At 49.7% G+C, this 104958-nt stretch overlaps 1 protein-coding gene across 1 annotated transcript; it reads left to right on the top strand.

Moving 5' to 3' along the window:
- Positions 1-18851: 18851 nt before the first annotated feature.
- Positions 18852-99484, top strand: LOC140429559 (fructose-1,6-bisphosphatase isozyme 2-like). The gene is made up of 7 exons (XM_072516720.1): positions 18852-19111; positions 21183-21345; positions 34789-34881; positions 53735-53875; positions 64507-64644; positions 96562-96681; positions 99032-99484. Exons 1-7 carry the CDS (start codon positions 18942-18944, stop codon positions 99224-99226), a joined length of 1020 nt encoding a protein of 339 aa, XP_072372821.1. The 5' UTR covers positions 18852-18941; the 3' UTR covers positions 99227-99484.
- Positions 99485-104958: the final 5474 nt, after the last annotated feature.

Genomic DNA, 104958 nt, shown 5'->3' with positions numbered 1-104958 from the left:
CCCCAGCTATACGTTTACAGATACAGATTTGTAAGGAAATCACAAGTTGAAAAATGTATCTTCTAATCTAATGTTCACAGTTACTTTGTAGTCCATGTAAACCAATAGGCAAACTGTGGTCAGACTCACCGCACTCTAAAACCAAGCGACAGATGCCACCCAAAACAATTTCTGTAGATTTCTCATCAATTCCCCCAGAAACTTATGACACTGTGAGCCAACTGGTCGCGCTGAACTCTGGCTTCCACTCAAGTGATTTTAAATTCTACTTTCGAAAGTCACACTACAAATTTTCTTTTAAATTATGCTATTCCCTTCGCTGCTTCCATCAAGGTTTCACTTTCAGGTTTTACACCTCTCCCATCACGTTTTGTTTGTCTTGAAGGCCCAGCCACCGGTTTCCACAATTATTTCAAATCAAATTGTAGTAATTTCTCACAAGCCTTAGTACTTAGATGTGCAGGTTAAGTGGATTGGCCATGCTAAATTGCCCTTAGTGTTCAAAATTGCCCTTAGTGTTGGGTGGGGTTACTGGGTTATGGGGTGGAGGTGTGGGCTTGGGTAGGGTGCTCTTTCAAAGAGCTGGTGTAGACTCGATGGGTCGAATGGCCTCCTTCTGCACTGTAAATTCTATGATTATGCAGATATCTTTCTGGCCTTTCATGATCCAATGCCTTTTCAACTCTGACTTTGAACAGTCATCTGTTCTGGTTCCCACTTTCCTCTGTTCGTTAACTCCCGACTTCTTGGAAACTTCTCTTTATTTCTCAGTTTCCTTAACTAGCTGGACTTTAAGTTTTCGGCATTTTTCTTTTTTTTAATAAATACTTTTATTCTCCTTTTTCACATTTTCATCCAAATTTAGAAGAGTAACCTGGCTTAATAGATCCTAACTTTTATTTTTGTTTAGAGATGTGGATGAACTGAGTCACAGGACAGCCAACGAACCTTTTAACAGAACAAAACAACAAACAATCAACAGTAACAAATACAATGTCAATCCCCTGGCCAACAATTCCTCCCACCAACCCCTCAAACATTTGAAATACAAACATCAAAGAAAAGGATTCAGAAATCCACCATCCACCCCATACATAGTCACCAACAACATACACAGTCCAACAGCCCCCCCACCCCCCTAATGTTCGATGTCATGCAATTCTTGAAAATGCATGATAAGCAAAGTCCATGAATTGTAGAAGCTTTCCATCCTCCCCCCCGCCCCCCCAACTCAAACTTCACCTTCTCAAGTGTGGAAAAACGCCAACAGATCCCCCCCCGCCACGCCAGGGTACAGGGTGGAGAAACTGACCTCCACCCCAACAGGCTGCGTCTTCAGGCGATCAGCGAGGCAAAGGCTACAACATCTGCCTCTGCACCTGCTTCCAACCCCGGCCGATCCGATACCCCGAATATGGCCTCCAGAGGACCCAGCTCAAGCCTCACGTGTACCACCTTCGAAATTACCCTGAACACCTCCCTCCAATATCCTTCCAGCTTTGGACAGGTCCAAAACATATGAACGTGGTTTGCATGGCTCCACCCGCAACGTTCACAAACACCCTCTACCCCTCAAAGAGCCTACTCATCCTCACCTTTGTGAGTGTGGTAAACCACAGTATTGCATTGTATGGCATTGTGTTGTATTGTACATGCCTGGGCTTGTCCAGGCTGGCTCCGCCTGTGGCTCCTCCCTTCGGGCTTATGTATAAAGGTGGCAAGTCTCCGGCTCCGACCCAGTTCGGGTCCAGAGGCAGGAGGCTTGCTGTTTAGTGTATTAAAGCCTCAGTCATGTTCATCACTCGTCGTGTGTAATTGATGGTGTATCAGTGAGGTGCGCCCTATACACCACCTTCAGTTGGATCAGCCCCAACCTTGTGCACAAAGTTGAGGCATTTACCCTCCGGAGCACCTCTCACCACAACCCATCCTCCATGCTCTCTCCCAACACTTCCTCCCACTTTGCCTTAATCCCCTCCAGCGGTGCTTTCTCTTCCCAGAATCACTCCCTAAATCGCCGACACCACTCCCTTCTCCATTCCTCCTGTGGTCAGCACCTCCTCCAATAGTGTGGAGGCCGGCGCCACCGGAAAGCTCTGTATCTCCTTCTTAGTGAAATCTCGGACCTGCATATACCTAAACATTTCCCCCTGCCCCAACGCATATTTCACCCCCAGCTCCTTCAATCCCGCAAACCGGCCCCCTAGAAACAAATCCTTTAATGCCCTGACTCCCTTCTCCTCCCACCTCTGAAAACTCCCATCCCACTTCCCTGGCTCAATCTGTGATTCCCCGAAACAGCATTTCCCTTGACCCCTGCCTCCAGATTTTCAATGTCACTACTACCGGACTCCCTGAGTATTTCCCCGGGGCCATCGGGAGTGGCGTTGTTACCAAGGCCCTCAGCCCCGACCCCCGCCACAGTCTCTCCTCCATTCTAACCCACTGGGAGTCCATCCCCCCCCCCGACCCAGCTCCTCACCTTCGCCGCCCAGTAATAATATAGTAAATTCAGAAGATCCAACCCCCTTCCCCCCCCCACCCCCCCCCCCCCCCCCGACTGCCGTCCTCTCTGCAACAGCACCTTCCTAATCCTAGCCACCATCGCACCCCCCCCCCCCAACCATATAAACGAGGTAATCATCTTTTCGACCTCCTTGAAAAATGCCTTTGGCAGGAAGATCGGCAGGCACTGAAAAATGCAACCCGTTTATTTTAATTGCCTGTACCCGACCTGCCAGCGACAGAGGGAGACCATCCCACCTTGCCAGATCTGCTTTCACTCTCCCTACCAGACCAGTAATGTTATACGTACCGACCCCCACCCCCCCCGATCCCGTGCCACTTGCACCCCCAGATATCTAAAGTGAGTCCCCGCCCTATGGAATGGTAGCCCACCCCACCCACTCCTGCCCCCACCCCTGGCCTAGACACCACAAAATTTTCACTTTTATCGAAATTTAGTTTATACCTCAAAAAAGATCCGAACACTCGAAGCAGCTTCAATATGACAGACATCAGCACACTCGGCTCCAATACATACAGCAACTCGTCCGCATACAAAGATACCCTATGCTCTACAGCCCCCCCTCCCCATCCGCACGATCCCTTTCCACACCCCCGAACGCCTCAAGCGATGGCCAACAATGCAATCACAGCCGCGAACAACAAAGGGGACATAGGACATCCCTGCCTGGTCCCACGATGCAGAGCAAAGTACCCCGATATCATGTTATTCATGCGGACACTCACCCTCAGCTCCCTGTAGAACAGCCTTGCTCAATCCCAAACCGCTCCAGAACTGCCATCAAATACCCCTCCTCGACTCAGTCAAAGGCCTTCTCGCCATCCAATGCTACAACCACCTCTATCTCCCTCCCCACCAGGAGCCATAACCACGTTCAATACCCTCCTAATGTTCGAAAAGAGCTGCCTGCCCTTCACAAACCCCGTCTGAGGGAAGCACTCCTCCAACCTTCCCGCCAATACCCTCGCCGACACCTTTGCGTCCACATTCAAAAGTGATATGGGCCTATACGACCCATATTCTGTCGGATCTTTATCTTTCTTGAGCAACAGTGAGATCGATGCCTGCCCCAAAGTCTGTGGCAACACTCCCTTCCCTATCGCCTCCTCAAACATCCCCACCATCAGCAGCGCCAACTTATCTTTAAATTTCTTGTAATACTCCATCGGAAAGCCATCTGGCCCTCCTACCATCTCCAACTGCATCCACCATCATCCCCTCCAATGTGTTCCTATCCCTCTCCCCTAACCTCTGGTATTCCAAACCATCCAGGAATTCCTGCATCACCCGATCCTCCCCAGGTGGCTCCGACGTATACAATCTCTCGTCAAACACCCTATTAATCTGATCCGGAGCCACCAACATCCCTGCCCTATCCCGCACCTGAACAATTTACCTCGCCGCTGTCTCCCTCCGAAGTTGACCTGCCAGCATGCAACCTTTTCTCCATACTCGTAGACCACTCCCCTCGCCTGCCTCAATTGGCGCACCTCCTTCCTGTGGACAGCCAGTCAAAGCTCCCCTGCAACTCCTTCCTCTTTTCCAACAGTGTTGGATCCATATCCTCTGAATACCTCCTGTCTACCTTCAACATCTCATCTACTAACCTTGCCACTCCACCCTCTTCTCCTTTTCCACCTTTGCCTTAAACGATATCACCTCCCCCCTCACCACTGCCTTCAAAGCTTCCCATACCGCCGCCTGCGAGACCTCACCCGTACAATTAAACCGCACACATTCCTCAATCACTTTTCCAATCTTATCACAAAATCCTCAACAGCTCCACATCCAATCTCCATCCCCGCCTCTGCACTATTCCCTTCTCCAACATATCAACCCAGTGCGGCGCATGATCCAATATCGCAATTTCCGAATATTCCGACCCCTTGACACTGGCCAACAGCGACTTCCCCACCACAAAAAAGTTTAGCCGCGAATAGGCCTTTATAAACTGAAGAGAAGAAAGAATACTCCAGCTCCTCTGGGTGCAGAAACCTCCAAGGATCCACTCCTCCCATTTCCACCATTAACCCCGCCAATGCTTTCGCTCCCCCTGACTGGGTAAGCGATCGCTATCGTGACCTGTCCAATTTTGGCTCCTGCATCATATTCCAGTCTCCACCCACTATCAATTCATATGAATCCAAGTCGGGATGTCCCCACCCACCTTCTTTATAAACCCTGCATCATCCCAGTTGGGACCATACACGCTTACCAACACCGCCAACCTCCCTTCCAATGCCTTGTCACTATTACATACCTACCTCTCTGATCTGCCACAACTTTCTCCATTTGGAACCTCACTTTTTTATTCACCAGAACTGCAACCCTCCACGCCCTACTATCGAAGCTCGACTGAAACACTTGGCACCCTCAAATGAGTCTCCTGCAACATCGTCACCACATCTGCTTTCAAACTTGTCAAATGCGCAAGCACCCTCGACCTCTTCACTGGGCCTCCCAACCCCCTCGCGTTCCACGCAACTATCCGAACAGGGGGTCTTTCTCTCCCCCCCCCCCCCCCCCCCCCCCCCCCCCCCACACTCCCTGCCTCTCCACCATCATCATAATTTCCGGTCCAACCCACTGAGCCTGACTCATCCCTATCCATTGTTGACATCGAACCCCATCCCCCCCTCCCAGAATCCCCCCTGCATTTCCTCTTGAAGAAACCCCACCCCATGTTGATCCCCTCCTAGGCCCATTGAAACCTGCTCACGAGGCTCCAATGTCCGCAGCCTATCCCCCCACAACACCTCCGCTCACTAGCCGACTTAAGTTCGCTAGTGCGGCCCCCTGCTCAGGCCTTTCCTCCCCTCCCACGCAGTCCCAGGAAAATAAAATACTTTTCATAAAAAATCATCGCTACGAAGAACAGCAACAAAAATCTTTGACCTCTATAACAGCATGATGTAAGAATATTGTTCAAAGCTATAAAGAACAACAACAAAAAACTTTTAACCTCTTTAACAGTAATAAGTAGGAACATTATTCAAAGTTACATATATACATTCTCCCACTCTTTACTTCTGTCCCAAGCCTTCTGCGTTCATAAATGCTTCCGCCGCCTACACCGTCTCAAAATCAAAGTCTCTGGTGTTGTAGGTCACCCTTAGCTTTGCTGGATACACCACTCCAAACCACATTCCATTGTCGTACAATGCCGCCTTCACTTGGCCAAAAGCCGCTTGCCGCTTTGCCAGTTCCACCATCAAGTCCTGATAGATACAAACCTTGGCACCAGCCCATTGCACCTCCCGCTCCTTCTTTGCCCAGGTCAATACCTTCTCCTTCATGTGATATCTGTGAAAACAGATAATCACTGCCCTTGGCAGCTCGTTTACCTTGGGCTTAGGCCTCAGCGACCGATGAGCTCAGTCCAATTCATACCGAGAGGGTTCTTTTCCCTCCCCCATCAGTTCTGCCAACATCTTGGCAAAGTACTTTGTCGGCACCCTCGGGCAGGCCCGCAATCCTTCAATTTTGTCGTCTCGAGCGGTTCTCCATATCCTCCAGCTTTGCTCGCAGCTCTTTATTGGCCTCAACCACACTTTTACTGCTCATCTCCCATTGAGGTGAGCTGATCGCTGTGCCGCGACATGGCCTCTTCCACTCCCTTCAGCTTCTCACTCTGTTCCCTCACCTCGGCCGACGCCTTTGCAACAGCTACTTTCACCAAAGTCTTCAGTGCCACTGTCATCTTCTTTCTCATAATAATAATAATCGCGTATTGTCACAAGTAGGCTTCAATGAAGTTACTGTGAAAAATCCCTAGTCGCCACATTCCGGCACCTGTTCAGGGAGGCCGCTACGGGAATTAAACAGCGCTGCTGGTCTTGTTCTGCATTACAAACCAGCTGTTTAGCCCACTGTGATAAATCATCACCTCCATATGCTTTGCAAACTGCTTTTTTGAGCTCTAGAGACACCACCTCAGCCATCTTCTCTGCTGTAAGCATTGCGGCTCCACCAGTGGCCCGGCCTCCGTCCTCTTGTCAGCCCACGGGCTGGTCCTCACGCTCGACGGCAAGCTCTCATTCTCTCCCCTCCTCGCTGCTGTCTTCCTCTGATTTTTGGACATCTTTCCCCTCTTGCCGGTTCTTAGTCCTTCATGAATTGCCCCCAGGATTGGGCTTTAAAAATTTCCAAAAGGAAAAAAAAAACATATAAGCCTCAAGCAGGAGCCACCCAACGTGTGATGACCCCTCTACATGCTGCCTTCGGCTGCTTCGTGTTCTGGGCCCTGCCCCGCTGCACCGGCTGCTTCAAGCACTGACCTCATCTTACTGCTCCTGCTGTTCCACTCTTTATCTTCAGCCCTACTGCTCCACACTTTAACTTCAGTTCTGCTGCTTCAGCTGCCTCACCCTCTGCCACCGTTTCAGCTACCTCACTCCTGGATTCCGTCATCTGTTTTCTTAACCACTACTCCATAGTATGGCTTTTCTTCTCACAAGGCTGAAAGAGATGTTCTCTCTTTAGCCTCCTAAAACCAACTGCTTCTAGCAGAGCTGCTTTCTCTCTCACTACCTACCTCCAATCAAATTCGCTAAACTAAAACTTAAACGCGTCTCTACTTTACAAGGCCCCAGTTGCTAAGCAACCACTTCCGGTTTATTTGCTCTCATGCTTTGGCCCTTTCTAAGCACAATAGAATCACAGTTAGAATTGAAACCAACACCCCCACCTCCACCCCCCCCCCCCCCACCCCCAACCCCACCACACACACACACAAATACCTTTGTCCAGCATGAATCCAACTCTAGGTTTTTGGGTGGGATTCTCTGCCGGCTATGCCGAAATTGGGAAACTCGATTGGGCGGAGAATGGCTGCAGAAATCGTGGCCGGTGCTGGGCGCCCAACAGAATGCCATGCTCCAGTACCTCAACAGTGGCATCAATGCGCTCTACCCTGCAGGTGCAGTAAACGCTGTTGGCATATCATGAGCGGATCTAACCCAGTATTCTCTGGAGCCTCCGCGATGCTCCGCCTCCGCCAGCTGGAATTACCGACGGCTAGTTTCACTTTTGGTTTTAAAAATTGGGGAACAGACACCGTGGCTGCGAGGGAGAGAGGAGGTAGGACATGCAGAGGCACAACCGTGGGTTGCCGGTCCTGCCATTGGCAGGGCTGGCTGGAGAGGGGGGAGGGGGTGGCAATGCTAACCACAGGGGTGGTGCAGTGGTAAGCACTGTTGCCTCACAGCGCTGAAGACCCGGGTTCGATCCCGGCCCTGGGTCACTGTCTGTGTGGAGTTTGCACATTCTCCCCGTGTCTGCGTGGGTCTGACCCCCACAACCCAAAGATGTGCAGGGTAGGTGGATTGGCCACACTGAATTGCCCCTTAATTAGAAAAAAAGAATTGCCTACTCTAAATTTAAAAACAAGAGCAGTGCTAACCAATCCAGTGCCGCCCATACCCATGCCAACTTAACTGGTGTCTACCTTGCTGGTCTTACAGGCCCTAACGCTACATTTAGGTGGATCCCCAGGCGGTACATCAGGAGTGGAGGCGGCCTGATGCAGTTCCCGCCCTGTGACATGCGTACTCTTTGGCGGCCGATCTCTGGAGTGACCGGAGCTGGATGGGCCCTGCAGCTTGGGGGTTCCAGGTAGTGGTGTGACCAGGACTAGCACCTGGGGCTCCTCTTCCACCTGGCACTGCCAGTCCTGGAGGCCTGCTCCCATCTCGACCAGGGTCTCAATGCTCACCGCCATGGAGCACAGGGAGTGCGCCACCTCCTTCTGGGGCCACTTTGCTCTGGGACTGTGCCACATCACCCAGTCACTGTGCCACCTCCCCCTGTGACTGGCTCAGGTCGGCCAGCGCCCGGGCAATGCCGCCAACACCCCTAGACATGACCCGTTGTGACTGGTTCAAGCTCTGGAATGCTACTGCAATGTCCAGGTGGCTCTGGTACTTGGCTGCCTGTGACAGGGCAGCCTTGTCCTGTGCGTCAGCCACCGCCAGCACAGATTGCCCCAGGCCTTTGACGTCTTGACCCATGGCCGTTACCTTCTCCCCCAAGACCTCCACCGTGGACACATGTGTGGCACACGAGGTTGAACATAGAACATAGAACAATAAACATACAGTGCAGAAGGAGGCCATTCGGCCCATTGAGTCTGCACCGACCCACTTAAGCCCTCACTTCCACCTTATACCCGTAACCCAATGACCCCTCCTAACCTTTTTGATCACAAAGGGCAATTTACATGGCCAATCCACCTAACCTGTACGTCTTTGGACTGTGGGAGGAAACTGGAGCACCCGGATGAAACCCACGCAGACATGGGGAGAACGTGCAGACTCCTGTTATCGGTCAGGGTTTAGAGAATCCCAAAGTGTATCATGGAGTTCACCTGACTCACAACCTTTAATAGATTGTGGTATGGGGAGCACACGGCTCACTCTACAGGTGTGGTACAGCAGAAAACGGACCAGTGGTTTTTAAAACAAAACAATGTTTATTCTATGAACTCAAGTTAACCTTTCTAAAACAAACAATGAACATCTTAGCAACCAGTAAATCAATACACCCGCCAAAGAATACAACACTAAGTAATCTGTATGCTGTCCTTTTAACATCCAAAAGACTCCAAACAGGAGCACATCAGGGTTTACATTCAATACTGAAATCATTTATACTTCTTCTGAATTCACCAAATGATTAAGATAGTTTTTGGATGACAGACTTCAGATGCAGTTCCCTGAAACACAGACACACCCAAGCTCTTCTCAAACTGAAACTAAAAAAAGCAGAAGTAGAGCTCAGCTCCACCCACACTCTGACATCACTTCAGTAACATGAGCAGCTCCATTTCTTAAAGGTACATTTCTTAAACACCCATTTCTTAAAGGGTACTCTCATGTGACACCTCCCCCACAAGAAAAAAAAATAAACCATCAACTTCAAGATGGTTTCATTTTTCACCTTTTCACCATCCTTTAAGAAATGCTCACAGTAAATATACATTTTGTTTCAAAAAAACAACACATGCAAACAGGTACAATAATATAGTCCATTTTTTTCCGTTCCTCTTCCTCCAACTGAAATCCTTCTCGATTAACAGTCTCGTTGAACAGGAAGGTCTCTGCACGATCTGTCCATTGCTCTACGCCTCGGCATTTCTCTTTAAAGTCGGATAACTTAGTTCAATCTGATCACAGAGACCCTTGCAATTCTCCAACACAGGAGCATTGGTTATCACAGCCTTCAGGCAGTCAAATCCCTGTTGAAAGTCCGCTGTCCATTGAAATTTTCCATGTTCCTTAAGCAAGTCCATCAGTGGAGCAATCACACTACAAAACTTGCACAAATGTTCGATCAAATCCACTCGTGCCAAGAAATCGCATTATTCCGCTTTGTCTCGAAGGTATCGAAAACACCTCAAAGAAAGTGATTTGGGCTTTTCCAAATTCACTTTTGGCTAGGTTTATCACCAAACCCACCTCCAGACGTCGATCGAATAACTCCATCAGATGTTTCAAATGTTCTGTCCATGTCTGGCTGAAAATTACCAGTTCGTCGATGTATACCGCACCATTGGGTAATCCTGAAACAACTTTGTTAGTTAACCGTTGAAATGTGGCTGGGGCGTTTTTCATGCCAAATGGCATAACTTTGAATTGGTATATACCATCTGAAGTCACAAAATCTCCTTCGCCCTTTCGGATAAAGGTACCTGCCAGTAACCTTTAAGTAAATACAGTTTGGAAATAAAAGCTGATTGTCCCACTTTCTCAATGCAATCCTGCAAACGTGGGATAGGATAAGAGTCCATTCTTGTAACTGCATTAACCTTTCTATAGTCCACACACAACCATTGGGTACCGGCTGGTTTGCGCACCATCACTATGGGTGAGCTCCATTGGCTGCAACCCACTTCAATTATGCAATTTTTAAGCATACTCTCAATCTCTTTGTTAACCTGTGCCAATTTTAAAGGGATGTATGGATGTTGTTTGATTGGATCAGCATTTCCCACATCTACATCATGTATAGCCATTTTAGTACTTCCCAATTTATCTCCACAAATATGCCCATGTGATATCAGTAACTCTTTCAGGTCAGTTTGCTTTTCCTCTGGAAGGTAATTCAACAGTTTATCCCAATTTTTAAGAACATCCTCATTTTCCAATTTAATTTGAGGTAAGTCAAATTCACAATCATCTGGATTTGGTTCGTCACTTTGAGTTAGAATCATTAAACCCTCTTTCTCTCCTTCCCTTTCAAAGCACCTTTTAAGCATATTCACATGACACACTTGGTGATTCTTCCTTCTATCTGGTATTTTTACCACATAATTCACCTCACTTAATTTCCTTTCAACCTGATAAGGTCCACAAAACCTTGCTTTTAAAAGTTCACCTACCACTGGTAACAACACTAAAACTTTATCCACACTGGCAAAACTACGAACTTTGGATTTCTTGTCCGCTACCCGTTTTATCACATTTTGTGCAACCTTTTGTTTTTAAATTTAGAGTACCCAATTCATTTTTTCCCATTAAGGGGCAATTTAGCGTGGCCAATCCACCTGCCTTGCACATCTTTGGGTTGTGCTACCACTGTGCTACCCCCATTTTGTGCAATTTTTAAATATTGTCTCGCCAATTCACCTGCTCTATTTAATCGTTCCCTAAAATTTGACACATAATCCAACAATGTAATTTCCGATTTCTCGCTCACCAATTTTTTCTTAATCAATTTAAGTGGTCCTCTTACCTCATGACCAAAACTTAGTTCAGGCATTTGACTGCCTGAAAGCTGTGATAACCAATGCTCTTGTATTGGAGAATTGCAAGGGGCTCTGTGGCCAGATTGAACTAAATTATCTGATTCTAAAGAGAAATGCTGAGGAGTAGAGGAATGGATGGATCGTGCAGAGACTTTGTTCAAAGAGATTGTCAATCGAGAAAGATTTCGGTTGGAAGAAGAAGAACAAAGAAAAATGGACTATATTATTATACCTATTTGCATGTGTTGTTTTTTTTTAAACTAAAAGGTATATTTACTGTGTACATTTCTTAGTGGATGGTGCAAAAGTGAAAAATGAAACCATCTTGAAGTTGATGGTTTATTTTTTTGGGGGTGGAGGTGTCATATGAGAGTACCTTTGAGACATGGATGTTTAAACAATGTACCTTCAAGAAAACAGTGATGTCAGAGAGTGGGTGGGGCTGAACTCAGGTCAGCCATTTTTGCAGTTTAGTTTTGCAGTTTGAAAAGAGCTTGGGAGTGTCTGTGTTTGCAGTGAGCTGGATCTCTGACATGAAAGACTATCTCTGGATCATTTGGGTGATTTAAACTCATAATAGTAAAGCCTTTAACCTGATGTGATTCTGTTTAAAGGTGTTAAATCTCTTGGAAGTTTGAAGGAACATTCTAAGGAATTATTTACTGTTGCAGTATTTTCTGAGTTATCTTTGAAGTAAGGGGTATTAAGAGATCCAATGTTTATTTAAGATGTTAAGTTGAGTTCATGGAATAAACATTGTTTTGTGTTTAAAAACCCACGTGTCCATAATTGTAATCCCACATCTAGGGAACAAGCCGTGTGCTAGAAAAAGCAACAAATACATTAAAGGGAGAGGTTGGTTGAACTCCATGATACATTTTGGGGTTCTAAAAATGCCTCGCCCATAACAGTCACAAGTAGGCTTCAAATGAAGTTATTGTGAAAAGCCCCTAGACACCACACTCCGGCGCCTATTTGGGGAGGTTGGTGCGGGAATTGAACCGTGCTGCTGGTCTGCCTTGGTCTGCTTTAAAAGCCAGCTATTTAGCCCTGTGCTAAACCAGATAAGGTGGGAGAGAAAACAAAATCTTGTTTAGATACTGGAAGATGCTGCATAACAAAATAAATAATTCATGTGAGGAATAGTTGTTATATTCCATGTAATGGCATGTGTAGTATTCTTCTATTTGGTGGGGATTTACATGCAAGCTGATAATCTGCGACGGGATTCTCCGACACCCCGGCGGGTCGGATAATCGCCGGTGGGCAGCGTAAATCCCGCCCGACTGGGAGGGAGGGGCGGGGGGGAGTGAGGGGTGGGGGGAGGGAGGGGCTGGGGGAGGGGCTTGGGGGAGGGAGGGGCTGGGGAGGTAGGGGCTTGGGGGGGAGAGAGGGGCTGGGGGAAGGACGGGCTCGGGAAGAGGCTGGGGGAGGGAGGGAGGGTCTGGGGGGGAGGGGCTGGGGTGGAGGGAGGGAATGACGGGCTGGGGGGGAGGGGGGGACTGGAGGGAGGGGCTGGAGTGGAGGGGCTGGGGGAGGGGAGGGGCGGTTGGAGAGTGTGCGTGATGGAGAGGTTGCGTGATGGAGAGGGTGCATGATGGACAGGATGCGTGATGGAGAGGGTGCGTGCCGGGGAGGAGAGGGTAGGGGTGGGGGGGTTGGGGAGGGTGTGTGCCGGGGAGGTGGGGGGGGTTGCTTGCCGGGGAGGAGAGGGGGAGGTTGGGGAGGGTGCGTGCCGGGGACGAGGGGATGAGGGGGGGGGAGGGCGGTTGGGGAGGATGCGTGCTGTGGAGGGCCGGGGAGGGCGAATGTTGGACAGGGTGCATGCCGGGGAGGAGAGGGGGGGTGAGGGGGGTATTGAGGAGGGTGCGTGTCGGGGAGGGGGGGGGGGGGATGTCCGCCTGGCCATGTGCCAGCTGGCAACATTCAGCCCATGGCACCTGGCTGCGGGGGGGGGGGGGGGGGGGGGGATGGGCAATGGTGACATTTCGTCTATCCCCCCACCCCCTGCAGGCCGTTATGTTTGGTCATCACCCAGCGATATTGGCCGCCGTGGAGGGAGCCGCACTTCTACATGTTGTCCTCGGGGGGCTGGAGCAGGAGCGTGCCAGGGAGGCGGCAGAGGCTGCCGCAGAGGAGCGTGCCGCAGGGAGGCAGGTGGCAGACGCCCAGGCTGGAGGGCCGCCCGCACGACAAGACGAGGAGGAGGGAGGAGTAAGTGGTGGTGGCGCCATGGCGACAAAGAACCCCGATGAGGCCCCATGTGTACCGGCCCCGCTAGTCGTACCAGGACCTCGTGGACCGGGCATGCAGGAGGAGACTCCGGATGAGCCAGGAAACCGTGGCACACATCTACCACCTGCGTGGCACTGGGGGAGGACACCCTCTCCCCGTGACCGTCAAGGTTATGGTGGCCCTGAACTTCTGTGCCATGGGGTCATTCCAGGCGCCGAGTGGGGACCTGTTCGGCATCTCGCAGGCATCGGTGCATCCGTGCAGTGACAGACACCCTATATGCCATTGCCATATGGCATTGCGGACCGCTACATCCAGTTCCCCGTGCACCAGGCCAGCCAGGATACCCGGGCAGCGGGCTTCGCTGCCATGGCCAGCTTGCCCATGGTCCAGGGGGCGATCGATGGGATGCAAGTCGCCGTGCGGCCACCTGCGGATAACAGGGCCATGTTCACGAATTGGAAGGGGACCTATTCCATGAACGTGCAGGTGGTCTGCAACCGCCGCATGAGGATCCTGCACGTCTGCGCCCGGTACCCGGGCAGTGTACATGACTCCCCAGATGAGGAGGATGGGAGCAATGGTCAGGACAGACGGGCTGGACATGGACAGGAGGCTGCCCACCGTTACCGGCTGGGCCAGCGGGCACGGGACAGGCTGATAGCCGCCCGGTTCACGGACTAGGGGAGCGTGGAAATCGCCGAGTATGGGCACAGACTGCACACCACCGCACCAGCCTACCATCCTCACCCCACCCACCCAACACCAACCACCCTCACCCCGCCCACCCAACACCAACCACCCTCACCCCGCCCACCCAACACCAACCACTCACACAACACCCGCATGCCCACCACCCCTCCATTGCACATCCACCCTCACAATGGGCCGGCCTCACATGGTCGCCGGTGGAAGCGTGTCTATTGCAGGCCATGGAAGATGATGACAACCCGCCCTGCGATGAGCTCTGGTCTCTACGTCGTTGGACAATATCTGACCCATGGCCACAGTACCACCCTCCACCCGGACCGTCCCTGCATGCGGCCGTGACACTGCAGCGCACGGTCCCGTCGTCTGCCTGGGGGGATGGCGAGGCGACTCGGGGGGAGAGGGGGCCACACTTGCCTGAGGCCGATGTTCTATCATCCCTCACACACCCACTGGCGCTCACCTCACACCACACCCCTTCACGCATCGGACAGAGCACAAAGGCAGCTTCTGTAGGTGTGAAAGTGATTTTAATAACAGTTCATACACGTGCCCTAGCCCCAGAACTAATCTGTGCCCTGCACCCATGCCAACTTACTCAGTGTCTAATTGGGGACCTGTTCGGCATCTCGCAGGCATCGGTGCATCCGTGCAGTGACAGACGCCCTATATGCCATTGCCATATGGCATTGCGGACCGCTACATCCAGTTCCCCGTGCACCAGGCCAGCCAGGATACCCGGGGGCCTGTTGCTGTGGCTGCCCCCCTCGTCGCTGGGTGTGGCCTGCCTTACGGGCCCTATGACTACGTCTAGGTGGTTCCCCAGACGGTGCAGCAGAACTGGAGGTGGACTCCTGTGATACCTGCCCTGTGACTAGGGACCCCTTTGGCGGCCATTTCCTGGGGCGGCCTAGCCTAGATGGGCCAGGCTGCCGCTCAGGCGACTGGGATGGCGAGCTGCCAGCCTGTCCTGCCCATTGCCCACCAGATGCACCTGGGATGGAAGGGGGGGGGGGGGGGAGTCCGCGGTGTTGCGGTGTTCCGGGACCTGCATTGCAGGGGGACCTGGAACGGGCCCCAGCACCTTTTCCTCCTTCGGGGTGGCCGATGGCCCCCGGACCTCTATATGGGTCGGGGATGCGAACGGACCGAGCACCCGACGCCCCCCCGACACCTGGTGCTGCCAGTCCTGGAGGCCTGCCCTGGTATCAACAAGGGTCTGTAGGTTTGCAGCCATGGAGCTCAGGGAGTTGGCCATCCCTGTCTGTGTCTGGGCGACGCCGACCAGCACCTGGGCAATGGCGCTGATGCCCTCAGTGATGGTCTGCTGAGACTGGGCCACGGCGTTGAGCGCCTCTGCGACCTGTTGCTGGCTCTGGCTCATGGCTTCCTGTGAGAGGGCAGCCATGTCCTGGGCCACGGACACCGCCTGCACAGAAAGCCCCACACCTTGCATACTGCGACCCATGTCTGACATCGTCGCACCCATTGCCTCCACCGCGGACGCCACCCGTGCGGTGTCAGCCTGGGTGGCACGCATGACCAGCACCACTACCTGCTCCTGCACGCGGATGGACTCCTCCACCTTCGTCTGCAGCTGCCACAAGCCGGCCGTCACTCCCTTCGGTCGTCCCTTGGTCCGTGACTGCATCGGGTCTATGGGTGGGTGTGGTAACTCCAGGAATCCGGGACCCGTCTGGGCAGCAGATGGTTGCCTGCACCGGGCAGCCCTCCGACCGCCCGGCCCCTCGGCTGCTCCTGCCTCCACCTGGGACGGCTATGCTGTGCGCACCAGTTAGTGTCCCAGATGCCTCATCGCTTAAGTGCCCAACCGAGGTGAGTGGCTCTGCGATCGTGGAGGGTGTAGGAGATAGCAGTGGCGTAATGGCCACCCGACCCGAAGTCCGGGGTCCCCTGGAATGGTGATTCCTGTCCATCCGTCCCCTGTGTGTGGGTGTCATGTGCGTAAGTGTCATGGGCGTCGGTGTCCTGTGTGTTAGGGTCCTGTGTGTCGGTGGCCTGTGTGTTAGGGTCCTGTGTGTTGGAGTCCTGTGTATTGGTGTCCTGTGTGTCAGTGTCCCGGGCGTCAGTGTCCTGGGCGTCAGTGTCCCGGGCGTCAGTGTCCTGGGTCGGCTGCGACGGGGGCCTGTTGCTGTGGCTGCCCCCCTCGTCGCTGGGTGTGGCCTGCCGGTGTCGCTGCACTCGCACTAGATGTGGGCGGCGTCCGCCTGGTGTTCCGGGTCTGCCCCTGGCTCGTGGCCACTCTGGAACATCCTGGGCGCATCGTATGCCTGATGGGCCGGGTCTGTTGCCCCTTCCCCCATATTCCCCCTCCCCCAAAATCCCCCCTCCCCAAAATCCCCCTTCCCCATAACCCCCCTTCCCCCATATCCCCCTTATTCCCTCTTCCCTCATGTTCCCCCTTCCCCCATATCCCCCTTCCCCCATATCCCCCATATATCCTTCCCCATATCCCCCTTCCCCATATCCCCCTTCCCCATATCCCCCTTCCCCAAATGCTACCTTCCCCCATATCCCCCTTCCCCCATATCCCCCCTCCCCCATACCCCCCTTCCCCCATATCACCCCTTCCCCCATATCCCCTTATATCCCCCATATTCCCCTTCCCCCATAACCCCCCATATGGGGGAAGGGGGATAAGGGGGAAGGGGATGTGGGGAAGGGGGATATGGGGGGAAGGGGGGATATGGGGGAAGGGGAGATGGGCGAAGGGGGATATGGAGGAAGGGGGGATATGGGGGAAGGAGGATATGGGGGAAGGGGATAAGGGGGAGATGGGAAAGGGGATATGGGGTAAGGGGGTATGGCAGGATATGGGGAAGGGGGACTATGGGGGAAGGGGGGATGTGGGGGAAGGGGGATATGGGGAAGAGGGGGACATGGGGAAGGGGGTTATGGGGAAGGGGGATATGGGGTAAGGGGGAGATGGGGATATGGGAAAAGGGGGATATGGGGAAAGGGGGATATGGGGAAGGGGGATATGGGGGGAAGGGGGATATGGGGAAGGGGGGATATGGGGGAAGGAGGATATGGGGGAAGGGGGGAAGGGGGAGATGGGGAAGGGAATATGGGGAAGGGGGTATGGTGGGATATGGGGAAGGAGGGATATGGGGAAGGGGATATGGAGTAAGGGGGATATGGGGGGATATGGGGAAGGGAGATATGGGGGAAAGGGGGATATGGGGAAGGGAGGATATGGGGGTAGGGGGATATGGGGGGCTAAGGGGGTATGGGGGATATGGGGAAGGGGGATATGGGGGAAGGGGGGATATGGGGGAAGGAGGGATATGGGGGAAGGGGGATATGTGGGATATGGGGAAGGGGATATGGTGGAAGGGGTGATGTGGGGGAAGGGGGGATATGGGGGAAGTGAGATATGGGAGATATTTGGGGATATGGGGAAGGGGGGATTTGGGGGAGGGGGATATGGGGGAAGGGGTATTGGGGGATATGGGGGAAGGGGGATATGGGGAAGGGGATATTGGGGAAGGGGGATATGGGGGAAGGGGGGTATTGGGGGGAAGGGGGATATGGGGGAAGGGGGTAAGGGGCAATTTAGCGTGGCCAATCCACCTAACCTGCACATGAAATGAAATGAAAATCGCTTATTGTCACAAGTAGGCTTCAAATCAAGTTACTGTGAAAAACCCCTAGTCGCCACATTTCGGCGCCTGTTCGGGGAGGCTGGTACGGGAACATCTTTGGGTTGTGGGGGCGAGGCCCACGCAAACACGGGGAGAATGTGCAAACTCCAAACGGACAATGAGCCAGAGCCGGGATTGAACCTGGGACCTCGGTGCCGTGAGGCAACAGGGCTAACCCACTGCGCCACCGTGCTGCCCAACAGTAGCTACTTTTTAATCACAAAAACACAGGCTTCAGTCTGGTGTCTGAAAATCTGTACCTAGGATTTGTTCAATATTGTCAGCTCTGATATTTGTGTATTTTGCCCTCGGTGTATGGAAATAAATTCAAATAAAGGACTATCACTGAGAAGGTTTTCTGGATTGCTATATTGGAAGTAGAATACGAGATCAAATAATTTCAGGTTTTCCTTTGCATATCATTTCGTTGCTCCTGGTAAGGTTTCCCTGCACATGGTACATATCACTCACCTAAATGCTATTCCCAGATTTAATTACAGTCTGTCACTGAAGAACTCTGGTATTTTCAGACAGGAGAAATTCCTTTTATATGCCACAGCTTTCTATTGCACCCATGACCTTTCAAAACAGCATAATATTACTAATTTCTGTGGTCTGTTAATGGTTCAGCCTCTGGACAACCATGTCTATTTGCACCTTTAGTCTTTAAACCCAAAGTTGATATACAAGTCAGTTCACATTAACCCTTTCTGTGCCATGACGAAGTGCAATTTTTGCGGGCTGCAACTTGCATGTTTAAAATCCCCCTTCCTGGCAGTGACAAATAAATTTCCATCAAAGATCCTGAATCAAAATCATATTTGACAAAATGTCATAAAACTTTCCTCTTTTACCAGTCGCTCGGGATGTTGTGGGAGTCATGCCTGTTCAAATAATATGCATGCTCTGACCTCTCATAGACTTCAATTTTAGACATATAGTCCACGCAGCTGTTGGATTTATTTGGCTCACCGACCTACACTTTAAATAGCTGGTCTGGTCAGGCTGCGTCCACTCACATCTTCACCAACTCTACTGTGAAAGAGAAAGAAATTCAGCCACAATGTCGGATCAAATGCCTTTCGATACCGATGTCCAAACGATGACCCGATTTGTCATGGAACAAGGAAGAAAAGCAAAAGGGACGGGGGAATTCACTCAGCTCCTAAATTCTCTGTTAACGGCAATCAAGGCCATCTCCTGCGCTGTGAGAAAAGCAGGCCTTGCCCATTTGTGAGTCCAAGATATTTATTTATTTTAATTTTTTTATAAATTTAGAGTACCCAATCTCTTTATTCCAATTAAGGGGCAATTTAGCTTGGCTAATCCACCTACCCTTCTCTGGGTTGTGGGGGTGAGACCCTCGCAGACAGGGGGAGAATATGCAAACGCTACACGGACAGTGACCCGGGGCCGGGATTGAAACTGGGTCCTCAGCACCGTGAGGCAGCAGTGCTAACCTCTGTGCCACCGTGCCACCCGAGTCCATAATATTTATTAGCTTCACAAATGTAGTGTGCTGCAAACCTAGAGAGCGTTTGCAATTTGTTTTATGGAAGATTGGTGAGTGTATATTGCTTTACACATATTTAAGAATTATTTTAACAGCTTTTCTAGCATTTCTTTAATAGACATAACATGAGGGTTTATTTGAAGTTTTTTGAGTTAAAATCCTTAGCTATGAATCTCTGCTGGCTAATATGCTGTATGGCTGAGCATCAAACTGAAATTTTCCATGCAGACCCCCCAAAAATCAGCCCTTTAATTTACCGTGCTTGTGCATACATGCATAAAAGTTCAAAGGGCATGCATACTTCAACAAATTACCCCGGGATGCCAAAAATAATTAGGGGGCGTGTGTTGATAACATGCATGTTTCTACTGACTGCTGTAGTCCTACTAAAAATAGAAATTTTGAATATGGGCTTATTGGATAGATACAAGTCCAAACCACCCTCCTGTATTCAACAGGAGCCCAACTCATAAGATCAGAAGTGGAAACCTAGGGATATTTTCCCCTCCCTTCCCAGGGTTTTGCTGAGGTCAATTGATTCGATATTGCAATATGTAAATATGCCGCACCATGACCTGTCTTCTAATTGTTTCCCGAAACTATAACTAAAATTCACCCACATGATGGCCGGGACAGACACAGTGGGCCAAAGGGCCTCTTTCTGTGATGTAAGGTTCTATGACTCCATTGTGTCTATGACATCAGCTAGTCCATCCTTCATTTCTTTTTAAAATTTAGAGTGCCCAATTCTTATTTTTCCAATTAAGGGGCAATTTAGCGTGTCCAGGACGGCACGGTGGTGCAGTGGTTAGCACTGGTGCCTCACAGCGCTGAGGACCCGGGTTCGATCCTGGCCTCGGGTCACTGTCTGTGTGGAATTTGCACGTTCTCCCCTTATCTGCGTGGGTCTCACCCTCACAACCCAAAGATGTGCAGGGTAGGTGAATTGGCGACATTAAATTGCCCCTTAATTGTAAAAAAAATTTAGCCTACCCAATTCACGTACCCTGAACATCTTTTTGGGTTGTGGGGCTGAGACCCGCGCAGACTCAGGGAGAATGTGCAAACTCCATATGGACAGTTGCACGGGACTGGGATCGAACCTGGGTCCTTGGCGCCATGAGGCAGCAGTGCTAACCACTACGTCACCGTGCTGCCCTGAGTCCATCTTTCAGTTAGGCGCTTTGCTGCCTTCTAAAGTTTTGGGGTACCCCCCAAATCTGACATTGGGGAGCCAGGAAGTTATGAGCTTTGGTTTTAGTCCAAATACAATCACTGATTCAGCTCCCTGTCTTATGAATGTTAAAGCACGTAAACAGAGACAGCCAGTAGCAATAAGAGCATTAAAAAAAGAAGTACTAAAGAAAAAAGGAAGAAAACCCAAATGAAATGGATAGCATTCTATTAAATGAACAATGAACAACAATAAAAAGATAAATGGTGTGTACATGAAGCAAAAATGTGCCACTCAGAAAATTTGCTTAGCCATCCAGCAGATGGCAGCAATGCCCAATGAAATTACTGAATTGTGTCAATTTGGCTTTGTCCCTCCCTATCTCTGTATTCTCATCTTGCCATATAAACGTTCAAGATATCCAAGTTTCTCTAACTGTGACCTGTTGTGCACTCCCAATCATAATTACTCCACCATAATTGTCCATGACTTCAGTTGCCTTGGGCCAAGCTTTTGAATACTGTCCCTACCCTCTCTCTGCCTCTCCACCTCACCTTTATTTAAGTTGATGTTGTGTGATAAATGCTCAGATGTCCATCACATATTATTTTGTTCAGGTATGGAATTGCAGGGACTGTGAATGTGACTGGAGATGAAGTCAAGAAATTGGATGTCCTGTCTAATGACCTCGTCATTAACCTGCTGAAATCCTCCTACAGTACTTCAGTGCTAGTGACGGAGGAGAATGAAGATGCTATAATTGTGGAGCCCGATAAAAGGGTGAGTGTATCACAAATGTGGTCCATGAGCAGCTGCATAATTGCACTCCCTGTGGACCTCTGCTGATCTTTTCAATGTTCATAATGATGTTGTTTTACAAACATAAATTATGAATTGTGGGGTTTGTCATGATATGCAGACACATACATAATGATATACAGACAAGCAGCTATTGGACACAGAGAACAGGTAATGACCAATAAGCAGGCAGGACACTCAGGGGTGGGATCTGACTATAAAAGACACGAGGCACTCACACTCCGCCTCTTTCCACTGATGATCATCTAGAGAGTCAGTCAAGGGTGTTGTTACAATCTCACACCTCCACCACATGGCTAAGAGCAGCCAGTGTTAGACCGGTGTACCTAACACGACATGATACCAGGAGACTACTAATTCAAGGTGGCTTACCTCAGTCCGTTCCGTGACGACCAGCAAATGTAACCCGGCACCATGGAGAAGATTCAGGCTCCTCACCAGCTCAGGACCTCCGGCAATCTCAGTGCCAACTGGCGGATATTCAAGCAAACGTTTCTGCTGTACATCAAAGCCTCAGACCTCGAGGGTGCGTCTGATGCAAGAAAGATCACGCTTCTCCTCTCAACAGCGGGTGATCAAGCCATCGAACTCTTCAACTCGTTTAACTTCACCGAAGGCCAGGACAAGACAAAGTTTCAGACCATCCTGGACAAGTTCGATAGTCACTGTGAAGTGGACACCAATGAAATCTTCGAGCGCTACATATTCAAACACCGTCTTCAAGGTAAAGATGAACCTTTCAATGCCTTCTTAACTAGCCTCCGACTGCTAACGCTGCCCTGCAACTTTGGTGATATTGCTGACTCCATGATCAGAGACCAAATCATGTTTGGAGTTCACTCTGATCCTCTGAGAGAGCAGCTCTTAAAAATCAAGCATATGACCCTGCCAGTCGCGATTGAAACATGTACAGTGCATGAGCACGCAAATAATCGGTATTCCCAATGCAAATCGGCTGAAAATGAGAAACTTGCCTCCCGCGAGGCAGTGAGTGTGCAGGCCATTTCCCGGATGCAGCGCCTCAGCATTGAAGACAGCGGCCATTTTGTGCGCCTTTCCCGGGGCCCCACGCATGCGCGATGCGAACGGGATAACAAAGCGGCCGACACCCACACTGCGCAGGTGCAGACGTCTGCCGACCGCACTGCGCATGTGCAATGATGTACACCGCATCACGACGCTGACGTTATGACGTGCCCAAACTGTGGCAATGCCCACTTAAAGGGACACTGCCCTGCAAGAGGCAGGCGATGTTTAAACTGCGGGAAGCCTGGACACTATGCAGCCTTGTGCAGGTCTGCACCACCAGTCAGAGGCCAGCGCTCCCAATTCCGATGACGGCGCGTCCAGAATGTGCAACAGCGATTACAGGATTCTGATCCTGGCAGTACAACGGATCCAGAGGACGAGTGCCTGGAGTCCGCCTACCGAGTGGGAATCATTACCACACGTGAACATGCCACAGCTAACCCATCTCGCATTCAGTCCATCCTTGCTGTGGATTTGGAGGACGAATGGCGTGCGGTGATGCAGGTCAACCGCTACTCCATCCAGTTCAAGCTGGACACAGGTGCTTCTGCCAACCTCCTCTAACAGGAAGACTTCAAACGCATCAAGAAGCCCCCCAAGGTCCTTCCAGCAGCCTGCCAGCTCCTGGACTATAACGGTGATGCCATCACGGCACTGGGGTCCCGCCATCTACTCGTCTCCAACCGGAGTACCCATGCACGGCTAAGGTTTGAAATTGTCAAGCCGGACAGGGCATCCCTACTGGGCGCGCATGCCTGCAAAATGCCAAACCTGGTGCAGCAGGTTTATTCAAAGACATCCTCCAACGTGGATCTTCAGGCTGGCATTGACGACATCCTCGCTCAGTGTCCAGATGTGTTTGACGGGATGGGCACTCTTGCCATACAAGATCCTACTGCGGCCTGATGCCAAGCCAGTGGTCCATGCACCACGCCGGGTCCTGGCTCTGCTGAAGGAGCGCCTGAAGGACAGCTCAAGGAGCTGCAGCAGCAGGGGATCATTTCCAGGGTAACCGAACCGACTGACTGGGTCAGCTCGATGGTGGTGGTTAAAAAACCCTCTGGAGACCTGCGCATCTGCATTGACCCCAGGATCTCAACCAGTATATAATGCGTGAACACTACCCCATCCCGAAGCAGGAGGAACTCACCAGTGAGATGGCACATGCACGGTTTTTCACGAAGTTAGATGCGTCACATGGAATCTGGCAAATCCAGCTGGATGAGTCCAGCAGAAGGCTCTGCACCTTCAACACACCTTTTGGCAGATACTGCTATAACCGTATGCCGTTCGGCATCGGAGATATTTCATCGCATCATAGAGCAAATGGTGGAGGGCAGCGAAGGGGTTTGTGTGTACGTGGACAACGTCATCATATGGTCCACGACCCCTGAGGAGCATATTTCCCGTCTCCAGCAGGTATTTCGCCGTGTCCACGCCAATGGCCTGAAGCTGAACAGGGCCAAATGTTGCGTTGGTATGTCGACACTCAAGTTCCTAGGAGATCAGATCTCTCAGCAGGGCGTGTGCCCCGACACAGACAAGGTCAAGGCCATCGCAGCCATGAAGGTCCCGGAAGACAAGAAGGTGGTATTACGCTTCTTGGGCATTACGAAACCTAGTGAAGAAGTGCACTGCCTTTGAGTGGAAGGCAGCCCATCAGGCAGAATGGTTGGAGCTGAAAGCGAAGCTCACCACTGCACCCATATTGGCATTTTTCGACCCAGACAGGGAAATGAAAATCTCGACAGATGCGAGCCAGGATGGCATCGGTGCGGTCCTGCTGCAATGTGATGACACTTCATCCTGGGCACCGGTTGCCTACGCATCAAGGGCAATGACGCCCACCGAACAAAGGTGTGCACAAATCGAGAAGGAATGCATGGGCCTTCTCACTGGCATTCTCAAGTTTCACGACTATGTCTACGGCCTGCCGACATTCATAGTCGATTCGGATCACAGGCTCCTGGTCCACATTATCCAAATGGACCTTAATGACATGACGCCTCAATTGCAGCGCATCCTCCTCAAACTCAAAAGGTACGACTTTGACCTGGTCTACACGCCTGGCAAGGAGCTCATCATTGCCGACACACTGTCCCGCTCCATCACCGTGTCTAGTGAACCACTGAACGTCACCTGGCAAATTGAGTCACAGGTTGAGTCACAGCTATGTGCTAGCACCCTCCCGGCATCTGATGAGAAGGTGATTCGTATCCCTGAGGAGACAGCCAAAGACCCCCTCTTGCAGCGTGTTATGCAACACCTAGCCAATGTCTGGCAAAAAGGGCAGTGCCCTCAATTTTTCAATGTAAAGGACGACCTGACAGTGGTTGATGGTATCCTCCTCAAACTGGACTGGATTGTAATTCCCCATAGTCTCCAGAGCTTGGTGCTCCGTCAAATCCATGAGGCCCACCTGGGTGTGGAAAAGTGCAGATGCAGAGCCAGGTAGGCTGTCTACTGGCCCGGGATCAGCCAGGATATCGCGAACATGGTCCTTAACTCTGCGACCTGTCAACGCTCCCAGCCAGCGCAGAGTAAGGAGACACTTCAGCAGCATGAAATCAAAACCTCTTCGTGGTCCAAGGTTGGCATCGACCTCTTTCATGCAAATGGTCGTGATTACGTGTTAATCATTGATAAATTTTGCAATTACCCTGAAGTCGTGAATCTCTCAGACCTTACATCTCGGACCGTCATCAAGGCTTGTAAGGAGACGTTCTCCAGGCATGGTATCCCACTCACTGTCATGAGTGACAATGGCCCGTGCTTCAGTAGCCATGAATGGTCTCTGTTTGCCCAGTCGTATCAGTTCAAACACGTCACTTCCAGCCCACACTATCCGCAGTCAAACGGAAAAGTTGAGAAAGGGGTGCACATAGTGAATCAGCTCATCTACAAGGCCGCGGATTCTGCGTCTGACATTCACCTTGCGCTGCTTGCGTACAGGGCGACCCCATGTCCACTGGCATGTCGCCGGCTCAACTCCTGATGAACAGGGACCTGCGAACGACACTTCCAGCCATACACGTGCCTAAGCTGGATCACCTCCCGGTGCTGCAGAAGGTGCAGGTTCTCCGAAACCGGCAAAAACAGGGCTATGATGCTCATGCTACCGATTTTCCCGTGTTATCAACGTCAGACACTGTTCGGGTCAAGATCCCTGATGGAGGCTGGTCAGCTCCAGCTGTCGTTGTTCTAGACAGGCTGTCCCCCGCTCGTATTTTGTGCGTCTCGCTGATGGTTCTGTTGTGCGACGAAACAGACGGGCACTGCGCAAAGTTGCCTGCCCGCAACCACATTCTTCTCCGTTTCCTTCTGTTGTTTTGCCACCTCCTGATACCTCGACTCATGAGGTCACCAGTCAGACTTCAATCCCGCCCATCCATGCGCTGTCATCCCCACCACCACCTCTCCGGCAGTCGACCAGGATCAGACGCAAGCCACAGAGACTGGACTTCTGAACATTTGTTCTGTTTGCTATGTTCTGTGTTCTTGCATTAGACAGCTGTTTTCACATGTACATATGTTCACATCCACTGCATGTATATATGTTAATATTGGCCTATTCTTGTAAATACGCTCACATATGTCATCCAAACATAAAAAAAAGAGGCGATGTCATGATATGCAGACACACACATAATGATATACAGACAAGCAGCTAATGGACACAGAGAACAGGACATGACCAATAAGCAGGCAGGACACTCAGGGGTGGGATCTGACTATAAAAGATACGAGGCACTCACACTCCGCCTCTTTCCACTGCTGAACATCTGGAGAGTCAGTCAAGGGTGTTGTTACAATCTCACACCTCCACCACGTGGCTAAGAGCTAGTCTGGTTCAGTCAGACAGAGTAACCACACTTAAGTTAGCAGAGAGTCGAACTCACAGAGAACTGTGCTAACTGTGCTATTAGTTCAATAAACCTGATTGAACTAACTTCAAGGTCTGGAGTATCTTTCTGATCTAAGCTGCATCCAGTTGCAGCCAGTGTTAGTCCAGTGTACCTAACATGTCAGGGTTAGTGATAGTGTCTGAGATACATCGCCAGTCATGAAAAGGTGGAAACTTACAATGTCCAGGGGCATGATGCTGGACAAAACACAATTCAGCATCTATAAAATGATGCATTGGGCCAGCATTTTGGCTGTAACCCTCAAGGGAAACACAAATTCCATTTGTATAGCTCTAGCTGTGAGGCATTTTCTTTAAAAAGACAGATCCAGGTGTGGTGGTATGCATTAGGGGTATTACGGTATCCTGTGATGCCGAGAGGCTATTGGTGGATAGATGGCGGGTCCCGATTGGATCAGCCGCCTACTGGCTCCACCCAGTAAGGCGGAGTATAAGATACCGGGTTCTCCCAGCAGCCACATTCTGTAATTGTGCTGCTGGGGAACAAGTCTGCGTAATAAAGCCATCGATTGACTCCTTCTCATTTCGTCTCGTGAGTGATTGATTGTGCTACAATTTATTACGCAGACTTGTTCCCATGCGGGAGGGATGGGCGCCGCCATTTTGTGCTCCTCCGGCCACGTGCGATCAATGGGCGGCGTCATCTTGTCCATCCCCGACCGTGTGCGACCTGTGGACGCCGCCATCTTGGCTGACGGCTAAGGACCCGGGATGGATGGCCCCACGGGGCCTGAGGAAAATGCCCCGATGCAGCGACTGGCTTCGGTAACCCTGGACCAGTCGCGGCCCCGAACGCTCCAAACGGCAACAACAACGGTATTCATAAACGGGTACGAGATGCCCTGCCTGATCGACTCTGGGAGCACGGAGAGTTTTGTACATCCCGATACGGTAAGACGCTGTTCCCTTCCGATCCACCCGAATAATCAAAAGATTTTCCTGGCAACAGGATCCCATTCTGTAGAGATCAAAGGGTTCTGCATCGCGAACCTCACAGTGCAGGGAGGGAGTTCAAGAACTACCGGCTTTACGTCCTCCCCCACCTCTGCGCTGCTACACTCCTGGGGTTGGATTTTCAGTGCAACCTCCAGAGTTTAATGTTTCAATTCGGCGGCCCTATACCTCCACTCACTATCTGCGCCTCATGACCCTCAAGGTCGACCCGCCTTCCGTGTTTGCGAACCTCACCCCGGATTGCAAACCCGTCGCCACTAGGAGCAGACGGTACAGTGCCCAGGACCGAACCTTTATCCGGTCAGAAGTCCAGCGGCTGCTGAGGGAAGGAAGGCATAATCCAGGCCAGCAATAGTCCCTGGAGAGCTCAGGTGGTAATTGTAAAGACCGGGGAGAAGCAGAGGATGGTCATAGACTATAGTCAAACCATCAAAAGGTACACGCAACTGGATGCGTACCCTCTCACCCGCATATCCGACATGGTCAATTGGATTGCACAGTACAAGGTCTTTTCCACGGTGGACCTTAAGTCCGCATATCACCAGCTCCCCATCCGCCCGAGTGACCGCAAATACACTGCTTTTGAAGCAGATGGGCGGCTCTACCACTTTTTAAGGGTTCCATTCGGCATCACTAATGGAGTCTAGGTCTTCCAACGGGAGATGGACCGAATGGTTGACCGGTACGGTTTGTGAGCCACGTTTCCGTGCCTCGATAACGTCACCATCTGTGGCCAAGATCAGCAGGACCACGACGCCAACCTCCGCAAATTCATCCAGAACGCAAACGCCCTGAATCTCACATACAACAAGGAGAAATGCGTGTTTAGCACTGACCGTCTAGCCATCCTCGGCTACGTAGTGTGAAATGGAGTTATAGGCACAGACCCTGAACACATGCGCCCCCTTATGGATTCCCCCTCCCTCACTGCTCCAAGGCCCTGAAATGCTGCCTGGGCTTTTTCTCTTATTACGTCCAGTGGGTCCCCAACTACGCGGGCAAGGTCCGTCCGCTAATTCAGTCCACTGTCTTTCCCCTGTCGACAGAGGCCCGCCAGGCATTCAGCCGCATCAAAGCGGATATCGCAAAGTCCACGATGAACGCGATCGACGAGTCCCTCCCCTTCCAAGTCGAGAGTGACGCGTCCAACGTAGCTCTGCCGGCCACCCTCAACCAAGCGGGCAGACCCGTGGCCTTTTTCTCACGTACCCTCCACGCCTCAGAAATCCGCCACCCCTCAGTGCAAAAGGAGGCCCAGGCAATAGTGGAAGCTGTGCGACATTGGAGGCATTACCTGGCCGGCAGGAGATTCACTCTCCTCACTGACCAACGGTCAGTTGCCTTCATGTTCGATAATGCACAGCGGGGCAAGATCAAGAACGACAAGATCTTGCGGTGGAGGATCGAACTCTCCACCTATAACTATGAGATCTTGTATCGTCCCGGAAAGCTGAACGAGCCTTCCGATGCCCTATCCCGCGGCACATGTGCCAACGCACAAGTGGACCGCCTCCGAGCCCTCCACGAGGACCTCTGCCACCCCGGAGTCACTCGGTTCTATCACTTCATGAAGACCCGCAACCTGCCCTACTCCATCGAGGAGGTCAGAACAGCCACCAGGAACTGTCAAATCTGCGCAGAGTGCAAACCGCACTTCTACAGGCCAGATAAAGCGCACCTGATAAAGGCTTCCCGTCCCTTTGAGTGCCTCAGTCTGGACTTCAAAGGCCCCCTCCCCTCCACCGACCGCAACACGTACTTCCTGAACGTGGTTGATGAGTACTCCCGTTTCCCATTCGCCATCCCCTGCCCCGACATGACCGCGGCCACGGTCATTAAAGCCCTCTGCACCACCTTTACACTGTTCGGTTTCCCCGCCTACATACATAGTGATAGGAGGTCCTCCTTCATGAGCGACGAACTGCGTCAATTCCTACTCAGCAAAGGCATTGCCTCAAGCAGGACGACCAGTTACAACCCCCGGGGTAATGGACAGGTAGAGAGGGAGAATGGAATGGTCTGGAAGACCGTCCTGCTGGCCCTATGGTCCCAAAATCTCCCAGTCTCCCGCTGGCAGGAAGTCCTCCACTCCATCCGGTCGCCACTCGGAGCAGACGGTACAGTGCCCAGGACCGAACCAGTACCGCAACAAATCAAACACCTCACGAACGCCTCCTTGTCTTCCCTAGGAAGTCCTCCTCCGGAACGTCACTCCCAGCCTGGCTGGCAGCCCCGGGACCCATCCTGCTCCGAAAACATGTGCGGGTGCACAAATCGGACCCGTTGGTTGAGAGGGTTCATCTCTTGCACGCGAACCCTCAGTACGCCGGCGTACCCCGACGGCCGACAGGACATGGTCTCTCTGCGGGACCTGGCGCCCGCCGGAACTCCATACAACCCCCCAACACCAATCACCCCCTCCCTCCCACCGGCGCACCCCACAGCCGCCCCCTTCCTGGGTGGATTGGTCCTTCCCCCGGCCCCGCCTAGGGGTAGTGAAGCAGGAAGAGACATCGCTTCGCTCCCAGAGACGCCGGTGCCCGAGCCAGCGCCCGCATCACCACCGAGGCTGAGACAATCGGGGAGGACGACCAGGGCACCCATTCGACTCATCAAATCTTTATAACAAAGCAAAAAATGCCTCTGTAAATAATTCAGTTGCCCAGAAAAAGCGGCATTGTAAATAGTGCTAGTAGTTTGATATCGGAGCATAACCGCTGTGTTGGTGGCATCCCAGGTACCGACTCTTTAAACCCTACCACCATACGGCCCACTACCCCCGCCGGGTTCTTTTTTAACAAGGGGTGAATGTGGTGGTATGCATTAGGAGTATTATGGTACCCTGTGATGCCGAGAGGCTATTTGTGGATAGACGCCGGGTCCCGATTGGGTCAGCCGCCGACTGGCTCCACCCAGTAAGGTGGAGTATAAGAGCCGGGTTCTCCCAGCAGCCGCATTCTGTAACTGTGCTGCTGGGGAACAAGTCTGCGTAATAAAGCCATCGATTGACTCCTTCTCATCTCGTCTCGTGAGTGATTGATTGTGCTACACCAGGATGCAGCAGATTGCAGAACGACTCACAACAAAATGAAAAAGGATTTAAATTAAATTAAACAGGTACTGTTGGTGCCGGACATTTTAGGAAGATAAGTGTTTAACCAAAAAAATCTTGAAATTAATGCTACAATAAAGCTTTAAACTGAATGGAAGAGTGACTGTAATGCTTCAGTTGATAAGTTCCCAATGTGGTATGAGCCTGAAGCGTGATCCCTGGTGGGTGTGGTGGTGGTGGGGGTGTATTCAAATATTCAGTGTCCCCACCATTCTACATATTTATATTTATTGTTGTTAATTCCTAACGGCAAACCCCACATTTATAATGTGTTCAGGATAGCCAGGCCATGATTAGTTTTATGGTGGGCTTGTTCATTAAAAATGTAGTGAATATATTTCCATTACTTCAAAATAGCTGCCTCCCAGTTAAGGGACTAAATCATATCGTACCTTTGTGTCTGGCTCAGACTGAAAATTGACATGCAGCTCTCCAGGTGCACAGAGCAGTTTTCCCTCCAGAATTTGAGCCTTTCTGAGAAAGGCTTTATTTACGGAGTCTCTATGGGGGGGGCCTCTTTATTTAGGGGGTCTCTGGTGAGGGGACTGTGGGGGGGGGGGTAATGGTGGAGGTCTTAATGACCCATTTGCATCCACCCGCTGGCGCAGGGCACAAACCTTGATCCCGACACCAACGGCAGGACGGAGCATCAAAAAAGAGTCTGTGCGCGGCACCAAACCCGTTTTCTCCCCAACGCTGAATTCTCTGCCGCAACGGGAACTCCACTACTGGTGGGGCGAGGGAGAGAATCCAGCCTCATATCTTTGTTGTTGTCATGAACTGAAGTCGCACCCTTTAATATCTGCCTCCAACTCTGTCATTTCAAGTATTTTAAATATGATTTTTCATTAAGGCTTCATTCTCGAACGATCAAACATAATGCCGCTCACACCACTCCTGTCAACCCTCCCAATGCTGCCCACCCGCCTCAATCCCAACTCTCTGGTGTTATGGGTCAGGGTTTAGAGAACCCCAAAGTGTATCATGGAGTTCACCTGACCCACAACTTCTAATAGAATGTGATATGGGGTGCACACGGCCCACTCTACAGGTGTGGTACAGCAGAAATGGAAAAGTATTTTTTAAAGCAAAACAATGTTTATTCTATGAACTCAAGTTAATCATTTTAAAACATACAGTGAACATCTTAGCAACCATTAATTCAAATACAACCCCCAAAGACTACAACACTAAGTAATCCTTTAAGCTTTCCTTTTAGCACCCATACGACTTTAAAAAAAGAACTTTAACAGAAGCACATCAGGTTAAAGTCAGTACTGAAAACATTTAGAATTCTGAATTCACCAAATGATCAAGAGATAGTCTTTTGATGGCAGAGAGATCAACAGTATGCCTGCTCTGTCTGACTTCAGCTCCAACACTGAAAACAAAACTAAAACACACCCTGCAGCAAACAGCCTTAAACGAAAGTAAAAAGCTGACAGACAGCCCAGCTCCACCCACACTCTGACATCACTGATAACACCCAATTCTTAAAGGTACATTTTTTAAACACCCATTTCTTAAAGGTACTCTCACATGACACTGGAGGTAATCAGCCCTCCTCCTCCTTATCGCCCCCCCCCCTACCTCCTGGCTTACAAGCCCTCCCCCCCAACCTCTCAGTCCCTCATCACTACTTGCCATTGGCCCTACTGGCCCTGATCTGCTATTGGTAGAACTTGGGAGCCAAGATGCTAAGTAGGGGGTGGAAGAGATAACATGGCAGTGTTGGGATGTGGTGTGGAGGGGGAGTTGGGGACAAGGGGTGGGTGTGTCCGTGCATGTGGTTGCAAGAGGAAATTGGGAGCCAGTATGAGGGATCCACATTTTGGCCGATAGGAGTTGTGAAGGCGCTCCTCGAGATTTAGTGGGCTCACTTCCTGGAGCAGGCTTTACGCCTGCTAGGAACAGTGCTAATGGTTCAAATCTTCTGATCAGAATTGGAACCCCAAGGGCAGCACGGTGATGCAGTGGGTTAGCACTGCGGCCTCACGGCGCCGAGGTCCCAGGTTCGATCCCGGCTCCTGTCACTGTTCGTGTGGAGATTGCATATTCCCCCCGTGTCTGCGTGGGTCTGACCCCCACAACCTAAAAGATGTGTAAGCTAGGTTGATTGGCCATGCTAAATTGCCCCTTAATTGGAACAAATAATTGGGTACCCTAAATTTTTTAAAAAGGATTGGAACCTTCTGGCCATGATCTGACAAACAAATACCCACTCTGATTATTTTGGGTCAGGTACGGAGGGGGGGGGGGGGATGTGGTGGAGCCTGGGCATGGGGGGAGTTAAGTAGTGAGGATAGGGAGGGAGTTGCGAGGCGTCAGTTGGGAGTCAGTCCGTTAGGGGTGTAATCAGTTGGGCTTGGGGGATCAAGTCAGGTGTTGAATCAGGTCAGATTTTGTCGGAAGGGGGGGGTTTGGGGGTCATTGGAGATAGTCATGGCTGAGGGGTGGGCGAGTCAGTTGTATAGTTAACCAAGAGTTAGACTAGGATTTGTCTGTCTAACATTTCCTGGTCAGGAAAGTAAGTTGTAACCAACTCTAACTTAAAAGTTGAAGACTTTCTCGGAGTGGTCTGGGGAGCAGGAGAATAGCTCATCGGAAGTTCAAAATTACAGGACAATTCCCAAGGATTTGTTGTTTGGAACTTTGGAGGCTCCCATAGTGCATCCAGGTTGATGTTGGGGGGGTGCATCCATCCGGAGACCAGAAAACCTGGCCTGTTAAATCAGAATAGGTCAGTTCTGAGTAAATATCCTAAACTGACTCACTTCCTGATCTCAGATGGGGATCATCGGTGTGCACTCCCACAGAGACATAAAAAAAAAAAAATATTTTAATTCTCCTCCTTTTTCACATTTTCTCCCAAATTTGCACGCACCAACAATAAGCAATAAGTAGTAACAAATATAATGTCTATCCCCTTATCAACAACAATCCCATCCTCCCACCAGCCCCAAACAACTGCCAGCATGTTAACATAAAAAAATAACAAAGAGGAATCAGGAATCACCCATAGTCACCATTGACACATACAGTCCCCCTCCGCACAACCCTCCCAACCCCCATCCCCCACTAATGTTCGATGTTATCCAGTTCTTGAAAGTGCATAATGAATAATGCCCATGAATTGTCGAACCCCTCCATCCTTCCCCTCAGTTCAATCTTAACCTTTTCAAGAGTCAAGAATTCCAACAGGTCCCCCCACCATGCCAGGGCACAGGGTGGAGACGTTCCTCTCCATCCCAACAGGATCTGCCTTCGGGCTATCAACGAGGCGAAGGCTACAACATCTGCCTTCATACCCATTTCCAACCCCGGCTGGTCCGACACCCCGAATATGGCCTCCCGAGGGCCCATGTCCAGTTTCACGTGCACCACTTTTGAGATTACCCTAAAAACCTCCTTTCGGTAATCCTCCAGCTTTGGACACAACCAAAACATATGAATGTGATTTGCGGGATGTGGTATTATCAGGTATTGCAGTACCCGAGAGGCTGAAGACCATTGGTTAAAACGAGGAGTTTACTATTGGCTGTTTGGTATGTAGCTCCGCCCTGACAGGTGGGGTATAAGTACCGGTGCCGCCCCAGCAGCCCTCATTCTGTACCGAAGCTGCTGGGGAACTGGTCTAGTCTATTAAAGCCTTCAGTTATGTTACTACCTCGTCTTTAATTGTAAATGATCGTGCATCACGGGACCCCCCCCCCCCGTATCGTTCACACACATCTTCTACCCCCTCAAAGAGACGGCTCATCCTTGCCCTTGTAAGGTGTGCTTTGTGTACCACCTTCAGCTGTATCAGCCCAACCTCGCGCACGAGGTGGAGGCATTTCACTCTCCGGAGCGCCTCACACCAGAACCCCTCCTCCATACCCTCTCCCAACTCCTCCTCCCACTTTGCTTTGATTCCCACAGAAACATTTATGGGAAATCTGAATTTTGGGATTTCCAATCTAAGTCGCCTTCCCAGAACTTCTGATTCCATTGTGATTATCGTTAGCAGAAAATTCCTCAGCATTTGGTGCTATTGGGATGAAAAATCTGGCCCCATAATTATATAATTTTATACACTCTAGACATTACTATGTAGGAGGAAAATACCTCACACGTATTTAGGATATGGTTAATTAATCATTAATTTAATGTGAAGCAAATAGAACATTAGAATGCAGCAATAACTTACAATTTCTACTGAAGTTGAAATGTTCTGCTCAAGCGCTTTGCATTAGGAGGATAAAAACAGACACTGAGACTGAAGGGGGAAAGTGGAGAATATGGAATGGAAATCCAAAGACATGGTTGAAAATAATTTTTTTTAAAATAAAAGCATTTTACAAAAAGAAATTAGTCAGCTTAATTTATATTTGTTTTGTTGCAGGGTAAATATGTAGTTTGTTTTGATCCATTGGACGGTTCATCTAACATCGATTGCTTGGTATCTATCGGAACTATTTTTGGCATTTTCAGAAACGTAAGTGTTTCTCTTTGTTACAGGAAATTGATTTTGATTCATTAGTGAATGCAGCTGGTGCTGATAAAGTCTGTGATTTAATTATAATTGTTTTACTTTTTGAAAAAAACAGAGGGTCTGTATCTTCTCTTTCGCTTTTAGATTCATGTTCCAGTGGACAACCTGTTCTCAACCTCCATCAATGACATTCTCTAACACAGGATTGGTCTGCATTGTTTCTCTATTATCTTCTCTTGCCCTATCCTCTGCCCAACATCCCCGCCTTGCTGTAACAGGGTTCCGATTTCTAACAGTTAGGAAATAAATAATAGTTGTTTGGCTGTACACAACTTGATTGCTGATATATTAGGTATGTTCATTTTACCCTCATCAGGACACTTCGCAAGAATACCAATATAAGGCGATAACAACAATTTAAATTTTATGAGAAGAGAGTGCTGATTGGCTGGCAAGTGGACTCTGATTGGTATTTAGTGCAGTAAGAAGTCTTACAACACCAGGTTAAAGTCCAACAGGTTTGTTTCGAATCACTAGCTTTCGGAGCACTGCTTCTTCCTCAGGTGAATTCACCTGAGGAAGGAGCAGTTCTCCGAAAGCTAGTGATTGGAACAAACCTCTTGGACTTTAACCTGGTGTTGTAAGTCTTCTTACAGTGCTCACCCCAGTCCAACGCCGGCATCTCCACATCATGGTATTTACTGGGCTCACTTCCTGGAGCAGGGTTTACTTCTGCTAAGAACAGTGCTAATGGCTCAAATCTTCTGATCAGGATTGGAACCCCTATTTCTGACATTGCCATGGAAAATGTACCAGTTGATGGTGATTAACAGTTAACTGGCAAGCATTGTTTGAAATTTCAACAAGGCAGCTTGTCCCTGATTGGTCAAGATTGCCTTGAGAATGAACCAGCAAATGGCTGACACTTAGTTTGTTTAGCTAAAATAGATGCAATGTGTGTACATGTTCTTTCTGTCTGCAAAGAGTAGGGCCCTGTGTGTTAACTGTGTGTTGACTGGGGCGGCACATGGCACAGTGGTTAGCACTGCAGCCTACTACGCTGAGGACCCGGGTTCAAATCCAGGTCCCGGGTCACTGTGCATGTGGAGTTTGCACACTCACCCCGTGTCTGCATGGGTTTCACCCCCACAACCCAAAGATGTGCAGGCTAGGTAGACTGGCCACGCTAAATTGCCCCTTAATTGGAAAAAGAAATAATTGGGTACTCTAAATTTATTTTTTTTAAATCTGTGTTGACTGTATGTAGCTTCCAGTGCAAACAAAGGTGCCACACCATGAACTTGACTGACAATATTATTATTTTTTTAAATATAAATTTAGAGTACCCAATTAACTTTTTCCAATTAAGGGGCAATTTAGCGTGGCCAATCCACCTAGCCTGCACATCTTTGGGTTGTGGGGGTGAAACCCACGCAAACACGGGGAGAATGTGCAAACTCCACATGGACAGTGACCTAGAGCCTGGATCGAACTTGGGACCCCTGCGCCATGAGACTGACAATATTAAAGTGGTTGCCAGCATATTTATTAGCACACTGAGGATTATTTCGCAAATGTTGTCTAATTGTGGAATCGCATTGAATGTTAGACAGTGTTTTGAGTTTTGCAAGCATGGGTTGGTTGGGTACAGTTTGTATCTTGCCCGTGTGACCAGTGGATGGAGCAAGCTGTTTGACACGATCTGCCAGTCTTTGGGACATCTTGCTTACATACCTAGCATCACACTGGCACAGGTATTCATTCTCCACAATATTGGTGTGATAGGAAGAACATCTTTCTGGCCTGGCGGCAGCATCCAGTTATTTGCAAATTCCACTTGTGTTGCTATTGCATAGGAGCTGTGTGAAATGACTAGCTTCACTAGTCGCTCAAATATTTGAGAAGCCTTGCCCTTCCAGCATAATTGGAGGTAGACTGGCCACTTGACAGGGCCGAGAGTGAGGGCCTTAAGCCCATTCATGAGCTTGCACGATATACAGCACAAAATGATCTGATCAGGGTAGCCGTTATCACGCGAGATGCCTTTGCCGAGCCCTATTTCATGTTCGCAAAACATGGTTGGGGATTAGCTCCAGGCCTCTCCTGTTCACTCAGCCTCATAGACCAGTCAAAATGCTCATGAAATGATACCTCAGTTTTTGGAAGTGAATTGTAAAGGGCACTGGCACATTAACATTCATCTCACAGTGCCGAATCTGCACAGACCAACCAATGAAACTTGAATACAAACTCCTCTGATGGCTCAAGGCTATGTATTACTGGCAGACAAGAGAGTTACAGATTTCATTCCTGGTTATATTCTTCAGTCCAGTTCACAGGCCACTTCTTTGATAATTGATTTAATTCTGAAAATAAATGTTATATGGTATAAAGTGTAGTTTATACCCATGTTACAATGATCTTTTCAAAAACTAGTTCTGAAAAGATCGGCAATTGTAATTCAAAATTTACTCACATGCAGTGTGGGATGGATTCAGTGCATTTTATGAGAGATAATTCTACCAGGAACTTATTTCTTTCATTGATTTGACTGTTATGTTTTGAAAGTTACACCTTCACCGCACACTGCTAAATTCATTGCATATTTTCTGGTATAACATTCAACCTATGATTTAGCAAAGCGTTTGTGCTCTTGTTTTGTGTCTAATTCATCCATTTTATTGAGCTGTATGAAGCTATGCTTTGCATCACCCATGAATATCAGTGGTCCCATAAAATGATTCAGACATTGCCACATCAGCACAAATATCACTAAAGCTGGGATTTTCCCGTCCTGTCCACCACCGGGATTTTCCGGTCCCACTGAAAACCAATGGACTTTTGACTGACCTGCCGCTGCATCCCTTACAGTGGGTCCTGCCACAGTGGGACTGGAAAATCCTGGCCTAAGAGTCTGATAGTCGCAGGGCTGCTGATATTTGTTCACATATATGGGATACAATTTTGTCACAGGATAGCACAGGAGATATCAGGTGGAAATGGTTTAGTGCAGTCCTTGTGAAATAGAAAAGCTACACTTCCCACACAACAGAGGAACAAGCAAATTATTTTTTAAAAGATAAAGCACAAAAGCTGTTTGGCTCACATTTTTCTGTGAAAAGACGTTTTTTAAAATGAAACAACCACACACAGATCACAATTTGGAAAGTTTGACTAATTTTGTTCAAAGATGTTGTTATTAAGTTGCATTTAACACAAGTGATGATGCTACCATTCCTGTGTGGCACTGCCAGGGTGCCCAGATGCCAGGTTGTCACTGCCAGGTGGCGGGCCCAGGGGGAGCCTTGCCAGGTAGAGCAGAGGTGATGGGGGATTTCCCAGTGGCCTTCCCAATGTTGGAGAGGTGAGGGGGGGGGGGGGGGGGGGGGGATGTCAAAAGACCAGGGGAGGGAGGGGAGCTGAAAGAGGCGTGGGGGTTGGGTGGAGGGGGAGTTGAGGTCTGTTGGACAAATGGCGCACCGATCTGCAAGGGGCCTTTCCTGCCGGCAAGCTTCAGCACAGCAGCAGGAAATCTCTCTAAGTGCGGCCTCAGTGGGAAGAGGCCAAATAAATGGCAAAGTCCTGTTGAATAGAGGGATGTGTCTCGTCACTGAATCTTTTTCAAATATACACAACACCCAGTAAACGAGGTTCTCTGCCGGGAGCACGGTTTCAGAGCAGTTACATGTAATTTATCGAAAAAGCACTTTCTGCTGTGAAAAAGATGAAGTGAAAGCGCTTAGCTGCTTTTGATGTGAAAACACGTAGCTGCTTTTGATGTGGTGAGGACCTGTCAATCACAGCAAGTGTGTTTATAAACATTAAAGTTGTGATCAAATCAGGGTAATGGGGATACATTCAAGCATGAAGGGAAAGATCAATGAATAATCCACCAAGCAGCTATCTCTGGAGTAATATATTGTCAATCACTGGCTAATGCAATGTATTACTGTGTGCAATTGAATGGAAGATCTGCTTTTAAAAGGCTGTCAAGGGATTTCAAGCCCTTTGAAGTGTACTGGGCTTTTGAGGAAGTCTCTGACACAGCTGCTGCTTTAATGGGGGGTCTGATGGGCAGGCTGGATGGGGGGGTCTGATGCATGGCCGTCGGGTAGTGACCCATAATTTCCATGGTTGTGGGGGGGGGGGGGGAGGATGACCCTACTTGTTGGGGGTGGGGCAGGATTTACGTAGTCGGGGGGGGACAGCGAGGTCAGTTACCAGATCTTGGTATCAAGCCGCCTGCTCAAAATGACGTCCCGATACCGGGAGTCCAACGGGATCCCACGAGCTCCCTGCGATGCATAAATCTGCATGGAAAGGGAGAAAGAATCACTACTGGATGGCACTCCTAGTGCCAGTGCAGACCAGGAGCGATTCCACTCTGGCGGGAAAACAGTCTCCCAAACAGAGACTTTGCCCATTGGTAAGATTCTCTGACCTCCCAGCCTCATGTTTCTCGGCAACCTGTCCATGTGGAGTTTTCACACTCTCCCTGTGTTGGTGTGAGCTTTGCCCCCACACCCAAAAGATGTGCAGGGTAGGTGGATTGGCCACTCTAAATTGCCCCTTGATTGGTAAGAATGAATTGCGTAATCTGAATTTTTTTTAATGTTTCTCGGCAACGGAGGCGGCGAGTTGTTGGTTGGCAGTGGGATGCTCTGCCCCCCCCCGGCTGTCAATGGAAATTCCCATTGAAGTGACCCACTCTGCCGGGAAGCTCGCCGGTGGGGATGTGCTGGCGGCGGGACCAGAGGATCACACCGCCAGCGAACAGCTGGAGAATTCCGGCCAATGTCAGCAAAACGTGCTGACAATAAGATGAACTGAGACAATTACTAAATTACTTGAAAGAGATTTGTTGCAAAAGTTTATTTTTCGCATTTTGTTTTCTTTATAAGCAAAGCCCTCTGGTGCTTTGGCTCTTAGTTTCTGAACAAAAGTCAGCCCTGTTCTTTATAACTAGATTTAAATAAAGAGCTGTAACTTTTTTATTTAAGTAGGAAATCTGTTTAGTCAGACAAAGCTTCCTTAGTGTCTTGCTTTCTTTCCTGCTTCTGTCACATTCTAAATGCATTATCGGGTGTGAAACTAATCTACATTAGGCCAGGAGGGTCCACAATGTGCGCTGAGTTCATTTACTTTTATCGTTCTGCTCTGTTGTGTTAGTGCCACCATTTCAAACATCACATTTGGCGGCATTTTTAAAAAAAAACTCTTTTTATCTCGACCAGCCCAGCGGCCGTCCTCAGCACATTGAGTTTGAGAGCTATCTTGCTGTGGAATGTATCCTGTGCCATATACTTTTAGGCAGGCAAATTCAGTTAATGTTTTGCTTTGGCAACCTTCCAAAGGCCTGAGAGCCTTTTCCTCTTAAGCTGTTATGAGCATGGGAAATAGCATTCACTTGTTCTGCCACTGCAGTCCAGACATTTCGGAGACTAACCCTGACAGGAGGGGACCCATCAGCTTTGACCTCTTTTGCTCGATGGATGAACGGAGAACAGCAGACCTTTTTAAAAATAAATTTAGTGTACCCAATTATTTTTTTACAACTAAGGGGCAATTTGGTCAATTCACCTAACCTGCACATCTTTGGGTTGTGGGGGTGAAGTACACTTCAAAGGACTTAAATCCCTTGAAAGCCTTTTAAAAGCAGATCTTTCATTCAATTTCACACAGTAATACATTGCATTAGCCAGTGATTGACAATATGAGGAGAATGTGCAAACTCCACACGGACAGCGACCCAGGGCGGGATTCAAACCCGGGTCCTCAGTGCCGTAGACAGCAATGCTAACCATTATGCCACGTGCCGCCCCAGAGAACAGCAGACCTGCAGGAACATCTGCGTCTGTGGATGTCCTGATTTCTTTCAGTGAGCGCCCTGCATCTGGGACAACCATATGGGGAGCATTGCCACTAAGATTAATAACCTGGTCTCACGCACTCACACAAGATCAACTTTCCAGATAAAATGCTGAAGGACAATGGGCGGGATTCTCCGTTTCTGAGACTAAAGGCGGGATTCTCCGTTTGTCGACGCTGAAATCGTGAAATGCGATTTGGCAAGTTCCCGACATCTTGATTCACTTGCTCTCTCAAAAGTCGTGAACCTGGTGTCATGGCTGCTGAGCGAGAAAGAGAGGAGGTAGGAAATGGCATGGAGTGATTGCGGGCTGCCGGCCCGGACACCGGCCGTGCTGGCTGCGGTGGGGGGCCCCCTGCCAGGGCCGGGGGAGGGGGAGGGGGGCAGGCCGAGCAACCAGCGTGCCCCCCCAAAGGACTGAGGCAATGCCCAGGCTCCAACCGCCATTATGGTGGCCACCTTGCTGCGCATCCACTGACCACCCACGTGAGCAGAGAGACAGTGCTACATATCTGCCAGATGACGGCACACCTGGCACCAAGGGGGTATGGGGGAGAACACCCGCTCCCGGTGACCGTCAGGGTGACAGTCGTCCTGAACATCTACATGACAGGGTCCTTCCATTCGCCGAGTGGGAACCTGTACGGGATCTCACAGGCCTCGGCGCACATACATGTGTATCTGCGCCGTCACGGAGGCCTTATATGCCCAGGTGCCTCAATACATCCAATTCCACGTGGACTGAGCCCACCAGGATGACCGGCAGCGGGGTGCCCGGGTCCAGGGGGCAATAGACGGGATGCATGTCGCTCTAAGGGCACCTGCGGATAATAGGCCGCTCTAGAGGGCAGCACGGTGGCGCAGTGGTTAGCATTGCTACCTCACGGCAACGAGGTCCCAGGTTCGATCCCGGCTCTGGGTCACTGTCCGTGTGGAGTTTGCACATTCTCCCGTGTTTGCGAGGGTTTCGCCCCCACAACCCAAAGATGTGCAGGATAGGTGGATTGGCCACACTAAATTGCCCCTTAATTGGAAAAAATGAATTGGGGACTCTAAATTTATATATATTTTTTAAAATAAGCCGCTCTACACCAACCGAAGGTGGGTACTACTCGATGAACATCCAGCTGGTCTGTGACCAGCAGCTGTGCAGCGTGCACTTCTGCGCCCGATACCCGGGCAGTGTGCATGACTCCTTCATCCTGGCACACTCGGTGATTCCTGACATGTTCGAAGGACACCACCCCCCTGCTAAGGGGTTGGTTCCTGGGTTACCCGCTGCAGCCGTGGCTGATGACACCTATCTGGAGGCCACAGACCGACGCGGAGACCCGCTACAACAAAGCCCATACAGTGACCAGGAGTGTGATCGAGCAGTGCTTCTGCATCCTGAAGATGCGCTTCAGGTGCCTGGACCGTTCTGGAGGGGCCCTCCAGTATAATGCTGTGAGGTTGCCTGCATCGTGGTGGCCTGCTGCATCCTTCACAACATCACACAGCAGAGGGGCAATGTGCTGGAGGAGGAGGATGAGGAGGAAGGGTAGGCCTCGTCTAATGAGGAGGATGTGTGGGAGGAGAACGATGAGCAGGACATGGGGCCCGGGCAGGCAGGGGAGGCTGCACGACATTATCACCAGGGCCAGCGTGCACAGAACACTCTGATCGCCTCTAGGTTCACCGACTAGGAGGGAGGGGGTGAAGAGAGGGGTGCTGGCCAGGGGCGAGGACACCGCATCCCAGACCCACACCCCTCACTTCCCACACCGCCAAATCACCCGCTTGCACATCCCCGCCACTTTACATATCTGCGGCGCTACGAGCTGGGGACACTGGGTTGGCAGTGACAGCGGGTCTGCGCCATGGGATGGAGGATGATGACAACGCGCTCTGCGCTGAGCTCTGGTGCTCCACATCGGATGACAACGTCTGACTCATGCCCACAGTCGCACCCTCCAACTGGATACGAGCTGGCCAGTTCATCACATGGCCCTGTCGAATCCCTGAGGTGGGGGTGCTGGGAAAGGTTGGGGCACGAGGTAGAATGGGGCACACTGTCCTCCCACATACCTGCACTGGTCCACCCCAACTGGCCAGCCCGGACCAGCCCACCTCACGCCCACCAGACAGAGCACCGAGGCAGGTTTTAACAGTGTTAACAGGTGTTTATTCTGCGGAGATATATACAGCCTGTGCCCTAGCCCCTATAACTAAGCTGTGCCCTGCACCCGTGCCAACCTAACTGGTCTAATGTTCTGGCCTTACAGGCCCTAACAGTATGCCGAGGTGATTCCCCAGACGGTGCAGCAGGGGTGGAGCTGGCCTGCTGAGACTGCTGCCCTGCGACAAGGGCCCCCCTTGGTGCGCGTTTCCTGGGGCGACCCAGCCTGGAAGGGTCCAGCCGCTGCTCGGATGTCCCGGGTGGCGTAGTGCCACCCTCTTCAGCCCGATGCCCACCAGATGCACCAGGGACAGGAGGGGGGAGAGTCCGAGGTGATTCTGTGTTCCAGCACCTCCCCTGCGGGAGTCACCGGCACGGGCCCCATCAGCTCCTCCTCCCTCGGGGTGTTCAATAGCCCCCGGGCTACTTCATGGGACATCTGGTGTTGACCAGGGCCTGCACGCTCGCAGCCATGGAGCATAGGGAGTGGCCCATCTCCGTCTGGGACCGCGCCACATCACGCTGTGAATGTGGCACCACCCTGTGGGTCTGTGTCACATCAGCCAGTGGCTGTGCCATCACCCTGTGGGGAGTGCCATCTCCCTCTGGGACTGGGCCACTCCGCCCAGTGTCTGTGCCACTCTGGCCAGTGCCTGGGCAATGTCGCCGATGTTCCCAGCCCGGCCCGCGCAGCTACTTGTAAAAGCTGCGGCAAAAAGGGCCATTACGCGGCAGTGTGCCGGTCCCGGGGGGTCGCCGCAATCCCCGGAGAAGAACAAGGGCAGCACATCCCAAACACCCCCCAATCCCCCCATCGCCCCATGTGCGTCCCGGGCAGCACGAGGGGAGGATGGACGCCGGCATCTTGTGATCCCCGAGCCACGTGCGATTCATGGGGGTGGCCATTTTGTCCACCCCCAACGATGTGCGACCCATGGAGGTGGCCATTTTGTCCACCCCCGGCTGCGTGCGATTCATGACGCCACCATCTTGGTTGACAACAAAGGACCCCAGCATCGACGGCTTCATGGGGTCCGAAGAAGACGCTGCGACACTACTACCACGACTGGCTTCGGTGACACTGGATCAATCGCGGCCCCGGACGCTCCAGACGACGACAACAACGGTGCTGGTCAACGGATACGAGACGCCATGCCTGATCGACTCCGGGAGCACTGAAAGTTTTATTCACCCAGACACGGTAAGACGCTGTTTTCTGACCATCCATCCAAGCACGCAAAAGATTTCCCTAGCTGCAGGATCCCACTCAGTGGAGATCAAAGAGTTCTGCATCGCAAACCTAACGATGCAAGGGAGGGAGTTCAAGAACTACAGGCCCTACATCCTGCCCCAACTCTGCGCACCCACGTTACTGGGGTTAGATTTCCAGTGTAACCTTCAGAGCCTAACATTCCAATTCGGCGGCCCAATACCCCCACTCACTATCTGCGGCCTCGCAACCCTCAAGGTTGAACCGCCGTCCTTGTTTGCAAACCTCACCCCGGATTGCAAACCCGTCGCCACTAGGAGCAGACGGTACAGCGCCCAGGACCGGACATTTATCCGGTCTGAAGCCCAGCGGTTGCTGAAGGTAGGCATAATCCAGGCCAGCAATAGTCCCTGGAGAGCCCAGGTGGTAGTCGTAAAGACCGGGGAGAAGCAAAGGATGGTCGTAGACTATAGTCAGACCATCAACAGGTACACGCAGCTAGATGCGTACCCTCTCCCCCTCATAGCCGACATGGTCAATCGGATTGCTCAGTATAAGGTATTTTCCACCGTGGACCTCAAGTCCGCCTACCACCAGCTCCCCATCCGCCCAGGTGACCGCATGTACACCGCCTTCGAGGCAGACGGGCGGCTATACCACTTCCTAAGGGTCCCATTTGGCGTCATGAACGGGGTTTCGGTCTTCCAGCGGGAGATGGGCCGAATGGTTGACCACCACGGGTTGCAGGCCACGTTCCCGTACCTCGACAACGTAACCATCTGCGGCCACGATCGGCAGGACCACGACGCCAACCTCCAAAAGTTCCTTCAGACCGCAAACGCCCTGAACCTCACATATAACGAGGAAAAATGCGTTTTTAGCACAAACCGTTTGGCCATCCTGGGATACGTAGTGCGCAATGGAGTAATAGGCCCCGACCCCGAACGCATGCGCCCCCTTATGGAATTTCCCCTCCCCCACTGCTCCAAAGCCCTAAAACGTTGCCTGGGCTTCTTTTCATATTACGCCCAGTGGGTCCCCCAGTATGCAGACAAGGCCCGCCCGCTAATACAGTCCACTACCTTCCCCCTGTCGACAGAGGCTCGCCAGGCCTTCAGCCGCATCAAAGCGGATATCGCAAAGGCCACGATGTGCGCCATCGACGAGTCCCTCCCCTTCCAGGTCGAGAGCGACGCATCCGATGTAGCTCTGGCGGACACCCTTAACCAAGCGGGCAGACCCGTGGCCTTTTTCTCCCGGACCATCCACGCCTCAGAAATCCGCCACTCCTCAGTGGAAAAGGAAACCCAAGCCATAGTGGAAGCTGTGCGACATTGGAGGCATTACCTGGCCGGCAGGAGATTCACTGTCCTCACTGACCAACGGTCGGTAGCCTTCATGTTCGATAATGCATAGCGGGGCAAAATTAAGAATGACAAGATCTTAAGGTGGAGGATCGAGCTCTCCACCTTTAACTATGAGATCTTGTATCGTCCCGGAAAGCTGAACGAGCCGTCCGATGCCCTGTCCCGCGGCACATGTGCCAACGCACAAATAGACCGCCTCCAAGCCCTCTACGAAGACCTCTGCCACCCGGGGGTCACCCGATTCTACCATTTTATAAAGTCCCGCAACCTCCCCTACTCTGTGGAGGAGGTCCGTACAGTCACCAGGAACTGCCACATCTGCGCAGAGTGCAAACCGCACTTTTTCAGGCCGGATAGAGCGCACCTGATCAAGGTTTCCCGCCCCTTTGAACACCTCAGTTTGGATTTCAAAGGGCCCCTCCCCTCCACCGACCACAACGCATACTACCTGAAGATTGGTGGAGTTGTGGATAGTAAGGAGGGCTGTTGTCGGCTGCAAAGAGACATAGATAGGATGCAGAGCTGGGCTGAGAAGTGGCAGATGGAGTTTAACCCTGAAAAGTGTGAGGTTGTCCATTTTGGAAGGACAAATATGAATGCGGAATACAGGGTTAACGGTAGAGTTCTTGGCATTGTGGAGGAGCAGAGAGACCTTGGGGTCTATGTTCATACATCTTTGAAAGTTGCCACTCAAGTGGATAGAGCTGTGAAGAAGGCCTATGGTGTGCTCGCGTTCATTAACAGAGGGATTGAATTTAAGAGCCGTGAGGTGATGATGCAGCTGTACAAAACTTTGGTAAGGCCACATTTGGAGTACTGTGTACAGTTCTGGTCGCCTCATTTTAGGAAGGATGTGGAAGCTCTGGAAAAGGTGCAAAGAAGATTTACCAGGATGTTGCCTGGAATGGAGAGTAGGTCTTACGAGGAAAGGTTGAGGGTGCTAGGCCTTTTCTCATTAGAGCGGAGAAGGATGAGGGGCGACTTGATAGAGGTTTATAAGATGATCAGGGGAATAGATAGAGTAGACAGTCAGAGACTTTTTCCCCAGGTGGAACACACCATTACAAGGGGACATAAATTTAAGGTGAAAGGTGGAAGATATAGGAGGGATATCAGAGGTAGGTTCTTTACCCAGAGAGTAGTGGGGGCATGGAATGCACTGCCTGTGGAAGTAGTTGAGTCGGAAACATTAGTGACCTTCAAGCAGCTGTTGGATAGGTACATGGATTACGGGAAAATGATATAGTGTAGATTTATTTGTTCTTAAGGGCAGCACGGTAGCATTGTGGATAGCACAATTGCTTCACAGATCCATGGTCCCAGGTTCGATTTCGGCCTGGGTCATTGTCTGTGCGGAGTCTGCACGTTCTCCGCGTGTCTGCGTGGGTTTCCTCCGGGTGCTCCGGTTTCCTCCCACAGTCCAAAGATGTGCGGGTTAGGTGAATTGGCCAATGATAAATTGCCCTTAATGTCCAAATTGCCCTTGGTGTTGGGTGGAGGTGTTGAGTTTGGGTAGGGTGCTCTTTCCAAGAGCTGGTGCAGACTCAGGGGGCCGAATGGCCTCCTTCTGCACTGTAGATTCAATGATAATCTATGATTAATCTAGGACAAAGGTTCGGCACAACATCGTGGGCCGAAGGGCCTGTTCTGTGCTGTATTTTCTATGTTCTATGTTCTATGAACGTGGTGGACGAGTACTCCCGTTTCCCCTTCGCCATCCCCTGCCCCGACATGACAGCGGCCACAGTCATTAAAGCCCTTGACACCATATTCACACTGTTCGGTTTCCCTGCGTATATCCATAGCGACAGGGGGTCCTCCTTCATGAGCGACGAGCTGCGCCAGTTCCTGCTCAGCAAGGGCATAGCCTCAAGCAGGACGACCAGCTACAACCCCTGGGGGAACGGGCAAGTAGAGAGGGAGAACGGCACGGTCTGGAAGACCGTCCTACTGGCCCTATGGTCCAGGGATCTCCCAGTTTCCCGGTGGCAGGAGGTTCTCCCGGACGCTCTCCACTCCATCCGGTCGCTGCTGTGTACCACCACTAACCAAACGCCTCATGAGCGCCTCCTTGTCTTCCCCAGGAAGTCCTCCTCCGGAACGTCGCTGCCGACCTGGCTGGCGGCCCCAGGACCCATCTTGCTCTGGAAACATGTGCGGGCGCACAAATCGGACCCGTTGGTCGAGAGGGTCCACCTTCTCCACACGAACCCGCAGTACGCCTACGTGGCGTACCCCGACGGCCGACAGGACACGGTCTCCCTGCGGGACCTGGCGCCCGCCGGCAACACACACACACCCCCGACACCGATCACCCCCTCCCTGCCACCGGCGCACCCCGCGACCGCCCCCTTCCCGGGGGGATCGGTCCTCCTCCCGTGCCCGCCCAGGAGTAAAACAGGAACAAACAGCGAAACGCTCCCGGAGACGACAACGCCTGAGCAAGCACCTGCACCACCACCGGGGCTGAGGCGATCGACGAGGAAGACCAGACCGCCCGCTCGACTCGTGGAATCCGCGTGACACCAAAAAAAAGCAAGGATGTTGTAGTAACCAAAAAAAAAATGTTTTGCCCGTATTGTAAATAGTTCTCACAAACTTGCAGTTAGCCCAGTGTAGGGCTATTATTAGCACAGTCTAATATTAACACAGTCCGAAATTTGTTCCAGGGCCAGGGCCACCATGCGAACCGCCACCCCGCTGGAGTCCTTTTTAACAAGGGGTGAATGTGGTGGTATGTATTAGGGGTAATGTGGTACCTGTGAAGCCGAGAGGCTATTGGCTGACAGGTCCTGGGTCCTGGTTGGATCTGCCGACTTCTGGCTCCGCCCTGAAGACGGAGTATAAGAGCTCGAGCTTCTCCCCGCAGCCTCATTCTGTTGCTGAGCTGCTGGGGACAAGTCTCGCTTAATAGAGTCTAGATAGACTTCATCGCTTCTCGTCTCGCGTAAGTCATTGTGCGCTACACAAGGCTTGTCTAAAAATAGCCTCATTTGGTGAAGGTGGTATTTGCAGAACTGTAATCAAGCAAATCATTGTCTTCAGGAGGGTGGTAAACACATGACAGGAGGAGGAGCAATGATGAGGAAAGAGCTCTGAGTCAGCACAAGCTGATGACAGGAAGTAGGAGTCAAGGTCATAACAACTGGGTTATTTCAACAAGGACAATCAGCAGTGTACTCTGGCTGAACATTTCTATCCCTTAATAATCATACCAGGGCTGATGCAAGCTATGCCATTAGAGGGAGGAAGCTTGTGGAAGTCAGGCACAGTTGATAAGAGAGCATGATAGGGTAGGTGTTGCTTTAAGCTACTTTTGCAAATCCCTTACCAGCTGATTGAAGAATGGCAACGGCAGAAGTCTGAAAGCTGATTTGCTGTGTGTCTTTTCACCAGGGAAGAAACTGCATTGGAAATTGCACAACCCAAACAGGTAAAAAGCTTAAAGAAATGACACATTATTATAAAGTCCTCGGGCAGCACGGTGGCACAGTGGTGGCACTGCAGCCTTACGGCGCCGAGGTCCCAGGTTCGATCCCCGCTCTGGGTCATTGTCCGTGTGGAGTTTGCACATTCTCCCCGTGTTTGCGTGGGTTTCGCACCCACAACCCAAAAGATGGGCAAGGTAGGTGGATTGAACACGCTAAATTGCCCCTTAATTGGAAAAAATGATTAAATAAAATCCAGAAGAATTAATTCGAGGGACCCCTGAGGTTAGTGCCTTTCCCCCCAAATGGGGCCTGATGGAAGACGCTGTAGTGGCCCTCAGTGAAATAGTTTTGGTTTCTGAAAGGGATGCAGAAATGTGCAGGGCAACATGAAGTTTGGCTCAATGGCAAAAGCAACCTATTGTAAAAACATCAAGCCTCAACATAAATACATGCAGCAAAATCAGCAAATCTATCGTGAGAGCAGCAAAGACCAATTCTTCCCTACCTGGCGGGGCGGGGGGTCCCGGCGCCGAGGAGTGGCATGAACCACTCGGCGTCGGGCCGCCCCGCTAGGCCGGCTTCAGAATGGTTTGCGCCACGCTGGCCGGTGCGGAAGGGGCTTGGCGCCACGCCAACCGGCGCCAAAGGGCCTCCGCCGGCCGGCGCAAGTTGGCACATGCGTGGGAGCGCCAATGTGTGCTGGCGTCATCCCAGCGCATGCGCAGGGGGGATCTTCTCCGCGTTGGCCATGGCGAATCGGTTCACCAGCCGGCCCGGAAGAATAGAGTGCCCCCACGGTACAGGCCCACCCGCAGATCGGTGGGCCCTGATCGTGGGCCAGGCCACCGTGAGGCCCCCCCCCCCCCCCCCCCCCCCCGGGGACAGTTCCCCCCGCGCCCCCCCGAGGCCGTCCGCGCCGCCAGGTCCCGCCGGTAAGGACCTACTCTAATTTACGCCGGCGGGACCGGCAAAAGAACGGCGGCCACTCGGCCCATCGCAGGCCGATAAATCGCCGGGGGGGACCGGCGTGGCGCAATTCCCGCCCCCGCCACATCCCCACCGCCGGAGAATTCGGCAGCCGGTGGTGGCGGGATTCATGCCACCCCCCGGCGATTCTCCGGCCCGGTGGGGGATCGGAGAATCCTGCCCGATCGGGGAGATTGGTAAAGAGCAGGGACTAATCTCAGATTGAAGCAAGTGAACAAAAGTCAATTTCCAGTGGTTATTCAAAATAATAAAACATAATAAAGTAAATTAATTTCCAACTTATTGAATGTAATTCATGTGGAGCTGTATGCGCTGGATTCTCCATTCAGGAGAATTATTGCTCCCATCAGAGGAGAATCGCTGCTGGTCTCCGCTGGCACTAGGAACGGTGCCCAGGTAAGAGTCCCTGTCCTTTACCATGCTAATTTATGCTTGGGGATTAGATCACTCGATTCCATCAGAATCCCGGCATTTTGAGCAGGCAGCCGATTCCGAGGTCCAGCGGCAGACCCCCTTCCACTCACAACACAAATCCTGCCCTACACACACGAGGGTGCCCGACATGACCATGACCCCCACAGTCCCCCCATCTGACATCCCCCCCTGCACCAGAGACTGCCCTACTAGGGATCCCGCATCAGAGATCCCCTAACAGAGACTCCTACCACTCTATTGCCTGGACTGTTATTCAGCTTTAAGGCAGGGGTGACTGATAAGGGTCTCTGTTGTGGGCCCCTGATCGACATTCTGATGGGGGCTCTCTGACGGGGGTCTCTAATGGGTCTGTTGGGGGGGTCAGATGGGGTTTTTTGATGGAACTTTCTGTTAGGGGTCTCTACTGGGGGTCCTTGATGGAGGGATCTGATGGGAGGGGGATTTGATGGGAGGGTCTGATCGGGGCTGAGGGCGTCAGCAGGGAGGGGGGGGGGGTGCATGCTATGGGGATGACCCATTATTCCCATGGTTGGGGGGGGAAGGATGTCACTAGTTGTCAGCGGAGGGGGGGGCAGCAGGACTTGCATTGTGGAAGTGGAAGGGGCCTTCTGATGGACTTTGACGGATACCTCAGTTACGCACTGACCCACTTTAACCCACCACATCAGGACCACGCTTAGACAAACTTATACCAAATCCCTCCCAGAGGATTTCCAGCTGTGGGGGTTGGTGCATAACAGGGTGAGAGAGTGGGGGGTAGAGGCTCGGGCTTCCAGACCGTTAATCAGATGGCGATGATGATGGTGTGGGGCAGGTAATACACTGGGGCTGCCGGCGGGGGATGGGAAGACAGAGTACTGGGCTAATGGTAAGATTCTTGGCAGTGTGGATGAGCAGAGAGATCTCGGTGTCCATGTACATAGATCCCTGAAAGTTGCCACCCAGGTTGAGAGGGTTGTTAAGAAGGTGTACGGTGTGTTAGCTTTTATTGGATTGAGTTTCGGAGCCATGAAGTCATGTTGCAGCTGTACAAAACTCTGGTGCGGCCGCATTTGGAGTATTGCGTGCAATTCTGGTCGCCGCATTATAGGAAGGATGTGGAAGCAATGGAAAGGGTACAGAGGAGATTTACCAGAATGTTGCTTGGTATGGAGGGAAGATCTTATGAGGAAAGGCTGAGGGATTTGAGGCTGTTTTCGTTAGAGAGAAGAAGGTTAAGAGGTGACTTAATTGAGGCATACAAAATGATCAGAGGATTGGATAGGGTGGACAGTGAGAGCCTTTTTTCCTCGGATGATGATGTCTATAGCACGAGGGGACATAGCTTTAAATTGAGGGGAGACAGTTAGAAGACAGATGTCAGACGTAGGTTCTTTATTCAGAGAGTAGTAAAGGCGTGGAATGCCCTGCCTGCAACAGTAGTGGACTCGCCAACACTAAGTGTATTCAAATGGTCATTGGATAGACATATGGATGATAGGGGAATAGTGTAGATGGGCTTCAGAGTGTTTTCACAGGTCGGCGCAACATCGAGGGCCGAAGGGCCTGTACTGCGTTGTAATGTCCTATGTTCTATGTTCTAACGGGCGCCAATCCCGTTTGTCCCTTGATGCTCCATTCGCTACGCAATCGGGAGTCCCAATACTGGCTTTGGACAATGGAGAATCCACTCCTATGTTGGGAATCCTTCAGTCAGGTTTTCTCATGTGCTGCAGTACCAGAACAGCACAGATGACTGGAATTTTTGAAAACCAGAAGTGATTTGCTCCGGCATGATGTCACATCGATTGGATGGGATGATGCGGAAAGGGCGGATGTAGTGGCGTTAGCCCCTATCATTAGGTGGAAATGAATTGTAAAATACGCCAATCAGTTTGACATCCTACCTGGGCCTGAACCTGATTGCATCATCAAAGTGGGGCAGGGACAATCTGAAACAGAAATCTCGCCGGTGCAAATTCCATTTTAGGCCTCTATCAAGATTTAGCAGCCATTACGGGATTTGCACCTGCAGTAACGGGACTGTTTGACCGCGGCCAATAGTTACATTTCAACTCCTTAATTCCTCAAGGAGGTTCACAATGGATGAAAAAAACATTTCCTGAGTCCTTCCCCTGTGCAATGTTCCTTTAAAACTGTTAAAAAGAAGGAAGATCGGGGACGGCACTTGGCGCAGTTGTTAGCACTGGGCCTGTGGCGCTGAGAACCCGGGTTCGAATCCCGGCCCTGGGTCACTGTCCGTGTGGAGTTTGCACATTCTCCCCGTGTCTGTGTGGGTTTCACCCCCACAACCCAAAGATGTGCAGTTACCCCTTAATTGGAAGAAAAATAATTGGGTACTTTGAATTTATTTAAAAAAAGAAGGGCGATCTTGTGGCACAGTGTTAGTGTGGGCTAGAAGTTTCGGGTTTGGGACCCATTCCATGAATTAATAGCCATGGAATGTTCATTCATAATGTGGCCAAACAGGTTGAAGTCCATGTTCACCAATGGCCTCTTAGGGCATGGTACCCAGAGGAGGAGGAGAAAAAAGGAGAAGCGAATCCATCAGAATCTGCAACTGTTTCAGCTCTTTCAGTACATGCATGGTACTTTGAATGACAACATTCAGGGAATCTCTTGAGGGCGTTTGAAGAACCAACACAAATTTCCTGTGTTAAATCAGCATGAAAACACAACAAAATGGGTGAGTGGGGACTGAAGTTGGAGCAATCCCAATTATTCTGGGTATCTACTTCTCAAAATTTCTGTTTATTATGGGGTGGGATAGGATAGCAATATTCAAATAGAGGAAATACATCACTCTCCTGAACAACACTGGGGGAGAATAGCTGTTTATTTGACCATGATTTCCATTGTTACTCAGATCCTTGGGTATGTAAAATGTTGAAGGATTTATTTTCCACAACAGTTGATTGTAAATTGACTGATTCCACAACAGATCCTGGACTGTTAAAAAATGAGACATGTATAAAATCTTCAGTTGGACAATGTACCCATTTGTATCGTGGGGAAGAGCCAGTGAGTTTTTCATTCCCATCTGAGCTTGATGTCCCTGCAGCACCCTCAGTGATACAGACAGGTGTCTGAACAATTTGCTCCCTGTAAGTGAGAACAAGCAATTTGTAAATGGATAAATATCCCATTTGCTACCCAGACGAAAGATGTGTCCTGGAATTCAGGTTAGAATTCTGAAGCTCTTTATTAATACACTAACTTTATATGTTGGCATGGCACCCTGTTAAAATAAAAATGACACAACACAGAAAGGCATATGATCCTCGTGTAGGAATTGTGAGTCACGATTATTCAATCACTGCATCTCATCACTTACTAAACTGTTTTTCTGGAAAATGATCACTGTAGCGTCACTAGATTCCACTGTTTTGCCTTTGACAGGATACTGACAAGCAGGTTTCTGAAGAACTTGCTCTTCAACCAGGAAGAACCATGGTAGCTGCTGGGTATGCACTCTATGGCAGTGCTACCCTAGTGGCGCTCTCCACGGGACAAGGTGTCAACTTCTTCATGTTGGACCCAGTAAGTAGCTGATATTACTCGAGAATTATCATCATCTCGGATCTGGTGCACTACCTGTTAGTATTTGTGATATTGGAATAAGCCAAAATAAATTATTGCACCTTAATTGTCCTTGCATCAATCTGAGCATGGGGTTTGGGGGTAAGGAAATCCGAATACAATTTACTTGTGAGGTTAAGATTTCAGTTCAGGTCCTAACAGAACATTAATAAGGAACTTAGTGAAAGAAGTCTTACAACACCAGGTTAAAGTCAAACAGGTTTGTTTCGATATCACTAGCTTTCGGAACGCAGCTCCTGCCTCAGGTGAATGGAAGGAGCAGCGCTCCGAAAGCTAGTGATATCGAAACAAACCTGTTGGACTTTAACCTGGTGTTGTAAGACTTCTTACTGTGCTCACCCCAGTCCAACGCCGGCATCTCCACATCATGGTTAGTGAAAGAAGATAGCCTTTTTTGCCGGGTGGGGTGCTGGTGGCATGGGGACATTGGAATCATGAAATAAAATTTGAACATTCAATCATCCATACAACCATTAACTGAAACAGGAACAACAAAATAAGACATTCTTGGTTAAGTCGGGAATGTTTTTTTATGTTTCACTCTCTTTGCATTCTGATATGCTCCCCTTGTTGATGCTCCCAGCAGGTACTTTCTGCTGCCAAACGTGCAGCCTGCATTGCTTATGGCCTGGACACCAGGTGGCACATAGGAAAGTGCAAGGAAACCTCAAGCTGACTTTCTTCTGTGTGGGTGGAAGTGGGCATGTGACTGGATAATTGATTGAAAGTGGACATTCATTATCCTTCTTCTTTGGCAATCACTTTCTAACCTAATTATTGATTGTCCACCTAAGACACTCCATGTTACTGGTTATAGGTTCTGGGTGGCCGATGAGCCTAAACCTGGAGCCACATCTCCGATTGCACACTTGGCCGGTGTTTCCAGGCAATGAGATTGGTCCTTGGACTCAAGATCGTGGATATTCCTTTTTCAGGCTCCTTTGCCTGATCTCCTTTTGCATTGGGCTTTCTCAAAGAATTTTGTCCCTTCAATCAGAAGGTTCCACCAAGTAGATCTTCTCTGAGCAAGGGTCTTCTAGCTGTTGACGTCTATGTTGAATTTTTTGAGGGAAGCCTTCAAGGTGTCTTTGATGCGCCTGCTTTGTCCTCCTCTAGTTCGGGTGCCTTCTTGAACTGTACGAAGAAGATTTGCTTTGGCAATTGAGACTCTGGCATCCTAAGCACGTGACCAGTGGATGATCATGGCCTCGATGCTGGTGCTCTTGCCTCCTTCAGGGACACTAATGTCAGTATACCTGTCCTCCCAACTGCTGCAGAGAATCCATCTCAGATAGCACTAATGGAACCTCCCCAGGGCTTTGAGGTGGTGTTCGTCTGTGGTCCATGTTCGTACAATGATTTAGGAGCCACATAGGAGAGTTGCAAGGATGACTGCCTTGTACACGATGATCTTGGTATCAACATGGATGTCGTGGTCATCAAAGACGTCATCCTTAGGTATCCGAAGGTGGCGTTCGGAGATTGGATACAATTTTGGATCTCTTCATCATTGTCAGCCTTAGATGAGAGTTGGCTCGCCAGATGGCAGCATGATGACACAGTGCTTAGCACTGCTGCCTCACAGTGCCAAGGGCCTGGGTTCAATTCCAGCCTAACGTGATTGTCTGCGTGGAGTTTGCACTTTCTCCCCGTGTCTGCGTGGATTTCCTTCGGGTGCTCAGTTTCCTCCCACAGTCCAAAGAATTGCGGGTTAGGTGGATTGGCCATGCTAAATTGTCCCTTAGTGTCCAAAGTTTAGGTGAGGTACAGGGATAGGGTGGGAGAGGGGGGCAGTGCTCTTTGGAGGGTTAGTGTAGACTCGATGGGCCGAATGGCCTCTTTCTGCACTGTAGAGATTCTATGATTCTATGGCAGAAATGTTTCACGTTTGGGAGGATTTCTCCAATAATCTTGATGGAGGGAGAGACCTGAACTTGCCTGTAGCGGGTTGGTAAAATACTTGAGTTTTCTTGAGGTTGAGGCTGAGACCGATTCTTCAATATGCGTCCGTGGAGTGTCAAGCATGGCTTCGAGATTGTCTTCTGAGAGTGCTGAGATGGCGTTGTCATCCGCATACCGAAATTTCACGAGCGATGTCAGTGTTGTTTTCTTCTTGGATCTCAACCAGTTGAGGGTGAAAGGTTTTCAGTTCATCCTGTAGACAATGTCCACTCCATTGGGAAGCTTGTTCTTGACAAGGTGAAGGATGGTGGCAATGAAGATGGAGAAAAGAGTGGGGGCGATGACACATCCCTGCTTGGCTACAGTCTTGACCACAAAGGTTTTGGTCTTTTTCCATCGGTGAGGACTGTAGTCAACATCTTGCCTTAGAGGAGTCAGAGGAGGTTGATGAATTTCTCTGTTTATCCATCCTTTGATAGTGTCTTCCATAGCACTTCCCTATTGACTCAATCAAAAGCCTTGATCAGATCGATGTTGGTATTGCTCCTGGCATTTCTCTTGAAGTTGTCAAGCAGTGAAAATCATGTCCATTGTTCCATGGTTTAGTTGAAATCCACATTGGCTTTCCAGGAGGATTCCTTCAGAGACTGGGAGAAGGCAGCTAGTGAGGATTCAGGTGACAATCTTCCCAGTGATGGAGAATAGGGAGATTCCACAGGAGTTCCCACAGTCTGCATTGTTCCCTTTTTTGAAGATGTGGTGATGATGGCATCGCTGATGTCAGCAGGAATTTCTGTCCCAGATTTTCTGCAACAGCTGATGAAGATGACGGGTGATCTCTTCTCCTCCAAGTTTGAACATCTCCGCTGGAATCCCGTCCACTCCTGTGGCTTTTCCATTCTCCATCTGTTTAATGTCGGCTTTGACTTCATCCACATTTTGTGGCCGTCTGAAATCATCTTTGATGGGGAGTTGGGGGATTTCTTTGAACATGTCCGCATCTATGTTCGTACCATGATTTAGGAGTTCTTTGAAGTGTTCTCTCCATTGAAGGCTGATGTTTTTTCTGTGTCTCAAAAGGTCCTAACTCCACGCCGGTTTTCGGCCTTGGGTGTTGGCCCTTATATTGCCTTGCTCGCACTGAAGAAGCCTAGGGTGTTGTGCTTGTCAGCGAGGAGTTGCTGCTCCTTAGCTTTCTCAATCCGCCATTGGTTCTTGATTTCCCTAGTTCCTTTTGTACCTCCGCCTTTACTGTTCAATGAATTGTCCTCTTTGCCTTGCTGGTGATGTTGTTTTGCCAGGTGTGAAGAGTTTTTCTCTTCTTGTCGATGAAGTGTTGGATGGTGTGGTAGTTCTCATCGAACCAATCTGGGTGATTCCTGGTCTTGTAGCTGGTGGTTTCTTTGCAGCTTGAGATGAGGGCTGTCTTCAGCTCTTTCCAGTTTAGAATTAATACTTTGGAGATTTTGGAGAAGACATTGTTGGAAGTTCACTAGCATGCTTGGCTCTTGAAGCTGCTCAACGTTGATCTTTTTTCTGAGCTGTTTCTGGTTAAGTTTGATATACACAGAGGAATGGATGAGCCGCTGATCGGTCCAACAGTCATCTGCACTGGTCATCGCTTTGGTGATGAGGGCATCCTTTTGATTATGAAATCAGATGATGACGAAGTGGATCATGTACCAGTGCTTTGATCGTGAATATATCCAGGAAGTCTTGAACTTTTCTTTTTTTGGCAGGACAGTGAATTAGTGATGAACAATCTGGTATTCCGTGCATTTGGTGTGCAGGAAAGCTCTGTTGAAGTTGCAATTCCCAATTCCTTCCTTTCCGATGGTTCTTTTCCAGAGTTGGAAATCTTTTACAACCCTGGCATTGAAGTCACCAAGGAGGATGTTCTTATCATCTTTAGGAATGCTAGAGAGTAGAGGACGGCACGGTGGTGCAGTGGTTAGCACTGCTGCCTCACGGCGCCGAGGACCCAAGTTCAATCCCGGCCCCGGGTCACTGTCTGTGTGGAATTTGCACATTCTTCCAATGTCTGCGTGGGTCTCATCCCCACAACCCAAAGATGTGCAGGGTAGGTGAATTAGCCATCCTAAATTGGCCCTTAATTGGAAAAGTATTTTTAAAAACGAATGTTAGAGAGTATGGTGTCCAACATGGATTAGAAGCCATCTTTGGACTCATCATTGGCATCAAGAGTTGGAGTGTAGACACTCACAACCTTTGCCAGCTGGTTCTTTGCAAATTGTAGCTGAAGGGGTCATGAGGCACTCGTTGATGCTGACAGGGAACTCCGAAAGTCGGCTGACGAGTTCATTCTTGATGGCAAATCCAATTCCATGCATCCTGGGCTGATCCTCGGGTTTTCCTCTCCAGAAGAAGGTGTAACCACCGCCATCATCTCTGAGCTGCCCTTCGCCTGCTCTTCTGGTCTCTTGCAGAGCAGCGACATCAATGTTGAAATGCCTGAGCTCACAGGAATTAAAGGCGGTTCTCCATTCCGGCTGCATGTATTACTCATTGACATGAGGGTTCGTACATTCTAGGTTCTGAAATTCAGTTTAACTTTGATTTTCTGCCCGTAGGCCGATGAACCTGCTGGATGTGGTTTTCCAGCCAGTTTGGAGTCAGAACAGACTATTTTTAGGGCAACTTTTCTGGCGCTTTCTAGACCTTTAAAGTGGGCATGCCATTGCACATCAATAGACACACACAGTCCTTGATCAGGGGGGGTATAGTTCCAGTGGCAAGGGAACCTCGACAACTCGGGATCTCCCTACTGCTGCTGCCTTCATCTGCCACCGCAGCCGTTTTGATATCATACGAATATCGTTTGCCTGATCCGTCGTTGAGGGCTTGTTTTGAAACACATTTGATTGCTTGTTGTGGGATGATTGGTATTATGGCATTCTCTTTCAGCATTACTTTCTTTATGTTTCATAAGTTTATTAGGATGGACAAAATTCTCACTGCGTTTTAATTTGCCATTATTCTCATTGAAATGGACTACAGTGGGATTTAACATATTTTGACCTAGTGGGATAGGTAGTGGGGGGGTGGGGAGGGAGAAGGTGCCTGTTGTATATGTGAGAAACCCTGAAGTCAAGGTCCCCTCCACTATTCTGTGGTGTTTTGTAAGTGAGAGTCTGAGTAAAAGCTTTGCTCAGGGGTCAGTCTCAAAACTCAGTTTAAAGTTAAATTTAGACTCAGAGTTAAATTTGTATGAGGCGTGCAGTCACATTTTAATATTTAAACTGCCAGCCTGCTTCTTGGGAAGGGGTGAGCTGCCTGTCCATTCACCAAACACACTGGTAAAACCGGAAGTGGTTGGATTTACTTCGGGATTCAGATTTCCAACCCTTTAACTTTTCACCCAATCTAAAACAGCCCTGTTAAATTCCCCCTTATCTATCCCTCTGCCCCATACTTACCCCATGTGGTAGTACCAGGTATTGCTGTACCTGAGAGGCTGATGACCATTAGTTAGACCCAGGAGTCTACCATTGGCTGTATTACGTAGCTCCGCCCTGAAGGCGGAGTAAAAGAGATGGTGCCGTCCCAGCTGCTGGGGAACAAGTTCTAGTCGATTAAAGCCTTCAGTTATGGAATCACTTCGGCTTGAGTGTAATTGATCGCGCATCAATTTAATCTACTAGATTTAAGCTGGAAGGATGGATCTCCGAATCAAACCGGAGTGCCTCCAGCTCAGCCCCCACGCAGAGAACTCGGCTGCAATATTTAAACATTGGCTGGCATGCTTTAAAGGCTACCTCGAGACGGCCGGAGGCACCCCCTCAGAAGGACAGAAAATGCATCTCCTGTGCTCAAGGGTCAGCCCTGGGATCTACCCCCTTATCGAGGAGGCGGCGAACTATGATGCCGCAATCGAACTGTTGGAAGGACATTATATCCGCCCGGTAAACCAGGTCTACGCACGTCACCTGCTTGCTACGAGACGATAAAGCCCCGGGGAATCGTTGGAAGATTTCTACCGGGGGCTACTGGTGCTGGGCCGAAACTGTGGCTGCCTGCAAGTTTCGGGGAGCGAGTACACGGAACTTTTAATCAGAGACCCCGCAGGTCTGCGCTACGAGACGGCCCGCTAACGCCGCCGGGCCCCGCTGTTTCTTCTGCGGGCAGGCGAATCATCCCTGCCCGCGCTGCCCGGCCCGCACCGCCACCTGCAAAGGGTGCAGCAAGAAGGGCCACCTTGTGGGGGTCTGCCAGGCCCGCGCCGTGGCCGCGGTCTCCAGCAACTCCGGACCGCCGTGGCAACCCCCCCTTCAGGCCCCGACCGACCAGCGCTCACCGGCACCCCCCTATCCTAGGGCCACGTGCGACCCACGGGCACGGCCATCTTACCCCCCCCCCGGACACCACGCTGAACGGGTGGGCGCCGCCATTTTGTCCATCCCCGCCGCCATCTTGTTCATGCCCGGACACCATGTGCGACCCATGGGTGACGCCATCTTGGATGGGGCCCCAGGCCCCCAGCTCGGCTGACTACATGCTGCCCGATCAGAACTCGCAACTGCTTCATCTGGCCTCAGTGACACTGGACCAAAGTCGACCCCGGACACTCGCAACGGCTACAACGACGGTCTTCATCAACGGCCACGATACGTCTTGCCTGATTGACTCTGGGAGCACGGAAAGCTTTGTTCACCCCGACACGGTAAGGCGCTGTTCACTTGTAACCCACCCTGTAAACCAAAGGATCTCCCTGGCCTCCGGGTCACACGCGATGATAAAGGGGAGATAAAGGGATTCTGCCTACCGAACCTCACTGTCCAAGGCAGGAAATTCGACAATTTCCGCCTGTATGTCCTGCCGCACCTCTGTGCGGCTACCCTCCTGGGGCTGGACTTCCAATGCCACTTGCAAAGCCTGACCTTTAAATTCGGCGGCCCTATACCTCCCCTTACTGTCTGCGGCCTTGCGACCCTTAAGGTCGACCCGCCTTCCCTGTTTGCGAACCTCACCCCGGATTGTAAACCCTTCGCCACCAGGAGCAGGCGGTACAGTGTCCAGGACCGGACCTTCATCAGGTCAGAGGTCCAAAGGCTGCTGAGGGAAGGGGTCATCAAAGCGAGCAACAGTCCCTGGAGAGCTCAAGTAGTGGTGGTAAAGACCGGGGAGAAACATAGGATGGTCATTGACTACAGCCAGATCATCAACAGGTTTATGCAGCTGGACGCGTACCCTCTCCCCCGTATAGCCGACCTGGTAAACAGAATCGCACAATACAAGGTCTTCTCCACGGTGGATCTCAAGTCCGCCTACCACCAGCTACCCCTCCGTAATAGTGACAGCAAGTACACTGCCTTCGAAGCAGATGGGCGGCTCTATCAATTTTTAAGGGTTCCCTTTGGGGTCTTGGTCTTCCAGTGAGAGATGGACCGAATAGTTGACCGGTACGGCTTACGCGCAACGTTCCCGTATCTGGATAACGTCACCATCTGCGGCCATGACCAGCAGGACCACGACACCAACCTCCGCAAATTCCTCCAGACCGTGAAAATCCTTAATCTGACATACAATAAGGATAAATGCGTGTTTAGCACCAACCATCTAGCCATTCTAGGCTACGTAGTGCGAAATTGAGTTATAGGCCCCGACCCCGAACGCATGCACCCCCTTATGGAGTTCCCCCTCCCTCACTGCCCCAAGGCCCTGAAGCGCTGCCTCGGGTTTTTCAGCTATTACGCACAGTGGGTCCCCAACTACGCAGAGAAAGCCCGACCCCTAATCCAGTCCACAACCTTCCCCCTGTCGACGGAGGCCCGCCAGGCCTTCAGCCGCATCAAAGCAGACATTGCAAAGGCCACGATGCGCGCCATCAACGAGTCCCTCCCCTTCCAGGTCGAGAGCGATGCGTCCGACGTAGCTCTGGTGGCCACCCTCAACCAAGCGGGCAGGCCCGTGGCCTTCTTCTCCTGTACCCTCCATGCTTCCGAAATTCGCCATTCCGCGGTCGAAAAAGAGGCACAAGCCATAGTAGAAGCTGTGCGACATTGGAGGCATTACCTGGCCAGCAGGGGATTCACTCTCCTCACGGACCAACGGTCGGTTGCCTTCATGTTCGATAATGCACAGCGGGGCAAGATTAAAAATGACAAGATCTTGCGGTGGAGGATAGAACTCTCCACCTTCAACTACGAGATCTTGTACCGTCCCGGGAAGCTAAACGAGCCTCCTGATGCCCTGTCTCGCGGCACTTGTGCCACTGCACAAGTGGACCACCTCCGAGCCCTCCACGAGGACCTCTGCCACCCGGGGGTCACTCGTTTCTTCCACTTCATCAAGACCCGCAACCTGCCCTATTCCATCGAGGAGGTCAGGACAGTCACCAGGGACTGCCAAATCTGCGCGGAGTGCAAACCGCACTTCTACCGGCCAGAGAGGGCGCACCTGATAAAGGCTTCCCGTCCCTTTGAGCGCCTCAGCATGGATTTCAAAGGCCCCCTCCTCTCCACCGACCGCAACACGTATTTCCTGAACGTGATTGACGAGTACTCCCGGTTCCCATTCGCCAACCCCTGCCCAGACATGACCACAACCACCGTCATCAAGGCCCTCCAGGGTATCTTTACACTGTTCGGTTTCCCCGCGTACATACACAGTGATAGGGGGTCCTCCTTTATGAAATGAAGTGAAATGAAAATCACTTATTGTCACAAGTAGGCTTCAAATAAAGTTACTGTGAAAAGCCCCTAGTCTCCAAGAGCGACGAACTGCGTTAATTCCTGCTCAGCAAGGGCATCGCCTCGAGCAGGACGACCAGTTACAACCCCCGGGGAAACGGACAGGTGGAGAGGGAATACGGAACGGTCTGGAAGACTGTTCTACTGGCCCTACGGTCTAGGAATCTCCCAGTCTCCCGCTGGCAAGAAGTCGTCCCGATGGCCCTCCACGCCATCCGGTCGCTGCTCTGTACAACCACAAACCAGACACCTCATGAACGTCTCCTTGTTTTCCCCAGGAAGTCCTCCTCCGGGACCTTGCTCCCAACCTGGCTAGCGACACCCGGACCCATCCTGCTTAGGAAGCACGTGCGGGCGCACAAGTCGGACCCGTTGGTCGAGAGGGTCCACCTGCTGCACGCTAACCCCCAGTACGCCTACGTGGTGTTCCCTGACGGCCGGCAAGATACAGTCTCCCTTCGGGAGCTGGCGCCCGGCGGAACCCCACGGGTTCCCTAACCATTACCCCCCCCCCCCACCCACAGCAGTGGGAGGGGTCAGTACTCCCGCCACTCCTGCCTTGGCCCGCCCACCCACCGACGCCCCCTACAGGCGCCCCCACCCCCCCGTGTCAACCGTTTGCCCCAACAGCGCCGCCTAGGGGTGACGGAGCTGCCAGCGAGGCCGAAACCACGCTCCCGGAGTCGCAACCACCGGGACCCCCACCAGAATCGCCACCGAAGCCCAGACATTCCAGAAGGACGACCAGGCCACCCGATCGACTGATTGCTTCACTGTGACTTTAACTGTCATACATATCCTCGACTGCACGGTACCTCCATACCTGATCATACCATGTTAGAGGCGACTGTTACCACTGGCCACCATCCCCACCGGACTCTTTTTTAACAGGGGGTAAATGTGGTAGTACCAGGTATTGCGGTACCTAAGAGGCTGATGACCAATGGTTAGACCCAGGAGTCTACCATTGGCTGTGTTACGTAGCTCCGCCCTGAAGGCGGGGTATAAGAGATGGTGCCGTTCCAGCAGCCTTCACTTTCTGTACCGAAGCTGCTGGGGAACAAGTTCTAGTAGATTAAAGCCTTCAGTTATGGAATCACTTCGTCTTGAGTGTAATTGATCGCGCATCACCCCACCTACCATCTCCTTAGGCAAATAGTTAAAGCTTACTCTGAAAGACTCAAACAAGAACAGCGAACATTTGACAAGGCACCAAAGGATACATATAACTGAGACATGGAATCACAACAACAAATCAGAATTGCATTTTAATAATCACTTGGCTCTCCATAAATTAGTGGATTTCTTTGTCAGCTATAAGTGTGATTAACAGATGCATTCTGACACCACACCCTCATTATCATCTCTTATTCCTGATATTACATATATTTTCAAACTGAATCCTAGCAATAATAGTTATTAAAATATAGAAAATTAATTAACATTTGCTGAGTTTTATGTGATAATTATTAGTTCTGTAAATCGAGGGCAGCACGGTGCGCAGTGGATAGCACTGCTGCCTCACGGCGCTGAGGTCCCAGGTTCGATGCCGGCTCTGGGTCACAGTCTATGTGGAGTTTGCACATTCTCCCCGTGTTTGCGTGAGTTTCGCCCCACAACCCAAAGATGTGCAAGGTAGGTGGATTGAACACACTAAATTCCCCCTTAATTGGAAAAAAATGAATTGGGTACACTAAATGTTTTTTAAAAAAAGGTCTGTCAATCGAAAAATTAATTTAACATAAACTTTTTAGAATAATTGCAATTATTCAAACCTTAATTCAGTCATCTGTCCTGCTGATATATCAGCACACTCACACTAGGTCATGTCCAATCACCTAAGTGTGGAAAGCGAATCCCCACCATAAACTTAATTGCAGCAAATACCATAAGCTGGAATTCTAATAATCCAAACTTTGTATTGCTTGATTACTGTTATAATTCTCTTTCCTTATTTAGGCTGTCGGTGAATTTATTCTTGTGGAAAGGAATGTGAAAATAAAGAAGAAGGGAAATATATACAGTCTGAATGAGGGTTATGCCAAATACTTCGATCCTGCACTCACAGAATATATCCAAAAGAAAAAATTCCCTGAGGTATGAAATTTGCATGAACAGTCATTGTCCTGGTCAAAGGACGTGTCTCATAAGCTCGAAAATAACTCCACTCGAGTCAGGTGTAACTTGGTTAGATTCAAGGGTTCCCTTTACTCTAAAGCTGGAAGGTTGCCATCCGCCTTTAGTGCTCCCAAAAGATAGCTTGCAATATCAGGAGTGCATATTGGGAACATGGATACACACCCCACGATTTTCTGTCATCATTGGGAAATCACAATCTGCACTGTCAGCATACAAAGCTCTGTGTTGGGAGAGCTAAGGGGAAAATGTATACCCCTGGTGTCAAATCAAGGGTACTAATATGCAATGCACTCTATGACTGGCCTACAAAACACGTTTTATATGGATCGCTTAGTTGAAATAGGACACAGGCTGTGGAGACTAAAAACCAGGGCTAGATTTTCTTGTAATTGGGCCAACTCTAGAAATTGATGGCAGGGACTGGATAATGTAGTCCTGCCCCATTTCTAGCAGATCCCATTCTTGCAAGCAGGAAGAAGGGGAAAGGGCATGAATCACACAGGCAGGAAACCCAAACTCAGCAGTGTTATTTGAAATGAGTGCTAGTTCAAAGGTACCACATTTTTGCTGTTCAATTCACAGTGTAAGAGTCATTGATTTATTGAGGTGACTTAAAAGCTCTTAAAGGGAGATAAGGTCTGTTTATGTGTCATGATCTGAAGTTATTTAAATCCCCAGCTCTTTAAAACATGAAAAAAATGAAGTTGCAATTGTCAGTTAGAAGAAAGAAACAAACACCTGTGGTTAAAGTGCATTGATGACAAGCTATCTGATGTAGCTTGGACAAAAATTATCATCTGTCCCGGCAGCTTCAATAGATTTTATTGCTGACATTTCCCAAGGGCTGTTGATACTTGACTAAGTTTCAAGCTCCAAAACCACTTTTCTCTTCCAGAGGCTGCGTCCACATTTTGATTGACAGTTTTAAGAGGCTACTAAAAGATTATCTTTGATGTAGTTATTGAATAAAAGTTTGTTGCTTTGATAACAGATTTACTACTTGAGGGGAATTAAAGTCTTTGAGTGCATTTCATGAATGAGAGTTTTTTTCAATGATGAGTAAGAGCCCTCTTAGATTTTTAGAAGTTTTTTTTTCATTTCCACGTGGCTCCTGAGGTCTGCCAATAGTGGATACTGGGTGAGTAGCTGTGGATGTGGCACGGGTTGTATGAGGTGGCATGGGGGTAGATGGGGGGTGAGGGGTGAGCGCTAGAATGCCTAACAGTCTCTTATAAAACTAGACTGAAGCCTCAGAAAAAGACGCATTTATGCCAACTCTGTTCCTGTTGACTAACCAATCTTCAACCCAGGCTAATATGTTACCCTCTTTTTATTGTGACTTTTTATTGTCTGCTATAACCTTTGATGTAGCACCTTAGCAAATACCTTCTGGAAATCTAAGTACAGTGCATGCTCTGGTTCCCTTTTATCTGCAGCACATATGACTCCTTCAAATAACTCAATATATTGGTTAAACATGATTTTCCTTTCACAAAACCATGTTGACTCTGCTTGGTTACCTTTTTGCAAGTGCCCTGTATAAAATATTTAATAATGACTTCTAACATTTCCCTATGACAGATGTTAGGCTGATTGGCCTGTAGTTTCCTGCATTCTGTCTCCCTCCCTTGAGAATAATGGAATTACATTTGTACTCTGCAAATCTAATAGTACCTTCCCCAAAACTAGGGAATTTTGGAAAATTACAATCAATGCAACTCTCTCATCAGCCAGGTCTTTCAAGACCTTAAGGTGAAGTCCATCTAGACCTGGGGATTTATCATCCTGCAGACCAAACAAATTCCTCAAAACCATTTCCCTGATGATTGTAATTTTCCTGAGTTTCTCCTTCCCTTCCATTTCCTGATTTACAGCTATTTCTGTGATGTTACTTGCCTCCTCTATAGTGAAGGCTGAAGCAAAACACCCATTTAATTCATCTGGAATTTTCTTTTTCATTGGAATTTGTATTTTGGGTATTCTGAAATGTCCCTTTAAATGTTTGCCAGTGAACCCCTATTGCTCTATTCCTTAAGCACATTTGCCTGTTCACAGGGCAGCATGGTGGCGCAGTGGGTTAGCCCTGCTGCCTCACGGCACCGAGGTCCCAGGTTCGAACCCGGCTCCGGGTCACTGTCCGTGTGGAGTTTGCACATTCTCCTCTTGTTTGCATGGGTTTCACAACCCAAAGATGTGCCGGTTAGGTGGATTAGCCACGCTAAATTGCCCCTTAATTGGAAAAAAAAATTGGAAAAAATGAATTGGGTGCTCGAAATTTATTTTAAAAACATTTGCCTGCTCACTTTAGCTCACTCTGTTTTCATGCCCTCATAATTGTCCTTACATAAATTTAAAATACTATTCTTGGACACAGGGCAGGATTCTCCCCTAGCCAGCGGGGCGGGGGGTTCCGGCGTAATGGAGTGGTGGGAACCACTCTGGCACTGGGCCGCCCCAAAGGTGTGGAAGTCTCTGCACCTTTAGGGGCCAAGCCCTCACCTTGAGGGGCTAGGCCCGCGCCGGAGTGGTTTCCGCTCCGCCGGCTGGCGGGAAATGCCTTTGGCACCACGCCAGTCGGCGCCGAAAGGACTTCGCCGGGTGACGCATGCGCGGGAGTGTCAGCGACTGCTGACGTCATCCCTGCGCATGCGCAGGGGAGGGGGTCTCTTCTGCCTCCGCCATAGTGAAGACCATGGCGAAGGCGTAAGAAAAAGAGTGCCCCCACGGCACAGGCCCGCCCGCCAATCGGTGGGCCCCGATCGCGGGCCAGGCCACCGTGGGGGCACCCCCCTGGGTCAGATCGCCCCACGCCACCCCCAGGACTCCAGTGCCCGCCCGCGCCGCCTTGTCCCGCCGTTCACAAGGTGGTTTAATTCACGCCGGCTGGAGAATCGCTGGGGGTGGGCCCACTGCCTGGCGCGATTCCCGCCGACCGGCTCGGCGTGAATCCCGCCCCCGGCGATTCTCCGACCCGGTGGGGGATCGGAGAATCGCGCCCACACTCTTCTCTCCCTCAAATTGAATGTAAACGTCAACCATTTTATGATCATTGCCACCAAAGGGTATCTTCACTGTGAAGTTATCAATTAATCCTATCTCATTGCACAATACTAGGTCGAGTATAGCCTGCTCTCTGGTGGGTTCCAAAACGTGCTGCTCTTAGAAACTAGCTTTGCTACATTTTTAATAAATTGCCCCGTGCTTGCATGGGTTTCGCCCCCACAACCCAAAGATGTGCAGGCTAGGTGGATTGGCCACACTAAAATTGCCCCTTTATTGGAAAAAATGAATTGGGTGCTCTAAATTTAAAAAAAAAAATACATTTTGAAAAGAAATAACGCAATAAAAATAAAAAATTTCAATGCAAAATAGGTATAGTACAGAACAAGAGTTATTGCAAATATGAGAACAAACAAGACAGCATGATTTTAGAATAATAGACTTTATGAATTAGTGCCTCCAGTTTTAATACTGAATCAATCAGAAAAAAATAATTAGGAGGAGAAAAAGGATAAGATCAGATAACATCATGGGCAGCATGGTAGCACAAGTGGATAGCACTGTGGCTTCACAGGGTCCCAGGTTCGATTCCCCGCTGGGTCACTGGCTGTGCGGACTCTGCACGTTCTCCCCGTGTCCGCGTGGGTTTCCTCCGGGTGCTCCGGTTTCCTCCTACAGTCCAAAGCCATGCAGGTTAGATGGATTGGCCATGATAAATTGCCCTTAGTGTCCAAAAATGTTATGAGGGGTTATTGGGTTACGGGGATAGGGTGAAAGTGAGGGCTCAAGTGGGTCGGTGCAGACTCGATGGGCCGAATGGCCTCCTTCCATTTACAACCTGGGAGCTGCAGCTTGGCAAGTTTTAGGCGAGGCTTCTCCTGATTCCAAATAAACAACTGATCGTTCCATTAATCTCCTTCCAGACTGGGCGGCATGATGACGCAGTGGTTAGCACTGCTGCCTCACTACACTGAGGACCCGGGTTCAACCCGGCTCTGGCTCACTGTCCGTGTGGAGTTTGCACATTCTCACCTTGTCTATGTGGGTTTCATCCCCACAACCCAAAAAGATGTGCAGGGTAGGTGAATTGGCCACAGTAAATTGCCCCTTAATTGGAAAAAAAAAATTAGGTACTCAAATTTATTTTAAAAAAACAAGGGCTGTATTCTCCGCTCCCCGGCGCAGAAATCGCATTCGGCGGTGGGACGGAGAATCGGTTTTGGCGCTGAAATCAGAAATGGCGCCGGTTTTCAAATTTTCCGCCTCCCCCCCCGAAAATCGCCGTACACTTGAAGTACGTCACGCCGAGTATCCACCACCTCGGGCCATTGCCTAAGGCCCGCCCCGCAGTGCTCCGTTGCCAACTGGCCGAATTCCCGACGGCGTGGTTCTCTCATTCATGGACTCAGTCTGGAACCGCCACAATCGGGGGAGGGCCGATCGGCAGACAGGGGGGGCAATGTGGGTGGGCAGTCCGGGGCGCGCGAGCGGTCGATGCGGGGTACTATTTTGCCAGTCCAAGTCGGCGGGCTGAGTCTGCCATGGAGCGCCGCCTCTGACCCAGAAGTGCTGGGGGCCATATCGGCTGCTAAAGCTGTGAGCTCTACGATGGCTGCCTGCTAGCCCCCAGCAAAAGGGGGAGTATGTGGCCTTTTGACGCCAATTTTCCTGGCGTAAAAGACCACAGTTTTCCAGACGGCGTGGGGAAATAGTCCCAAAAACGGAGAATCCCGCCAGTAGTTCCTTAATGGCCACAGCCACTACATTTTTAGAGATAAGAGCACTAAGAGCCAAGCGCTGATCCTCCAAAATCACAGAGAGCTTGAAGGAAGAGAAGAAGTGCTCCATCTGTGCCACCACATTACCTGATTGACTCCATTTATATAATTCAGCGTAAAAATCCCTAAATGCACCGTTAATATCTTCAGTTTTCATCAACCTCCTACCCACTGAGGTTGGAGGGGATTGATGTGTTGGGTGCTCTGGATCTGTGGAACACATACAGGCCACCAACACTTAAAATAGTGCAACACTATTTTATTAAGTTAGAAACTGTTGAACATACTTTCACTGTGGGTTAACACGATGTTAGATTAAACTAAAGACCTACGCCTGTCCGAACCAGTCTATGCACTCAGCACATGGCGAGGATCTGTGCTGTAAGCTGTAAGCTCTGTCCTTGTAGGAGGCTGCATCCCGAATGAGCGGGAACTCTGATGCCCCCTATCTTTATAGTGAGTGTGCTCTAACTGGTGATTGGCTGCGGTGTTGTGTGTGTTGATTGGTCTTGTTGTGTGTCCATCATTGTGCGTGTATCTGCACCATGATATACTGGTGTATATTATGACATCCCCCCTTTTATAAAAGAATGTATGTGTGTGGCAACAAATAATGTATGGTGTGCATGTTCTGAACTACGTGTGGGGTGCGAAGACATATTTACAGGACTACGTACATGAGAACTAAGCTATTTACATGGGAAGGTGCCTGGTGCAGAGAAGTGGTATGCAACAAGAGTAACGGGATCAACACTATATACAAACCAGGGAAACGATCAAACAAAGCAACAAAACAATTCAGAGAGTCTATAAGTCCGCAAAGTTCATAAATTAAGTCTCTGAGGTGGGCGACGAATTCTGGTTGACCGCCTCAAGGGTGGGCCGAGAGCCGCCGGTTCAGGAGCGGGCTGGACTGCGTCAGAGTCAGGGGGATGCAGAGTGACAGGGAGCTCTGCATAGTCCGTGGCAGGGTCAGCAGGAAGGCGAGGCAACTGTGGAGGAACACGTGGCGAGCGTGGAATGAGATGAAGGGTGCGTCGATTGTGGCGCAGAATAGAGCCATCCGGTACACGAACCAGGAACGAGCGGGGGGCCACCTGCCGAAGGACAACAGCGGTTGCAGACCAGCCCCCATCCAGAAGCTGGACGCGGACGTTGTCATCTGGAGCCAGAGCAGGGAGATCAGCTGCACGGGAGTCATGAGCCGCCATGTGCTGTGCACGAGACAGCTGCATCCGTCGAAGGACCGGAACGTGGTCGAGGTCTGGGACATGGATGAACGGCACCGTCGTCCTCAGGGTATGACCCATGAGTAACTGGGCTGGCGACAGGCCAGTGGACAGTGGGGCGGAGCGATAGGCCAGTAAGGCAAGGTAGAAATCGGACTCAGCATCAGCAGCCTTGCATAGGAGCCGCTTGACTGTATGTACTCCCTTCTCCTCTTTGCCGTTGGATTGGGGGTACAGGGGACTGGATGTCAAATGGGCAAAATTGTACCGCCTGGCAAAGTTGGACCATTCCTGCCTGGCGAAGCAGGGGCCATTGTCCGACATAACCGTGAGCGGGATGCCGTGTCGAGCAAATGTTTCTTTACATGCACGAATGACGGCAGACGAGGTGATGTCGTGCAACTGTATGACCTCTGGGTAATTCGAAAAGTAGTCCACGATCAGGACATAGTCTCTAGCCAGCGCGTGGAACAGGTCAATGCCCACCTTGGTTCATGGTGACGTGACCAACTCATGGGGCTGCAGGGTCTCACGTGGTTGGGCCGGCTGGAAGCGCTGACAAGTGGGGCAGTTGAGCACTGTGTTGGCTATGTCCTCATTAATGCCGGGCCAGTACACTGCCTCTCAGGCCCGTTGGCAGCACTTTTCCACGCCAAGGTGACCCTGGTGTAGTTGATCCAGGACAAGTTGGCGCATGCTATGCGGGATGACAATGCGGTCCAATTTTAGAAGAACCCCGTCTACTACCGCCAGATCATCTCTGACATTATAGAACTGAGGGCATTGGCCCTTGAGCCACCCGCCCGTTAGGTGGCGCATGACACGCTATAGCAAGGGGTCAGCCGCCGTCTAACGGCGAATTTGGACAAGGCATTCATCTTTGGCAGGTAGATTGGAGCCGCGAATGCCACATGGGCGTCAACCTGGCAGACAAATCCCGCTGGGTCACATGGAGTGTTGACTGCCCTGGAGAGAGCATCAGCAATGATGAGGTCTTTGCCTGGGGTGTATACCAGCTGGAAGTCATATCGCCGGAGCTAGAGAAGAATACGCTGGAGGCGAGGCTTCATATCGTTCAAGTCTTTCTGTATTATATTGACCAGCAGGCGTTGGTCGGTCTCGACGGTGAATTGAGGAAGTCCGTAGACATAATCGTGAAACCTAACCACTCCGGTCAGAAGGCCCAGGCACTCCTTTTCTATCTGCGCGTAGCGCTGCTCCATGGGGGTCATCGCACGTGACGCATATGCAACGGGGGCCCATGATGAGGCCGCATCACGTTGAAGGAGCACTGCCCCAATGCCGGATTGACTGGCATCGGTCGAAATTTTGGTCTCCTTTGCTGGATCAAAGACCCGGGTTGTGGTCAGTTTTGCTTTGAGTTCTCTCCATTCGCGCTCTTGGGCAGGGAGCCATTGGAAGTCTGTTGTCTTCCTGACCAGGTTCCTGAGAGCCGTGGTATGAGAGGCGAGGTTAGGGATAAATTTCCCTAAAAAATTGACCATGTCCAGAAATCGGAGGACCGCCTTCTTGTCCTCTGGTGTTTTCATAGCTGTGATGGCAGCTACCTTGTCCACATCCGGCTGCACACCCAATTGGGAGATGTGGTCCCCGAGGAACTTGAGTTCCGTCTGACCAAAAGAGCATTTGGCCCTGTTGAGGCGGAGGCCATGCTCATGTCTCCGTCTGAATACGCGTTGGAGGCGACTAACATGCTCCTGCGAGGTGGTGGACCAAATGATTATGTCATCGACATAGACGCGAACACCTTCAATGCCTTCCATCATTGAACACTTCTGATGCAGATATGATCCCGAACGGCATCCTGTGGTAACAATATCTGCCAAAGGGGGTATTAAATGTGCAAAGTTTCCTGCTGGATTTATCGAGCTGGATTTGCCAGAATCCTTTTGAGGCATCGAGTTTGGTGAAGAGCTTGGCCCGAGCCATCTTACATGTGAGCTCTTCGCGCTTGGGAATTGTATAATGCTCCCTCATGATATTGTGATTTAGATCCTTGGGATCAATGCAAATACTCAATTCGCCAGAAGGCTTTTTTTACACATACCATGGAACTGACCCAGTCGGTCGGTTCCGTGACTTTGGAAATCACTCCTTTGTTCTGGAGGTCCTGCAGCTGCTCGTTGAGGCGGTCCTTAAGGGGTGCTGGGACCCTGCGAGGTGCGTGCACCACAGGCGTGGCATTTGGTAAAATCTTGTAGGTGTACGGGAGCGTGCCCATGCCCTCGAAGACGTTGTGGTACTGGTTGATAATGGCGTCGAGCTGCGCCCTGAAGTCGGTGTCCTGAAAGGCAGACGCGTCAGCAGGAGAGAGAGAGTGAACTCTCTGAACTAGGTTCAACAGCTTGCATGCCTGCGCGCCAAGCAGGGAGGCTTTTGAGGAGCCCACGATTTCAAAGGGAAGGATGGCTTTGCATGACCTGTGCGTCACTTCAATTGACACGAGCCGCTGGCAGCAATGGCATTACCATTATAATCCAATAGCTGTCAGGCTGATGGGAGGATGGCTGGTTTGGCACAAAGGCTTTGGAGGTCAGACCGCGCAATGAGATTGGCGGAGGCACCAGTGTCCAGGCGGAATCGTATTTGGGACCGGTTGACCGTAAGGGTGGCACACCACTCATCGTCTGGATCGATGCTGTATACCGATAGAGGCTGGATTCTTTGCTTCGGGGATACCCTGTTTTTTGTAACGATATCGATTCGAAAAGGTGCCTTCGGGTCCTCAGTGTCAATATCAGGTAGTAGATCCGCATCGGACTCGGTGACCGTGGGTTGAATGGCCCGGACAGTCCTGCAAGGCTGGCCGGAGCGAAACGAATTGGCAGGCCGAGCTGATCTGCATAAAGCAGCATAGTGGCCAAGTTTGCCACATCTCAGGCATTGTCAGGATTTGGCAGGGCATTGCTGCTTTAAGTGGGCGGAGCCACAGTTGCCGCACGTTGTAGCATCAATACATTCGCTGCGCCACCGCGCAGGTGCGGTGTGGCCGTACGTGGTGCGCGCCTGCGCAGTACGTTCGTCGACGTCGCCGTCCCCTCGTTCGGTGCGCACAAGCACGGGAGTCCGCAAAAAGCGCGCGAAATGGCCGCCCTCATCCAGGCTGAGGCCCTGGAGTTGCTCGATTGCTTTGACCGTTCTGCCTCGTGGGGACCTTGCCGCGCCGTTTAAGCCGCTTGGATGTGGGAATACCGACTAGTGGCGTGTTCGTGTAGCACGCAGGTCTCGATGGGGGTCGCTAGGGTGAGCTGCTTTACCTTGAGGAGCTGCTGGCGTAGGGGCTCCGATTGAACACCAAAAACGATCTGGTCACGTATCATGGAGTCGGAGGTGGGCCCGTAATTACAGGACTGCACAAGGTGCGGAGGTGGGTGAGAAAGGACTGGAAAGGTTCATCCTTACCCTGTAAACGCTGTTGGAATACATAGCACTCAAAGCTTTCATTCACCTCTATGTTGCAGTGAGTGTCATACTTGAGGAGGACCGTCTTGAATTTTGATTTATCTTCATCATCAGCAAAGGTGAGAGAACTGAAAATGTGGATGGCATGTTCCCCGGCCGTAGACAGGAAGAGAGCGATCTTCTTGGTGTCTGAGGCAGCTTCCCGGTCTGTGGCTTCCAGGTAGAGCTGGAAGCGTTGTTTGAATATCTTCCCGTTGGCCCCCAGGTTACCAGTGATACGGAGCGATGGCGGCGGGCGGACGCTGTCCATTTTGCAGGATGACTGTATGCTGGTGGAGGGCAGATCAATTGCAGGTAGGTCTAAGAAGTTCTAATATCCCTCAACTCCTGGTATCATGATGTGTTGGGTGCTCTGGATCCGTGGAACACATACAGGCCACCAACACTTAAAATAGTGCAACACTATTTTATTAAGTTAGAAACTGTTGAACATACTTTCACTGTGGGTTAACACGATGTTAGATTAAACTAAAGACCTATGCCTGTCCGAACCAGTCTATGCACTCAGCACATGGCGAGGATCTGTGCTGTAAGCTGTAAGCACTGTCCTTGTAGGAGGCTGCATCCCGAATGAGCGGGAACTCTGATGCCCCCTGTCTTTATAGTGAGTGTGCTCTAACTGGTGATTGGCTGCGGTGTTGTGTGTGTTGATTGGTCTTGTTGTGTGTCCATCAGTGTGTGTGTATCTGCACCATGATATACTGGTGTATATTATGACAGGGATAGCCCTCTTCTTAGTCAAAAAGGCCAAGTACTTACTTGGCTTACTCCCAAACTCATACAGTTTTTGCTTCGTGAACTTTAGATTTGCCTCGGCCTGCTGTGTCAATAAAGAATCAACAGCTACCCTAGCTACATTAACCTCCTTTTGCAATCACTTGCTAGGAGTCCTCCTGCACTTCTCCTCTACATCGGCCAAACAAGCCCTAACTGGTGCCGGCTCTCCAGCATTCTCCACCTTTGGTAGTTGTGTAAGGGATAACTTTCTTGCAGGTCTCCCACGGATTGGAAGGAGTGACATCAGAAAAGGAATTGACTGAGTAAAGGGCGGCATGGTGGCACAGTGATTCGCACTGCTGCTTACAGCGCTAAGGACCCAGGTTCGATCCCGGTCCTGGGTCACTGTCTGTGTGGAGTTTGCACATTCTCCCCGTGTCTGCGTGGGTTTCACCCCCACAACCCAATGATGTGCAGGGTAGGTGAATTGGCCACACTAAATTGCCCCTTCATTGGAAAAAAATAATTGGGTACTCTAAATTTATTTTAAAAAAGGAATTGACTGAGTAAAAAAACTCAAACTCCTTCTTAAAATATGTATTAAATTGCTTATCACAAAGCAGGGAGGCATCAAACCGGCATGACAGAGGACAGGTGGGAGAGCACTCAAGCAAAACTTCCAGGAAGACGGGAGCTTGATCAGAGATTACAATGCTTCCCATAGAGCAAGAGGACATTAAATGTAGGATAGCCCAGGCACAAAAAGTAATCTATTCTAGTGTGGCATTGATGAGAGACTGAGAAAAAAATAAAAATCCATATCCCTAGGATGCAAGTTTCTCCACATGTCGAGATATCCCATTCCCTCATGCGCCAAAACCAGCATTTCCAGTCTTTCCAGTAACCGGGAGCTTGTCCATCAAAGGATTCAGGTGACAATTGAAGTCTCTACCCACAAAAGGGTTAGCCGAGGTCAACTCTGCAAAGTCTAAAAGAACCTGAGTGATAAACTCGTGTTTGCGTGGGTTTCGCCCCCACAACCCAAAGATGTGCCGCTTAGGTGGATTGGCCACGCTAAATTGCCCCTTAAATTGGAAAAAATGAATTGGGTACTCTAAAACTCTGGAGAGTAATTCGGCGGGCCGTATACATTCATTATTGAAATAGTTTCTCTGTGTACTAGCCCCTTAATAATCACATGCCTGCCTCCATTACCCGTAACACAATTCTCCATCTTGAAGTGTACATTCTTGTTGAGCAAAACTGCCACAACCCTGCTGCTTGTCAAGAAGGAAGCAAAAAAGACCTGCCCCCTCCATTGCCCCTTAACATTAACTGCTCCGGATTAGTTTTCTTTGATGTTTGTATTTAAAATGTGGAGGATTGTTTGGGGGTTGGTGGGAGGAAGGGATTGTTGACCAGGGGATTGACATTGTATTTGTTACCGTTGATTGTTTGTTGGTGGGTGTAAATTTGGATGAAAATGTGAAAAAGGAGAATAAAAATATATTTTTTTTAAATCTAAAAAAAAAACTTTAACTGCTCCCCGTTACCCGAATTAGTCTCTTGTTATAAGGTTATGTCCACTTCCTCCATTTTAAGAAAAGAAAGGCAGCAGAATTCTCCGTCAGCGGGATCCTCCAGTCTGCGGCAGTGTACGCACACCCGCGGGTTTCCCAATGGCAAGGGATGGACACAATGGGAAATCCTATTGGCTGGCTGCGGGAACGGTGAATCCTGCTGCCGGGGGGGTGGGGTGGGGGGGGGGGGGCTCCGGAAAACGCAGCTGGTGGACCAGAGAACCCCTCCCAGGATCTTTCTCCTTTTGATAGGATGATGAATTCCCTGTACTTTCCAGGAATAAAGTTTAAAATTAGTTACTGCCATTGCATAGACTACCAGAAAAAAGTAGGATAGGATTTTCATGCCACATAACACCACTCCCTCATCTCAAGCAAAGCTAAACACACCAGAATGTACCTAATATGTTCTTCTCTTGGATAAAAGATCTGTCTGTACCAGTGCAGGATATAACCAACAACACTGGTCCCTTAAGGTCGCAGGGCAGGTAGATTCAGTGGGAAAGAAGGCATATGTATATCTGCCTTTATTAGCAGAGTACGAAGTCTTACAACACCAGGTTAAAGTCCAACAGGTTTGTTTCGATGTCACTAGCTTTCGGAGCGCTGCCCCTTCCTCAGGTGAATGAAGAGGTATGTTCCAGAAACACATATATAGACAAATTCAAAGATGCCAAACAATGCTTGGAATGCGACCATTAGCAGGTGATTAAATCTTTACAGATCCAGAGATGGGGTAACCCCAGGTTAAAGAGGTGTGAATTGTGTCAAGCCAGGACAGTTGGTAGGATTTCGCAGGCCAGATGGTGGGGGATGAATGTAATGCGACATGAATCCCAGGTCCCGGTTGAGGCCGCACTCATGTGTGCGGAACTTGGCTATAAGTCTCTGCTCGGCGATTCTGCGTTGTCGTGCGTCCTGAAGGCCGCCTTGGAGCACGCTTACCCGGAGATCAGAGGCTGAATGCCCTTGACTGCTGAAGCGTTCCCCGACTGGAAGGGAACATTCCTGCCTGGTGATTGTTGCGCGATGTCCGTTCATTCGTTGTCGCAGCATCTGCATGGTCTCGCCAATGTACCACGCTTCGGGACATCCTTTCCTGCAGCGCATGAGGTAGACAACGTTGGCTGAGTCGCACGAGTATGTACCGCGTACCTGGTGGGTGGTGTTCTCACGTGTAATAGTGGTATCCATGTCGATGATCTGGCACGTCTTGCAGAGATTGCCATGACAGGGTTGTGTGGTGTCGTGGTCATTGTTCTGAAGACTGGGTAGTTTGCTGCAAACAATGGTTTGTTTGAGGTTGCGCGGTTGTTTGAAGGCAAGTAGTGGGGGTGTGGGGATGACCTTGGCAAGATGTTCATCGTCATCAATGACGTGTTGAAGGCTGTGAAGAAGGTGACGTAGTTTCTCCGCTCCGGGGAAGTACTGGACGACGAAGGGTATTCTGTCGGTTGTGTCCCATGTTTGTCTTATTAGCAGAGGCATAGAGTTTAAGAGCAGGGAGGTTATGCTGGAACTGTATAAAATGTTGGTAAAGCTAGAATATTGCGTGCAGATCTGGAATCCACATTGCAGGAGTGGTATGATAGCACTGGAAAGGATGCAAAGAAGATTTACCGGGAGGACACATATAAGCAGTTGCAGCCCACAGTGCTGCACCCATCCAGATTGCATTGAAGGTAAATGGACACCCCATTGACATGGAACCCGACACTGGAGCAGCAGTCTCAGTGATCGGCTGCCGGACGTTCGCCATGACCTGGGCCACTCTCCAGAACTTGGACCTTCAGGACACGGATGCCCAATGGGTACATACACAGGAGAGCCCATGGCCATCAAGGGCACCACTCATATGACCGTAACATATGGGGACCAGTGGGCATATTTGCCCTTGCTGGTAGTCCGCGGTGGAAATTCATCCCCAATTTAGCCATGCTTGGCTTAGCCCGGCCCATCAATTATTGACGAAAGGGCACCAGTAGGAATGGAGCAGCCCGCACCAGAAGGTGTTCTAAGAGGTCAAGTGGCTCCTATCATCCGAAAAAACACTTCTCCTCATGTGCAACACTTCCCCTTCTGGCGTCAGGGCCGTCCTCGCACACCGGATGCCCGATGGGTCAGAGCAACCAACAGTTTCCGCGTTATGCACCCTCACCGACACCGAGCAGAACTATGCCCAGATTGAAAAGGAGGGCCTAGCTGTCGTATTTAGCATGCAAAAGTTCCACCAGTATGCCTAGGGCCACGCATTCACAGTCTATACAGACCATAAGCTTCTGCTCAAACTGTTCAAAGAGGATTAGGTGATTCCCCCGATCGCATCGCCATGGTCCAGCAGTGGGAATTACTCCAAACGGTATACACCGCCCAGGCACGCGGATCCCGCATGCCGACGCATTGAGCTGCCTGCCCCTCTCCACGAGGCCACTGGCATCCACCTCGGCCGCAGAAGTGATAGCGGCCCAGCACTGGTCACGGCAGCTCGCATCAAACATTGGACCCAAACATACCCGCAGTTATCCTGGGTCCGGCACTAAGAACATAAAACATATAGTGCAAAAGGAGGCCATTCGGCCCATCGAATCTACACCGACCCACTTAAGCCCGCACTTCCACCCTATCCCCGTAATACAATAACCCCTCCTAATCTTTTTAGACACTAAGGGCAATTTAGCATGGCCAATCCACATAACCTGCCCGTCTTTGGACTGTGGGAGGAAACCGGAGCACCCGGAGGAAACCCACACAGATACAGGGAGAACGTGCAGACTCCGCACAGACAGTGACCCAGTGGGGAATCGAACCTGGAACCCTGGCACTGTGAAGCCACAGTGCTATCCACTTGTGCTACCGTGCTGCCCAAATGGTCCAGTACAGGGACCCACAGAGCCCTGCCAGACGATCTGCGTACGTATACTACGGAGCTCCCAGAACTGAGCCTGGAGGACAATCTTTTATTGTGGGGGATACGGATGGTGGTCCCAGAACAGTTATGCGCCTTTACTACAAGACCTCCACAATGGACACCCAGGTGTATCCAAGACGAATATGCTTTCCCGCAGCTACGTATGGTGGCCCGGGATAGACTTGGACATCAAGAAGGTGGCCCAGCACTGCGCCCCTTGCCAGGAAAACCAGAAGGCCCCACCTGCTGCTCCGATGCACCCTTGAGTGTGGCCTGGAAAACCTTCACCCTTCGTCCACATAGACTTTGCCGGCCCGTTCCAGGGTGTGACATTTCTCATCATGGTGGACATCCAAAGGCAGCACAGTGGTGCAGTGGCTAGTACTGCTGCCTCACGGCGCCAAGGTCCCAGGTTCGATCCTGGCTCTGGGTCACTGTCCGTGTGGAGTTTGCACATTCTCCCCGTGTTTGCGTGGGTTACGCCCCCTCAACCCAAAGATGTGCAGGGTAGGTGGATTGGCCACGTTAAATTGCCCCTTAATTGGAAAAAATGAATTGGGTACTCTAAATTTATTTTTAAAACAAATTTTTTTTAAATGGTGGCCATCCACTCAAAGTGGATCGAGGTCCACAAGGTGAGGCACTTATTCAGTATACATGGGATACCCAAAGTGTTGGTGTCTGATAATGGCACGGGAGTTCGAGTCGTTCTGGCCTTGAATGGAATCCCACACTGCGGACTGCCCCATATCACCCGTGTCACGATAGAGGGATATTAGAAATATGGGTTCAGAAATGGGGGTCCAAAAGTGAAGCAGACGATCTAAAGATAAGCAGAATGGAAAATGCTAGTAGCAGGGACAAAGGGATACACCCATACCTAGCTGAGTCACAGGCACCCATTCAAACCTAACCTCGTTAGGGAATGCATAATGTGATTCAAGACACATTGTTCTTCTGGACATTCCTGCAGAACCAGACATCCTCCCATTAACAGATTTTGAGGACATAATGGACAATCTAGTTGCATATGAATCACCTACCGCTGGCCTTTTGTGTAGGTGGGAATGGGCTATCAGCCAAAGAATGAGAATTGATTCAGGTTTGACCACCTCAGAAGAGAATCTTTGTTTGGTGGGCTGGGCGGAACTTCGAGAGAGAAATCTTTTGGGGAACAAAGACAGGCAGAGAAGCAGGTGGGGATCCGGGGAAGAGGTCATGACAAAGAGCCACAGAAGGAAGTCATGAACATGCGGTCGTAAAACAGTGACAGAGAAGCATGTTTCCAGACCAGAAGAGCAGCTAGTCTGGTCAGGAAACCTGCACGTTTAAAGATACAAGCAGCCATGGAACAGATCATGGGACAAACCAGAGAGAGAGAAAGCTTTGACAAAGGATTCTGAAAGAGATGCCCCTAACAGAAGGCAGATAATAATGATAATAATTATTATTACTGCTTTCCAAATCAAAGTGCTGCCTTTGCCTGGATGAATAAGTGGAATAAGAGCTGAGTGTAAGGCCAAGTGTGCTTAATGAGAATTTGTGTTAAAGTTAAACTGTACATAACTGTCCATCTGTTAGTGTTGGAACTGTGAAGTTTGAACGTTAAATAATGTTTTCTTTTCTTTTGTTTTAATAAAGTTTTCTTTATAGAAATAACAAGGCCTAATTTTGTATATTATCACTCCTGGAATGAAACTGTCTTTGCTGCACAGTCTTAAAACTTAAAAATCTTTACGCGCCTCGTTCAGTATCTTAATCTTTGTTGAGGTCTGACTAGGCCTCAAATGGGTTGCCCGAATGGGCAGTCCAAACCTTAGAATGGGCCATGAAAAAGCTGACCACCGGATCTTGGGAGATGTGGCTGGCACAGTTCCTTTTCAGTTACCGAACATAGAATCATAGAATTTACAGTGCAGAAGGAGGCCATTCGGCCCATCGAGTCTGCACCGGCTCTTGGAAAGAGCACCCTACCCAAGGTCTACACCTCCACCCTATCCCCATAACCCAGTAACCCCACCCAACACTAAGGGCAATTTTGGACACTATGGGCAATTTAGCATGGCCAATCCACCTAACCCGCACATCTTTGGACTGTGGGAGGAAACCGGAGCACCCGGAGGAAACCCACGCACACACGGGGAGGATGTGCAGACTCCGCACAGACAGTGACCCAAGCCGGAATCGAACCTGAGACCCTGGAGCTGTGAAGCATTTGTGCTATCCACAATGCTACCGTGCTGCCACATAGAGTGCAGAAGGAGGCCATTCGGCCCATCGAGTCTGCACCGACCCGCCTAAGCCCTCACTTCCAACCTATCCCCGTAACCCAATAACCACTCCTAACCTTCACTAAGGGCAAATTATCATGGCCAATGCACCTAACCTGCACGTCTTTGGATTGTGGGAGGAAATCGGAGGAAACCCACGCAAACACGGGGAGAACGTGCAGATTCCGCACAGACAGTGACCCAGTGGAGAATCGAACCTGGGACCCTGGCGCTGTGAAGCCGTAGTGCTATCCACTTGTGCTACCGTGCTGCCCTGGGATAAACGTGTTGCTTGACATAGATCCTGACAGTGACAGGACCGCTCTGAGACGGACACTGGTCAGCGCACGCAGTTGTGCGACTTCAAGTCAGGATCACTGTTTGGAATTTTGAAGCCGGCACCACATGGATCTCGGACATGGTGCTCAGGGCAACAGGTCCGATTTCCTATTCTGTCCGGGCACAAAGACATGAAGCCAGCCGCCACCTGGACCACATCTGCCACAACACCCAGGAACCTCTGGAGCAGGCTCAGAATGCACCAGTCCAGGACCCCACGAGAAAACGAGCGCAGGTGAAGGATAGGAACAAAAAACTAGTTGCACCAGATGAGATCAATGAGGCTTTTGAGACTTTCTATCGAGAACTGTATACCTCCGAGCCCCTGGGGGGGACGGGGGGGGGGGACTGGAAGGTGAGGTGGTTCCTCGACGGGCTGGACTTATCAGTCGTGGGGAGGAAAAGAGATAGGGCCTGGAAGCACCATTAGAACTGGGGGAGGTCATGGAGAATATTAACTCCATGAAGTTGGGGAAGGCTCCGGGTCCGGACAGATTCCTGGTGGACTTCTATAAAAGATTTGCGGGAGATGTTCAACTCGCTATCAAGAGGGACCCTGCCATCCATGCTGGCACTGGTCTCGATATCACTGATCCCTAAAAAGGACAAAGACCCGATGGAGTGCGGGTCTTACAGACCCATCCCGCTCCTAAACATTGACGCTGAAGTTCTGGCTAAGGCCCTGGCAAGGCGACTGGAGAGTTGCATGCCAGAGGTCGTCGCAGAGGTTCAGACGGGGTTTGTTAAGGGCAGACAACTAACAGTGAACATCAGGCGCCTGCTGAAAGTGATCATGACCCCGCCCGGGGAAGAGACAACAGAGGTGATCATCCCCCTAGATGCAGAGAAGGCCTTCGACCGGGTCAAATGAAGGTATCTCAGAGGTACTGGAACAGTTTGGGTTTGGGCCAGGGTTTACCTCGTGGATGAAACTACTGTACAGTGCTCCCATGGTGAGCTTACGGACTAACACCACCAGCTCTGGATACAGTCCGCTGTACAGACGCACAAGGCAGGGATATCCATTCTCCCCACTACTATTTGCCCTGACAATCGATCTACTGGTTATTGCTCTCTGATCAGCAAAGGGTTGGAGAGACATTCAAAGGTAAAACAAAGAGCATAGAGTCTCACTCTACCCAGTGTCACATTTGGGGCGGGCGGGGTGGGGGGGGGGGGGGGGGGGGGTAATGTCATCAATGAACACACGATGAGTGGTGAACTTAACTGAGGCTTTAATAAACTAAACAGAAAGCCTCCTGGCCTCGGATCCTGAACTGAGACAGCGGTGGAGACTAACCACCTTTATACCAAGCCCGAAGGGAGGCGGAGCCAGCAGGCAGTGGTTTACCACATTACATATAATACAGTGGCAGTTTACCACAATACATATAATATATACTACAGTGGTTCGGAGCCAGCAGGGACAAGCCCAGGCGTGTAACAATACAACAATACAGTGGTTTACCACATTCACCCCCTGTTAAAAATAACAGTCCAACGGGGGTGAAGTGGACTTAAAGATCAAGTCTGTCGGGGGCCTTGACCTTCCGCCGTGATCGCCTCAGTCCCGGCTGTGGTGTGGGCACCGGTGTCGAGACCTGTGCATCCGGGAGCGTGTCGTCCTCTTCTTCACCCAGTAGTTGAGTCGGTGGAGGGGAGGGCAGTGTGTGGGCGGGGGTGGTGGTGGTGGCTGCCGGTGGGCCTGCGGGTGCCAGGTCTTGAAGTAGCTGGGTAGCGGTGGAGGGAGACGGTGTAGGATCGGGGGTGGTGGTGATGGTCGCTGGGGAACCTGCAGGCGCCAAATCCCGGAGGGAGACTGTGTCCTGCCGCCCATCATGATGTGCCACGTAGGCATATTGTGGATTGGCATGGAGGAGCATGACCTTCTCGACGAGGGGATCTGATTTGTGGTTCCTCGCATGCTTCTGGAGGAGGATGGGCCCTGGGACTGTCAGCCAGGACGGGAGCTAGACCCCAGAGGTGGACTTCCTGGGGAAGGCAAATATACGTTCGTGAGGGGTCTCATTGGTGGCAGTGCACAGGAGCGACCGGATGGAGTGGAGCACATCGGAGAGGACCTCCTGCCAGCGGGAGACTGGGAGACTTCTAGACCGTAGGGCCAGGCGGATGGCCTTCCAGACCGTCGCGTTCTCCCTCTCTACCTGTCCGTTGCCCTGGGGGTTGTAGCTGGTCGTCCTGCTGGAGGTGATGCCCTTGCTGAGCAAGAACTGACGCAACTCGTCGCTCATGAAGGAGGAACCCCGATCGGTATGGATGTAGGTGGGGAACCCAAACAAGGTGAAAAGACTGTGCAGGGCCTTGATGACATTGGCAGACGTCATGTCAGGGCATGGGATGGCAAAGGGGAATCTTGAGTATTCGTCAACAATGTTGAGGAAATACACGTTACCGTCAGTGGAGGGGAGGGGTGCTTTGAAATCGATGCTGAGTCGCTCAAAGGGGCGAGAGGCCTTTACCAGATGAGGCTCTGTCTGGCTGATAGAAGTGCGGTTTGCACTCCGCGCAGACCTGGCAGTCCCTGATCACGGTCCTGACCTCCTTGATGGAGTAAGGCAGGGTGCGAGCCTTGATAAAGTGAAAAAAACGGGTGACCCCGGGTGACAGAGGTCACTGTGGAGTGCCCGAAGTCCGTCTACTTGTGCACTGGCACATGTACCGCGGGATAGGGCATCTGGGGGCTCATTGAGCTTCCCGGGTCGATACAAGATACCGTTGTAGGTGGAGAGCTCGATCCTCCACCTCAGAATCTTGTCGTTCTTGATTTTGCCCCACTGTGTATTGTTAAACATGAAGGCAACCGACCATTGGTCAGTGAGGAGAGTGAATCGCCTGCCGGCCAGGTAATGCCTCCAATGTCGCACAGCTTCAACAATGGCTTGGGCTTCCTTTTCGGTGGCGGCATGGAGGGTACGGGAGCAGAAAGCCATAGACCTGCCCGCCTGGTTGAGGGTAGCGGCCAGAGCAAAGTCCGACGCATTGCTCTCCACCTGGAACGGAATGGACTCGTCCACAGCGTGCATCGCGGCTTTGGCAATATCTGCCTTGATGCGGTTGAAAGCCAGGCGGGCCTCAGCCATCAGAGGAAAAGTGGTGGATTTAATAAGTGGAAGGGCCTTGTTCGCATAATTGGGGACCCACTGGGCATAGTAAGAGAAGAACGGGCAGCACGGTGGCGCAGTGGGTTAGCACTGTGGCCTCACGGCGCCGAGGTTCGATCCCGGCTCTGGGTCACTGTCTGTGTGGAGTTTGCACATTCTCCCCGTGTTTGCGTGGGTTTTGCCCCAACAACCCAAAAATGTGCAAGGTTGGTGGGTTGGCCAAGCTAAATTGCCCCTTAATTGGAAAAACTGATTGGGTACTCTAAATTTATATTAAAAAAAATAGTAAGTGAAGAACCCCAGGCATCTCTTCAGGGCCTTGGGGCAGTGGGGGAGGGAGAGTTCCCGGAGAGGGCGCATGCGGTCGGGGTCGGGCCCTAGGACTCCGTTTTCCACAACGTAGCCGAGAATGGCTAGGCGGGTTGTGCGGAAAACGCATTTTTCCTTGTTGTAAGTGAGGTTCAGGAGTTTAACGGAGTGGAGGAAGTGCCAGAGGTTTTCGTCGTGGTCCTGCTGGTCATGGCCGCAGATGGTGACATTATCTAAGTACGGGAACGTGGCCCGCAGCGCGTACTGATCAACCATTCGGTCCATTTCTCGCTGGGAGACCGAGACCCTATTGGTGACGCCGAAGGGAACCCTGAGGAAGTGATAGATGCGACCATCTGCCTCGAAGGCAGTGTATTGGCGGTCCTCCGGGCGGATAGGGAGCTGGTGGTGCGCGGACTTCAAGTCAACTGTTGAGAAGACTCGAAACTGCGCAATCTGGTTGACCATGTCAGATATGCGGGGGAGGGGGTACGCATCGAACTGCATGTACAGGTTAATGGTCTGACTGTAGTCGATGACCATCCGGTGCTTCTCCCCAGTCTTGACGGCCACCACTTGGGCTCTCCAGGGGCTGGTACTAGCCTCAATGATCCCCTCTCATAGGAGTCGCTGGACCTCCGACCTGATAAAGGCCCTGTCCCGGGCACTGTATCGTCTGCTCCTAGTAGCGACGGGTTTACAGTCCAGGGTGAGGTTAGCGAAGAACGAGGGTGGGGCGACCTTAAGGGTCGCGAGGAGTGGGGGGGCAGGGGTCCACCGAACTTTAAAGTAAGGCTTTGGAGGTGGCACTGGAAGTCGAGCCGCAGTAATAGGGCAGCGCAGAGATGGGGAAGGACATAGAGTTTGAAGTTAGCGTACTCTACGCCTTGTACAGTAAGGGTCGCAACACAGTACCCACAGATTTCTACCGAATGTGATCCGGAAGCCAGGGAGATTTTCTGGGTCACGGGTAAAATTGGGATGGAGCAGCGTTTTACCGTATCTGGGTGTATGAAGCTGTCTGTGCCCCTGGAGTCGAAAAGCCAGGCTGTCTCGTGCCCGGATGGTTGATCCGGATGGTCATCATAGATTTTGTGAGGTGATGAGGCCGGGACTGGCCGAGGGTGATGGAGGCGAGCTTCGGAAGGTGATGGGTAGGCTGATCGGAGGAAGCGGCGGCCAGCGTACGACTGGGTGAGCAGGGCTCCCGGGAGGCTGCGGAGTGGTCTCAAGATGGCGGCCCCCATGGGTCGCACGTGGCAGGTGGAGTACAAGATGCCGTTAAAGATGGCGGCCCCCATGCATCGCATGTGGTGGGCGAGATCGAAGATGGCGGTGAAGATGGCGCGCCCGCGGGTTGCACATAGCGGGTGGCGTGGCAGCGGGGGGCGGCCCCGACAGGCAGCAGGCAGCACTGCTGGGCCTAGAAGCTTTAGGGAGAGATCGGGCCGGGCAGGCTTTCGCAAAGTGGCCCTTCCTCCCACACCCGTTGCAAGTCGCGTTCTGTGCAGGGTAGCGTTGTCTGGGATGATTCCCCTGGCCGGAAAAGTAGCACTTCAGGCTTCCGGCATTGCCGGGCTGCTGCACGGCACAGGCTTGCGCTGCACTTGGGTCGGATGGTGGCGGAGCCCACGAGGTCCACGAGGGTGCCGCGCTGTCGGAGGTGTAGGCCTCCATGTTCTGGTAGGCCACCTCCAGCGAGTTTGAGAGCTGCACGGTCTCTGGGAGGCCGAGTGTACCCCCTTCCAACAATCGCTGGCGGACGTAGCTCGATTTCATGCCCAAGACATAAGCGTCCCTGATCAACAGCTCCGCTGTTGGGTAGCCGATACCGCCTGGCAATCACAGTTGCGGATGAGTACCCGCAAGGCACGCAGGAATTCTGCTAGTGATTCCCCAGGGCATTGTCCTCTCATGGCGAGAAGGTGCCTAGCATGCATCTCGTTTACAGACTTTACATATTGTCCCTTCAGCAGCATTATCGCCTCCATATATGAGGGGGCATCCCTGATGAGAAGAAATTCTTGCGGGCTTACCCATGTGTTGAGGATCTGCTTCTTTCGGAGGTTGGTGAAGTCTTCGGTGGAGGATCCGAGGTACGCTTCGAAGCAGCTTAGCCAGTGCTCGAATGCTGCAGTGGCGTCGGCTGCCTGTGGGTCCAGCTCCAGACGATCAGGCTTGAGCGATGAATTCATCTTAGTAATTTAGTTTATTACATTGATATGCCATCAATGAACACATGACGAGTGGTGAACGTAACTGAGGCTTTAATAAACTAAACAGAATGCCTCCTGGCCTCGGATCCCGAACTGAGGCAGAAGCGGAGACTAGCCACCTTTATACCGAACCCGAGGGGAGGCGGAGCCAGCAGGCAGAGGTTTACCATACTACATATAAAACAGTGGCAGTTTACCACAATACACATAATATATACTACAGTGGTTCGGAGCCAGCAGGGACAAGCCCAGGCATGTAACAATACAACAGTACAAAAGAATACAGTGGTTTGCCACAGGGCAAAGGGGGGGGGGGGGGCCTGCATAGCTGGAATTAATCATGTCGTTTGTGGGGGGTGGGGATCAGGTGCTACAAAGAAGGAGAAACATGGGGGGCTTAGCCCTCCCGAACCTGCAATTCTACCACTGGGTTGCTACCACAGCAAGGGGATGGGGATGGGCGAAGGAATCGGGGACAGGAATGGGTTAAGATGGAGGAGGGTTCCTATACGAGAACATCCCTTCGAGTAATGGACATGGTCGCAATTCCATCCCCAGCCAGATACTGAAAATGCCCAGTGGTGGCGAGGCTGAGGACGTGGAACCAACTGCGGCACAACTTTGGTCTGACCGCAATGTCCACCGTGGCTCCCATCTGCAAAAAACATAAATTCATCCCCAAGATGATGGATGCCTCCTTCAACAGGTGGGGACAGGCCGAAGAGACACTGGGGGTCGGGGACCTTTATGTAGATGACAGAATAGCGACCCAGGGGGAATTCATGGACAAACTCCAACTCGCGAAAGATACAGACAAATCAGAAACTTCCTCTGAAAAGAGACGATGACGTTCCCCCAGATACCAGGACACTCACTACTGGACAGACTTCTGACCATGGCGAACTGGGGAACGGCAACTGCACGGACATGTTATGATTGATACTGGAAGGAGTGGTACATACACCCTTTAATGATACACAAGAGGATTGGGAGGAGGAACATGGTATTGAGATAGGGGAGGTCTCTGGATCGAAGTACTGCACAGAGCAATCCCCACTTCCACATGCGCAAGGCTGAGCCTAACACACCTAAAGGTAGTGCACTTAAGCAGAACAGGAATGAGCGGGTGCTTCCCGGAGATAAAGGGCAAATGCAAATGCTGTCAAGGAGGCCTGGCCAACCACACCCAGATGTTCTGGTCTTGCCTCAGGCTTGTCAGGTACTGGACAATCTCCTTTGAGGCCATGTCCAAGGTTATGGGGCTGAGGGTGGAGCCATGCCCACTAGTGTCAGTCTTCGGAGTATCGGAGCAGCCAGAGCTCTTTATTTTATTCTTTAAAAATAAATTTAGAGTACCCAATTCATTTTTTCCAATTAAGGGGCAATTTCAGTTACCTCTCTGTCTGTAGTATGGCATGACCTTTGATTAGTTTGGATGTTGTTGACTGATGTTATGCAGCAGCATTCATCAGTTGTTTGACTGGTTACATGCCGAATTAGAATGGTGTTCAATATGTTTTAACGAAGCAAGTCTTGTGACAGACACTTTTCTCTCTCGCCAATTCTCTCCTCTTTGGAAGACCTTCTGCTTCGACAGTGTACCCACGCTTGCCCAACACATGGTATGGCCACAATGGGAAATCCCATTGGCTGGCTGCCAGTTCTTTATAGGTTGAAGTGAAAAAGTCCTTTAATTTCTTTTTGTGTGGCCGTATATGTGTGGTAATTTAATGGGGTTGACTTGTTCTTGGGCTGCAGAGGAACTTTCTGTTGTGCGATTGCGCAGCTTATAAGGAACATTGGTTGAGGAGGGAGTGTCCGATAGTGTTTGATGAGGAATGGTCTAATAATGGGGGCAGGAGCAGATGGATCACAGTGGGGTAGTGTTACTGGGTACGTTGTTAAGGTGGAGGAAGCTCCATGTGGTCCACAAGCAGTGCTGTAAAGGCATTTGCCATATGGATTTGTCAGATTTCCTGGGACTTGCAATTTAAAAGTAGAATGACTGTAAAATGAAAGCAGGTGGCCTCATTATAATAATGAATCGACCAACTCATTTCCCGTGAATGAATTGTTCACCCGCTCTTCTTCCCATTTTCATTAATAACAAAAAACGTAACTTGTATCTATATACCACATTTATCATAGTTAAGTGTGTCAAAGGGCTTCCCAGGAGTCCTATAAAAGTAAATTTGACTCTGCGCCTCACATGAAGGTATTAGGTTAGATGATCAACATTGGTCAAAGAGGTAAGTTTTTAAAGAGAGCCTGAAAGGAGCAAAGAGAGGTTGAGAAGTTAGATGTTTACCAAATAAATTCCAGAGCTTAAGGCCTGGTTTCTGAGGGCACAGCCGCCAATGCTGGAGAAATTAAAATTTGGGATGTTCAAGACCATGGAGGGATTTGAAAACAATGGTAAGAATTTAAACATTGAAGTGTTGATTAACTGAGAGTTAATGCACGTCAGCAAGCATCGGGGTGATAAGTGAATGGGATTGATGTGAGTTAGGACATTGGCAGCAAAGCTGAGTTCAAGTTTGCTGCACCCCTAGCCAAGCTGTTCCGGTACAGCCACATCACTGTTATCTACCCAGCAAAGTAGAAAATTGCCCTAGGTATGCCTGTACATAAAAAGCAGGTCAAGTCCAAGTCGACCAATTACCCCCACATCAGTCTACAGTTGACCGTCTGCAAAGTGATGGAAGAGGTCATCAACTGTACTGTTAAGCAACACTTGCTCACTAATAACCTGCTCATTGATCCTCAGTTTGGATTCTGCCAGGACCACTCAGGTCCTGACCTCATTACAGCCTTGGTTCAGCCTTGGACAAAAGAGTTGAATGCCAGAGATAGTAACATCCCAGGATATCTATATTGTGGGGGATCACTATTGCCCAGTAACTGAACTGGACCAGCCATTTAAATACTATGGTTATAAGAGCTGGTTAGATGTTAGGAATTCTTCAGCGAGCAACTCAATTATCATTGAATTTACCGTGCAGAAGGAGGCCATTCGGCCCATTGAGTCTGCACCGGCTCTTGGAAAGAGCATCCCAGTTAAGCCCATGCCTCCACCCATGTCCCCGTAACCCAGTAACCTCATCTAACATCCCTTTCAACAGCATTGTGGGTGTACCTACACCACATGGACTGCAGCAGTTCAAGAAGGCAGCTCACAGCTTCTTTGAGCGCTTTTAGGAATGGGCAATAAATGGTGGCCTAGTCAGCAATGCCCACATCCCGTGAAAGAACAAAAAACATTCTGGACACTACACTTGAGGCAACATCTTAGAAAGGGTGTGGCGGGGATTTACTAGAATCAGGCATAAAAGACTTCCGTTATGTAGACAGACGAAATAAACTGGATGAAAGCAAATTACTCTGGATGCTGGAATCTGAAACAGAAAATACTGGACAATCTCAGTAGGTCTCACGGCATCTTTGGAGAGAGAGAACGGAGGTAACGTCATACTATTGTGGGGGTGGGGTGGGGCCGTGGAGCCATGGGGCTGGATAGAGGGCCAGCGATGTGTGGAATTGACAAAGATGTTGTGGACAAAAAGAGAAAGGGAATGGAAATGGTGGTGATCATGGCTAAGAAGGGTGCTTAAGGGCACATTAATAGATAAAATTGTGTTAATAGCAGAACAAAGGTAAGCAGTGTGTCAAAGGACAACTGGGAACAGGTGGCCCTAGTGGGGTGGGATGGGGGAGAAGGGGAGACAATGGTGAGGGAAGAAAGATTGGTGGAAGAAATGAGAGAAACTGGGAGTGTAAGGCAGATGCGATAGAGGGTTTTGATAGAGTAAATAAATGTATGCGGTAGCAGAATGGGTAGTAACCAAAGATAGGGATTTATTGGCAAAAGAAATTCATAGCACTGCATGTGATCTATGACACTGAAACTGGTCAATTGCCCCACACAGCCTATGGCGGTATTTAACCTCCCATCTCTTCTCAACTTTGGAACCATCTGTTCCATTTTCCCTCATATGTTTGTCCAGTTTCCCCTGAAATTACTGTTCACTTCAAACACTCCCGGCGTTGTGAATTCCTCATTCGTAACACTCTCTGCATGAAGAGCCCAGCTCTAATTTTAAGATTGCTCCCTTTTTGTTCTGCATTCCCTTACCCAAGGAACAGCGTGCACCTATCTATATTATCAAATCTATTCATCATTTTAAATACCTCGAATGAGATCACTCTTTAATCTTCTGAACTCAAGAGATACAACCTGTATCATGGTGACCAAAGGAAAGAAAACATTTATGTTATGAGCATGATCAGGAATGCACTGCCGAACAGGGTAGTGGAAGCAGATTCAGTAATAGCTTTCAAAAGGAATTGGATAAATGCTTGAAGTGGAAAAATTCACAGGGCTATGGTGAAAGAGAAAGGGAGAGGCAATCTGGTTAATCTTTTTCAAAGCAACAAGCCAGTGGAGGCATGATAGATGGAATGGCCTTCTGGTGTTCTATATAATCCTACGATTCCATAAGAGTTAAACATGCAACCCCAAACAATGAGATTGAAAAACAATAAATGTATGTATGTCCCTGATTTGTTATGTTGTAGGTGTAACATAAGCGGTTCCTTGTGGTGCACTTGACAAAGGAAGGTTCAGACGTGGAGATAACTTCAAAACGTTTATTAAACTATTTACACTTCTATTACTTGGGTTCAATACTACTGCTAATCCTACTATAGCTACCCAGACTGACTAACCAGCTGCTGCAATCCACGTGGTGGGTGTAATATTGAATCAACTCGGTGTCTGTTCGCACTGACTGTCTCCACTGGAAAGAGGCAGATCATGTGTGTGGTGTCCTTTATATATGGGTTGGTGTAATGCCCCCCTGTGGTCGTGTCACCTCCTTGTGTATTGTGAATGTCCATTGGTCGCGTCCTATCTAACTTATCTATTGGTTTAGTGTGTGAGTGTGATGTTTCTGGTGCTCCCTCTAGTGTCTCGTTAGCCTACATGCATTTACATTGATGCACATCACCACAGTCCCCATCTTCAGTATGACCTTAGGGAACATATGGCTGGATATAATGGAGGCTGGGCGCAGTCCCTGGTATAGATTCAAAAACAGCTTTGTCCTCGCCGTTACCAACTCCTAAACGACCCTCTTATGGACTGAGCTGATTAATACTACACTCCTGTATGCTTCACCCGATGCCAGTGTTTATGTATTTACATTGTGTATCTTGTGTTGTCCTATTATGTGTTTTCTTCTTATTTTCTTTTCTTTTCATGTACTTAATGATCTGTTTGAGTTGCTCGAAGAAAAATACTTTTCACTGTACCTCGGTACACGTGACAATAAACAAATCCATCCAAATGTCAGGCCTGTACCCACCTCTGCTTGGGGGGCTTAATTAATTATTAATCAAATGGCCAGCAGCTGTTAAGGCCTAGTAGCGCCATTGGGAACAGTGATCAATGCTGACACAGCATCCAGTCCCCAATAGGGATTGTCAGTGAAGCCGGATACAAAATTAAGCAAAGTGGGGAGAGGGTGCAGGGTGGCTTGCTGTCAGGCCTCGATGAGGGGGGTGGATTGGTGGGAGGGACAGGTTACAGAGTGAAGGGAGGGAAACATGGGATTGGGAAGACCTTGCGGGAAACTTAGGATTTCCAATGGAGACAGGGAGGCAGCTGCAAGCAGTGAAATCTGCTAGGTTGTAGACCTGGCATGATTCTTCTCTGCAAGTTAAACCCCAGTGGCAGTTGGGGATGTCCCTGAAGTGGCCATTTATTGGCCACTTAAGGGCCTCAATTGGTCCAAAAGTAAGTGGGTCCCCCATACCTACCTCTTCACTGGTAAAATGATGGCGGGGTCTGTGGGTAGGTGGCGGGAATGGAGCCCATGACATGGTGCCCAATTTTAAGGGTCCTCCCCCAAGCTGTCCCCAGGTGGCTATAAACTTTAGTAAAGAGAAATATTGAAGTCATAGACAAAAACGTTTGTGCTTTCAGTGCTGTTATCAAATTTAAAAAAGGATGGCCTCCATCCTCTGTGTGGAATTTTAGGAACCTACTGAAAGTAAGAAACAGTTAAGAAACATATTTTAAAAATCAGAGATGAATATTTTTGTCACAGATTTTCACGCTGCTACCAATCTAAGTCGGGTGTTTCTCAGAAAGCCATTTTATGGCTTCATTCCATTAATATCACAAAAAAAATCAGTTCCATTTTATAAAATTGCCTCCAAAACGATTCTAATTAAAAATAACAACAAAGGTGTATATAAAGTAAAACTATTCGGCATTCTTTGCATCTTCCTTCATGTATGAGCATGAGATCTTATCATTTTCCTATGGTTTAGTTGAGTATCACAATGTTTATTTGTTGAATATGATCATAAGATTGCTGATCTAGAGGTTATGTTGACATGACCTAATTTTCCATTTTTCATTCCAATCTGGAGGAAAGTAGTTAAAAGTCAAAATTTGAAATTAGCTTATTCGCATTGCTCTCGTTTATTACATTAGAAAGCTACATACATTTAAATACTTCTGAAATGCAGTGGTGTACATTTTTAAAATATAAAGTTAGAGTACCCAATTATTTTTTTTTCCAATTAAGAGGCAATTTAGCATGGCCAATCCACCTAACCGGCACATCTTTGGGTTGTGGGGGTGAAACCCACGCAGACATGGGGTGAATGTGCAAACTCCATACAGACATTGACCCAGGGACGGGATTCCAACCCGGATCCTCAGCGCCGAAGTCCCATTGCTAACCACTGTGCCACATGCCACCCTGCAGTTGTGTACATAAATAGCAGAAGCTCTTCAGTACCAGTAATACTTCCTAAAATTTGCTTTAGCCGCTGCATTGACCCTAACTCAATGCCAGATACTTTACTTACCTACTCTCTGCTCATCTCCATGAAAATGGTCACTAGTTAGCACCTCACCACGTCCCACCAGTTAGTCAATTTTTTCAAAACTGTCATTGGAGTGCACTGGGCCACCAGGAGAACTTGCCAACTACAAATCATCTGCAAAAAGTAGCATCATGGGCGGGGTTCTCCGTTGCCTGACCGCTTAATCGGGAACGGCGATCGGGCGGAGAATATCTCCCGACGGCGAAATCGCGGCAGGCACCGGTTTGGCGCCATATCACGATGCTTGACCCCTCCAAATCGGCGTCATTGCGACGTGTGCAGTTGCGACCGCGTTCGCATCTCATTATCGGGCCCACCCACGATGCTCCGCCTCCGATGGGCCGCGTTCCCAACGGCATGGGAACCTGGCGTGGTGGTCGTGGAGAGGGGGCATACGGACAGTGTATGGCAGGTTTAGACTTTTTCCTTAAATTCGTAATTTCCACGAGTCATGTTTCATTAACTTTGATGACAAAAATTGCTTCTGAATCAAAGCTTTAAATGTGCTGCTGTCTCAGTGAAACACAGATTTGTCCCACTCCTGCTCCTTCCACCAGTGAAGAGGATTGGTGCTGGGTTTGAGGACTTGACTTCCAGAATCAGGGTTCTGTGGTGCTCAGGTGCAGAGGCTTTCCACTTCCAAGAAATCTTAGGCCAAAGTTTCTAGAATGGAACATGCAATCACAACCTTCTGACTCAGAGGCATGTGTGATATCGCTGATTTATGTAGATGTTAGTGAGGCAATAGCTGGACCAAGCTCAAGGTGATGCACACATCTGTGAAACTTATTCTTACTGTATTTTGGTTCATACGGTGGCTAATACCTATTACAAAAGACCGCAGAAGATGAGTGACTCCTTGATTGCTCCTATACTTATGATCTATAATCTAATCAAGGTGAACATAAAATAGGGTTTTGGTATGCCAAGCTTCTATAAAAATGAGAAACACTCTCGATTACAAAATGTTGGTATTGTATGTTGTTGGGCTATTTGCGGAAGAATGGTGATAATCAATGGCCTTTCACATAACCTGTTTGTTATCATCCAGTCACATAGAGTGTAAACCTGGATGTGGTTGTTTGCATTCCATAGTTTAGGTGTCTAATACTGCTAACAACTCTTGATTATCAAGTTAGAATTATTCAGTCAATCAGAGCAAATACCTGCATAAAGAAAATACATTTAATTAGTTTCCATCAGGCTTTTCTAAGTATAGAGAGGAACTCTCCTTTTATGGTTTAGTTACTTTTCATTCTGTACTTTTAAACCATGTGGTTCAGAAAGGTCCCAGGAATTATCTGTGCTAAATTAACGCTAATTAACACTAATTGAAGCACTCCAATTGGCCTTAACACCCACAGTTAGCTAGGGATAGAGTAGGCAAAGGTTTCCATGACTGATCACCATCCAATGGCCGCTGCATTTGCTTATTATTTTCTGTTGTGTGGAAATAGTCTTTCAAGTTCCTCAAGTCAGCCTACCTGAAGATTTCTTTGCCATCATAATTCTGTCCAAGTGTAATAAAAATACTGGGTTATTGGTAAGGTGAAGTAAGTATGAAATAGACTATTTCTGTCTTACCTGCTTAACCCCCCATTTCTGACTGAAGAGCACAGGCTGAACATTACATCTAAGAGCCCGCACAGAAGTTTCCTGCTGGTCCAGCTACTTACATTGATTTTCTACCAGTTTTACACCAATATCAGAATCAACTCGGAAATTTCTCTCCCTCCACAGTGTTACCACACTTGTTTAAAAGTCCCATTTAAATCACATTGAGGAAATTCCAGGTCTGTGTTTAGGTTTATAAATTAAGAATGGTCATTTGTATGAGGGACTGAAGAGAGATCAGCACCTGTGAAACTGGTTCCTGAAAAGTTATTGCCTTCTGCTGAAAATTGGGAGAAATTTACAGGATGGGAACTTAAAGTGGAATTTATAGTCTATTTCACTGTTTTTTTTAGACTAGCTGCATTTATCTACATATTCTGTACATTTATCTACATTGTCTGTTCTCTACGCAGGATGGCACTGCTCCATACAGTTCAAGATATGTAGGCTCTATGGTGGCAGATGTTCATCGTACATTGAAGTATGGAGGAATCTTCATGTATCCTGCCAACAAGAAAAGCCCAAAAGGAAAAGTATGTTTTCACCTGCTGTAATTGCATGTTCTCATGTCTCTGCTTTATTTGACTTGTAAACACGTTGCAATTATTGGATCATAAGTAAGCAGAAATCTGCTGTTTGAGTGGTAAAGGGCGTCAAGTTGATAAATGCAATGTGAGGTGTTACTGAGGCTCAGGAATTAGGAAGATCATTTCAATTATTGGTCTGTGCTGAGTTATTTGACCTTAAGCAGGCCGTCATCATCAAGTAAGCTATCAGAAGCAGGATTCCTGGCTGAAATTTCCCCTTTATAACCAGGATAACTGTGCCAATTATACTAACACTGCTGTTGCCTGTCAGGGATAAACCACCTCAGCACAGACCACGAACCAGCGTGCTTTCTGGTCTGTGTGGTTCCTTACGCATCAGATGGCGTGTTCACCCATTCAGTCGCTGGAGCAGCTAATGGTTTTATTATGCTGTTTGTTGTTATAATTCTCATCATAGTAATTTATTCCAAACCTTATTCAAATTGCCAATGGCAACCCTCATTTTGTTGGCAGATCCACTTCATAAACTAGTGTCACTGCAACCATTGCTCCAGTAACGGAGAACTACCTCTGGAAGCAGCAATGGAGGAAATACTGTGATTGCAAGTCAGTTGTTACCATTGTTAATGCGGAGCCACTTCAACCTTTTTTTTTAAAATATAAATTTAGAGTACCCAATTATTATTTTTTCACCCAATTAAGGGGCAATTTAACATGGGCAATCCACCTAACCTGCACATCTCTGGGTTGTGGGGTTGAAACCCACGCAGACACGGGGAGAATGTGCAAACTCCACACGGACAGTGACCCAGGGCCGAGATTCGAACCCGGGTCCTCAGCGCAGTAGTCCCAGTACTAACCACTGTACCGTGTGCCACCCTGGAGCCACTTCAACCTGCCACTGATAGTAGCTCTGGCCCTATCTTGCTGCTGTATTAAAAGTGAGGTGGATACGCAACACAAGGACGCCAAGAACAACTAGAGAAGGTGGTTTTCCTGAGGTTTCTGTGGAGACAGCATTACAAGAAAAATGTCAAGGTAGCACTTTCTGCTGCTGAAGTTACAAATTTGAATCAATAATATTGTGGTGTTTTCACCCCCACAACCCAAAGATGTGCAGGTTAGGTGGATTGGCCATGCTAAATTGCCCCTTAATTGGAAAAAAAAAATTGGATACTCTTAAAAAAAATGTTTTAAATTAAAAAATTGTGGTGCTACTGTCAAAGACAAAGGGCGCGATCTACCCAAATGGGGTCAGAGTCCCTTAGCGCGAGACTAGTCGGGTGTTTCCCAGCATTCGTAATGCCGAGAAACACCCCGCTACCTATCTCCCACCCAGATAGATTGGGGGCCTCAGCAGGGAACTCCCCGACGAGGCCGCACTAGCCCCATTTTATGCACAGAGGAGCTCCACTCACTGGAGGTCCTCAGTGTAGCGAGAGATCAGGATGCCATTTTTATATTGGGTCCCGATCTCTCGAGCCCCAGGACCCCCCAAGCCCCAGGGCCTCCTTGCATCCCCCAGAGCAACCCCCGGCCCGATCACTGCTATACAAAAAATGCCAGCCTGGAACTGCCAGGGTGTCCGTGTTTCACTGCCAGGGGCATGGTCAGGTGCCCAGGTGCATTGTCAGCTGGCAGGGGCACAGCCAGAGTGCCCAGGTGACACCAGCAGTGCCAGGGTATCATCCTGCCCAGAAGGCATGCACCTGGGGGTCTTTTAATTCCCTGGTAGACCCCCACGAGTGCCATTCCGTCTGGGAACCAGCATTGAATGGCACTCGTCCAAGGTCTCCAAGGCAAGGGAGTTAGATCCCACGCCTTGGGTAGATCTCGGGAACGCATATTCGATTGATTTGAGCTTCTCACTCTAATATGCAGATTTGCCAGGAAGTGATTCTGCTCACATTGGGCAATGTCTTGTGATATCGCATGAGATCTCGTGAGGCATGGCCAGCCGGGTAGATCCCGGAAGTGGGATCTCCTGGCATCTGCAGGTCGCGTTGCACCGCGTTGCTTTTCAGGCGCAACAACGACCGGTAGATCGCACCCAAAGTTGTGATGTAAATATACATAGTTTTATTGTTAGGTAAAGGGTATCAAGAAATACTGAACCAAGATTAGTAAATGAAATTGATGTATAGACATGTCTTATTCTAATTGAATGACAGAGTGGCATGCTACCACTTATCTGGAGGAACCTGTCCCTCATATTATCTACTGGTCAACCTGAATGACGTGCCTCCAGCTTGCAGCTAGTTACCACAAATATTGATGTCAGTGTTCTGGTAAATATTTTAATAATTATTTGAACTATATTGTTTTTTAACCACAGCTTCGTCTTCTGTATGAGTGCAACCCAATGGCCTTCATAATGGAACAGGCTGGTGGAAAAGCCACTACAGGAACCCAGCCAATACTTGATGTGAAACCAGAATCCATTCATCAACGGGTTCCACTCATTATGGGATCACCTGATGATGTTGAAGAATACCTTTCCTTTGTAAAGAAACATCAAGCTAGTGCGTGAAGTTTTAAACCCCCATAACTTGCCAAACTTGAAGCAATATCATTTGAAGCAATATTAACGGATAGGTGTATTAGATTTAAATAAAGAGGACTCTGTTCAGTACAAGATCGTAAACTGTATGAGCAACCCATTTGAAGTAGATATCACTACATTATCATTCTTGTTTGATTAGATTCTACATTTTGTTTTCTTAATTCTCAGTTTCCTGAAATTATTGTTTTCTAGTGATTCATATGAAAATAGAAAATTAGAAAATCATCAGGTATTTGCTTCTAAAGTTATTTTACCATGCATGTGTTTAGTAAACAGAGTTAAAAATTACATTAATATCCTTTTTAATAGTGACAAGTGTTTTAACAAACTGGGGATTGAAAGTGGTCTCCAATAGTCAGGCAAAACTGCAAAACCAAGTTTACTTCAAAGGAGAGAAATATCGTGGAGAATGTAAAGCCAGCTACCAATTCTGTTTCGTGTTTCCGTCAAAGACCAATTTCACCCTTGTAGTTATTCAAGTTAGAACTGTACCATTTCAAAAAACAAATACAAAATCTTTACAAGTAACAGAGCAATTTAAGAGCCTCTCCACATTTCACTTAAAATTATCCTCACAGTCCATTAAAACACAAATACATGGTGAATTGCATGAATAAATTGTCCCCTAGAGTATTTAATAAAGTAAGTTATTTCACAATAAACTTGGTTTAAACTGCTGCAACAGTTTATACTTTTCCTGCATAACTCTGAGGCAATTTACATCCACGATTTAGATGAGGGGAGTGAAGGCATGATAGCTAAATTTGTAGACGACACAAAGATAGGTGGGAAAGTATGTTGTGAATAAGATATATGGGGTTTTCAGATGGATATAGATCAGTTGAGTGAGTGGACAGAAATGATGCTGAGGTCCAAAGGGATCTAGGTGCTTTTTACATCAATCACAAAAAGTTAGTATCCAGGTGCAGCATGTAATCAAGAATGGAATGCCATTCTTTATTACTTTATCAGAGTTACAAAGCCAGAGCTCAGAGTGTGGACAGGGGCAAACCCCTAATCCAGCCCCTTGCCTGCTCCAAAAACCAATTCAAATTGAATCCAATTCATGGTCCTCACAAGAGAGACATACCAGATCCAGGCATTACACCTGATCTCATGCTCATCTTATCCAAAAGGCCGAGAAACAAATGTAATTGATTTAAGGGGAATTGAACATAAAAGTAAGGATGTTATCCTTCAGCTATAAAGGAGACTGGTGGAACCACGTCTCGAATGCTGTGTGCCGTTTTGGTTTCTTTATTTAAAAAAAATAAATTTGGAGTACCCAATTCATTTTTTCCAATTAAGGGGTAATTTAGCATGGCCAATCCACCTATCCTGCACATCTTTGGGTTGTGGGGGTGAAACCCACGCAAACGCGGGGAGAATGTGCAAACTCCATACAGACAGTGACCTAGAACCGGGATCAAACCTGGGACCTCAGCGCCGTGAGGCAGCAGTACTAACCACCGTGCTGCCCCTTGGTTTCTTTACTTAAGGAAGTATGTAAATGCATTGGAGACAATTCAGAGTAGGTTTACTAGATTGATATCTGGGATGAGCATGTCGTCTTGTGAGGATAGGTTGGAAAGGCTGGATTTGTTTCCACTAGAGTTTATAAAGAGTGAGGGGTGACTTATTTGAAGTATATAAAGTCCTGAACTGCCTTGACAAGGCGGAAATTGAAAGGATGTTTTCTCTTGTGAGTGAGTCCAGAACAAGGGATTTAAAATTTTGTTTTAAAATTAGAGGTCGCCCTTTTACGACAGAGATGATAAGAATATTTTCTCTCAGAGGGTTGTGTGACTTTGGAACTCTTCCTCAGAAATCGGTGGAAGCAGGGTCACTGAATACTTTGAAGACCAAGGTAGATAGATCCTTGTTAGGCAGTGATCAAGGGCTAGATGCAAATAAGGAACTCAACACAACATATTAGCCATAAGATATAGGAACAGAATTTGGCCATTTGGCCCATCGAGCCTGCTCTGCCATTCGGGCATGGCTGATCTCATCTTGGCCTCAACTCCACCGTCCTGCCCATTCTCCATAACCCTTCAACCCATTAATATTTAAAAATCTGTCTAACTCCTCCTTAAATTTACTCACTGTCCCAGCATCCAGCGCACTCTGGGATAGCGAATTCCACAGGTCTACAACCCTTTGTGAGAAGTAGTTTCTCCTCAACTCCATTTGTTACTCTTATCCTAAAACTATGACCTCTCATTCTAGAATGCCCCACAAGAGGAAGCATCCATTCCACGTCTACTTTATCCATTCCTTTTATCATCTTGTATACCTCAATTTGATCTTCCTTCATTCTTCTAAACTCTAGAGAGCATAGGTCTAAATTGTTCAATCTCACTTCATACAACAAACCCCTCATCTCTGGAATCAACCTAGTGAACTTCCTCTGAACTGCCTCCAATGTCACTACATCTTTCCTGAAATAAGGTGACCAAATCTGTGCACAATATTCCAGATGTGGTCTCACCAATGCCTTGTTGTGAAGTGCAACAACACTTCCTTACCTTTATACTCTATTCCTTTATCAATAAATGCCAATATTAGTTTGCTTTCTTTATTATCTGCTGTAAATGCATGTTAGTTTCCTGTGAATCATGAACGAGGACCCCCAGATCCCTCTGCACTGGAGCATCCCGAAGTCTCTCCCCATTTAGATAATACGTTGCTTTCCCATTTTCCCGATCAAAATCCATGACCTCACACTGATCCACATTAAACTCCATTTGCCACATTTTGGCGCCCTCACATGTAACCATCCTGAGTTCAATTAAATTAATAGAATACTAATAACCTGCTGCAAGACTAAAATACTTAGATGGACAAGCCATATTTCTGATCTTAACTCATCAACCTGGAGTCCATACCGCCATACCTAAGCATTTATATAGCATCTTTATAGATCATAGAATTTACAGTGCAGAAGGAGGCCATTCGGCCCATCGAGTCTGCACCGGCCCTTACAAAGAGCAACCCACTCAAGCCCACGTATCTACCCTATCCCCGCAACCCCCACTTAGCCTTTTGGACACTAAGGGCAATTTAGCATGGCCAATCCACCTAACCCGCACATCTTTGGACTGTGGGAGGAAACCAGAGCTCCCGGAGGAAACCCACGCATACACGGGGAGGACGGGCAGACTCCGCACAGAGTGACCCAGCCGGGAATCGAACCTGGGACCCTGGAGCTGTGAAGCAGTTGTGCGAACCACTATGCTACCGTGCTGCCCTAAATTACTACTGTGCTGCCTTTATGTTACTAGAGCTTGCCAAAGGACAAATGCCTGGTTCACCCACTATCAACTGCACTTATAAATACAAATGATCTATGTTCGAGTAATAGCAAGACCCATCTTTTGGGTTTTATGAACTGCTTGCAGATTTACCAGCTGATCATGCAGAGCTGAATCTGCCATCAAATCATTGCTATCAATAAAGCTTACCAGGTAAAAATACTTAGATTGGAACAGAATGTCAACATAATTCTATCAGTACACCGTGTGCCTGTACATAAATCATGGGCTGGTTTCGCCAAAAATGGGGCTATGTCCGTACATTTCACTCTCCAGTTTCCTGCAAAAAATAAAGAGCAATTCACTTACCTGCAGAGGGCTAGCAGGGACCCGTCTTGAAACTCACAGCTTTGGCTGCGGATACGGGATCCCGCACTTCCGGTTCCGAGTCCGCACATTCGCACAGTGGCAGCCTCCAGCGGCTGCGCCGAGCGCCATGGCGGGCTCAGACCACGGACCATCATGAATAAACAAGGTCCCCCCGATCGGCCCCGCGCCCCTTCATCGAACCGGCCCGATTGCTGCCCCAGATGTGATAAAGCCTCCCCCCGCCCCCCACCAAGGCGGCCACAGACTGAGTCCGCAGCCGCCGCACGAGAGTCCCAACCAGCCATACGTGGTCAGAACCATGCCATCGGGAAATCGGCCAGTCGGGAGCAGAGTATCTCTGGGAGGGACTCTGGCAATGGCCCCCAGCCGCGCGGCGTGATTCATGGACGAGCGATTCTCTGGGGCCCGGGGCGCGATTCGGTCATGAACGTCGATTCTCCGCCCCCGTGCAAACGTGATTTTGGTGCGGGGCTGCAGAGAATCCATATTTCCAATCAATGTCCTTCACAAGTTTTTTTTTTGAATACACTTTTTCACAAAATTTGTCAAGGTACATTACCTAACAGTTTGAATTTGACATTACATAAAGAGTAGTGCTGTCCAATTTCTTAAAAGGATCCTTCGCACTGCCAACCAAGTTACTTCATGGTGCTCATTTGAAAGTTCTGGATATGAGATATTCGGCCACATTTCTTTGACAATCTGACCAGGATATCTCGACAGGATCCACCATCTCCTGCAGAGTCTCTAGAAGGTTACATGTGGACTGCAAACTCAGGGACCTGTGGTCAAAGATGCTTTTTCTGAACAAACATTACTATCAGGGATGGGTGGTAAGGCACAGTCCAACTGACTGGAAGGTTCTGTGGCAACACAGCCAAATCCATCCTTTGCAACACAGGGGACAGATAGAACATCAGAATGTGGTGATACTTGGTTTATTGAGGGCTTATTCACAGCTTGATACCTCCACACACTAAGATGGCGATCAGGATGAGGACTATATAGGATACATTTCCTGCCCTTAGCTGCATTTGTACATGGTGTACCTGTGGACACGGTTCAGTTTCTTTTCTTTAATTTAGAGTACCCAATTCCTTTTTTTACAATTAGGGGGCAATTTAGCGTGGCCAATCCACCTAACCTGCACATCTTTGGGTTGTGGGGGTGATACCCAAGCAGACACGAGGAGAATGTGCAAACTCCACACAGACAGTGACCCAGGGCTGGGATTCAAACCTGGGTCCTCAGCGCCATAGGCAGCAATACTAACCACTATACCATGTGCCGCCCTACATGGTTGAGTTTCAACCTCCAATTAAAGTGATCACTGTGGTGCAGGAACAGGGTATAGCCAGATCTGTGCCATATGGAGCAACACCGGGAGCACCTTGCACTTGATGGAGGTACTGTCGCTCTGGTGTGCTCAGTTTCATTTTCGCCTTGGCTATGTGCTACTTACAGTTTTTGGCACACGCCCTGGTCCCTCTGAACAATATCCTCAGCACCTTCAGGTAAGTCTTTTCTAATTTAGAGTACTCAATTAATTGTTTTTGTATTAAGGGGCAATTTAGCAAGGCCATCCACCTACCCAGCACTCTTTCTGGGTTGTGGGGGTGAGGCCCACACATACGAGGAGAATGTGCAAAATCCAGCCTTCAGGTAAGTCTGATCTGCTGTGAAGGGAACAAAGAGGGCAGCAAGGTGGCGCAGTGGTTAGCACTGCTGCCTCACGGTCCTAGGTTCGATCCCGGCTCTGGGTCACTGTCTGTGTGGGGTTTGTACATTCTCCCCGTGTCTGCGTGGGTTTCACCCCCACAACCGAAAGATGTGCAGGCTAGGTGGATTGGCCACGCTAAATTGCCCCTTAATTGGAAAAAATGAATTGGGTACTCTAAATTTTAAAAAAAGTGAAGGGAACAAGGGATAGGAAACTCAGTTCCCAAAGAACATGGCCTTGCTCTTGCTGCGATTTACTTTAGTTCCCAAGTTTAAATTGTTCACAGATGTTCATCAGTCTGCGAACGAACAGTGGATCAGAGCAGAAGATGGCCA

The sequence above is a fragment of the Scyliorhinus torazame genome, chromosome 9 (assembly GCF_047496885.1).
Source record: "Scyliorhinus torazame isolate Kashiwa2021f chromosome 9, sScyTor2.1, whole genome shotgun sequence".
Lineage (NCBI taxonomy): Eukaryota > Metazoa > Chordata > Chondrichthyes > Carcharhiniformes > Scyliorhinidae > Scyliorhinus > Scyliorhinus torazame.
The sequence above is the reverse complement of the archived record's forward strand: the minus strand, read 5'-3'. Positions and strand labels throughout refer to the sequence as shown.

Coding starts and splice junctions, on each gene's coding strand:
- LOC140429559 (XM_072516720.1), top strand. CDS start 18,942: ATGTCGGATCAAATGCCTTTCGATACCGATGTCCAAACGATGACCCGA. Junction 21,346..34,788: donor TTGTGGAGCCCGATAAAAGG/GTGAGTGTATCA, acceptor GTTTTGTTGCAG/GGTAAATATGTAGTTTGTTT. Junction 53,876..64,506: donor ACTTCTTCATGTTGGACCCA/GTAAGTAGCTGA, acceptor TTCCTTATTTAG/GCTGTCGGTGAATTTATTCT.